Genomic DNA, 144,179 nt, shown 5'->3' on the forward strand with positions numbered 1-144,179 from the left:
ATTGTCAGTTATCAAATGGTACAACTGTAACTCTACAAGGTCTTGTTTGGCACCAATATGAGAAGCAAGATCAGTTTGCAACAGTTCAGTAAACTGCACAAATTCTTCAACAAGACTTTCTTCCAGATCTTCCGGATATGATTTAATAAGATTTGATGACCTCTTTACGATCTCTTCAGGTGTAAACGACTGTAACTGATGAAGGAATCCAAAAACACCATTCACCTTTAGATAAGCTTTCTGCCTTTTTGACAGGGCAGAAAGAAAGCTGTCAATAGTGGCAAGAAATGTTCGGCTTTTAAATTTCTGAGAAGGCGTTTGACATTCAACAAGTGGATCAAGAGTGCTGAAACCACTGAAATCATCATACGCGCAATTTTGCTTGTGTTTTCTTCGAGTTTGCTGTTGATAATCTTCACACTTAGTCAGATCCTTGGCTTTTTGCTCAATATCTGAAAATGTAGACCGCATAGCTTGAATATATCCTTGCAAGGATTCATAGAGTGCACAAGCTGTGTTTAAGTCTTGGCCAGAAGATTGCAAAGAAGCACTGGTCATTTGAAAACGCTGTAATACTTGATTGCACAATATGACCATTATTCCTGTTTCCAACTTCATCACGGTTGAAAGTAGTCCACAAGCCTGTTGTCGACAATCTGCCTTCTGATCATTGTTATTTGAAATGTCATCCAAGGCTTGTTTTGTTGCAGGAGAACTGTGTAAAAGTGCTCTTGTTGCATCTGCATGAGCTGACCACCTGGTATCTGACATCCTTTTCACAATGGGCAAATGTGTACAGGCTTTCTACAAATTGAAAGAAAATTCATGCTTCTTGACAGCATTCAGCAGCACATTTTCCAACCAAATTTAGTGAATGTGCAAAACATGGAATGTAATCCACAAACTCATTCAGCTCTTTAATTCGTGCTTGTAGGCCACTATACTTACCAGTCATGTTGCAGGCATTGTCATAACTTTGACCACGGCAGTCTTTGATATCAATGTCATTTTCCTTTAAAAAGTCAGGTAAACTTTGAGCGTGCTGTTCAGCACTATGACCTTCCATATCCAAAAACTTCACAAATCTTTCTACTGGTCCAGACGGCAAAACATAGCGCAGTCAAAGTCAGTGGCGCACCTTCCAACGGCGTAACAGCGCACACTGCAGCGGCTTGGGAGCGTGGGAGATAGCACAAAGGTCACCACGACACAGCACGAGCCAACACACGCCTGCACACACATACCGTGCAGCAAGCAGCTCCCCCGACATGAAAACAACAGCGTTGCCAGATCTTCGTGAGAACACGGTGTGTAGTGTTCTCGTGCAGTGTGTTGAGACTCTGACTAAACACCAGGTTAAACCAGAGCCAATGAAGACAGAGTCGCAGTAAAATTGATCATTTACTGTTCACTCTTCCACATTGACATCGTATGGTGAAAACTGTTCATAAAATAATACAAAGCATATTCAGTGTCTGTTTCATTCTCTAAACCACATTTACATTGTAAATACTTGTAAATAACCTCATCAACCAACGCTACTTTTAACAGAATCCATAATTACTTCAACATATCTACTGTTATATGAACTCACGTTTCTTTGTGGGTGGAGATGGAGCTTTTCACCTTCGTGCTGCTCACGTGGGCCCCCTCCTTTCCGTTTTTCCCAAAACGGAAGTTACCTACAAGACGTGGCGAAACCGGGGGTGACATCACCATATGCCGCGATATACCATAAACAATAAATTTTACCCTTTGTTAAACTGCAACGTAGTTATCAACCTTTAACTTCAACTACAAAGTAGAAAATAGTTACAAACAAATTATTTAAAGCGGAAATTGAATGAAGTTAAATAAATGCCTTAAGGGCAACACAACGGTGCGATGCCGATTTCACCAGACTGCAGCTTGCAAGCATTTAGTGCGGGGCCCGTAGCATATGCTACTTTTGCTACTAGGTTAATCCAGCCCTGCCCATTTTGATGCCATTGCTCTTGCACACCACCACATAGAAGATTGTACTGGTGACAACAGACTGGTAGAACATGTGAAGGAGAGGCCGGCATACTCCAAAGGACCTCTCTCTGCTCAGGAAGTAGAGGCAACTCTGGCTGTTCTTGTACACACCTCTGTGTTGGTGCTCCACTCAAGTCTGTCAACCAAGTGCACCCCCAGGTACTTGTAGGTCCTCACCGCATCCATGTCTTCACCATCAATAGTAACAGGGAGCAGTACAGGCCCAGTGTTCCTGAAATTCTTCACCAACTCCTTTGTCTTGCTAATGTTGAGCTGTAGATGATTCAGCTTGCACCATTTGACAAAGTCCTCTACCAGGGCCCTGTATTCATCCTCCCGTCCTCCCTTTATACACCAGCTATTGCTGAGTCATCAGAGAATTTCTGCAGAAGACATGACTCAGTGTTGTATCTAGAGTCTGGGGTATACCAGGTAAACTGGAAGGGAGGTAATACAATCCCCTGTGGGGCCCCAGTGCTGCTTATAGCCATGTCTGACACACACAGCTCTGAAGCCACACAAACTGTGGTCTGCCAGTCAGGTAGTCCGTTATCCAGGATACAATGGAAGTGCCAGTCTGCATTTTGTGTATAACCCTCTATTACTGACCTTCGAACTTATGGTTATACCCCTTTGAACTAGTCTTCCCCCACTGGGAGGAAGCTTTTGTACATCTATTGCATAATATTTTAAATTACTCCATTGGGTCACTGTTGCACACTCCAGGAAATGTAAATTGAATACAAGGCAGCCTTCATCATAAATCTCTGCAAGTCTTGACATCATTTTGGCAAATCGGAACTGGTGTGAGCATTACATCTAGATAGGATTCAACCGTAGCTTTGTACTCATCTTCAGGCCATTACCTCTTCCTCTTCCTATTTCACTGCCTCCCCCACCCACCCACCTTCCTCCTCACCTGATTTCACCGATTACCTTATCACCTGCCAGCTTGTACTCCTTTCCCTCGCCCCCACTGTGTTATTCTGGCTTCTTCCGCCTTTCTATCCAGATCTGAAGAAGGGTCTCGGCCCGAAACGTTGACTGTATATTTCACGTGCAAGAAATACCAGCTAATCCAGTGCCGTGGGAACAAGGTGGCTGAACTTGATGAGGAGGTAGCTGACCTGTGATGTTGTAGAGGATTGACAGATGTGCTCCAGATGTCTTTTAGGGAGATAGAGTGCACCCCCAAGAGAGCCATGGGTTGAGACTCCAGACCAGAAAGGAAGAGACAGGTGGGAGACCATGGGAAGGAGGCACTGGGTGAGAAGTGCATATTGTTCGGGGGAATCATCTCCAGAGATGGGAGTGTCTGATCATTTTGAACACTTAGTGATGCTCAACAACGACCATGAAACCTCTGAGGTGGTAGGCAGGACTGCAGGACCCTCTCTGATCCTGAACCTGAACCCCGTAAAAAGGAGGTAGTGATAGTAGGGGACTCAATTATCCCGGGGGGGGGGGGGGGTTGAGAATCAGGTGTGTACTGACAAAGAATCTCATACAGCGTTTTGCCTACCAGGAGCACAAGTGAGAAGACCTCCCTCTACAAGTAAGTAAGCTCCTGGCCAGAGCTGGGGTGGATCCAGTCGTCATTGTCCACATCGGAACAAATGACATAGGTAAGGGCAGGCTGTCAGTTCTGCAAGACAAATTTAAAGAGTTCGGTGGGAATTTGGGGGACAGAACTGACAAGGTGATCTTCTCAGAAGTTATGCTTGTGCCACGGTCCAATCCAGGTATGACGGAGGAGATTAGAAGATTTAATGAGTGTCTCAAATCTTGGTGTAGGTTAGGGGGCATAGGTTTATAGGACATTGGGGCACCTTTTGAATTGAATTGAACTTTATACTTACATCCTTCATATACATGAGGAGTAAAAATCTTTATGTTACGTCTCCAACTAAATGTGCAATGTGCAATTTATAGTAATTTATAATAAATTATAATAAAATTATAATTAATTTATAATAAACAACAGGACAATCAATATAACATAGAAATACAATTGTATCAGCATGAATTAACCAGTCTGATGGCTTGGTGGAAGAAGCTGTCCTGGAGCATGTTTGTCCTGGCTTTTATGCTGCAGTACCATTTCCAGATGGTTGCAGCTGGAACAGTTTGTGGTTGGGGTGACATCTCCTTCATCCTCCTTCGTTCTGCTCTCAGGGCGAGACTTTTCATTCCAGGACGAAAGAGATGTCTTCCTTTTTTAAAGAAAGGGGCTTCCCTTCCTCCACCATCAACTCTGCTCTCAAACGCATCTCTCCCATTTCACACACATCTGCTCTCACCCCATCCTCCCGCCACTCCACTAGGGATAGGGTTCCCCTTGTCCTCACGTACCACCCAACCAGCCTCCGCGTCCAACATATTATTCTCCGTAACTTCCGCCACCTCCAACAGGATCCCACCAGCAAGCACATCTTTCCCTCCCCCCCTTTTTGCTTTCCACAGGGATCGCTCCCTATGCGACTTCCTTGTCCATTTGTTCCCTCCCCCCATCCCTTCCCACCGATCTCCCTCCCTGCACTTATCCTCGTAAGCGGAACAAGTGCTATACGTGCCCTTACACTTCCTCCCTCACCACCATTCAGGGCCCCAAACAGGTGAGGCGACACTTCACCTGTGAGTCGGCTGGTGTGATATACCACATCTGGTGCTCCCGGTGCAGCCTTCTATATATTGGCGAGACCGGACGCAGACTGGGAGACTGTTTTGCTGAACACCTACGCTCTGTCCGCCAGAGAAAGCAGGATCTCCCAGTGGCCACACATTTTAATTCCACATCCCATTCCCATTCTGATATGTCTATCCACGGCCTCCTCTACTGTAAGGATGAAGCCACACTCAGGTTGGAGGAACAACACCTTATATTCCGTCTGGGTAGCTTCCAACCTGATGGCATGAACATTGACTTCTCTAACTTCCGTTAATGCCCCTCCTCCCCTTCTTACCCCATCCCTAATGTATTTATTTATTTATTATTTTCCCCCTTTCTTTCTCTCTCTCTCTTTTCTCCCTCTGTCTCTCTCTCTTTTCTCCCTCTGTCTCTCTCACTATAACTCTTTGCCTCCTCTCCACCTTCCTCTGGGCTCCCCTCCCCCTTTCTTTCTTCCAAGTCCTTCCGTCCCATGATCCTCTCCCTTCTCCAGCTTTGTATCCCTTTTGCCAATCACCTGTCCAGCTCTTGGCTCCATCCCTCCCCCTCCTGTCTTCTCCTATCATTTTGGATCTCCCCCTCCCCCTCCCACTTTCAAATCTCTTACTATCTCTTCTTTCAGTTAGTCCTGACGAAGGGTCTCGGCCCGAAACGTTGACTGTACCTCTTCCTAGAGATGCTGCCTGACCTGCTGCGTCCCACCAGCATTTTGTGTGTGTTGCGTGAACTTCCAGCATCTGCAGACTTCCTCGTGTTTGAGTAATAGATGAAGGATGGCCGGTATAAATGCAAGTAGTATTAAGAACAAAATAAATGAGCTGGGATTATATGCAAGTGTGTATACGTATAATGTAATAGCAATAACTGAAGCCTGCCTGGATGGTGATGAATATAGTACTAAAGGATGTACTTTACTTAGGAAAGATAGGGAAGATCGTAAAAGTGGAGGAGTAACTATATACATAAGGGAGAATTTAAACTTGAGGCTGTTTATGATAGAAGATTAATTGAGACTTAGTGAAGATATTTGGTTGAAAATTGAAAGCTATGCAGATAAAGGAATAACATTGGGTGTATGTTACAGACTCCGTAATGTTGACAGTGATTTTAATAAAAAACTATCGGAATATTAGAAAAGCAAGTTCTGAGGGTGATGTTACAGTAATGGGTGACTTTAATTTCCCAAATATTGAGCGGGAGAAATCAGTGACTAATGGATTACAAGTAAGTGAATCCATTGAGTTATTGAATGGTTTTTTTTGACTCAGTATGTAAATACACCAACAAGAGGGGAGGCCTGTCTAGATTTGATATGCTGTAACAATCAGGATAAAATTTGAGCATGCAGATATCTGAGCCTTTAGGAACAAGCAATCATAACATTGTTAGTCTCAAAGTTTTTTGGGAGAGTATATTGGTAAAAACCAAAGCCGTTAAACTGAATTTCAGAAAGGCAATGTTTGTGCAGAGGCAGCAAAGCCTTCAGGAGTTAAACTGGAAGAAGCTGGTTGACATTGAGTCAGTTGAGGAACAATGGGTTCGATTTAAAGAGGTATTACACGCAGTGCAGGAAATGTTCATGCCCAAGGTTGGAAGAAACAATAAAAACAATAGATCAACTACATGGGTGAATAAAGATATTGTACACATAAAAATTATTGAAAGACAGCTACATCAGGAATACTGAAAAAAATAGCAATGATGTTAACCATAGGGCATGTGAAAATATGAGAGCCAAGTGGGGAATCTGGATTGCCAAAAGACGAGTTGAGAAAGATATTGCTAATAATGCTAAGCTTGAACCCAAGAGATTTTTTTGAATACTTTAGTAGTAAAAAAAAGGTCAAGGAACAAGTTTAAAGTAATAAGAATAATAGTGGGGTGTTAAATTATGCAGAAAAAGACATAGCATATAAAGTAAGCTGTATAATGCACTTGTGAGTCCACACCTTGAATACTGTGTACAGTTTTGGTCTCCATATTGTGTGAGGGATGTAAAGGCACAGGAGATTGTCCAGAGAAGAGCGACTAGACTCGTTCCAGGTCTGCAGGGTATGAGCTATGAAGAAAGATTGAAATAATTAAATCTTTTTAGCCTAAGTAGACGTAGAATGAGAGGAGACATGATAGAAGTGTTCAAAATCATTAAGTAAAGTGGATGCCAGCTGCTACTTCAAAATTAATTCATCACCAAGGACAGAGGACCATAGGTGGAGACTGATGAAGGGGAGATTTCAGACTAACATCAGGAAGCATTTCTTTACACAGTGAGTTCCAGACAAATGGAACAAACTACCATTTATCACCCCTTGTTCAATCCCTTCCGACCTATGTTCGTGACACTTCTCACGCTCTTAAACTTTTCGATGATTTTAAGTTCCCTGGCCCCCACCGCTTTATTTTCACCTTGGATGTCCAGTCCCTATATACTTCCATCCCCCATCAGGAAGGTCTCAAAGCTCTACGCTTCTTTTTGGATTCCAGACCTAATCAGTTCCCCTCTACCACCACTCTGCTCCGTCTAGCAGAATTAGTCCTTACTCTTAATAATTTCTCCTTTTGCTCCTCCCATTTCCTCCAAACTAAAGGTGTAGCTATGGGCACCCGTATGGGTCCTAGCTATGCCTGCCTTTTTGTTGGGTTTGTGGAACAATCTATGTTCCGTGCCTATTCTGGTATCTGTCCCCCACTTTTCCTTCGCTACATCGACGACTGCATTGGCGCTGCTTCCTGCACGCATGCAGAACTCGTTGACTTTATTAACTTTGCCTCCAACTTTCACCCTGCCCTCAAGTTTACCTGGTCCATTTCTGACACCTCCCTCCCCTTTCTAGATCTTTCTGTCTCTGTCTCTGGAGACAGCTTATCCACTGATGTCTACTATAAGCCTACTGACTCTCACAACTATCTGGACTATTCCTCTTCTCACCCTGTCTCTTGCAAAAACGCCATCCCCTTCTCGCAATTCCTCCGTCTCCGCCGCATCTGCTCTCAGGATGAGGCTTTTCATTCTAGGACGAGGGAGATGTCTTCATTTTTTAAAGAAAGGGGCTTCCCTTCCTCCACTATCAACTCTGCTCTTAAACGCATCTCCCCCATTTCACGTACATCTGCTCTCACTCCATCCTCCCACCACCCCACTAGGAATAGGGTTCCCCTGGTCCTCACCTACCACCCCACCAGCCTCCGGGTCCAACATATTATTCTCCGTAACTTCCGCCACCTCCAACGGGATCCCACCACTAAGCATATCTTTCCCTCCCCACCTCTCTCTGCATTCCGCAGGGATCGCTCCCTACACAACTCCCTTGTCCATTCGTCCCCCCCATCCCTCCCCACTGATCTCCCTGCTGGCACTTATCCATGTAAGCGGAACAAGTGCTACACATGCCCTTACACTTCCTCCCTTACCACCATTCAGGGCCCCAAACAGTCCTTCCAGGTGAGGCATCACTTCACCTGTGAGTCGACTGGGGTGGTATACTGCGTCCGGTGCTCCCGATGTGGCCTTTTATATATTGGTGAGACCCGACGCAGACTGGGAGACCGCTTTGCTGAACATCTATGCTCTGTCCGCCAGAGAAAGCAGGATCTCCCAGTGGCCACACATTTTAATTCCACATCCCATTCCCATTCTGACATGTCTATCCACGGCCTCCTCTACTGTAAAGATGAAGCCACACTCAGGTTGGAGGAACAACACCTTATATTCCGTCTGGGTAGCCTCCAACCTGATGGCATGAACATTGACTTCTCTAACTTCCGCTAGGCCCCACCTCCCCCTCGTACCCCATCTGTTACTCTTTTTAATGCACACATTCTTTCTCTCACTCTCCTTTTTCTCCCTCTGTCCCTCTGAATATACCTCTTGCCCATCCTCTGGGTCACCCCCCCCCCCGTCTTTCTTCCCGGACCTCCTGTCCCATGATCCTCTCGTATCCCCTTCTGCCTATCACCTGTCCAGCTTTCGGCTCCATCCCTCCCCCTCCTGTCTTCTCCTATCATTTTGCATCTCCCCCTCCCCCTCCAGCTTTCAAATCCCTTACTCACTCTTCCTTCAGTTAGTCCTGACGAAGGGTCTCAGCCTGAAACGTCGACTGCGCCTCGTCCTATAGATGCTGCCTGGCCTGCTGCGTTCACCAGCAACTTTGATGTATGTTGGTTGAACAAACTACCTAGTTGTATATTTGAGAATAGTACCTTAAAGATTTCAAAACTTTGTTAATTTAATAATATTATGGGAGTCTCTCAAAGTTCAACCCTATCTCCCCATTGTGAGATGGAAATGGTAAGGCCAGCCAACAGGGTACTGGTGATGCTGTACAGGCCAATCCCCTGGACAGTGGATACAGTGGATTGCAAGAATATTGATGAACTCCAACCATACCATCGACTTTGGACGATGGAGACAGAAGGCCATCAATGGTCTATGCTCCACTGGGAGCTAAGGGCCCAAGAGGAAGAATATTAGTGTATAAGATGATGAGAGGCATTGATCGTGTGGATAGTCAGAGGCTTTTTGCAGGGCTGAAACGGCTAGCACAAGAGGGCACAGTTTTAAAGTGCTTGGAAATAGGTACAGAGGAGATGTCAGGGTAAGTTTTTTACACAGAGAATGGTGAATGCGTGGAATGGGCTGCCAGCAACGGTGGTGGAGGCAGATACGATAGGATCTCCCAAGAGACTCCTAGACAGATACTTGGACTTCAGAAAAATAGAGGGCTATGGGTAACCCTAGGTAATTACTAAGGTAAGGACATGTTCAGCACAGCTTTGAGGGCTGAAGGACCTGTATCGTGCTGTTGGTTTTCTATGTTTCTCATATTTTGGGAAATCATTCATATTTAGGGGGTGCCCATAAATTAGATGTTTGTAACTCAGGGACTGCCTGTATAATCCAGATCGGAAATTAGTCTTTAGCACCAGAAAGTAATTATTAAAATTATGGCATTACAGAGTATTTCTGTAACTTGCTCATGCAGTTTGGGTGTCTGTAGAAAAACCAGCAATTAATCCTCATCTGTCAGTTGTCCTTAAACTGAGAAGCTATGTGGGAATTTACGATAGTAGTTAAACGTCTTCAAGAGTAAGGACACCACACTTCCTTAGCCAACAGTTTCTCTGTAGTCACAAATGCTGACTTATTTTTGATTCAGAAATCCGTCTAATTCATCTATGTAACCCATCTGATGGTGTTAGATATCAGAATCAGAATCACGTTATCAGTGACATATGTTGTGAAATATATTGCTTTGTAGCAGCAGTACAGTGCAAGACATGAAACTTACCGTCAGTTACAAAAACAAGTAAACAACATGAAAGCTGAACAGTGAGGCGATGTTGATGGATCATACAGAAATCTGATGGCGGATGTTTCTAAAATGTTGAGTGTGGGTCTTCAGGCTCCGACAAAACAGGCCACCAGATCGCTTGTCCACGAATGTAGAATTGCTCTGCTAATGTGACATCATGTTCTGATGCAGGACTAAGTCAGAAATGCTCCATAACACTGGACAACAAAGTTTTTTGAAAGTGCTGCTTCCACAGAAATTTTTTTTTTTGTTTATGATAGACCTCTGGAAGCTGAACACAAATATAATTTCAGACTATTTGTATCACGTGGGAATTTGGAGAAACAAGTTAACTTTTATTGAATATAATGCATTTAATTGATTAACTAAGCAAAGGTTCAACTAAGCTTAAAATGTTTTTTTGATGATTTTCATTTGTACTCAGTGTCTGAAGTTTCTTGTTGAAGCATCCATCAATAATTAACCAGCAGTGATGGATTCCAGTTGCCCTGATACCGTTTCTCGGTAGCTGCAACATCCTGGTGAAACCCTTCACCAAGTTCATCACTGGCAGCACCAAGATTTGCAAGAAAGTCTAAATGGGAATGCAGAAAATGAATCTTCAGCTATATGTTGCAGTTCATGGTTTCGTATGCTTGAAGCATGTTGTCAACCAGCTGCACATGGTTTGGTGCTCTGTTGTTGCCAAGAAAATTTTCAGAAACACCCTTGAATGTCTTCCATGCGATTTTCTCCAGTCCTACTTAAGTTCTTCAACTTGCCTGTCATTGATGACCTGTTTGATATCTGGACCAACTAAAATGCCTTCTTTAATCTTGGCATCAGTTATTCTGATTTGAATTATGAATTGAAACAAAAAATAAAGGAGATTTGTTTAATGGTGCTTGATAGGGACATTTCAAGGTGATTTTCAGGATCAGCAGCCTAAAATCAATAAGATGCGCCCAAAAGTATTCAGGATCAGCTTCCAAGGGGAAGGCTCTTTCCCCTTGGAAGCTGGTCTCGCTATATTTGTCTGGTCACAATCTGCTATTTGTTTCCCTGAAGCCATACAACAGTCTCTGATGCTGGGGATGATTGTCGCCAAAAGACTTACCTTGATGGAATGGAAATCACCTTCTCCCCCTTCCTTTCGGAGATGGATGGCTGATATGATCTCAGTCATACAGATGGAGAAACTTAGGTTCTTGAGAACCAATTCAATTAAAAAATTTTTGGCTATCTGGGATCCATTTCTTGCCTACCTGGATGAGGCCGGGGGCGGTTGAGCAATTTCCTCCCAGCTGATTTCTCACGGCCCTCATTTGAGATTTAATGTTTAGTATTTTTGAGCACTTTGTACAATAGGCATCCCTCTAATGTTATGTCTTTTTTTTTGCTTATTTCTTTTTTATACATGTCTGAGCTGGTATGTTCTTGTTGATCTCATTGGGTTTTTTTTGAAAATTTTGAAAATAAGGTATTTTAAAAAAAGTATTCAGGATGAAAAATATTGATGGTCCAGCGAAATCAAAGGATTTCAAAGGGATGGAGTCATGCTTAGTAAATGCAGAACACAGGGAACACAACATGGAGAAACCCGACATCATTTTGCTATGCACAAATCAAAATAAATGAAGTGCTGAATATTTTTAATGTGAACGATTGAGAAGTGTTCAAAGGGAACTTGTTGTCCTCATTTACAAGGCACTGGAATTTATTTATTTATTTTATTTATTGAGGTACAGCGCGGAATAGGCCCTTCGAGTTGTGCCGCCCAGCAACCCCCAATTTAACCCCAGACTAATCATGGGACAATTTACAATGACCAATTGACCTACCAACCAGTATGCCTTTGGACTGTGGGAGGAAACCAGAGCACCTGGAGGAGACCCATGTGGTCACAGGGAGAACACACGAACTTCTTACAGACAGCAGCAGGAATTTAATACAAAGATTCAGCAAACTATTAACTTCTTAACGCCGTAACCTTTGACGCTCTCAATAATCAAGAACCTATCAACCTCTATTTTAAGTACACCCAATGACCTGGCCTCCACAGCCCTCTGTGGGCATGAATTCCGCAGATTCACCACCTTCGTGCTAAAGAAATTCCTCCGCCTCTCTGTTCTAAAGGGACATCCTGTGCCCTCAGAATAGGTTAGGTTGGTTAAGCCGCAATGCATGAAGTAATGTCACACCTGTATGAGGTTTCCATGGATACCAGGAGAACCAAAGCAGTTTATTAATATAATTAACACATTGGCAGATTATTATTTACATTATATGGTTCAATACATGTTCCACTTTACAGGTTTCTGTTATTTACATGCTACACATGGGTCATGAAATTATAAATAAATAGGCCTGAGATTTACCATCAAACCAACAGTATAGAAGACTATACAATACACAAGGCAAGCTTTTCACTGTATCTTGGTACATGTGACCATAATAAAACAATACTCAATATTCAAACAGACCTTCTTCCAACTTGTTCCTCTGCATAAATTATGTTAACTAAAAATTGTATCTTTGGGGCAATATTCACATTCGTGGAACATGCCTCAGAGCTTTACAGACAATGAGTTATATTTGAAGTAAGTCACTTTTCTTTTACGTGTTTCACCACCAGGGTCAATACTCATTGCCCATCCCACAATACCTGGGAGAAGATGACAGCAAGCTGCAATAATGTAAGACTGTTCCTCCTCCAGTGCAGGGAATTCCGGGTTTTAGGTCCACCAGTATACTTCTAGGTCAGCGTGATATGAAACGTGGAGAGACATCTGCAGGTAATGGTGTTTGCTTGCATTTTCTGCCCTCATCCTTTTTTGTGAAGGAAATTAGTGGGTGGAGCTCATAAAAGTCTTAACAAGTAGCAGCAGTGCCACCTGCAAGGGCGCCACTATAGAGAATTGATTTAGTTTGAACACAAGAGATTCTGCAGATACTAAAAATCCAGAGTAACACACTGAAAATGCTGGAGGAACTCAGCAAATCAGGCACCATCTATGGAGAGGAATAAAGAGCTGACGTTTCAGGCTGAGACCCTGTTCATTCTCCTCCATAAATGCTGGAGACCTGCTAAGTTCCTCCAGCATTGTGTGTGTGTGTGTAAATAGCGCTTCCTGGTGACTATAGAGGCTAGACTACAGAGCAAGAAACAATCTGCTCGAGGAATTCAGTGGGTCGAGCAGCAGGTGGTCGGCCTGATCAGAGCGGATGACGAGACGGCCTACAGGGACGAGGTCCAGCACCTGGCCACGTGGTGTGCTAACAACAATCTGGCCCTTAACACCCAGAAGACCAAGGAGATCACTGTGGACTTCAGACATGCTAGGAACCACACTCACGTCCCCCATCTACATCAATGGAGCTGTAGTAGAGTGTATATCAAGCTTCAAATTCCTTGGTGTCCACATTTCTGAGGATCTCACCTGGTCCCTGAACTCATCCAACCTGATCAAAAAGGCGCAACAGCGCCTGCATTTCCTGTGGAGCATCAAGAAAGCTCACCTCTGTCCCAGGATACTGACGAACTTTTACCGCTGTACCATTGAGAGCATACTCACCAACTGCATCTCAGTGTGATATGGCAATTGTCACGTATCGGACTGCAAAGCACTCCAGCGTGTGGTGAAAACTGCCCAGCGGATTATCAGCCTTACCCACCATTGAGAACATCTACCATAATGCTGCCTGGGCAGGGCGAAAAGCATTATCAGGGATGCATCTCACCCTAACCATGGACTTTTTATTCTCCTCCCATCCGGTAGGCACTACAGGAGCCTCTGCTCCCGCACCAGCAGTCACAGGAAAAGCTTCTTCCCTGAGGCTGTGACACTGCTGAACCTCAGATCACAGTGCTAAGCAATATTGCACCCATATTGTACTGTCTCAGTACTTTTATATTTGTGTGCTGTAGCACTTACTTTTTATTCGCAGTTATTTTGTAAATAACACTATTCTTTGCATTTCTGGTCAGATGCTAACCGCATTTCATTGGCTTTATACCTGTAGTCAGCACAATGACAATAACGTTGAATCTAATCTGATCTAATCTAATCTGTGGGAGGAAAAGTGCTGTTGACATTTCTGGTTGAAACCCTGCACCACGACTGCTTGTGCCCCTAAATTCCTCCAGCAGATTTGGTGACTCTGGAGTTGCAAATAATCTTGCAAATATTGCATTATACCCTTGTTTTGTGTATTGTAGAAGCGGAAAGGCCTAGAGGGGTCAAGAGGCAAATCAAAGCAGGATACCAAGTCTCCAAACTTCAGTATTTATCCAAGCACGTAGAAAATATAACCAAATCTCTGATTTTGCCCAATATCACTTACAATTGACAATTTGTTTTGGTGTGTGTTATGTTTAGTTATGTTTTGAGCTATGCTGAGCATTCTGGGCAGTGGTGCTAGAATATGCTTGTTGATACTAGTGATGCATTTCACTTTTCCATTCCCCACTCTGACTCCCTTCTTACCTTTCCTCCCCTCCTCACTTCCCCATCACACCCCTCCTCCTTCCCTTTCCCCCATGATCCTCTCTCCTCTCCTATCTTCTTCAGCCCTTTAACTCTTCCACGGATCACCTCGTAATTTCTCACTTCATCCCCTCCTCCCCCCACAGACCTACCTTCCCCCTCACCTAGCTTCAACTATCACTTCCTCTCCCCCCACCTTCTTAATCTGGCTTCTCTCCCCTTCTTTTCCAGTCCTGATGAAAGGTCTCAGCCAAAAATGTCAAACTCCTTATTCTCTAGATGCTGCTTGACTTGCTGAGTTCCTCCAAGGTTTTGTGTTTTACTCTGGATTTCCAACATCTACAGAATATCTTGTGTCACTGTATGTTTCCACAAACCTCAGTCTTAAAGGGTGCCTTGTGCCTGCCCACTTTCCATCTGGCTGCGGGACAGGTCAGGGACTCTCACCCACCATCACCAGTCCGAAGGATAGTGGAAATGGCACCCAGTCCTCCACCAACTCAAATGGAAGACCTTACCTTCAACCCTACAACTGACTGCCCTTCGCAGCCAGGGGCTGCATGATATTGCTTAAGGTCTTGTCGCCATCGTCAACAGGGAGACACGGGCACAACTTCTGGACCTTCCGCCGAAACTCCTTTGAGGCAAAGTAATACAACAATGGGTCAAAGCATCCATTTAAGCTGACCAGAGCCAGGGAGAGCTTGTAGATGACATAGATCGGTCTCTTCTGGCTTGAGCGTACAAAATGGGCAATCATAATAATTTGCGTGGGGAGGTAACAGATAGTAAAGACAAGCAGAACCATAATTGTCAAATAAACAATCTGTCTCCTTGACTCTTTCATTTCCATTGCTGAGGTCCTCAGTAGGGTTCTGATAATCTTAGAGTAGCACACTACCATGACCATAAAAGGGAAGAGGAAAAAAAGGAAGATCTGAATGGAAAAGTAGAGATAGAAATAAAACAAGGCTGGGAACATGTCACGGCGCATGATGTCGAAGCAGGTCGTGATCTTCAGGGCCGGAACTTCATACGTTAGTTCAGAGTACATCAGCGGCGAGTGGACCGACAAAACAAAGAGCCAAACAATGACACAGAGCAGGACGGCAGTTTTAATGGTGCGGAACTGAGAGGAGCGCAGGGGGTGGACGACGCCGAGGTAACGCTCCACGCTTATCAGCATGACGGTCAGGATGGAACAGTGCATGTTCCCGTAGAAGAGCAGGCTTACCAGTCGGCACAGCGGGTCTCCGACGACCCAATTGTTCCAGTTCCAGTGGTATATGATCTGGAAGGGCAGCGTCAAGCTGTAGAGAAGATCCGTGATGGCCAGGTTGATGGAGAATATCATGGTGGGGGTCTTGGGCCACATGCGGCAAGAGAGCAGCCAGAGGGACAGTGCATTGAGGGGAGTGCTGATGACAAAAATGGCCAGGTAGATGGTGGGAAGGGTATAGTGCAGCATCGAGTTGGTGAGCATCTCTAACGTGCTGTTCTCTATCGTACTTCCATTCATCCTGCGGCAGGAGCAGAGACTGGTACTTGCAAGGAAGAGGAACAAAAACCTGGGAAAAGACAGGAAAAAAATATATTCAATGTTTACATGATGTTTGCAAAGTGATGTTAACAATATTGGCCTGAAAATAACTTGTGTGTGTGTGTATGTGGGTGTGACTCTGTGTGTGTGTGTGTGTGTGTGTGTGTGTGCGCGCGCGCGCGCGCGCGCATCTCTGTGTGTGAATGTATGTGTGACAGTAAATTATGAAATAAGTCCAGGACCAGCCTATTGCCTCAAGGTGTCTGACCCTCCAAGGGAGGAGTTGTAAAGTTTGATGCCCACAGACTTTACAACTCCTCCCTTGGAGGGTCAGACACCCTGAGCCAATAGGCTGGTCCTGGACTTATTTCATAATTTACTGGCATAATTTACATATTACTATTTAACTATTTATGGTTCTATTACTATTTATTATTTATGGTGCAACTGTAACGAAAACCAATTTCCCCCGGGATGAATAAAGTATGACTATGACTATGACTTTGTGTGTGTGTGTCTATATCTGTGTGACTCTGTATGTCTATGTCTGTGTCTGTGTCTGTGTGTGCACGTATCTGAGTGTGTGTGCAAGTGTGCATGCTTTTGTAAACTATTCTAATTTTAAACTCTTCGAACCTCAGCAGAGATAAGAATCACATTGCTGCAAAACTTTTCACACCTTCAAGATTACGAAAACGGTTCACTAGCCTGCCCGGAAGGTGAACATTAGCATTTTCCCTGACATTCTTTCTGTGCTCTGTGACACAGATCGATACTGGATGAAGTGATCGGTTTAAAGTGTCTGCTTTAATGAGCTAAGCATTGTATCACCAAACAGGTCCAGGAAAACTGTTTACAGGTACTCCTTGATTTATAATTAAACAAATTATCAATTTTCAGTATAATATTATAGCCCCTTTGGAGTCTTCAATTTACAAAGCTATTTTTCACCATTCTGGGAATACGCTGTACCAAAGTACAGTATCTGTAATGCTTTTTACCTAAACTTTGTAATTTACAAAATTTCCCTTGGCAAAATAATTTCCAGGAAGACATGCCTTTCCAAAGTTCAGAATACATTATTATCAAGGTATGTATACTGTACACAACCTTGAGTTTCGTCTTCTTGCGGGCAGTCATAATTCAAAGAAACACAATAGAAACAGAGAAACATAGAAAATAGGTGCAGGAGTAGGCCATTCGGCCCTTCGAGCCTGCACCGCCATTTATTATGATCATGGCTGATCATCCAACTCAGAACCCTGCCCCAGCCTTCCCTCCATACCCCCTGACCCCTGTAGCCACAAGGGCCATATCTAACTTCCTTTTAAACATAGCTAATGAACTGGCCTCAACAGTTTGCTGTGGCAGAGAATTCCACAGATTCACCACTCTCTGTGTGAAGAAGTTTTTCCTAATCTCGGTCCTAAAAGGCTTCCCCTCTATCCTCAAACTGTGACCCCTCATTCTAGACCTCCCCAACATCGGGAACAATCTTCCCGCATCTAGCCTGTCCAATCCCTTTAGGATCTTATACGTTTCAATCAGATCCCCCCTCAATCTTCTAAATTCCAACGAGTACAAGCCCAGTTCATCCAGTCTTTCTTCATATGAAAGACCTGCCATCCCAGGAATCAATCTGGTGAACCTTCTTTGTACTCCCTCTATGGCAAAGATGTCTTTCCTCAGATTAGGGGACCAAAACTGCACACAATACTCCAGGTGTGGTCTCACCAAGGCCTTGTACAACTGCAGTAGTACCTCCCTGCTCCTGTACTCGAATCCTCTCGCTATAAATGCCAGCATACCGTTCGCCTTTTTCACCGCCTGCTGTACCTGCATGCCCACTTTCAATGACTGGTGTATAATGACACCCAGGGTCTCGTTGCACCTCCCCTTTTCCTAATCGGCCACCATTCAGATAATAATCTGTTCTCCTATTTTTGCCACCAAAGTGGATAACTTCACATTTATCCACATTAAATTGCATCTGCCATGAGTTTGCCCACTCACCCAACCTATCCAAGTCACCCTGCATCCTCTTAGCATCCTCCTCACTGCTAACACTGCCACCCAGCTTCGTGTCATCCGCAAACTTGGAGATGCTGCATTTAATTCCCTCATCCAAGTCATTAATATATATTGTAAACAACTGGGGTCCCAGCACTGAGCCTTGCGGTACCCCACTAGTCACCGCCTGCCATTCTGAAAAGGTCCCGTTTATTCCCACTCTTTGCTTCCTGTCTGCTAACCAATTCTCCACCCACACCAATACCTTACCCCCAATACCGTGTGCTTTAAGTTTGCACACTAATCTCCTGTGTGGGACCTTGTCAAAAGCCTTTTGAAAATCCAAATATACCACATCCACTGGTTCTCCCCTATCCACTCTACTAGTTACATCCTCAAAAAATTCTATGAGATTCGTCAGACATGATTTTCCTTTCACAAATCCATGCTGACTTTGTCCGATCATTTCACCGCTTTCCAAATGTGCTGTTATCACATCCTTGATAACTGACTCCAGCAGTTTCCCCACCACCGACGTTAGGCTAACCGGCCTATAATTCCCCGGTTTCTCTCTCCCTCCTTTTTTAAAAAGTGGGGTTACATTAGCCACCCTCCAATCCTCAGGAACTAGTCCAGAATCTAACGAGTTTTGAAAAATTATCACTAATGCATCCACTATTTCTTGGGCTACTTCCTTAAGCACTCTGGGATGCAGACCATCTGGCCCTGGGGATTTATCTGCCTTCAATCCCTTCAATTTACCTAACACCACTTCCCTACTAACATGTATTTCACTCAGTTCCTCCATCTCACTGGACCCTCTGTCCCTTACTATTTCTGGAAGATTATTTATGTCCTCCTTAGTGAAGACAGAACCAAAATAATTATTCAATTGGTCTGCCATGTCCTTGCTCCCCATAATCAATTCACCTGTTTCTGTCTGCAGGGGACCTACATTTGTCTTTATCAGTCTTTTCCTTTTTACATATCTATAAAAGCTTTTACAGTCCGTTTTTATGTTCTCTGCCAGTTTTCTCTCATAATCTTTTTTCCCCTTCCTAATTAAGCCCTTTGTCCTCCTCTGCTGAACTCTGAAATTCTCCCAGTCCTCAGGTGAGCCACTTTCTCTGGCTAATTTGTATGCTACTTCTTTGGAATTGATACTATCCCTAATTTCTCTTGTCAGCCACGGGTGCACTACCTTCCTTGATTTATTCTTTTGCCAAACTGGGATGAACAATTGTTGTAGTTCATCCATGCAACCTTTAAATGCCTGCCATTGCATATCCACCGTCAATCCTTTAAGTGTCATTTGCCAGTCTATCTTAGCTAATTCACGACTCATACCTTCAAAGTTACCCCTCTTTAAGTTCAGAACCTTTGTTTCTGAATTAACTATGTCACTCTCCATGTTAATGAAGAATTCCACCAATAGAGCCCATTTTAAAAAACCCCACACAACAAAAACCATCAAACACCCAATCAGCGAGAAAAAGAACTAATCATGCAAACCATAAAAAAGTAAACAAAAAAAAACCCAAAAAAACACAGAGAACGTGAACTGCAGAGTCCCCAAAAGTGAATCCACGGCCACAGAGCCAGTTCAGTGCTGAGGGGAGTGAAGCTGGTCCAGGAGCCCGATGGCTGCAGGCCACAGCCACAGAGTCAGTTCAGTGCTGAGGGGAGTGAAGCTGGTCCAGGAGCCCGATGGCTGCAGGCCACAGCCACAGAGCCAGTTCAGTGCTGAAGCAAATAAACTTCATGGAGTAGTGAGCAGAACACCAGTTCGTTGTAACTTAATGGCTCCAGGCCATTTTACTGGATATAATGCGGTGTCAAAGGTTGTTCAGTAAATTATCTCTCAACCATTTCCTCCAGCATCACACTCATTTTAAATGCTTTACATGACTTTTGAGATAAAACAGTGTTACAAGTCCTATTATTGAAGAATTAGACTACCACCCAACTAGGTCTCAGAGTGTTTAATTTTCATAAGAATGGCTCAAAAGATCACCTATTTCACAAATTCCACTGAGAAGTAACACATTGACAAACCACAGTGAAAAATACAAAGTTTTTCGATGTGCCACATTGTCTGGATGAAATGATTCATAGTTTACCTACCCTGGAAAAAATGAAAGACACATTAGCACTGTACTTTTGATAGTTGTTCATTTTGTTGTTGGAACAAATTTTGATAACATCATAGGACAATGCAGAAATCTCAGAGCTGAGTTTTATTGTCATCTGCACAAGTACATTTATCCACAAGTGCAAGAAAAAATAGTATATAGAACAGTGCAACACAGGAACAGCGTTATTCCAAACCAATTAAATTAGTAGTCTACACAATGTCCATATCCTTCCATTTTCCTCACATCCATGTGCTCTCAAAACATCTCTTAAAAGTTCCTGAGGTATCTGCCTCTACCACTGCGCCTGGTAGCACATCCCAGGCACCCAACACTCTCTGTAAAAAACTTGCCCCTCACATCTCCTTTGAAATTACCTTCCTCTTACCTTAAGTATATGCCCTCTGATATTAGACTGTCACGATGAGCACTGGCAATATTGGAACCCCAACGAGAGGGAAAGTCAGTCTCCGACGTAGAGACTGCAACCAGAGTTCATTCATAATAATTCCAAAAGAACATTGGTGGCACAGTTGATGTTTCGGGCTGAGACCATTTCCCACCCACCTTATCCCTTACAGAGTTCCATTATCTTATACTAAATGCAAACACGAGGAAATCTGCAGATGCTGGAAATTCAAGCAACACACACAAAATGCTGGTGGAACGCTGCAGGCCAGGCAGCATCTTTGGGAAGAAGTACAGTCGACGTTTTGGGTCGAGACCCTTCGTCAGGACTAACGGGGAAGAGGAGATGGTAAGAGATTTGAAAGTGGGAGGGGGAGGCGGATGGGGAGACCCAAAATGATAGGAGAAGACAGGAAGGGGAGGGATGAAGCCAAGAGCTGGCAAGATGATTGACAAAAGGGATACAGGGCTGGAGAAAGGGGGAGTATCATGGGATGGAAGGACTGGGGAGAAAGAAAGGGGGAGGGGAGCACCAGAGAAAGATGGAGAACAGGCAAGGAGTTATTGTGAGAGGGAAAGAGAGAGAAAAAAAAATCAGGGATGGGGTAAGAAGGGGAGGAGGAGCATTAACGGAAGTTAGAGAAATCAATGTTCATGCCATCAGTTGGAGGCTACCCAGACAGAATATAAGGTGTTGTTCCTCCAGCCTGAGTGTGGCTTCATCTCGACAGTAGAGGAGGCCATGGATTGACATATCGGAATGGGAATGGGACGTGGAATTGAAGTGTTTGGCCACTGGGAGATCCTGCTTCCTTTAGCAGATAGAACGTAGGTGTTCAGTGAAGCGGTCTCCCAGTCTGTGTCGGGTCTCACCTAGAGAAGACCGCACCGGACACAGTATACCACACCAGCAGACTCACAGGTGAAGTGTCGCCGCACCTGGAAGGACTGTCTGGGGCCCTGAATGGTGGTGAGAGAGGAAGTGTAAGGGCAGGTGTAGCACTTGTTATACTATTTCCCTTTCCCCACCCCACACTTTCTTATTCTTGCTTCTGCCCCCTTCCTTTCTACCCAAGATGAAGAGTCTCATCCCAAAACATTGACTGATGATTCCTTTCCATCGATGTTGCCTGACCTGCTGAGTTCCTCCAGCACTTTGTATGTGTTGCTATGGTGAGGTGGTGATTAGGGCTGTGCAGGTTGTTTCAAGAAGGGAAATAGCTGAATAAACTCCTCTTGGGCTTCCAGCCGGGTACAGATACAGGAGCACATTTGTGATATATGCCAGGAAAGCACTTGATCTTTTTTCAGGGAAATAGATTTTCTTGAAACTCAAGCTGTTACAAAAAGATATATCAGTTGTTTGCAGAGCAGATACCTAACTTATTGTTGTGCTTTTTGACTTCATGGGGGAAATATAATTACTAGTGGCAGGCCTGAAATTGTCCTCCACGTGATAACATTGAAGTCTTGTTAAAACAGGGAACAGAATTCCACACCCCTCTCCAAATATATTAGAGCATTTGTAAATGAAATCCTTTCCAGATGAATGCTTTGTATGGCTAACATGAGGTGATATAACTTTAAGGTGTTAGGAGGAAAGTATGGGGGAGGGGTGTACTGTAAGAGGTAGAATATCAGATTTGATTGAGGTGTACAAGATGATAAGAGGCATAAATTGAGTGGACAGCCAGAAAATTTTTTCCAGGGTGGAAATGGCTAATAGTCATAGTCATAGTCATACTTTATTGATCCCGGGGGAAATTGGTTTTTGTTATAGTTGCACCATAAATAATAAATAGTAATAAAACCATAAATAGTTAAATAGTAATATGTAAATTATGCCAGGAAAAAAGTCCAGCACCAGCCTATTGGCTCAGGGTGTCTGACCCTCCAAGGGAGGAGTTGTAAAGTTTGATGGCCACAGGCAGGAATGACTTCCTATGATGCTCTGTGTCGCATCTCGGTGGAATGAGTCTCTAGCTGAATGTAATCCAAGGGGAATAATTTTAAGCTGATTGGAGCAAAGTATAGTGGGAATGTCTGAGGTAAGTTTTTTTACACAGAGATAGGTAAGTGCGTGGAACGCACTGCCAGGGGTGATAGTGGAGGCATTAGGGACATTTAAGAGACTCTTAGATAGGCACATGGATGAAAGAAAAATGGAGGGCTACATGAGAGGGGTTATATTGATCTTGGTGTAAATTAAAGGGTTGAGGCAACATCATGGGCTGAAAGGGCTGGATTGTCCTGTGCTGTTCTATGTTCTGTGAATTTATGTCACAGAAACAATAACCTTTTAGGAGATTAACAAATCTGCTGAGAGGTGAGAAGCCAGCAAATGCGTCAATAATTGAACAGCTTTCTTAGAAGAGTCAGACCTTCTTTCCCTCCATGTACATGTTTGGCTGAAAGCATCAAATCTAATTTTAGTTGTTATTCACATACCATCACTAACTTCCTTTCTGAAGGTGGTGCACTGCAAAAAGTTGATTACAACAGATTTAGCAAAACTGAAACACTTGCTGAGATACTTCAGAGACCAGTTTAGACTCAAACTTCAGATTTTAACACCAAACACCAACTTCCACCGACAATATTTTAGTTCTCCTCTCAACGCAAAAACTCATCTACACGTGAGAGACAATTTACGAGGGCCAAATAACCTACCAACCCGCAAAACATTTTTAAGGTGCTGGAAGAGCTATTTTGTAATCCTATAACGTGTAGTGGAGTTTCCAATTCACAAAAAAATTAATATCTTTAAGATTAGCTTTATTTGTCACATAAACATTGAAACATCAAAACATATACAGTGAAATGCATTGTTTGCGTCAATGACCAACACAGTCCAAGAACGTCCTGTGGGAAGCCTGTGAAAGTCACCATTCTTCCGGCACCAACATAGAAGGCCCACAATTTAGTAACTCTAACCTGTACGTCTTTGGAATGTGGGAGAAAACCGAAGCAGCAGCGAAAACCTACACAGTCACAGGGAGAACGTACAACCTCTTTCCAGAGAGTGGTGGGAATTAAACCCCAACTGCTAACATTGTAAAGTAACAATAATAATATTCGGCTCTCCACGCGAGCATATGCAATTCTGATAAGAGGTACACACTACTAAACTTAAATAAAAGCGCAACCCAGAAGAATGAAGAAATTATCACTACGGAAGAAAAACTTAACGAACGGAGGAGCATGACCCTTCATGGAAGGCATCTCCATGACCCCAGAACACCAGATGTCAACAAGAAAGCATTGAACGCCTGGCTCAGAGTTGGACACTTCTTCCCAGAAACAGACCAGGTGGTTAACACAAAAAAGTATCAAAAGTACATAATAAAAGAGTAACAAATTCAAAATGATAGATGTAGAAAATGCTGAGGGAAACCAGAAACAATCCAACACATTATAGGATCCTGCAACAGTTGAACTCAATCTGACTACACAGGAACAATTAATTGGCAAACATCATTCACTAAAATTTTGCTTTAAAGTATGAACTCACAACATCTTAAGTGTTGAAATGCTGCTCTGGTCACTTTCTTTTTGTAGGATTTAAAATTCAGGTGTGAATCAAGGATAACATCTAGGTTTCTTTTTCTGATTTTGCAAGGGGAGCCATGTTCCCAGGTTTATCAAGAAGTTTATCTGTTTCATCTGTGTGACCAACCAAAAGTATTTCAGTTTTATCTTCATTTAGTTTTTAGAAATTGTTGTTCATCCACTGTTTATCACAGCCAAACCAGAAGTCAGAGAACATAGAGTGTTATCATCATCAGGCTCAACTGAATTTGCAATTGTGTCATCTGCATAACTGAGGACATCAAGTTTATGCTCTCTAATTATGTTTCCTAAGGGGAGCTGGTATAAAGAGAAGAGTTTAATGACAAGACAACTTTCCTGAGCAACACCAAAAAATACATTGTATCTCTTAGAAAGAGTTCTGCAATACAGACAAAAGAATTTCTCTCTGACGTATATGAGCGAAACCAGTTACGGGCATTACCACAAACAAGAGAAAGTCTGCAGATGCTGGAAATCCGAGCAATGCACACAAAACGCGGGAGGAACTCAGCAGGCCAGGCAGCATCCATGGAAAAAAGTAAACAATCGACGTTTCGGGCTGAAACCCTTCAGCAGGTCTGGAGAAACCAAGCTGAGGAGTAGATTTGAAAGGGGAGGGGAGGGGAAAGAGAAACGCCAGAGGACAGGTGAAACTTGGAGGGGGAGGGTCGAAGCAAAGAGCTAGGAAGTTGATTGGTGAAAGAGACAGACTCAAGGCAATCTAGGAGAATGTTGTGGTCAATTTTATTGAAGACAGCACTTAGATTCAGAAGAATTAGAACTGAGATGCTGTTGGCATCAGTGCTGAACCTAAGGTCACTGACAATTTTGGTAGAAAGTTTCCATGCTGTGGTTTGCTCTAAATTTTAATGGAAACTCTTCTAGAATATTGTTCTCATTCAGTAAGTTGTTGAGTTGGTTAAAAATGACTCTCAAGAATCTTGGCCAGGAAAGGAAGATTTGATATAGGCCCGTAGTGAGTGAGTACCTCACTATCAAGGTTGGCTTGTTAAGTACTGGTTTGACAGCTCCATTTTTGAAAGCATCTGGAAAACCTCCGTTTTCAAGGGATGTGCTAATAATTTTTCTAACAGAGTTGAAAACACTATTAAAAGAGTCCTTAAAAAAGTGTGGCAGGAAAAGGGTTGAGACGGCAAGTAGACGGTTTACTCTTTGTTACAATCTTATAGAGTTCTACATCAGAAATACTTGTATGTTTTGCTATGGTTGCTATCTTTTTACGAGAGGGTTGAAAGAGCTTACCAGTATCTGTAACTATACTCACCCTAATGGAAGTTATTTTGTTGTTAAAAATATTGCAAATTCCTCACATTTTGTGGCAGATCTTTGACTGAGGACTTTACAGGTTGCCGCAGGGTTCAACAGTCGGTTTATAGTTGAGAACAGTATTCTGAATCACGGTTATTCTCCACAATAATCTTGCAACACTGGGCTCTCTTTGCAGAGCATATAGCAGTGTTAAAGGTGGCTAGCTTTTCCTTGAAGACATTACATAAAGTGTTAGACTAAGTGCTATGCTTTCGTGCTACCCACACGTTGCAATTATTACTAATACATTACATTACCTGGTGCCACAGTAACATAGCGGTTAGCGTGGCACTATTTCGACTCGTGGCGTGGAATTTCAGAGCTCATTTCCGACACCGTCGGAAAGGCGTCTTGTACGTACACCCTATGAATGCATGGGTTTCCTCCGAGTGCTCTGAATTGCTCCTACGGTCTAAAGGCATACTGGTTAGTAGGTTAAATGGTCATTGTAAATTCTCCTGTGATTAGGCTGGGGTTAAATAGGTGGGTTGCTGGGCGGTGCGGCTTGTTTGGCCAGAAGGGCCTGTTCAACGATGTACCGCTAAATAAATTAATAAAATAAATAAACACTTCAGTCTTCTTAAAATTTTTATTACTTTGATGTGCGCATGTATGTACGGCATCATTTGCCCAATTATATTTTCACTGCAGCTTGATATGTAAACTGATTCCAATTCTCTATGAGGCACTCTTTGAAAATAGTTTTCTTTGTGGACTCATTGAGACCTACAACACAGCCTGGTATGAAAACACCCTGGCCCTTGAACAGAAAATCCTACAAAAAAAAGTAGTTTGATATGACCCAATCCATCACGGGTAAAGCCCTCCCCAGCACTGAGCAAATCTAGATGAAACTTTGTTGCAGGAAAGCAGCATCCATCATCGGGGACTTACACCACCCAGAACACGCTCTCTTCTCACTGCTGCCATCAGGAAGGTAGTACAGGAGCCTTTGAACCCACAGCACCAGAGTCAGAAATAGTTATTACCCCTCAGTCATCAGGCTCTTGAACTAGAGGGGATAACTTCACTCAAATCTAATTGCCTCATTACTGAAATGTTCCAACAATCAATGGACTAACTTTCAAGGATTCTTCATCCATGTTCTTGATATTTATTGCTATTTACTTATTTATTCTTATAATTTCTTTCTTTTTGCATTTACACAGTTTGTCTTTTGCACACCAGTTGAATGCCAAGTTGATGTAGTCTTTCACTGATTCTATTATTCTATTATGGATTTACTGAGTATGCCTGCAAGAAAATGAATCTTGGGTTTGCATATGGTGATCTGATAATAAATTTACTTTGACCTTTGAACACTGATTTTCTCAAAGTTCAAAGTAAGTTCATTATCAAAGTACGTCAATGTCACCATATCCTACACTGAAATTCATTTTCTAGCGGGCCTTCACAGAACATGGCCATCTTTCAGATGCTGCTGTTCTTTTGGGACCATCCTTATGCTAATAACAAACTGGACCAGGCGGTGACCAGTCTGATGACTGTAAGAAACTGATGCAGATTTCCTTGCCAACTCTCACCAGGATGATGTTATTATCAAGCAGTTGCTAGTATCTGGATGAAGGGTGCATCATGAAGTCAGGGGGAGTCAAGGAGAGGTAAATCCATAACACCATAAGCTATAAGAGCAGAATTTGCCCATTTGGCCTATCAAGTCTACTCCTCCATTCTATTATGACTGATTTATTATCCCTATCAACCCCATTCTCCTGTCTTCTCCCCGTGATCTTGAACACTCATCAAGAACCTATCAACCTTCGTTTCAAATATACCCAATCACTTGGCCTCCATAGGTTCTGTGGCCAATGAACGCAACAGATTCATTACCCTTGGCTAAAGAAGTTCTTCCTCATTTCTGTCTGTCTATTCTGAGGTTGTGCCCTCTGGTCCTAGACACCCTTCTAAAGGAAACATTCTCTCCACATCCACTCTGTGTAGGACTTTCAATATTGCTAGGATTCAATGACATGCCCCCTCAATCTTCTAAATTCCAGCAAGTACAGGCCGAGAACCATGAAACACTCCTCATAAAGTAACCTTGTCGTTCCCAGGATTATTTTTGTGAACCTCCTCTGGATCCACTCCAATGCCAGCACATACTTTCATAGATAAGGAGCCCAAAACTGCTCAGAATCTTTGAGGTGTCAGACTAACTCGCTCACAATAGCAAAATTCACCCTACTGAAGACAGTTTTCCTCTTTCAGTTTGCCCTTCAAGAAGATGTACCCAACCACAGCATGGTTCTTGAGTTGCCAATCTCTCACCTACCTGGATAAAGCGATTGGCTTTATTTGTCACATGTACATCAAAACGTACAGTGAAGTTTGTTGTTTTGCATCAAATCAAATCAGTAAGGATTGTGCTAAAGGGCAGCCGGCAAATGTCATCATATTTCTGGCTTTTTTATGATCACAAGTCACTATTGGATACTAAGACAAACAAAGATTGTAGGACTATCCCATCAGCTAGTTGTTCAATAGCAATGGAGCTGGGCTTACTTCATACTATTGTTGTAGAAACATAGAAACATAGAAAATAGGTGCAGGAGTAGGCCATTTGGCCCTTCGAGCCTGCACCGCCATTCAGTTTGATCATGGCTGATCATCCAACTCAAAACCCTGTACCTGCCTTCTCTCCATACCCCCTGATCCCTTTAGCCACAAGGGCCATATCTAACTCCCTCTTAAATATAGCCAATGAACTGGCCTCAACTGTTTCCTGTGGCAGAGAATTCCACAGGTTCACCACTCTCTGTGCGAAGAAGTTTTTCCTCATCTCGGTCCTAAAAGGCTTTCCCTTTATCCTCAAACTGTGACCCCTCGTTCTGGACTTCCCCAACATCGGGAACAATCTTCCTGCATCTAGCCTGTCCAATCCCTTTAGAATTCTATACATTTCAATCAGATCCCCCCTCAATCTTCTAAATTCCAGAGAGTATAAGCCTAGTCGATCCAGTCTTTCATCATATGAAAGTCCTGCCATCCCAGGAATCAATCTGGTGAACCTTCTTTGTACTCCCTCTATGGCAAGAATGTCTTTCCTCAGATTAGGGGACCAAAGCTGCACACAATACTCTAGGTGTGGTCTCACCAAGGCCTTGTACAACTGCAGTAGTATCTCCCTGCTCCTGTACTTGAATCCTCTTGCTATGAATGCCAGCATACCATTCGCCTTTTTCACCGCCTGCTGTACCTGCCTGCCCACTTTCAATGACTGGTGTACAATGACACCCAGGTCTCGTTGCACCTCCTCTTTTCCGAATCGGCCACCATTCAGAGAAGAATCCGTTTTCCTGTTCTTGCCACCAAAGTGGATAACCTCACATTTATCCACATTAAATTGTGTTGTTGTCTGGACTTGTTGTGTACCAACAATGTGCGATCCAACCAATGGGACAAATAATTGTCTTGGATGTTTTTATTGGGATCACAGGACCATGTTGTGCATTAGTAGCATAGAATTCTGCCAGTCTGGTTCACTGGTTCATTGGCAAGACCAACAACAGGGGAACTACGTTGCCTCGGTTGTGGCGAGGACTAGGCCTTGAGCCTAGGGTCACTTTGGATGCAGTGACCAGTTGCAGTCGCAGAGTGGAAAGAGCTGGCGCCTCTGCTGGGTATATTGAAATCCATGCTGTGTTGGGAGTTGGCCCTTCCTGTTGATGCTGCTCTCTGGTGCTCTCTCAGTGCTGCCCTCCAGTATTTGCTCAGTGAAAGAACGACCTGGACTAGGGCAATCTACAGTCATGCCACTAACGGACTTGGGCTATTTTTTCTTTGTGACTGTATGTTTCTCTGAAATCATAACCATATGTGCTCTATGTGTTATGTGCTATGTGCAGTGTGCTGTGTGCTGTTGATAAGGTGCTTTGCACCTTAGTCCCAGGGGAACAATGTTTTCTTTGGCTATATTCATGTATGGTTGAATGATAATTATTATTTAACTTGAACTTGAACAACATAGCATAACTACTACTTACTAACCCTAACCTGTTTGTCTTTGGAATGTGGGAGGAAACTAGAGCACCCTGAGGAAATCTATGAGGAGAATATACAAACACCTTACAGACAGAGATGGGAGTCAAATCCTGATCAGTGATTTCTGTCGCTGTAAGTCGATTGCACTAACCACTATGCTACCATGCTACCCACTTGATGCTAGCAATCTGATTGCTGAGTCTCTTACAGGATGTGGTAGTGTTCAAAGTTTCAAGATTAAAATACTCAAGGTACATTTATTATCAAAGGACAGTATGTATGCAGTATGCAACCCTGAGATACATCTTCCAACAGACAGCCATGAAACAAAAAAAAACATGGAATCTGTTCAGAGAAAAGCAGCAAACCCCCAACAACACACACACACACACACACACACACACACACACACACACATAAAAAAGAGCAAATCATGCAAATGGCAAAAAAAAGAACAACAATCACAGAATATAAAACATAAGACTACTAACTCGTGGAAGCAGTCCAGGAACGGTCCGTTCCAGCTCAGTTCAGTTCAATCTAGCGCTGTGTTGTTCGTTGACCGCAGGTCGCAGAGCCAGAACCTCCCCGATCAAAATCACAACAAATAGCAACAAAAAAAACAGAAACCAGAAACACATCATAACATCAACTACAGAGTCACTGTAGTTACTATAAATTGATTAATCTAAATTAATGAATAATAACACCATTGTGCCAATTGATCCAGAGATATCAGTTCAAATCCCATAGCAAGATCCATCAAATTTTCTCTTTTTATTCATTTATTGAGATACAGCACAGAGTAGGCCCTCTGGCCCTTTGAGCTGCATCACTCAACAAGCCTTGATTTAACCCTAGACTAATCACGGGACAATTTACAATGACCGATTGACCTACCAACCAGTACGTCTTTGGACTGTGGGAGGAAACCAGCACAGTCACAGGGACTACGTACAAACTCTTTACAGGACAGGGGTGGGAAATGAACCTGGGTCGTTGATACTGTAAAGCATTGTGCTAACCACTACACTACCATGTCTCCCTTATCAGTGTTGGTGACAGGATTTACTTAAAGACCCAGCAGCTCGCTATTGAAGTTCACAGATGGAAATCTACCAATTCTCCTGAATAACCGACTCCGGATCTACCATGCGATTAAATCTCCCCCATTAGTTCAGGGATAATTTGAGATGGCAAACATATACCAGCATTGCTAGTAATGCCCCATATCTAAAGAACAATTAAGTTATCAGATCACAGAACCAAAGAGTCATATAATACTGCAACAGGTCATTGTTGGAATATTTGGTCACCATTTTAATATCTTGATTTTTGTAAACCATGTTACTATTTGGTATTAAAATAAGCAACAAATGACCAATGAGCATCGTGGGTAATGAGGTACAAGTTAACCCTTATCTGGATTTGATAGTGATATGGCTGACTTGGATCTTTACCCATAGCAAACAAAAGGATGAAATCCAGAATCAAAATTCATGTAAGCAAAGTGGTGTTTGCATTTAATAAATGCAGCTCGGGGCATCATAGTTCAGAGTTCAATACTGGTGACCCCTGTATGTCCTCCCCATGGAATGCCTGGGTGCTCCAGTTCCCTCCCAGAGTCCAAAGACGTACTAGATAGGTGAATTTGTTCCCATGATTAGGTTGGGGTTAAATCGGGGTTGTCAGGGGCTGCAGGGGCGGCATGGTTCGAAGGGCCGAACATAAGAAATAGGAGCGGAGTAGGCCATCAGGCCTGCTGATCCTGCTCCGCCATTCGATAAGATCATAGCTGATCCGAAGGGCCGACTCTGCACTCCGTTGCCAAATAAAATAACAAGAGATTCTGAAGATGCTGGAAATCTGTTGTAACACACACAAAATGTTGGAGGGACTCAGGTCAGGCAGCACCTAAAGCAGGGCTTCCCAACCTTTTCTATGCCATAGACCCCTACTATTAACTGAAGGGTCGTGGACCCCAGCTTAGAAACCCCTGACAGCTGAGGAATAAACAGTCGGTGTTTCGGTCTGAGACCCTTCATCAGGACTATACCTGCAAAGTAAATACAAAGTCCTGATGAAGGATTTTGGCCCAAAACATTAACTACTTATTCATTCCATGTTGCCTGACTGGCTGTGTTCCTCCAACGTCTTGCGTGAGTTGCTTTGAATTTAATTCAAGATATTTTTATCAGGGATTTCAAAGGGACCAGGGTGAGTCTTGGGAAAGTCTGACTTTCATTTTACTTTCCTGTTTGTTTTTATTTTGATAAATTTAAAGATAATAAAGCTGTAAAACATAGCAATGCGTTGGTAATGGAACCGTTTTGAATTCTCAAGCTTCTATGTAAGTAGCTGGACTCAACTCAACTAAGTAAACTGACATCCCCAAAGAGAAGATAATGACTGATTTTACAGTATTTAGAGTCAAAGAGCCCATCTCGTCAGTGGAATAGAGTTATTAACCACAATGAAGCAATTGGAGTTATTATTCATAGAAAGTGCCTGGAATGCACTGCCAGGGATGGAGGCAAGGCTGATTCAGTAGGGACCTTTAAGAGACTGGTTGAAAAAAAAGAATGCAGGGTTATGGGCTGTGTAGGAAGTAAGGAGTAGGTTAATTGCGGAGTAGGTTAAAGGTCACCAAACAATTGTAAGCTGAGTGTCCCATACTGTGCTCTACTGTTCTGCGTTCTACTCTTACTGCCCATTAGGCCACTGGCATTTATGACAGCTATGAAGGTCCTCCATCTCCGGTGGTGTCCAGGGCTTCCTTCAAGAGCACCACATCCTTGTCATTGGGTTTGGAGTCAGGGCCTTGTCTTGGTAAGGTCACCCAAGCCAAACAGGTCAAAGGGTAAAGGCCAGACTAAGAGTGGTCTGCTGGTCCTCCAGGTTCAGGGGTTCAGCTCAGGACTAACAACCCTGACTGGTCATACAAAGTTGCTATGGAAACAGCAACAAAGAATCCCATGTTCTATATTGATAGGATTTTAAGGCTTGAAATTTCTACCAGAGTGATACTCCAATGAAGGGTTTCAACCCAAAATGTCGACTGTTTGTTCCTCCCCATAAATGTTGCCTGGCCTGCTGAATTCCTCCAGCATTACTGTAAATGCATGTTACTCTGGAATTTCAGCATCGGCAGAATCTCTTGTGGTTATGATACTCAAATGAAAATAATTTAATATAATCTCCTTCCTCAAAAGACACAAAGACACTGTTCCTTAATTGTCATTGAAGTATTAGTTTGCACTAGTATGTATTACTTTTGAGAATCAGATACCATCATTGAAAGATAAAGGTGTCAATAAAGGGTAATCTGTTCATCACACCACATCTTTCTATTTTCTTACACTTGTGGCAATGCAAAAGACGCCCTTTCTGTCATTTCATTTCTGCTAAGGGCGGACTCAGCTCACAAAATGGTTTCCCTCTTCAGAAAATGAAAATGGGTGCAGTAATCATCATCTCCTCCAACTGCAGCTCTTTGGATTTTTTTTTTGTTTTTGCACAAGTCTCTGCAAATTCCAGAGACTGTTTTGTGGGAAATTCCAGAGGATCAGCAATTTCTAAGATTCTCAAACCACCCTGTCCGGCATGAACAATCATTCCACAGTCAAAATCATATAGATCATAAGATATAGCAGCAGAATTAGGCCATTTGGCCCATCAAGTCTGCTCTGCTATTTCATCATGGCATGAATTTTCGTCTCAGACCCATTCTCCTGCCTTCCTCCCATACCCCTTCATGCCCCGACCAATCAAGAATCTATAAACCTCTGCCTTAAATATCCATAAAGACTTGGCCTCCACAGCTGCCTGTGGCAAGGAATTGCACAGATTCACCACTCTCTGGCTAAAGAAATTCCTCCTTATCTCTGCTCTAAAAGGATGCCCCTCAATTCTGAGGCTGTGTCCTCTGGTCTTATACTGTCCCACCATAGGAAATATCCTCTCCACATCCACTCTATTATCTCCATTCTCATGTGTGGTCTGAACAACAACTGACGTTTTCACCATGCCTGCACGCTTTTATGGATTGAGTTGCCGCCACATGATTGGCTCATTAGATGTTTGCAGTAATGTGCAAGTATACCTGATAAAATGGCTACTGAATGTGGATTGTGTCGTCTGCTGTGAATTAGAATTTCAGTTTCAGAGGAGTGAGGCTACTTCTCTTCGCTTACAAGGAGTGAAACAGAAATTTGTACAACACAGCTGTGAGAAGGAGAACTCGACATATAGTTTCACAATATGGTATTTGCCTTCCTCACTACCGAGTCAACCTGCAAGTTAACCTTTAGGGTGTTCTGCACAAGGACTCCCAAGTCCCTCTGCATCCCAGATTTTTGGATTTTCTCCCCGTTTAGAAAATAGTCCACACATTTATCTCTACTACCAAAGTGCATGACCATGCATTTTCCAACATTGTATTTCATTTGCCACTTTCTTGCCCATTCTCCTAATCTGGCTAAGTCCTTCTGCATCCTACCTGTTTCTTCAACACTACCTGTCCCTCCACTAATCTTCATATCAACCGCAAACTTAGCAACAAAGCCATCTATTCCATCATCTAAATCATTTACATACAGCATAAAAAGAAGTGGTCCCAACACCAACCCATGCAGAACACCACCAGTCACTGGCAGCCAACCAGAAAAGGATTCTTTTATTCCCATTCGCCGCCACCTACCCATCAGCCAAAACTCTAACCATGTTAGTAACTTTCCTTACCTTGGTAAGCAGCCTCATGTGTGGCACATTGTCAAAGGCCTTCTGAAAGTCCAAATATACAACATCCACGGCATCTCCTTTGTCTATCCTACTTGTAATCTCCTCAAAGAATTCCAACAGGTTTGTCAGGCAGGATTTTCCCTGAAGGAAACCATGCTGACTTTGTACTATCTTGTCCTGTGTCACCAAGTACTCCATCGTCCTTAACAGTTGTCTCCAACATCTTCCCAACCACTGATGTCAGGCTAACTAGTCTATAATTTCCTTTTTGCTGCCTTCCTCCTTTCTTAAAGAGTGGAGTGACATTTGCAATTTTCCAATCCTCTGTCACCATGCCAGAGTCCAATGATTTTTGAAAGATGATTTCTAATGCCACCACAATCTCTAATACTACCTGTTTCAGAACCCTAGGGTTCAGTTCATCTGGTCTGGGTGAATTATGGACCTTTAGGTCTTTTAGCTTTTTGAGGACCTTCTCTCTTGTAATAGTAACTGCATCCACTTCTCTTCCTTCACACACTACAACATTACAGTGATAACTTCCACAGGTAACCTACTGGCTGATAGATCTTTGAACTGTGGGAGGAAAATGGAGACCCAGAGGAAATCCAGGTGGTCATGGAGAAAACGTACAAATTCCTTACAGACAGCGCCAGAAGTGAACTCCAAACTCTGATGCCCTGAGCTGTAATAGCATCGCGCTAACAGCTACGCTACCATTGCGCCCTCCAACATTTTGCATGTGTTACTCTACATCGTGGCATGTGGCCAAATGGTTAAGGCATTGGACTAGCGACCTGAAGGTCGTGAGTTCGAGCCCCAGCCGAGGGAACGTGTTGTGTCTTTGAGCAAGGCACTTAATCACACATTGCTCTGCGACGACACTGGTGCCAAGCTGTATGGGTCCTAATGCCCTTCCCTTGGACAACATCGGTGTCGTGGAGAGGGGAGATATACAACCTTGCCCAGGCCTGCACCCTGGAGAGTGAAGACTTTCCAGGTACAGATCCATGGTCTTGCAAGACTAACGGATGCCTTATACATCGTAACGCTGTGCTCTTATGCTTCACAAATTAAAACTTTATCCAAAACCTGATCCCCAACCATGTTCTGTTTCCTATATCACACATAATTACCAGAGAACTTCAGCCATTGTGAGGTGATTATTGATTAGTTAATTACGGATATTAAGCCAAGCTGAAGTCGAGTTTATTATCATTGGCACATGTACGGTGAGGAGCAAGTAAAATGAAAAACTTGTTTGCAGCAGCATCACAGGCTCAGAAGATTAGACAATTTTTATTTGTCGCATGTACATCAAATGCATCATTTACATTCATTCAGATCAGTAAGGATGTGCTGGGGGCAGCCCACAAGTATAGCCATGCTTCTGGCTCCAACATAGCGTGCCCACAACTTACTAACTCTGACCCGTACATCTTTGGAATGTGGGAGGAATCCAGCGCATCCAGCAGAAACCCTTACAGTTTTGGGGAGAACAAAGAAACTCCTTACAGATAACAGCGGGAATCGAAGCCTAATGACTGGCATTGTAAAGTGATTGCAGTAATCGTTACATTACCATGCCCTCCATACCAACACAGAAATGAAATTATGTGTGAATTAAATATGGCTGTGGAGAGAGAGGGGGATATAATGCACTAAAACAAGACCAGAGGGCAAAATAAAAAGACAATGTGCTTGCCAAAAAGTTGAATAATAAAATAGCAGCTGGCCTTTCTATAACTGTGAAGACGGCGGGAGGAGAAGATGGCAGCGAGGCGCAGTGCGCACAGGTCTCCGGTGAAATGATATTGTATCTGTTAAATAGGGGCCGTGGACAATTCTGATTTGATGGAGACAGACGTGAGAAGGCACAGAGGAACATCTGGAGAAATTTCTGAAATGACTGGTTCGCTGCCGCTGTTACTGTGCGATCGAGAATCTCCAGAGGGAAGGCCCCAAAATCCCCGGCTTTGCCTGCTGCTGGCGACTGAGGCTGAGGTCGAAGCGTTCGGATAGAGATGGTGCTCGGTACTCGGTGTTGGAGGGCTGATCAGAGCTCGAAGTTTTCGGACGACTCAGAGTTGGACTGTGGTCGGGCATGGCTGGGAGAGTTTTCTTCCTTCTCCCGTCTGCGTGAGATGTGGGACTTTCAAGAGATTTTGGACTTTTTTTACTGTGCCATGGCCTGTTCTTCATCAAGTTATGGTATTGTTGCACTATTTTAACTATATGTTATAACTATGTAGTTTTGTTAGTTTTTCAGTCTTGGTCTGTCCTGTGTTTTTGTGATATCACACCGGAGGAATATTGTATCATTTCTTAATGCATGCATTATTAAATGACAATAAAAGAGGACTGCGTGTGCTCATAATCTAATCTAAAAAAAAATAACAGGCAAGATTGACAAAGGAGAGTCAGAGGATGTTCCTTAGTTGGATTTTCAGAAGGCCTTTGACAAAGAGCCAGACATGAGACTGCTTAACAAGCTATGAGCCCATAGTATTACAGGAAAGATACTAGCATGTTTAGAAGATTGCCTGGATGGTAGGAGGAAAAAACGTGGGAATAAAGGGGACTTTACTCATTGGCTGCCGGTGACTAGTGGTGTTCCGCAGCAGTTAGTGCTGGGAACACTTCCTTTCACATTATGCGTCAATAATCTGGATGAGGGAATTGATGACTTTGTGGTCAAGTTTGCAGATTATATAAAGATACAGTGGCATGCAAAAGTTTGGACACCCCTGGTCAAAGTTTCTGTTACTGTGAATAGCTAAGCGAGTAAAAGATGACCTGATTTCCAAAAGGCATAAAGTTAAAGATGACAGATTTCTTTAATATTTTAAGCAAGATCACTTTTTTATTTCCATTTCTTACAGTTTCAAAATAACAAAAAAGGAAAAGGGCCTAAAGAACATCCACTGACTCTCCTTTCTCAATCCTGCTTGTTGTTTCCTCACAGTTATAGATTTATTTTTCATGTATTTCATTGTACTGTTGCCATAAAGGAGGCATGGGATCCAAGGGGACATTGCTTTGTGGATCGAGAACTGGCTTGCCCACAGAAGGCAAAGAATGGTTGTAGACAGGTCATATTCTGCATGGAGGTCAGTTACCAGTGGAGTGCTTCAGGGATCTGTTCTGGGACCCTTACTCTCCGTGATTTTTACAAATGACCTGGATGAGGAAATGGAGGGATGGGTTAGGAAGTTTGCTGATGACACAAAGGTTGGAGGTGTTGTGGATAGTGTGGAGGGCTATCAGAGGTTACAGCGGGACATTGATAGGATGCAAAACTGGGCTGAGAAGTGGCAGATGGAGTTCAACCCAGATAAGTGTGAAGTGGTTCATTTTGGTAGGTCAAATATGATGACAGAATATAGTATTAGTGGTAAGACTCTTGGCAGTGTGGAGGATCAGAGGGATCTTGGGGTCCGAGTCCATAGGACACTCAAAGCTGCTATGCAGGTTGACTCTGTGGTTAAGAAGGCATACGGTGCATTGGCCTTCATCAATCATGGGATTGAGTTTAGGAGCTGAGAGGTAGTGTTGCAGCTATATAGGACCCTGGTCAGACCCCACTTGGAGTACTGTGCTCAATTCTGGTCACCTCACTACAGGAAGGATGTGGAAGTCATAGAAAGGGTGCAGAGGAGATTTACAAGGATGTTGCCTGGATTGGGAGCATGCCTTATGAGAATAGGTTGAGTGAACTCAGCCTTTTCTCCTTGGAGCGATGGAGGATGAGAGGTGACTTGATAGAGGTGTTTATGATGATGAGAGGCATTGATCATGTGGATAGTCAGAGGCTTTTTCCCGGGACTAAAACGGTTGCCACAAGAGGACACAGTTTTAAGGTGCTGGGGAGTAGGTACAGAGGAGATGTCAGGGGTAAGTTTTTTACTCAGAGAGTAGTGAATGTGTGGAATGGGCTGCCAGCAACAGTGGTGGAGGTGGATATGACAGGGTCTTTTAAGAGACTTTTGGATAGGTACATGGAGCTTAGAAAAATAGAGGGATATAAGTAAGCCTAGTAATTTCTAAGGTAGGGACAGGTTCGGCACAACTTTGTGGGCCGAAGGGCCTGTATTGTGCTGTAGGTTTTCTATGTTTCTATGTTTCTAAAGTTAACAAATTGCATGATGTATGCTTGTGATAGTAAAACTGATTCTGATTCCAGCATTTGAATTTAACAAATTTTCTCAGTCAGCCCTTGCTGGGCTTTCCTGGCAGTGGTCTGATCTTGAGACAGAAATTTCACATCCTCACAACCGAAACTCTTCATGAACTGAACATATGAGGAGTTTCATCATTTCTGCTTCATTCTGCAAAAGGAAAATAAAACGTTTCCCTGAAATTCAGGCCTGATGCATTGAAAATGTCATCATGAAATGTGTTGTTTTGCAGCAGCAGTACAATACAATGCAAAAAAATACACTATAAATTGCAATTAGAAATTTTAGTATATTTAATTATTCATCATCATGGCTTGGCTTCGCGAATTAAGACTTAGGAAGGGGGCTGCCCACGTCTGCTGCGGGCTCGCTGGTGGCTGACGAGGCCAATACAGGACAGGCAGGTCCGGCCACAGTGGCTGCAAGCGAAATTCTGTTCTGGGTTTGGTGCTGCTGTGTCACGGTTCTTCCTCCTTCTCCTTCTGTCCTCAATGCCAGCCTTGCGTGCGGTCTCGAAGGAGGAGACGGACTGGTGAATGGTGTGTCGCCAGGCCTCGTGATCGGAGGCTAGATTAGACCACTGGCGATGGTCAATGTGACAGGCACCAAGGGATTTCTTCAGAGAGTCCTTGTACATCCTCTTCCGTGCCCCTCTATCACGGTGGCCAGTGGAGAGTTCGCCATACAGCACAATCTTGGGCAAGCGATGATCCTCCATCCTGGAGACGTGCCCTGCCCAGCGCAGCTGCATCTTCAACAGCATGGCCTCGAAGCTGGTGACCTCCACCTGTTCGAGGACTTCGATGTTGGTGACGAAGTCACTCCAGTGGATGTTGAGGATGGTGCGGAGGCAGCGCTGGTGGAAACGCTCAAGGAGTCGTAGGTGGTGACGGTAGGTGACCCACGTCTCGGAGCCGTACAGGAGGGTGGTCAGTACAACGACTCTGTACACGCTGATCTTTGTGCCTTTCTTCAAATGCTTGTTGTTCCAGACTCTTTTGTACAGCCTGCCGAATGAGCTGGTTGCTTTTGCCAGTCTGTTGTCAATCTCTTTGGCGATCTTGGCATCTGACGAGATGGTGCACCCCAGGTAGCTGAACTGGTGGACTGTCTTCAGCTCTACCTCACCGATGGTGATGCGGGGAGGGTGGTAATCTTCCTGAGGTGCAGGCTGATAGAGAACTTCTGTCTTCTTCAAGCTGACTTCCAGTCCAAAGAGCTCGGCAGCCTCTGCGAAGCAGGATGTTATACACTGCAGGGCTGTCTCTGTGTGGGCAACAAGGGCAGCATCATTGGTGAGGAGTAGCTCTCGGATGAATCGCTCCAATGTCTTGGTGTGGGGCTGTAGTCGCCTCAGGTTGAACAGGCTGCCGTCGGTGCAGTATCAGATGTAGACAGCGTCCTCGTCATCTAGGTCTTCTGTGGCCCTTTCGAGCATCATGCTGAAGAAGATGGTGAAGAGAGTTGGCGCGAGGACGCAGCCTTGCTTTACTCCGTTGCCTATTGGAAAGGGTTCTGAGAGGTCGTTGTTGTGTCTGACTTGGCCACTCTGATCTTCATGTAGCTGAATGACCATGCTGAGGAACTATGGGGGGCATCCCAGTCGTTCCACAATTTGCCACACGCCTTCCCTGCTCAGTGTCGAAAGCTTTGGTAAGGTCGACAAACGTCACGTACAATCCCTTGTTCCGTTCCCTACATTTCTCTTGGAGCTGCCCGAGAACAAATACCATGTCGGTGGTGCTCCTGTTGGCTCTGAAGCCACACTGGCTCTCTGGGAGGTGTTCTTCTGCAATGATGGGCACCAGTCTGTCCAGGAGTACTTGGCCAGGATTTTTCCTGTGATAGAGAGAAGAGTTATCCCCCGGTAGTTGGGGCCATCGGACTTTTCCCCCTTGTTCTTATACAAGGCGATGATGACTGCATCACGGAGATCCGGTTGTAGTTTACCTTGTTCCCAGCAGCAGACAAAGAACCTGCGGAGTTTGGTGTGTAACACTGGGCCCCCATGCTAGCAGGGGGCACAGCGTTACACACCAAACTCCACTATTTAATTATTAATGCATAAATTAAATAACTAGTGCAAAAAGAGAGCAAAGATAGTGAGGTAGTGTTGATGAGCCTTTCAGAAATCTGATGGTGGAGGGGAAGAACCTGTTCCTATAATGCTATGTGAGTGTCTTCGGCTCCTGTACCTGCTACCTGATAGTAGCAATGGGAAGAATTGAATTGACTTTATTACCTACATCCTTCACATAATGAGGAGTAACAATCTTTACATTACTTCTCCGTCTAAATGTGCAATGTGCAATTTATAGTAACTTGTAATAAATAGTATGTACAACAGGAAGTCAATATAGCATAGAAATACGATTGTATCAGGGTGAATTAATCAGTCTGATGGCCTAGTGGAAAAAACATAGAAACATGGAAAACCTACAGCACAATAAAGGCCCTTCCGCCCACAGAGCTGTGCCGAACATGTCCCTACCTTAGAAATTACTAGGCTTACCTATAACCCTCTATTTTACTAAGCTCCATGTACCTATCTAAAAGTCTCTTAAAAGACCCTATCGTATCCACCTCCACCACCATTGCCGGCAGCCCATTCCACACACTCACCACTCTCTGAGTGAAAACCTACCCCTGACATCTCCTCTGTACCTGCTCCCCAACACCTTAAACCTGTGTCCTCTTGTGGAAGAAGCTGTCCCGGAGCCTGTTAGTCCTGGTTTTTATGCTGTGGTACCGTTTCCTGGATGGTAGCAGCTGGAACAATTTGTGGTTGGGGTGACTCGGGTCCCCAATGATACTTCGGGGCCCTTTTTACACACCTGTCTCTGTAAATGTCCTCAGCAGTGGGAAATTCACATCTGTTCGCACCACCCTCTGCAGAATCCTGCGATTGAGGGAAGTACAGTTCTCATACCAGGCAGTGGTACAACCAGTCAGGATACTCTCAATTGTGCCCCTGGAGAAAGTTCTTAGGATTTTTCCTAGGCTGTCCTTGGCGGTGGGGGTCCTTAATGACAGATGCTGCCTCTTTGAGGCTTCACCTTTGAAGATGAATCTGATGGTGAGTAAAAAGCCACAGAATGTGTTCTGCATCCTGCTGCAGGATGTGGCAATGATCTTCATTGCTGCTGCCCATAGACTTAACTTTTCCAGCTCAAGTACCCTTCCGTGGTGCTGGCTTTATGTTTGTTTCAGAGTTGCCAACGACTGATGCCCAGGAAATGGCTTGAGATGGAGATCGCAGAGTTAGCAGCAATCCCTCCGATGCTTAATTGAAGTAAAAATGTAATCACTCATGTCTGGATGCTGGAGGAACAACAAAGAGGTGGCGAAAGGGTCAAGGGAGGTGAGAGATGGCTTTAGCATATGTGAGGAAAGAACCTCGGTAAGTGCAGGAGTAACCCATGACAACTGTTTGTGAGGTTACTAAAAACAAGAAAAAAACACTCGTAGAATACGATAAAAGCACTTAACTCCATCTATTTTAAGTTACATTGCTTGGCCTGAAACATAACAGGCATCTGCCAATGCCTCTGGGAGACAAGGAGTAGGTGCTGCATGGCCAGTCACCATGTCCAAAGCATCTTTCCATCTACCCTGCTTTCAATAAGATAATCATCTTCTCAGAGAGGCCAACAAAACAGGAAGAAAACAAATCTAGAATCTGGATTCTATATTCATCTCTGCTCCTTACTCAGCGATTCTTTTTATCGTGTGTACAGATTAGATCAGCTTTATTTATTTGGCGCATATACGTTGAAACATACAGTGCAGAGTGCCATTTGCGTCAAATCAAATTAGCGAGGACTGTGCTGGGCAACCATGCTCCTGGTGCTACAGAGCATGCCCACAACTCACTAACCATCATCCTTAGCGTGAAATGTGTCAGCATAGTGACACCAGTACCTAAACAAAACGTAGGGGAGAAAAACCATTTTAAAATTTATAATATTTCACTATTTGTCCATTTCCTCTCTTAAAACTGGCATTATTTGTCACATGTACGTCAAAACGTATGGTGAAATGTGTCATTTGGAACAAACACAGTCCGAGGATTATGCTGAGCAAGTGTCACCGCACTTTCACTGCCAATATAGCATGCCCAAAATTTCACCCATGTGTCTTTTTAAGATGTCAGAATCAGAATCAGAATCAGAATTATTATCACCGGCAGGTGTCGTGAAACTTGCTAACATACCAGCAGCAGGTCAATACAATACATAATATAGAAAGAAAATAAATAAATTGTAATTATACATATATTGAATAGATTAAAAATCATGCAAAAAACTGAAATAATATGTATTACAAAAGTGAGATAGTGTTCATGGGTTCAATGTTCATTTAGGAATTGGATGGCAGAGGGGAAGAAGCTGTTCCTGAATCGCTGAGTGTGTACCTTCAGGCTTCTGTACCTTCTGCCTGATGGTAACAGTGAGAAAAGGGCATGCCCTGGGTGCTGGAGGTCCTTAATAATGGACGCTACCTTTCTGAGACATTGCTCTTTGAAGATGTCCTGGGTACTTTGTAGGATAGTACCCAAGATGGAGCCGACTAAATTTACAACCTTCTGCAGCTTCTTTCGGTCCTGTGCAGTAGCATTCCACCGCTCCCCCCCCATACCAGACAGTGATGAAGCCTGTCAGAATGCTCTCCACAGTACATCTATAGAAGTTTTTGAATGTACTTGTTGACATACCAAATCTCTTCAAACTCCTAATGAAGTATAGTCTCTGTCTTGCCTTCTTTATAACTGCATCGATATGTTGGGACCAGGTTAGATCTTCAGATATCTTGACACCCAGGAACTTGAAGCTGCTCACTCTCTCCACTTCTGATCCCTCTATGAGGATTGGTATGTGTTCCTTTGTCTTACCCTTCCTAAAGTCCACAATCAGCTCTTTTGTCTTACTGTGCAAGGTTATTGCTGCGACACCACTCCACTAGTTGGCATATCTCGCTCCTGTACGCCTTCTCATCTCCATCGGAGATTCTGCCAACAATGGTTGTATCATCAGCAAATTTTGTAGATGGTATTTACAAATACAGTCATGGGTATTGAGAGAGTAGGGCAGTGGGCTAAGCACACACCCCTGAGGTGCACCAGTGTTGATTGTCAGCGAGGAGTAGATGTTATCACCAATCCGCACAGATTCTAGTCTTCCCATTAGGAAGTCAAGGATCCAATTGCAGAGGGAGGTACAGAGGCTCGGGTTCTGTAACTTCTCAATCAGAATTGTGGGAATGATGGCATTAAATGCTGAGCTATAGTCGATGAACAGCATCCTGACATAAGTGTTTTGTGTTGTCCAGGTGTCTAAGGCGGTGTGGAGAGCCATTGAGATTGCGTCTGCCATTGACCTATTGTGGCGATAGGCAAATTACAATGGGTCCAGGTCCTTTCTGAGGTAGAAGTTCAGTCTGGTCATGACCAACCTCTCAAAGCATTTCGTCACTGTTGATGTGAGTGCTACTGGGTGATTGTTGTTAAGGCAGCTCACATTATTCTTCTTAGGCACTGGTATAATTGTTGCCTTTTTGAAGCAAGTGGGAACTTCCACCCGTAGCAGTGACAGGTTGAAAATGTCCTTGAATACTCCCTCCTGTTGGTTGGCACAGGTTTTCAGAGCCTTACCAGGTACTCCATCTGGACCTTCTGCCTTGCGAGGGTTCACCCTCTTTAAAGACAGCCTAACATTGGCAACTGAGGCAGAAATCACAGGGTCCTCAGGTGCAGCAGGGATCTTCACAGCTGTAGTTGTATTCTCTCTTTCAAAGTGGGCATAGAAAGCCTTGAGTTCATCTGCTAGTGAAGCATCACTGCCATTCATGCTATTGGGTTTTGCTTTGTAGGAAGTAATATTTTGCAAACCCTGCCAGAGTTGTCGTACATCCGATGTGGAAGGAAACCCATGCAGTTATGGGGAGAATGTATGAACTCCTTACAGACAGTGGCGGGAATTAATCCCTGATCTCGATCGCTGATGCTGCAAATCATCACGCTAACTGCAACACCACTGTTCCCTGTTGTCTCTACGACACCACCATTTTAAAGATAGCCTAGAGCAGGGCTTCCCAACTCTTTTTATGTCAAAGACCAATGCCATTAAGCAAGGGGTCTGTGAACCCCAGATTGGGGATCCCTGCAGAGGGCATGAGGGATTTCCCACATTCTACCTTCACTGTCACTTAGCTCTATATGATTTCCATGTCAACCAGCCCGCTTCTTATCCTGAAATATATCACTCCTGACATACCCACCCCTCAGCTTCCCACGGCGTGGCTCTACACACCTCAGCCAGAAAATGCATCCTGCTTGCAGCCACCCTGTCATGTCTTGTGAGAATTTGGTAAGCTTAGATGAGATTGCCTCACGATCTTCTAAACAATAGTCCCAGTCTACTAAATCGCTTCTCGTAAACAGAACTCACCATTACTGGAACCAGGGATAGCCAATTGTGCATCGTTCTTTGAAATTTGCCATGACATCAAGGTGTGGACTGAAAACCTGGAGGGGAAGAAATCTGATAGGTGAGGTGAGTGGACTGTAGGAGAAGAGGAAAGAGGAGGGGATCTAGGAGGTGATAGGAAGGTGAGAAGAGGTAACGAGTCAGAGTGGGGAATAGAAGAAGAGGGTAGGGACAGCGAATTTTTTTGTTGTTCCTTGACCCTGAGGGTGGCCTCGTCATGGCACAAGAGGAGGCCATAGGCCGACATGTCGGAACGGGAATGGGAATCAGAATTAAAATGTTTGGCCACCGGGATGTTCTGCTTTTGGCAGATGGAGCAGTTATGACAGACTCCAGAGAAACTCTACGCCACGATTGTTCAGTGTGGAAACAGAACATCCAGGAGAAGGTTTGGAGAACTATGAGGCCATTTGTCAGCAGAACACAAACATTGGGTTAAGCAGTAAAAGTGGAAGAGCTCATGAACGATTCACCGTTCCACACGGAAATCTACCTTGTGACCAACCGATGAAAGAGTTGGGGTTCTCCTATTAGCCTCATTGGGCATCTGCAGCAAAACTAGAAGCAATACATCATTAGTCCTGGGGGGAGGAGTGGGGAACAAGGGGAAGGAAGAATGGTGGGGGGGGAAGGATGGGAGAATAGGGGAAAGAATAGGGAAAGAGGAGAAGGGGAAGAAGTGGGGCACAGAGGGAAAACTAGGGGAAGGGAAGGAAGGATAGGGAATAAGGAGGGGGAAAGAAAGATGAACGGGGTGGAAGAATAGGGGAAAGAGGAGGAGGGAAGAAGGGGAAAGAAGGGCAAGGGAGGAAAAAGGGGGAAAAAGAGGAGGGAAGAAAGGGGGAAGTGGGAAGGATGAAGGGGGAAATTATCATGCAAACTATTTTATGCATGGTTTAAGGACCTTCCATGCAGAAAATGTTCCCTTCTTCATCTGATATGCCAAATATGTGCTGAGCCTTGCCATTCATTTTTCCTATCCTGACTTTATCCAAGGAAATCCAGCAAGGCAGAACAGACTCAACTGATGACTAGGCCTCAGACTGTGTCCCACTATGGCTCCATCTCAGAATGTCCTGTGGTGGCTTTTGACATCTATCATTATTGAAAGGGATTTAAATTTTTTTTTTTTAAAAGTGACGTTGGGGCAGAATTGTCCCATGTTGCACTAAACACTTTAAATTAACCCTCAAGCAACCATCAAACCATAAAGTTTCTTTGACTTGAATCATAGACGTTTTTTCTCTTTTCATAGATGCCTCCTGACCTTTTTTTAAATTTATGGATTTCTTTAAATTAAGGAAATTACAATGTTGTGTAAACTTCCATCCCTGTTCCCCCTCACACAACATCAGAATGATTGACATATCATTTATTGATCTATTATCTTCAGGGTTTTTACACTCTCAAGGCCACGGACCATTCACATTGTTTCCTGACTAAATTGTCAATCTGACTTAATTCCTGTTAAGACATTAGCAAGTGAATTATTAATTTTAATGACCATTATTAAATATAGAATGTAAACTGCAGAGGTACAATGATACCATTCCTGCTCTCCATTTCATTCGATTATTTTTCCAATGACCAGTTATACCCTTTGAAAACCAGCAATAGATTCATACGTCAAACAAGATAAAATCTGCAGAAGCTGGAAATCCGAGCAACACACACAAAATGCTGGAGGAACTCAGAAGGTCAGGCAGCATCTAGGAAAAGAGTAAACTGTCAATGTTTCGGGCCAAAACCCTTTGGCAGGACAGGAGGAAAATTACTGAGGAGTAGATTTAAAAGCTGGAGGAGGGAGGGGAGTATTTGTACCTTCTCGCTGTTACCATCAGGTAGAAGGTACAAGTGCTTCAGGATTCGCACCACCGGTTTCAAGAATAGTTACTACCCCTCAACCATCAGGCTCCTAACAAAATGAAATAACTGCACTCATTTAAGGACTCTTTTATCTTGTTATTTCATGCTTATTATATATTGCTTTTGGTTTATATTTGCACAGTTTGTTGTCTATTGATCCTGTTTACAGTTACTGTTCTATAGATTTGCTAAGTATGCGCACAAAAAAAAATCTCAGGGTTGTATGTGGTGATATGTATGTACTCTGATAATAACTTTTACATTGTACTTTGAACTTTGGACTTTGCATTTATATTGGCACCGAAATGTGTGGTGACACACGAAGGCTGCCCCCTCACATCCTGAGGTTGTGGTGGTCGTTAATGTACATCATACATTTCACTCTATGTTGTTAATGTGGTAAATACACTCAATGGTCACTTTATTATGTACACCCATACACCTGCTCATTAATGCAAAACAGCCAATCATGTGGCAGCAACTCAATGCAGACATGCAGACATGGTCCAAAGATTCAGCTGTTGTTCAGATCAAATATCAGAATAGGGAAGAAATGTGATCTAAGTGACTTTGACCAGGGGAAGACTGTTAGTGTCTTTTCTGTCAATGACTACTATGGCTTTTCTGTATTTCCTGGCTATCTGGAGAAACATAGAAACATAGAAACATAGAAACATAGAAAATAGGTGCAGGAGTAGGCCATTCGGCCCTTCAAGCCTGCACCGCCATTCAGTATGATCATGGCTGATTATCCAACTCAGAACCCTGTACCAGCCTTCCCCCCCATACCCGCTGATCCCTTTAGCCACAAGGGCCATATCTAACTCCCTCTTAAATATAGCCAATGAACTGGCCTCAACTGTTTCCTGTGGCAGAGAATTCCACAGATTCACCACTCTCTGTGTGAAGAAGTTTTTCCTAATCTCGGTCCTAAAAGGCTTCCCCTTTATCCTCAAACTGTGACCCCTCGTTCTGGACTTCCCCAACATCGGGAACAATCTTCCTGCATCTAGCCTGTCCAATCCCTTTAGTATTTTATACATTTCAATCAGATTCCCCCTCAATCTTCTAAATTCCAATGAGTATAAGCCTAGTTCATCCAGTCTTTCATCATATGAAAGTCCTGCCATCCCAGGAATCAATCTGGTGAACCTTCTTTGTACTCGCTCTATGGCAAGGATGTCTTGCCTCAGATTAGGGGACCAAAACTGCACACAATACTCCAGGTGTGGTCTCACCAAGGCCTTGTACAACTGCAATAGTACCTCCCTGCTCCTGTACTTGAATCCTCTTGCTATAAATGCCAGCATACCATTCGCCTTTTTCACCGCCTGCTGTACCTGCATGCCTGCTTTCAATGACTGGTGTACAATGACACCCAGGTCTCGTTGCACCTCCCCTTTTCCTAATCGGCCACCATTCAGATAATAAATTGTTTTCCTGTTTTTGCCACCAAAGTGGATAACTTCACATCTCAGAGTTGTATTCTGCATACATACTTTAATACTAAAATTAACCTTTGAACATTTGATGTCAGGTGGGGTAGTTTGAGTATCTCAGAAACCGCTGATCTCCTGGGATTTTCATGTATAAGACTCTCCAGAGTTTACAGAGAATATGGTGTGAAAAACAAAAAAAAATCATTCAGTGAGTGGCGGATCTGTGGGTGAAAACACCTTGTTAATGAGAGAGATCTGGGGAGAATGGCCAGACTGTCTCAAGCTGACAGGAAGGCGACAGCAACTCAAATATCCTCACGTTGCAACAGTGGAGTGCAAGTGAACATCTCTGAACACACATGTCAAACCTAGAAGCGGATAGGCTACAGCAGCAGAAGACACAAGCATACACTCAGGGTAAATGAATTTGAATCTGAATCAGAATTAAAAGAAAATAGAGATTTCTGTAAATACTCAGCAGGCCAGCCTGATCTGTGGAAGGGAAACTGATTCAATATTTCAGGTTGGAAACCTTTCGTCAGAACAGAAACTAAGTCAAGGTCAAGTTTTTTGTCATATGCATAACTACCTGAATGCATAGGTATAACAGGAAAATTTACTTGCAAACGCATCACAAAGTGCGTAAAGAAGGTTGTTCAGCTGCAGAGAAGGCCGGGGAGGGGAATGTCTCTGATAGGGTAGAACTGGGGTTACCAAAGAGGCAAACTGAAATCAAAATTACCTGGTCAATGAGAGAATGGGATCAGATAGTGAGTAGCATGGTAGTGTAGCGGCTAGCATAATGCTTTATAATGCCAGCAATCAGAGTTCAATTCCTGCCAAGGTACCTTCTCACCTTGACTATGTGGGCTTCCGGCCACATTCCAGAGACCTATGGGTTAGTAAGTTGTCAGCATGTTACGCGGGCGCTGCTGGCATGGTTTCACTTGCGGGCTGCCCCCAGCATATCCTGGGTCTGTGTTAGTTGACGACCCGAACAATGTACTTCACTGAATGGTTTGATGTACACATGACAAGTAAGGCTTATCTAAGGCCATTCTAATCTTAGTACTGCATTTGGAATTCACAATGTGGTGTCTCCCCTCTGTTGGAGAAACCAAACCCAGATTGGATGATCGCCTCGTGGAAATCGTGTGTCTCTTTCCAGGGCTGATATTAAGCTTTCTGTTGCTGCCATTTTAATTTCCAGTCGCATTCCCATTCCCACCTCGCAGTCCAGGGTCTTCTGTACTGACACAGTGAGGACAGCAAGCCTGAGGAACAAGGCCTCGCCTTCTGTATGGCCACTTTTCTGCGGTCTTTTGGACTCATACTAAATCCTACAGCATTTCGTGGGCTGTATGTGTGAGTCATCCATTTGCAATATTGGTTCAGCTTGTTTTTAATTTCCTTCCTTTTCTCCACAGGAAGGATATGGAACCTCCAGAGAAGATGCCAAGAAGACTTATCAGGATGCTGCCTGAACAAGAAGATAGCTTGAGCAAGCTCAGGCTTTTCTCTTTGGGGTGAAGCAGGGTGACAGGCGACTTGTTAGAAGTGTACAAGATAATGAGAAACATGCTTGAGTGGATAGGCAGAGACTTTTTCCCAGGGCAGAAATGGTTAATATGGTGGTGGGGGCGGGAGGGCGTCATTTTAAAATGCCCTGCCAGGGCTGGCGATAAGAGGCAGATACACTGGGGACATTTCAGAGACTCTTAGATAGGAACATGGATGAGAGAAAATGGAGAGCTATGAGGGACGGGTTAGATTGGGTTAATAGATTAAAGGGTCAGCACAACATTGCGGGCCAAAGGGCCTGTACTGTGCCGTAGTGTTGTATGTTCTGTTATTTCTCTCTGGAAGTGGAGAACATGTACAGCCAGACCTGCTGAAGCCTGTCCTCTTACTCAGCCTTTCACAACCCCCACATTCCTTTATCTATGTTCTCACATACTCTTGAAGGACTGAGCGATAGAGAGAGATTGAACAGGTTCAGACTGTTCTCACTGGAGATTAGAATGACAGGTGATGTTATAGGGGAGTATAAAATTACAGGGGGGCATAGAGAGGGTCACAGAATTAAGGTAAGGGGGAGAGAATTAATAGGAACTGGGAGGGGAAACTTTTTCACCCAGAGGGTGGTCATTATATGAGCTACTAGAGGAAGTGGTTGAGACGAGTGCATTAACAACATTCAAACAGTACTTTGATAGGTACTGCACAGGATCAAAAAAAAATGCAGAGTTGTAAAATTAGTCGGCTCCATCATGGGCACTAGCCTCCAGGACACCTTCAAGGAGCGGTACCTCAAAAAGAGGGCATCCATCATTAAGGACCCCCATCACCCAGGATGTGCCCGCTTTTAATTGCTACCATCAGGAAGGAGGTATAGAAGCCTGAAGGCACACTCTCAATGACTCAGGAACAGCTTCATCCCCTCTGCCATCCAATTTCTGAATGGACATTGAACCTGCGTACACTACCTCACTACTTTTTTTTATTTCTTTTTTTTCTGCTACTTAGTTAATTTAACCATTTAACGTGTATATATACTTATTGTAAATCACAGTATATTTCTCTCTATTATCATGTATTGTATTGTACTGCTGACGCAAAATTATCAAATTTCACGACATATGCTGGTGATAGCAAACCTGATTCTGATATGGATAGGAATAATTTAGAGTAAAAATCAGAAACTTTACAGGGATATGGGTCAAATGCAGCATCTCAGTCTTTATAGACCTGTTGGTCTGAGAAGACCATTTCGTGCTTTGTGGTTCTATGACTTTATAACTACCTCCATTCACACAATAATCATATAACCTTGTTTACAGCCGACCTGCTCAGTATTTCCAGCATTTCTTCTTGAAGGCTCACCAGAAAGCAGCCACGGCTTATTGCTCTGAGGAGACACGTCTCAGTATTGCGTGTGACAGAAGACAAATGAAATTTATAGCTCACCACAGTGATAAACCAACGTCTAGTCCATGTTAACGAGTAACACTCTGACAATACGTCAGCCAGGCCACAAAAAGATTTCCAACTACAGCTCTAGTCACCACATTAGGGGAAGGAATAAGCAACGTCAGTGAACATGCGGAGGAGAGTTAAGCAGACATTGCCAAGGAATGTGATTAACTGGCATGAGGACAGACTCTGGAAGCATGTTGAAACATAAGAGACAGAGAGGGAAATTTAACCTAGAGAAGCCTCATCTGGGTGAAGAGGAAGAGCCCAGTTCTGTTGGCAGAGTGGTCAACAATAAAGTTCAGGTTACTATTGAGATTTAGATGTATTTGTTCATCACATGTACGTCAAACCGTGCAGTGAAAGGCACTGACAACCAATGGAACCTAAGATTGTTCTGAGGGCAGGCCACAAATATTGCCACCCATTCTGGTGCCAACACAGCATAATAGCAAAAGAATTACAGAGAAGATTTTTTTAGGAAAGCTTCCCATAAATGACGGTGTCTGGAGCTCACTGCTTGTAAAGGATGGTGGAGACAGAAATCCTTGTATTTGAAGTACACCTCTCTGAGTATATGAAGAGCCAGGGCATGCAGAATTAAGAGGAAGCACAAAAGAATGCAGATACTGATATCTGGAGATTATCGTATGCAGGATTAAGGACCAATACTAAAGAAATGGGATTAGACAAAAGTCTATTTTGGACCAGATGAGCTGCAGCAGTCTTCTATGCAGTCAATTTCTATGACCATAGACCATAACACATAGGAGCAAATTAGGCCATTCAGCCCATCAATTCCTTAGCATTGTCAATGGTCCCTCCCATCCGTCCAACAATCTCTTTGACCACCTACCATCAAGCAGGAGTACTGTAGCATTAGGCAAGGACTGTTAGGATGGGAAACAGCCTTCTTCCCCCCAGGCCGTACGACTACTGAACTCTCTGCCACCACCTAGGTCTCACCACGTATGAAACGCCAGTGGCGGGGATTATCCTGTTGCCTTGTTAACTTGTGACATAAATGCTCCTTATTATTAGTTAATTTACTTGTGGTAATATTACTTTATATGTTGTGTGTGAGTTATACTACTGTGTTATGCACCTTGGTCTGGAGGGACGCTTTTCGTTTAGCAGAATATATGTATATGGCTGAAATGACAATAAACTTGAATTCCATCATGGCTGATTTATTATCCTTCACAACCCCATTATCCTGCCTTCTCCCCGTAACCTGTGACACCCTTACTAAACAAGAACCTATCAGCCTCCACTTTAAATATACCCAATGACTTGGCCTCCACAGCCATCTGTGGCAATGAATTCCACAGATTCACCATCCTCCTATTCCTAAAGATCCTATTCAGGTCTGGCCTACAGAGATGTCCTTTTATCCTGAGGCTGTGCCTTCTGGTCCTAGACTCCCCCACTATAGGAAATATCCTCTGCACATCCACTCTATCTAGGCCTTTCAAAATTCAATGGATTTCAATGAGATTGCCCTCATTCTTTTAAACTTTAGCGAGTACAGGCACTGAGCCATCCGATGCTCCTCATACTCTAACAATTTTATTCCTGGAATCACTCTTGTAAGACCTCCTCTGGACCCTCCCTGATGCCAGCACATCCCTTTATCACATAAGGGGCCCAAAACTGCTCACAATACCCTGGGTGTGACCTGGCCAATATCTTAGGAAGCCTCTATGTCTCTGTGAAACTATGAGATATGTAAATAGGAAGCTGAGATCTCAGCCATTTCTAGACGGTTGACTCAAGGTCTTCCTCAGCTAAAGAGACCTCAGATGCTGAAACCTGGAGCAATTTGCTGGGGAGCTCAGCAGGTCGAGCAGCAACTGTGTGGTGGTGGAGGGGATGAATTGTTGATGTTTCAGGTCAAAGCCCTCCTGCAGGTTGTTTCTCAAATGCTACACAGGAAAAACACAAAAAGAAAGCACTGTTGATGAAAGAAATCAGATACTAAAACAAGAAATATTGGCTAAGCTGAATCTTCAGTTGAAATTTCATGAACCTGAAACATTATCTCCGTTTCTACCCCCTCAGATGCTGCTTGAACTACTGAGTAGCTGAAGGATTGGGAAATACTTTGGCCTCTCAATTCAATGCAAATCAGTAATTTTCATATTGTATGAATGAATTTTTTAAAACTCAGCATATCTTTAGTGTTGCACTGTATTTGTCAGAAACATTGATTACAGAGTTATTAAATCCAAATGAAATGATATGCATTCTTTAAGTCATGTCAGTGAGACAGATTGTCCAGTGATTATCTTGTTCATCATTTATCATGTACAGATTGATGGCTCACTTTCCTATAATAGTTGCATGTGCTTTATAAGTTGAAAGCACTTTTTAAATTGTAATATCAGCTTTCTTTTTCTTGGTGCCATTTATTGTGTTACTTGTCAGTATGAAGTATGGGTTAAGCTGGACTGATAACACAGGAAGGGCAGAGTTCATTCTTTAGAAGGAAAATGCTATAACCTGCAGATCGTTTGATGGAAACATCCTGACTGTGAACTTTTAAGTGGATATCACATGGCATGAGACTGAACACTTTCAACTGCATTGGCCCTGACTCAAGATATAATGGGCATTACATCAACCTACACAAGATTTAATTAATTTTTAATGTTGAGTACTAGAGGATACATTATGAAGTCAAGTGGGACCTGGTGTTAGTACCAGCCTTCCAGTTTTGTGTAATATAGAACTAACCCCTTGAATATTGATGTGTATTAAACGTTGGGGAGAATAAAACACAGCGTTTAAAAACAGATGCTCCCACCATTGGTCACCTCACTCATTGATAGGTACATCGAGGTGGTACAAAAGATCAGATAATTACACAATGCATGATAAAGTGTTGCAGTTACAGAGGAAATGCAGTGCAAGGGCCACAATGAGGTATATTGAGAGATCACAAGTTCAGCTTTATCATAGGAGCAGAATTAGACCATTTGGCCGTTCAAGTCTGCTCTGCCATTCTGTCATGACTTAATTTTTATCCCTCTCAACCCCATTCTTTTGCCTTCTTCCCGTAACCTTTGATGCCCTTACTAATCAAGCACATTTCAATCTCTGTTTAAATCTTTGTGGTTAAAAAGGTGTATGGTGTGATGGCATTCATCAACCATGCAATTGAGTTCAAGAGCTGTGAGGTATGTTACAGCTATATAAGCCTTAGTTAGACCCCACGTGGAGTACTGTGTTCAATTCTAGTCACCTCACTATGGGAAGGATGTGGATGCAGAGGAGATTTACAAGGATGTTGCCTGGATTGGAGAACGTGCCTTATGAGAGTAGGTTGAGTGTACTTGGCCTTTTCTCCTTGGAGCAATGGAGGATGTGAGGTGACCTGATAGAGGTGTATAAGATGATTAGGGGCATTGATCGTGTGGATAGCCAGAGGCCTTTTCCCAGGGCTGAAATGGCTAACACAAGGGGGCATAGATTTAAGGTGCTTTGAAGTAGGTACAGAGGGGATGTCAGGGGTAAGTTTTTCACACAGAGAGTGGTGGGTGTGTGGAATGCACTGCCAGCGACAGTGGTAGGGTGGATACTAAAGGGTCTTTTAAGAGACTCTTAGATAGGTACACGGAGCTTAGAAAAATAGAGGGCTATGCGGTAAGGAAATTCTAGGCAGTTTCCAAAGTATGGTCAGCGCAACACTGTGGGCTGAAGGGCCTGTAACGCTGTAGATTTCTATGTTCTATGTTCTAAATATACCCAATGACGAGGCCTCCAGAACCGCCTGTGGCAATGAATTCCGCAGATTCACCACGCTCTGGCTAAAGAACATACTCTTCATTTTGGTTCTATTCCAAGTCTGTACTCTCTGATCCCACTAAGAGAGGAAACATCTCCCACTATAGGAAACATCTACTCTATCTAGGACTTTCAGCATTCTATAGATTTCAATGAGATCACTCCTCATTCTTCTAAACACCAGTGAGTACAGGCCCAGAGCCATCAAACACTACGCTGAGGTGGTACTAAAGGGAAAACAATAATAATACAGTACAGAATTTAGGGTTGCAATTACAGAGAAAATGCAGTAATGAGACTGAGATCAAAAGTTCATCTTTTATCCTGTAAGACGTCCATTACAAAGTCTTATATCAGAAAGATAGAAACAGTCATTGACCTGTTGTGATGTGTTTTCAAGCCCTTGTGCTTTCTACTTGATAGGGTGGGGGAAGAAGGGAGAATGCCTGGGGTTGGAGGACTCTTTGATTATTCTGATTGCTCCCCAGTGGAAACAGGGAGTAGAGACGGAGATAATGATGATGAAGATGGTTTTCATGATACGATCTGAGCCTCTCTTAGCACTGTCGCTTCTTACAGCCTGAGATGTTAGAGTTCGTCCAATTACAGACTCCTGCGTTTTTCTAACTTAGAACCCATTGCTAGTCACGGCTTCCACTATTGCGTGCTCGGCCTCTAAACCCTCTCCATCTACCTTTCTTTTTCAAGTATAACTCTTTGACCAATATTTTGCTCTACTATCTTAATAGCTCATTACACATCCCAGGATCAAATTTTGTTCAATTACATTTCCAAGGTGTTTCCGTAGATCTGGGGCTCCCCCAGTCTTTTTTATGCCATGGACCACTACCACTAACTGAGGGATGGGAACTCCCGCTGTAGATGTTTTACGACGTTAAGGACACAACACACTAGCAAATTGTTGCATGCAGTTATAATTCTCTTGTTTACAAAGTTTGCAGATAATTTAGCAATGAAATCAAGGAACCCTTTGACCTGATCACAGCATCCATCATTCTAGGAAGAAAATTAAAGAATTATTATGAAAGTAATGGATCATTTCTCTCCTAGAAGCAGAGAAAGGTCAACCACCCAACAAGTCCACACTGACCATAACATACCTTTTCTTAAACTAATCCAACCGAAGCTCATTTGTTCTCTCCACATTAACACTTTGATTACTGCCACTATGGTACTGCAAAAGTTAAATTCAAACTAAGTTTAATTCCCACTTTAGCTGCTCCTAATAGATTTTAAATTCAGTTAATAATCTAGAACTTAAATGAGAACTATTAAAAGATAACGATCACAAAAAGCAATGTTTACTGACTCCTGCGGATGTAGAGTGACTGGTTGCATCACTGTCTGGTACGGAAGCTCCAATGCACAAGATTGCAAAATGTTGAAGTGGGTTGTACATTCAGCCAGCTCTATCGTGGACATAATCTTCTCCCACCATTGAGGACATCTCCAAGAGGTGGTACCTCAAGGAGAAGGTATTCATCACTAAGTACCTTCACCCATCCAGACCATGCCCTTTTCTCAATGATACTAAGACCCTGAAAACCCATGCTCAAGGTTTTAGGAACAGCGTCCTCCCCTCTGCCATCAGATTTCTGAATGGGTCATGAACACGTGTAAACCACGTCATTTTCCTGTTCCATATTATTTATTTTTGTAATCTATAATAACTTTATGTCTTTGTGCTGTACTGCTGACAGAAAACAACCAATTTCACGAAGTATGTTAATGTAACAAACCTGATTCTGATTCAAAAGGTTGCCACAAACCAATGAATGACTCTTAATTGGCTGAGCGAGATGTTCACTTATGCCACAACCATTATATTGAGACAGAGGAAGATTAAGCATAAATAGGGCATTCAGCATCAATCCAATTCAGACCTCGGTGAAATCAATCTTACAAAGCCCCCTTCCAAACAGCTCGGGGTCGTATACTAAGGAGTAAAACTTTTAAACAATTTGGTCAAACCATAGTCAATTTCAAGGAATTTATGATTTACAGACAATGGTCGAGATTCGTCTGCCACAACCTCTTAGGCAGAACAGAGAAGGAAGAAACTGCTGAACGTTGACTCAATACAGCAGTTCAGTCATGAACCGGGAAAAAAGTCATGAATCAGCGGTCTGCAGTTTTAAACAACACTTTAAAGATGCACAGAGAGTGTCGAGGCCAGCAAGTTACTCTGGATGAGGAACTCAATGTCTATTGCTCAGACCAATGAACTAACCTCAGAACCTCAGAGTGCTCTGCCTTTGAAAAGGACTATAGTGGTCATCCAAATCAACAAGTTTTCATTTCAATGGCGCCTTTCGTACAGCATAGAATGCAAATTGTTTTACAGAAACAAAATTCAACTTTGCATGGAAGAAAACCAGACATCCCACCTCTCCTGGAGGTTTCGGGAGTCTCCTGCATATGAATAGTGGCTCCCTGATGCCCACAAATTATATACGATATCACGGAAATCAATTTTTTTGAGAGCGAGCAAGCAAGAGAGAGAGAGAGGGCGAGAGCAAGCAAGCAAGAGAGAGAGAGAGAGCGTGAGAGCAAGCAATAGAGAGCAAGAGCAAGCAAGTGAGAGAGAAACCGAACGACAGAGAGAGAGCGAGCGCAAGCAAGCGAGAGAGCGCGAGAGAAAGTAAGCGAGACAGCGCGAGAGAAAGTAAGCGAGAGAGCGCGAGAGCAAGCGAGACAGCACGAAAGAAAGCAAGCGAGAGAGCGCGAGAGCAAGCAAGCGAGACAGCGCGAAAGAAAGCAAGCGAGAGCGCGAGAGCGACCACAAGAGAGAGAGCGAGAGCACGCCGTGGCAGAGTGTTCCAGAAAAAAAAGAAAATATAAAACATACGTCACCCCAGACTACACTAAAGTGTACCCCTGCCTAACAGGGGTCAAAATAATGACAGCATTGCTCGCTGCACTGTTTGCAACAGTGACTTTTCTATTGCCCATGGTGGGTTAAGACTATAAAAGACATGTTGAGGTGAGTTTAACAGGTGTCATTCGTTCATTAGCATAGCTGACGTTATTTAAACTAGCTGGCCAGCTGCTAAGGAGCTACTCTACTGCAGACATCCTACCTCTTCCGGAAGTCTCCCGCAAATTGATGGTGCTACCTCCCTGAAATCAGTTTTTGCAGGGTGGGATGACTGGAAAACCAAAGGCCTGAACAAAGAGGTTCTGATCAGTCTTTCCATTTCTGAGCCCTCTAAGAGGGCTGAAATGCACCCCAGTTCTCATAGAGGGATGGGAAGTGGAAAAAATGAGTAATTTCAAGTTCCTGGGTGTCAAAACCTCTGAGGACCTAACCTGGGCCTAACATATCAAAGCTATACAGCAGTATACTTCATTCAGAGTTTGAGGAGATGAGGTAAGTCACCAAAGACACTCGGAAGTTTTTTTACTGATGTGCAGTGGAGAGCCTTCTAACTGGCTGCATCACTGTCTGATATGGGGGGTGGGTACTGCACAGGATCAAAGTAAACTGCAGAGAGTTGTAAACTTAGGCAGCTCCATCATGGGCACTAGCCTCCGTAGTATCCAGGACATCTCAAGCAGCAATGCCTCAGAAAGGTGGCATCCATCATTAAGGACCTCCATCACCCAGGACATACCCTCTTCTCATTGCCACCATCAGGTAGGAGGTACAGAAGCCTGAAGGCAAACACTCAATGATTCAGGAACAGCTTCGTCCCCTCTGCCATCAGATTTATGAATGGGCCATTAAACCAATGAACACTATCTCACCACTTTTTAATTTCAATTTTTGCACTACTTATTTAATTTAACTATTTAATATATATACTTACTGTAATTCACAGTGTTTTTCTATTATTATGTATTTTATTATGCTGCTGCTGCAAAGTTAACAAATTTCACAACATATGCCGGTGATATTAAACCTGATTCTGATTCTGCAGAGGTTGGTTTCAAACGATTTACATTGGAGAGAGAGGCCAAGAGATGGAGCGGGCTTGTGGGGAAGCTACAGGAAAGCGATAGCCAATTGAAGTCATGGGTGGCAAAGGCAGACAAAGCATGGCTTGGTAATGCTGCCACTTTATAAAGAGCCTGAATGCCAAGGCAGACAGAGGGTGTTATCTGGAAGAAATGAATGAGGCAACGTGTGGGACACCAATCTAGATATGGCAGATGTACTCTATATGGCTGTGGTAGCAGTGAGAGAAGTGACTTAACATATAGTCCTTGTTTTATGCACCTTTCTTTCACAGCATACTCCATGTTATCACCAACTCACTCAGCTTGTTGATATAAAACATAATGTAGGAGCAGAATTAGGCCATTTGTCCCATCGAGTCTGCTCTGACATTCTATCATGGCTGATTTATTATCTCTCTTAAGTCCATTCTCCTGCCTTCTCCCTGTAACCTGTGACTCCCCTACTTATCAAGAACCGATCAATCTCTACTTTAAATATATCCAATGACTTAGTCTCCAAAGCCATCCATGACAATGAATTTCACAGACTTGCCACCCTCTGGTTAAAGAAATTAGTCCTCATCTCTACTCAAAAGGGATGTCCTTGTATTATAAGGCTGTGCCATCTAGCCCAAGACTCCCCCACTATAGGAAACATCTTCTCCACAGCCACTCTTTCTAGGCCTTTCAATATACACTCAAAAACTTCTGTAGATATACCGTGGAGAGCATTCTGATAGGCTGAATCACTGTCCGGTATGGGGGGGATAGGGCTACTGCACAGGACCGAAAGAAGCTGCAGAGGGTGTAAATTTAGTCGGCTTAATATGTGTACTAGCCTACAAAGTACCCAGGACATCTTCAAGAAGCAGTGTCTCAGAAAGGCAGCATCCATTATTAAGGATTTTTAATCTATTCAATACACGTATACTGTAATTGATTTACTTATTTACTTATTATTATTAATTATTTTTTCTTTCTTCTATATTATGTATTGCATTGAACTGCTGCTGCTAAGTTAACAAATTTCACAACACATGATCATAAACCTGATTCTGATAACCTAATTTTTGATACAGATCTGGAGCAGCTGATGCCTTCATCCAAGCTACGTACAATAACTGCAAAATACTTGACTCCAAGTAATGATTAGTGTGGCACATCACTTGTTAGAGCTTGCTAACTAGAAAACAACTCACTTACATGTAAGCTCAGACTCCTGTTAGCTGGCCACTATGGCAGCCCCGCATCAGGAGCACTTATAAACTGCAAGCCTCTGACTTATCAAGCTCCTCTGGAAATCTATATATACTACATCTACCTGTTTCTCTTTAAGTGACAGACATGATCTACCCTTTTACGAAACCACATTGACTTCATCTGATTATCATGAGTTTTTATCAGCTTCACTGCTTTAATATTGTTTCTAACAATCTCCCTTTGATAAATATTAAGCTAAATGGCCTGTAGTCTCCTGTCTCCATCCTTTTGCTTTTGGAAAAAGGGAGATACATTTGATATTTTTCGATCTAATGGAAGCATCCCCGGATCTGGTGAGTTTTGCGAAATGTAAACCAATGCATCAATGACCTCATTAATCACATTGCTTCAGAATCTAGAGTGAATTCCACCAGCTCTCTAGGACAGCATGATAGCATAGTGGTTACTGTAAGACTTTTACAGTGCCAGCAGCCCAGTTTCAATTCCTACTGTTGTCTGTAAGGAGTTCGTACTTTTTCCCCGTTAGTGCATGGGTTTCCTCCGGGTGCTCTGGTTTACTCCCACTTTCCAAAAACGTACGGGTCTGGGCAAGTAAATGGTGGGCATGCTACGTTGGCGCTGGCAGCGTGGCAACACTTGCGGGCTGCCCTCAGCACATCCTTGGACTGTGTCGGCCGTTGACACAAATGACACATTTCACTATATGTTTCAATGTACACGGACAAATAAAATTAATAGTTAATCTTTAATTTCTCAGAGACATGGACTAATAAAGCTAATCTCTACTCTCTCAGAAACATCTCACCCAACAGCCAACAACAGTCCCAAGCGGTAGTTGTTCATTACCACTGCCTGATGACTTTAATTTTTCCTGATTTCCTCTTTCTCTTCCAAATCCCGACATACAGCTATATCTGGGACTTCATTTGCATCTTCTATAGCTGACACAGCATGCCTGCTTAATTCAACTGCTGATTCTTGCGTTCCATCAGTAACACCACAGAATTTTGGTGGGGCCCGGAATGTGACTGCAAAAGGGATGGCAAAGAGCATTACAATAATTTCAGCCAGTACTTTCAAACAGATCGTTCATCTTGCCTTCCTCCTGGGATCACGGAAGCCCATCTTCAGCCTACTAGATCCATTATGCAGGATATCATCAAATGGCCCGGGAAGGCTATGAGAGCAGAAGAGATCCCAGATGTAATACTGAAGACCTGGATCTTAGAACTAATTGTGCCTTTAGCCAAGCTATTTCAGCATCGTGTACAAAACTGCCATCAAACTGATCATTTGGAAAAGGGCCGAGCTAAGGTATGAAACATTCATAAGAATCAGGCCAAAACAATTTTAGCTAAATGCTACTAATCAATCTGTCTCGCTCTTCAGTGATGAAAAGCTGTCACCCGCAGTGCTATGTGTGGCAATTATTCCACAATAACCTGCTCCCTACTGTCCAGCTTTGGTTTTCACCAAGGCCGTCAGACTCCAGAGCTCCACGTGATCTCAGTCTCCTCTTAGGTCAGAGATCTCCATCCCAAAGGTATCCCTGATATTAAGGCAGGCTTTGACTGAGTGCAATCTGAAGAAGCTTTGAGAAAGCAGGAGGTATTAAGCATCGAGGGAAATCAATCATGGTGGGTGACATACAAAATTATGAGGGGTAAACATAGGGTAAATGCAAGCAGGCTTTTTCCATTGAGGTTGGGTGGGACTAGAACCAGAGGTGATGGGATAAGGGTGAATGGTGAAAAGTTCGGGGGAAACTGAGAGGGGAGCATGGAACGAGCTGACAGTGCAAGTGGTGCAGGCAAGCTCAATTTCAATGTTTAAGAGAAGTTTGGATAGGTACATGGATAGTAAGGGTATGGAGGGCTATGGTTCCAGTGCAGGTGGATGGGAGTAGGCAGTTTAAATGGTTCGGCATAGACTAGATGGACCAAAGGGTTTGTTTTGTGCTGTACTTTTCTATGACTTTATAACTCTAAATCACACAGAAAGGATGATGATGGGTTCATCCCAGCCCCAAGACTTAGCCATTAACTGCGTCATCACATTGTCCTTTCCATCACAAGTTGGCTGACAACTGCATGCTTCAATCTCACTTGCAACTTCTGAGCGTATAAAGTAGTTCCATGCCTGTGTGCAGAAGGACCTGGAAAAATGCTCAATATATGAAGTGAGCTGCCAGGAAACTATATCTTAGCACAAAGTATATGCCCTGAGGGGATATCAGTCATTGTGAATCGGGATTTCAAAAAAAAATTGAGTACAGACAATTGCAGAAATTTCTTGGAAATATCATCAAAACATGAAATTAACCTCAAATATTCCAAATCCTCATCACAGAGTAACCCAGACTAACCCCTTCAATGGATAAAGAAATCGGACTCTCTCAAGTTCCTAAAAAAAAGCCCCTAAGTTTCATAAATGATTGATAAAGAAAAATGTGGCTCAGATTTGGGGAGTTCCGAACCACCACTCCTCATTCTAGATGTATTGGATGCTATTATGAATGCAGCTGGGTTGTTGTTGCTCCTTTCTGGGCCTTGTCGTGCCTTGGGTGGCAACTTTGCTGTTTCTTTAGCGCTTGTCTTTTTTATGAGGCCGAGTTGCTAGCCCATTGCTCAACCCAGCACGGATGGAAAGCATGCAAGAATCTGGCCGGGTTTGAACCTGGGACCACGTGCCTCGAACTCGGGTGTGGATGCCACTACACCACCAGCTGGCTAATGCAATGCAGTAGGGTCCCCTAACAATTCCCAGCAACGTCGTCTATTTCACTCAGTTCACAATGCATGGACTGGCTCTTTATAAGTTCTGTTCTATTAGCTCCTCGTATGTTAACCAATGGATAAGGGAACGGGTGAAATCACAATTATGTCTTTACATTATGCCTGGTGATCTTCCTCAGTGTATTAAGTAAAGGCTAATTTTGTTAATATAACAGGCGAGTATTATTTAAAGCATTTCTTAATAAAGTCACATGCACAAAATGCTGGAGGAACTTAACAGGTCAGGCAGTATTTATGGAAGTGAATAAACAGTCAACATTTCGGGCTGAGAAACGGGGAAGACACTAGAATGAAAAGCAGGGGGGAGGGGAAGGAGGCTAGCTGGAAAATGATCGGTGAAGCCAGGTGGGTGGGAAACATTAACGGCTGGAGAAGGAGGAATCTGATAGGAGAGGAGAGTGGACCATAGGAGAAAGGGAAGGAGAGGGGTTTTTACAAGAAGGAGAAATTGATATTCACGCCATCAGCTTGGAGGCTACCCAGAAGGAATATAAAGTGCTACATCTCCACCCTGAGGGTGGCCTCATCTTTTCATCTTTCAGCTAGCCTCCTTCTCCTCCCCCCACCTTTTTTTATTCTGGTGTTCCTCCTTCCTTCTTAGTCCTGAAGGAGGATCTCAACCCGAAACGTTCATTGAATTTCTCTAGTTGCTGCCTGACCTTTTGAGTTCCTCCAGCATTTTGTGTGTGTGTTACTTTGGATTTCCAGCAGATCTGCAGATTTTCTCCTGTTCTTAATAAAGTCAATCAATACAATATCAACACGAGGAATTCTGCAGATGCTGGAATTTCAAGCAACACACATCAAAGTTGCTGGTGAACGCAGCAGGCCAGGCAGCATCTCTAGGAAGAGGTCCAGTCGACGTTTCAGGCCGAGAACATTCCTGACGAAGGGTCTCGGCCCGAAACGTCGACTGTACCTCTTCCTAGAGATGCTGCCTGGCCTGCTGCGTTCACCAACAACTTCAATACAATATCAAATTCAGAATGTTCATCTACAGTGTAGCACACATTGTTCTCATGAATACAGTTTATTTTGCACTGGTTGAGAAAGGGTACAAGGTGTGTTCCCAGCTAACTACAAGATCAGAAGCAGAATCATATTTATTATCAGACTCATATTTCATGAAAATTGTGGTTTTTCGGAAGCTGTGTAAAGTCATAAATAAAGTGACACGGTAGCGTAGCAGTTAGCGCAGAGCTTTACAGCGCCAGTGACCGGGGTTCAATTCCACCTGCTCCCTGGAAGGTGCTTGTACGTTCTCCCCGTGACTGTGCGGGTTTCCTCTGGGTGCTTCCATTTCCTCCCACCTCCTCACATTGCAAAGACGAACGGGTCAGCAGGTTGACTGGTCACATGGATGTAATTGGGCAGTGCAGGCTCATTCGGCAAGAAGGGCCTGCAACTTTGAGGAGAGGATGGATAGATGGATAGAGGAAAAGAAAAGAAATAATAAACATTGTTATCGTACCTGCTTCCGCCTCCTCACTTGCAGTATGTACCAGATATCTCTCACTCTCTGTGTAGCCATTACTTGCTTCGCAAATCTCCTTCTAACTTCCCCTTAAACATATGCTTCAATTTCTCCTCATCCTCTATTTTCCTGACATCTTCACCGGAAGTATAAATAAAATAGACCACTGAATTGCAATTTCTTATTGCCACATGTACTACTTATTTACTTACCGCCCGTTACGCCGTGACATTTAGGGCAGCAATAAAGGTTCTCCATCTCACTGCCCATAATGTCACACACAGATTTAGAAGGATTCTTCGTTGCTGCTTCCATAACAATTTTGTTTTACCAGTCAGGGTTGTTGGCCCTGAGCTGAACCCCCTAACCTGGAGGACCAGTGAACCACACAGAGCCTGGCCTCTACCCTTTGACCTGTTTAGCATGGGTGTCCCTACCGAGACCCAAAACACAAGACCCTGACTCCAGCCTGCATAGCTCTCTGAGTCACTGAGGCATCAGACCCGACGACAAGATTGTGGTCTTCTTGGAGGTCACATGTGCAGCGGTACAGTGCAAAGATTGTCTTGCATATTCATACAGATCAGGTATTACACAATACATTGAGAAAGTAAAAGATTAAGAAAAGCAGAGTGCAGAATAAAGTGTACCAGCTACAGAGAACGTGCAATGCAGGTAAACAATAAGGTGCAAGATCATAACAAAGTAGATTATGAGGTCGAGAGTCCGTCTTGACATACCAGCAAAACTTTCAATTGTTTTGTAACAGCTGGTGGCACACACTTTCAGGCATTTGTATCATCTCCCCGACCGGAGAGGGGAGAAGAGAGAATGTCCTTGGTGGGTAGGGTCTTTGATTTTGCTGGCTGCATTACTGAGGTGGTGAGAGGTATAAAGTCCATACAGGAGTGTCCGGTTTCCATGATATTCTGAGCTGTGGCCGCAGCTCAGTTTCTTGTGGTCACGAGCCGAGCAGTTGCTGAAGCAAGCTACCATAACTTCCCATTGTTTGAGTTGCGTTACTTCACCCAATCACGCCCAACTTTCCTCTCACCCACTACAAAGCTTGGACAAAACATTTCAAGGCTGATTTAAAATGCGCCCCTGTTTTAAGCTTAAATTTATTGCAGACAATACATTGCAGAGTCACAAGTGATGTCAAACAGGGTAATGCTCCTCGTCAGCTTCACATTAGAGAGGAACCCACCGGACAAATGAATAGTGCAGCAGGACGCATGGAACATGTGGAAGGCTAGCACACATCACCTCCCACCTGGCACTGAATTCACCTGTGAGGCCAGGGCAGAGTCCAGCACTGTTGAACTAAGGGACCAGACACACTTCGCAGGGGGCTAAGCAAGTGCTACACCTTGCCCAAGGGTGACCTGCAGGCTAACAGAGGGAAGGGGTGCCTTACACCTCCTTTGGTAGAGACATATCTGCACGCCGCCACCCAAGAAGGGTCTGTACTCTACAATGTTGTTTGTTACGCATTCTTTGTTGATACAGCTTCGATGTACTTATGTGTGGAATAAACTGTCTGACTGGCATGGAAAACAAAGTTAGTCACGGTATTGCATTACATAGGATAATAACAAAATAATTACTGGTTAACACTCCCTCTGCACTGACAGTACTGGGCACAGCCCTCATTTTACACCAGAATAGTGATCAGATTTTCTCAGGAATGGTGTAACTTTTTTTTATTTTTATTTTTTTATTTCCTGATGTAATATCTATAATGATAAGCAGTTTTTATTTTTTATTTTGTAATTTATAGTAAGTTCTTATGTCTTGCACTGTACCGATGCCACAAAACAGCAAATTTCAGAAAACAAACACAAGAGAGTTGGCAGATGCTGGAATTCCAGAATAACAAATGCAAAATGCTGGAGGAACTCAGCAGGTCAGGCAGCGTCTATGGAAATGGATAAACGGCTGACGTTTCGGGCCAAGACCCTTCAGCAGGACAGGAGAGAGGACCCTTCCTCTCTCTGATAGGAGAGACATATGTCAGTGATAATTAGCCTGCTTTTGAGCCCAATACATTAAAATACTTCTGTCTTCTTTCTCGGGGGGGGGGGGGATATCAGATTCAAATCTCACTGTTTCTTTTCAAGCACTCAGCTAACTTATGGGTGGGTAGCCACCTGCTTCAACCCAAACAGGATGGAAATTAATGCTAATTAAGATCCTATTACCTTGCCTGAACCTGGAAAGCACATTTACGTGAAGAACTAGAAGTAACGAAGCTTCAACAGCCACAAGTGAATCTCTGTGCTTTTGAGAGGGTCTGGTTAAGCTCCAACTCAGCATGAAAAGAACTCTAAAACGGTCACAGACAGCTGATTAACCGACTCGAAACCACATCCAGCAGCTAAAATAGATCATGTTTCCTGTTGTACCATCCTGAAACAGTAACAAACCAAAGGCCAGGGAACAGGTCCGTCGAGAATCATAAAAGCTCAGTGGCCAGTTTATTAGGTATACCTGCTTGTTAATGCAAATAACTAATCAGCCAATCATGTGGCAGCAACTCAATGCATAAAAGCATGCAGACATGGTCAAGCAACACACATCAAAGTTGCTGGTGAACGCAGCAGGCCAGGCAGCATCTCTAGGAAGAGGTACAGTCGACGTTTCAGGCCGAGACCCTTCGTCAGGACTAACTGAAGGAAGAGTGAGTAAGGGATTTGAAAGTTGGAGGGGGAGGGGGAGATCCAAAATGATAGGAGAAGACAGGAGGGGGAGGGATGGAGCCAAGAGCTGGACAGGTGATAGGCAAAAGGGATACGAGAGGATCATGGGATAGGAGGTCCGGGAAGAAAGACGGGGGGGGGGAAACCTAGAGGATGGGCAAGGGGTATATTCAGAGGGACAGAGGAAGAAAAAGGAGAGTGAGAGAAAGAATGTGTGTATAAAAATAAGTAACAGATGGGGTACGAGGGGGAGGTGGGGCATTAGCGGAAGTTAGAGAAGTCAATGTTCATGCCATCAGGTTGGAGGCTACCCAGACGGAATATAAGGTGTTGTTCCTCCAACCTGAGTGTGGCTTCATCTTTACAGTAGAGGAGGCCGTGGATAGACATGTCAGAATGTGAATGAGATGTGGAATTAAAATGTGTGGCCACAGGGAGATCCTGCTTTCTCTAGCGGACAGAGCGTAGGTGTTCAGCAAAGCGGTCTCCCAGTCTGCGTCGGGTCTCACCAATATATAAAAGGCCACATCAGGAGCACCAGACGCAGTATATCACCCCAGCCGACTTACAGGTGAAGTGTTGCCTCACCTGGAAGGACTGTTTGGGGCCCTGAATGCTGGTAAGGGAGGAAATGTAAGGGCATGTGTAGCACTTGTTCCGCTTACACAGATAAGTGCCAGGAGGGAGATCAGTGGGGAGGGATGGGGGGGGACGAATGGACAAGAGAGTCGTATAGGGAACGATCCCTGCGGAAAGCAAGGGGGGGGAGGGAAAGATGTGCTTAGTGGTGGGATCCCGTTGGAGGTGGCGGAAGTTACGGAGAATAATATGTTGGACCCGGAGGCTGGGGGGGTGGTAGGTGAGGACCAGGGGAACCCTATTCCTAGTGGGGTGGCGGGAGGATGGAGTGAGAGCAGATGAGGTTCAGCTGTTGTTCAGGTAAAACATCAGAATGGGAAAGAAATGTGATCTATATAACCTCGACAATGAAATGATTGTTGGTGTCAGATAAGGTGGTTTGAGTATCTCAGGAAAGGCTGTCACACGCAGCTGTCTCTAGAATTTACAGAGAAATAGTGCAAAAACAATGAAAAACATCCAGTGAGCAGCAGTTCTCTGGGTAAAAATGCCTTGTTAATGAGAGAGGTCAGAGGAGAATGGCCAGACTGATTCAAGCTGACAGGAAGGTGACAGTAACTCAAATATCCACGTGTTACAACAGTGGTGTGCAGAAGAGCATCTCTGAATGCACAACACGTTGAACCTTGAAGTGGATGGACTTCCACAGCAGAAAACCAGATTGGGTTCCTCTCTTGTACCTAATAAAGTGGGCAATGGGTGATAATGTTATACCTGCCATTGTATTCCGGTTATGAAACTCCCTTTGAGTCACTGTGGATAATTGTTGCATGAATAAACTTTTGTAATTTTGTAGAGAAAATGTCAAGGGAGGTCTGTATAACTGGTGTAGTTATTACTGCTGGGAGGTGTGGTGTTAATCACTGGGGTGGCAAAATACACAGCTAGTGGAGTTGCTGCCTCAGTGCTCTCGTCATCCACATCCTACCCACAAGTTGTGAACACATCCCATAAACCAGCCTCCCCTCCATGGACTCAAGAGGAAAAGCCTAGACAGGGCGGATATGGAGAGGATGTGGTCTTCCGAGGGGGAGTCCAGGGCCAGAGGGCACAACCTGAGAATAGAGGGGTGTCAACTTAGAATAGGTGATGAGGAGGAATTTCTTTAGCTGGGGTTGTGGTGGGGAGTTGGTGGTGATTCTGCGGAATTCATTGCTACAGATGGTTGTGGAGGCCAAGCCATTGAGTGTGTTTAAAGCAGAGATTGGTAGGTTCTTGATTTGTTAAGAGCATCAAGGTTACAGGGAGAAGGCAGGAGAATGAGGTTGAGAGGGATAATAAATCAGCCATTATGGAATGGTGGAGCACACTCGATGGCCCAATATCCTGAATTTCTCCTGTGTCTTATGGTCTTATAGCCTTATGGACCTTGTCTATGTAATGGGGGTGGGGGGGTCGGCACTTTTAAATTCCTTAGCATCATCATACCAGAAAATCCATTCTGGCACCAGACACAAGTGTCATCTCAAACAGGCACAGCAATGCCTCTTCTTTCTTAGAAGTTTGCATAAATTCGGCTTATGGGAGGGAAGGATTAGATTGATCTTAGTGTAGGTTAAATATTGTTGGCCAAGGGCCTGTACTGTGATGTGATGTTCCATGTTCTATGTCACCAAAATCTTTGACAAGCCTCTACAGATGCACGTGGAAAGGTGGAAAGTGTCCTGACTGGTTGCATCATGGCCTGGTATGTATGCAAGCCGAAATGCCCAAAAATAGAAAAGGTTAAAATGGTGAATGCAGGCCCAGTTTATCACAGGGTAGTGCTCCCCACTATGGAACGTTTACAAGGTGCACTCCCACAAGAAAGCAGCATCAATTAATCAAAGACCCCACCGCCCATTCACTACTACCATCGGGCAGGAGGTACAGAACCCTCAGGTCCCACACCACTGGGTTCAGGAACAGTTATACACTTCAACCATCAGGCTCCTGAACCAGTGTGGATAACTTCATTCTCTGGAGTGATTCTACAGTCTACAGACTTACTTTCAAGGATTTTTTCCAACACAAGTTCTCAGTATTATTTTTTATTTGCACAGTGTGTCTTCTTTTGCCCATTGGTTGTTTGTCAGCTGTTGTCTGTTTTTCTTTCGATTTTCATAAATTCTATTTGTCCGGTAGGTTCCTCACTAATGCGAAGCTGACGAGGAGCATTACCCCGTTTGACATCACTTGTGACTCTGCAATGTATTGTCTGCAATAAATTTAAGCTTAAAACAGGGGCGCATTTTAAATCAGCCTTGAAATGTTTTGTCCAAGCTTTGTAGTGGGTGAGAGGAAAGTTGGGCGTGATTGGGTGAAGTAACGCAACTCAAACAATAGGAAGTTATAGTAACATACATCAAAGTTGCTGGTGAACGCAGCAGGCCAAGCAGCATCTATAGGAAGAGGCGCAGTCGACGTTTCAGGCCGAGACCCTCCAGCTTTTAAATCCCTTACTCACTCTTCCTTCAGTTAGTCCTGACGAAGGGTCTTGGCCTGAAACGTCGACTGCGCCTCTTCCTATAGATGCTGCCTGGCCTGCTGCGTTCACCAGCAACTTTGATGTGTGTTGCTTGAATTTCCAGCATCTGCAGAATTCCTGTTGTTTGAGGAAGTTATAGTAGCCTGCTTTGGCAACTGCTCGGCTCGTGACCACAAGAAACTGAGCTGCGGCCACAGCTCAGAATATCATGGAAACCGGACACTCCTCTATGGACTTTATACCTCTCACCACCTCAGTAATGCAGCCAGCAAAATCAAAGACCCTACCCACCAAGGACATTCTCTCTTCTTCCCTCTCCGGTCGGGGAGATGATACAAATGCCTGAAAGTGTGTGCCACCAGCTGTTACAAAACAATTGAAAGTTTTGCTGGTATGTCAAGACGGACTCTCGACCTCATAATCTACTTTGTTATGATCTTGCACCTTATTGTTTACCTGCATTGCACTTTCTCTGTAGCTGGTACACTTTATTCTGCACTCTGCTTTTCTTAATCTTATACCTTCTCAATGTATTGTGTAATACCTGATCTGTATGAATATGCAAGACAATCTTTGCACTGTACCGCTGCACATGTGACCTCCAAGAAGACCACAATCTTGTCGTCGGGTCTGCGTGCCTCAGAGAGCTATGCAGGCTGGAGTCAGGGTCTTGTGTTTTGGGTCTCGGTAGGGACACCCATGCTAAACAGGTCAAAGGGTAGAGGCCAGGCTCTGTGTGTGTGCGTGTGAGATGACATTTGTGTGCTGGTGCCAGAACAGATCTTCTGATACGATGCCGAGGAATCTAAGGGGCGATGGGAGCAAACTAGATGGGCTGATGGGCCTATTTCTGTGCTGTATCTATGACATTTCTATGACTGTATATGCATACTTTAATAAAAAAAAATTTACTTTGAAGTTTGTCTATACGTTCACTGTCTCAGTAAAGCAGTCAGGATAATTACAGACCACATACATCCTGGACAATCCTCTCCTCTCCCCTTTTCCACCAAGCAGAAGATACAAAAGCCTGAAATCACATACCTCCAGGTCCAAGGACAGCTTCTGTCCCGCTGTTCTCAGACTATTAAATGGTTCACTTGTGTGATAGATGGACTCTTTACTTCACACCCTACCTCATTATTGGTTTGCACGTTACTGTATTTTCTCTGTAGCTGTTACTCTTGAAAAGTATGGGTGCAGACCCTTCCACTCACCATATCTGTACTGACCTCAGTGAAAAAGTAACCTATCACCTCTACCAGCACATGGTCTGTATTACCCCATCCACTGCATGTCCCTGTGCATTTAAAACGTATTTACACGCTCCGCCCCAGAAGTTTTCATGTTTTATTGTCTTACAACATTGAATCACAGAGGATTTAATTTGACATTGATCAATAGAAAAAGACCCTTTCCTGTCAAAGTGAAAACAAATATCTACAAAGTAATCTAAATTAATTTCAAATATGAAATACAAAATAATTGACTGCATAAGTATTCACCCTTCTTTAATATGACAAACCAAATTGTCACTGGTGCAGCCAACTGGTTTTAGAGGTCACGTAATTAGTTAAGTGGAGATCATCGTTTGCAGTCAAGGCGTTTCAATTAACTGTAGTAAAAATGCACCTGTATCTGGAAGGTCCAACAGATGGTCAGTCAGTATCCTGGCAAAAATTATACCATGAAGACAAAAGAACACACCAAGCAACTCCATGAAAATGTTATTGCAAAGCACAACATGGATACAAGAACATTTCCAAGACACTGAATATCCCTTGGAGTATAGTTAAGTCAATCATCAAGAAATGGAAAGAATATGGCACAGGTGTAACTCTGCCTAGAGCAGGTCATCCTCAAAAACTGAGTGACTGTGCAAGAAGGGGACTAGTGAGGGAGGCTGCCAAGAGACCCATGATAACTCAGGAGGAGTTACAAGCTTCAGTGGCTGAGATGGGAGAGACTGCACATACAACAATGAGAGAGTGGCAAAGAGAAAGCCACTGTTGAAAAACTCTCACATGAAATCTCAGCCAGAGTTTGCCAGAAGGCATGTGGGAGACTCTGAAATCAGCTGGAAGAAGGTTCTGTGGTCTGATTAAACCAAAATTGAGTTTTTTTGCCATCAGACTAATGTTATGTTTGGCGTAAGCCAAACACCATACATCATCAAAAACACACCATCCCTACCATGAAGCATGGTGGTGGCTGTGGGGATGCTTCACTGCAGCAGGCGCTGGCAGGCTTGTGAAGGAAGTGGGTAAAATGAACGCAGCAAAATACAGGAAAGTTCGCGAGGAAAACCTGATGCAGCCTGCAAGAGAACTGCGACTTGGGAGATTTGTTTTCCAGCAAGACAATGACTCCGAGCATAAAGTCAAAGCTATACTGGAATGGCTTAAAAACAACAAAGTTAATGTCCTATCGCAAACAAGAGAAAGTCTGCAGATACTGGAATTCCGAGCAACACACACAAAATGCTGGAGGAACTCAGCAGGCCAGGCGGCATCTATGGAAAAAAGTACAGTTGAACTTTTTTGGCGGAGATCCTTCATCAGGACTGGAAAAAAAAAGATGAGAAATCAGTAAGAAAATGGGGGGCCGGGAGGAAGAACCACAAGGTGATATGTGAAACCGGGAGGGGGGAGTGGTGAAGTAAAGAGTTGGGAAGTTGATTAGTAAAAGAGATACAGGGCCGAAGCAGGGGGAGATGTCATAGGAGAGGACAGAAGGCCGTGGGAAAAAAAGGAAAAAGGAGAGGAGCCTGAAAACGCACACTAAACGTTTCAAGAACAGTTTCTTCCCCTCTACCATCAGATTTCCGAATGGACAATGAATCCATGAACACAACCTCACTATTTTTTCCTGATTTCTCTCTTTGCACAATTTATTTACTTCACGCATATATGTGTCTCCTCGCTGTATCTCTCCATGACTTTATAAATAACTCATTTCCCCCCCCCCCCCCAGCTTTGACCCCAGCATCTGCAGACTATTTTGTGTCTTTTTTTTTCAATTCAGGTTGGGCGATCACTCAACATTAACCATCTCACTCAACCTTTCCGAAGTAACCTCGGAAATTAAAATTCGAAAAGGCTAAAAATGCGAAGTTCTAATAAAAGATTACAGTTCGCATACTATTTTGAGAGTTGGTTCGTCACCAAAAACACACAAAAACTTCTAAAAATGTACCGTGGAGAGTATTCTAACTGCCAGCTCAGTTATTGGCACTAGCCTCCGTAGTGTTCATGACATCTTCAAGGAGCGGCACCTCAGAAACTCAGCGTCCATCGTTAAGAACCCCCACCACCCAAGGCACGCCTGTTCTCGTTGGTACCATCAGGGAGGAGGTACAGAAACCTGAAGGCACAACCAGCTTCTTCCCATCTGCCACAGGATTCCTAAATGGACTTTGAAGCCATGAATACCACCTCGTTACTTTTTTAATTTATGTTTTCTCGCGCTACTTATTTTAACTAAACACAGAAACATAGAAAACCTACAGCACAATACAGGTCCTTCAGCCCACAAAGCTGTGGCAAACACGTCCTTACCTGAGAAATTACCGATAGCCCTCTATTTTTCTGAGCTCCATGTACCTGTCCAGGAGACTCTTAAAAAGACACTATTGTACCCACCTCCACCACCGTTGCCGGCAGCCCATTCCACGCACTCACCACTCTGCGTAAAAAAACTTACCTCTGACATCTCCTCTGTACCTACTTCCAAGCACCTTAAAACTGTGCCCTCTCGTGCTGGCCATTTAAGCCCTGGGAAAAAGCCTCTGGCTATCCACACTGTCAATGCCTCTCATCATCTTATAAACAATTTAAAAGACTTACTGCAATTTTTTCCTTTTTTTCCTTTTTTCCTTTTTTTTTCCTTTATAGATACCATGTATTTCGTTGTACCGCTGCTGTAAAGTTATCAAATTTCACGACATATGCCAGTGATATTAAAACTGATTCTGATTCTACTAATCTTTTTAAAGCAATCTTCACTTTTGCCCCTCTGCTTCATCCATCTGTATAAAGACACCGAACAAGAAAGCACAATGGCGGGATGGTGGTGCCTTGTTTACTGAAATTCTCATTAAATATATATAACAAGGCGCTAGTCCAAATAAGAGTACAGGTTCCCACCTCAAATCTCCAAACTTTGGTGGTGGTCCGTCGTGGCCGACGATGACAGAAAATCTTCGCAGACAACTTTTAAAACCAGTTCCACTCTCTCGCCTCGTAAGACCGGGCCCAGTGAGTCATCACTTCTGGAGTTTTCATCGGTTGTAGTGGATGACCATGACTTATGTGTCATGGCCTTCGCCCTCTACACCGCGATGCAGAACCACGTTGTGTCTGACTGTGGACTCATCTGTCCAACCCGCCGGGGATTTATGTGCTTACCTTTATGTACATCCAATCAATCTAAGAATAAAAGCTATCGTATGAAGTTATATTTACTGTGTTTTAATTATTGTACTCACTATCTTATTGTGTGCGTGTTTTTGTGCTGTATCGGATCCGGAGTAACAATTATTTCTTTCTCCTTTATATTCGTGTACTGGAAAAGACCTTAAAATAGAGTCTTTAAAAATTCATCAGACCCGCGTCTCCCTTAGGCCGTGTTCCTTGGAAAGGGGTCGGGGGTGGGGGGTGGGGAGCAGGGCAAGTCACCTGGGACCCAGTCAAACCAGGTCCCCACAGAGCCGCCCGATCATTTGACGCGTCTGCTGCGAACAAGCGCTGAAAAACCATACACACGCGTGTAGACAGACTTTTAGACAATATAGCGCACTGTAAGCACATACTTAGACACAAAGATCTTTGTTACCGGATTAGACACTCTAGACCTAATATAGACACATTGTGTCCAAATTCACATAAGATCTAAGTATGAATATATACATATGCACGCAAAAATCTGTACAAAATACAACATAAATGCGCGCGTGCAAACCGGCACAAACTCGTAACACTGAACGTGTATACAAATGCACATTATACCTCTATGAAAATAGATTTTTTACAAAACCAAAAATATAGCGAAACGTAAAGACAAGACATTCCGCAGATGCTGGAAATCCAGAGCAACACACACACGCACACAATGCTGGATGAACTCAGCAGGTCAGACAGCATCTATGGAGGAGAGTAACTAAGGATCTTCATCGAGGTTATCGGCCCAAAACGTCGACTCCATTAGACCGTAAGACACAGGAGCAGATTTAGGCCATTCAGCCCATCGAGTCTGCTCCGCCATTCCACCATCAGTGATGTATTATCTCTCGCAGCCCCCACTCTCCCGGAACATTTGATTTCTTTGCTAAACAAGACGCGATCAACCTCTGCTTGAAATATACCCAATGACCTGACCTCCAAGCTGTCTGTGACAATGAATTCCACAGATTCAGCACCCTCTGGCTAAGGAAATTCCGCCTCATCTGCATTTTAATTGAACGTCCCTCTACTCCGGGCTGTGCTCTCTGGTCCTACACTCCCCAGCTGTAGGAAACATCGCAAAATCGCGTCGTTTTAATTAAACGAAAGGGCTTACCGAGTTTGGCAATGTCAAGTACACTTCTCTTCAGACAGCTGTTCCTATGGTTTGCTTTCCCGCCTGTTTATTGAGTGAATCGGACAAGTAATCGGAATAGAAAAATAATAGCACGTTGACAGTCGATATCGACCAGAGATTGTGGGCGGTTCAGACAAATCAGAGATGAACATCCCGGCTGCTGGGAGGAGCTACAAACTACCGCACCGCCTTATGTGTTAGAAGGGGAATCTCGGTTAAACCTCCCGTGAGGGCAATTAAAAAACAGATGAAGACTCGACCGTCCATTTAGAGGCCATAAAGCACAGGAGCAGAATTATGCCATTCGGCCCGTCGAATCTGCTCCGCCATTCCATCATAGCTGTTTTATTATCCCTCTCAACCCCATTCTCCTGAGCTCTGCCCATAATTCTCCAAGGATGTTTGCTGAGTCGCTGATTTCAGCGATTGCCGTCAAAACGTAAACCAACTTGTTAACACCAGAAAACACTGAAGTCCACAGGGAGTCCTCCCCTAGACTCTTAGTCCAGCGCAGAGCCTGTCCTTCGCCTCCGGCCCCGACACCCTGCCCTTTTCAATCTAGCCCAGCACCTAAATTGTCATCCAGGCATCGGGTTCTGACGCTTCACACGCTCGGAATGAAAGAGCGCGTTGACCTGAAACATTGCATCTGGTGTTCTCTTTGCCTGGTCTGTATCTACAACATTTTCCGCTTTTATTTGTGGTTTCCATTGTCTTGAGTATTTTTTGGGAGTCCTAGTGCACGATTCCCTAAAGGTTAACTTGCAGGATGATTGGGTAGTAAACGAGAATATAAAAAGCAATGATGTAATGCCTTTGTTTCCTTAAGGTTGTTATAGCTGGGGGGAGGGGGTAATGGGGACGAGCTCCCACTACCTATTAAATGCAACTCAGATAGCCTCTGACAACCAAGTCTAGTTGTTGTTCTTCACGTGTGGCTTAGCTACTAAACCCGGCGGAACCGTTTCTTAAAGCTAGTCGCTTCGGGCAGATGGAGCTCGTCAGCCATTGTCAGCAGCTCACCTAGGAGGAAAACTCTGATCTCAAACTTCCGCTGCCTTGTGACTATACCCACTCATAGGGAAGGCTTCGGCAATGGAAGAATCTGGAGCTGGAGTCCCTCAGGCAGTCCTCTGTTGAGTTCAGTGCTGGCCGGCAACTCCGGCGACGGTGCTGGTGCCAAACTGTATCGTTTGGGTTCATTGGATGCATGGAGAGGGGGAGCTCGCTACATGGACAGCAGCTTGCCCTCCACATTCTACACTCCTGGCTTGCGTATCTGAACAGCTGGGATGCAACATCCATAGTCAACCCTGACCGACCGAGGCCTCTCAGGATGCCAATTCTCACTTTTTGTTGTCATTTCGACCATAACTGCTGGTACAGTACACAGTAAAAACGAGACAACGTTTTTCAGGACCGTGGTGCTACAAGAACAATACAAAAACTACCCTGAACTACGTAAAACAACTCAAAACTACACTAGACTACAGACCTAGCCAGGACTGCATAAAGTGCACAAAACAGTGCAGGCATTACAACAAATAATAAACAAGACAATATGCACAGTAGAGGGCAGTAGGCTGGTGTCAGTCCAGGCTCTAGGTGTTGAGGACATTGAGGAGGGTCCAGAGAAGATCCACAACAATGATCCTGGGAATGACAGGATTAACGTGAATAAATGCTTGATGGCTCTAGGTCTGTACTCGCTGGCGTTTAGAAGAATGGGGGAGGGAGATCTCACTGAAACCTACCAACTATTGAAAGGCCTAGATAGAGTGGATTTGGAGAGAATGTTTCCTATAATGGGGGAGTCTAGGACCACAGGGCACAACCTCAGAATAAAACATCCCTTCAGAACAGAGATGAGGAGGGATTTCTTTAGCTAGAAGGTGGTGAATCTGTGGAATTCATTGCCACATACAGCTGTGGAGGCCAGGTTACTGGGAGTACTTACAATGGAGGCTGATGGGGGTTCTGGAATAGTACGGGAGAAGGCAAGAGAATGGGATTGAGAGGGAAAATAATTCAGCCATGATAGAATGTTGGAGTAGACTTGCTGGGACAAATGGCCTAATTCTGCTCCTATGACCTGTGGTGTCATGGTCTATTAGGTGGGTGCAAGTCTACTCATTCCGCCAGGAATCATCTCTGCTTGATATGTTATCATGGCTGCATTCCACGGTCCAATATGACATAGAAGGAGGGTATTTCATTTATCAAGCTTATGTCCGCACATTGCACAATGCCATTCCCCATTAATTCATAGCATTTTCCCATTAACTCTCCTCCCCTTCCTGATAATGCCATTCACCTACAGGATAGAGGCAATTTACAGTGGCCACAACCTACCAACTGGCATGTCTTTGCGGCAGCACAGTGGTGTAGCAGTCTGTCAGTGCCCCAGGTTTAATGTCTGTCAGTAGTGTGTACATTCTGTCCATGACTGCATTGGTTTCCTCTGAGTGCTCTAGTTTCCTCCCACATTCCAAAGACATTCAGGCTAGTAGGGCACAGGCATGTAATTGGGCAGTGAGGACCCATTGGACGAGAAGGGCCTGTCCTGTGCTGTATCTCTAAATAATGAATAACTAACCCAGAGCACTCAAGGAGGGGGAACTCACAAGGAGAACTTGAAGACTCCAACTACTCAGTGCCAGGGGTTGGGATTGAAACAGATCACTGTGATAGCAGATATATCAGCTATAACGGTTGTGTAATTGCAGCTATACCAGCACACCACCATATAACATAGGGTGATGTCCACCCACCCATTAGTTGACCTCCAAATGTCTCTGAATTTAAGTTCTTCCCATGTTTCCCGGCTTCTAGGACATCTATTAGATGCACTTGCCCAGCGTTAATAAGTCTGGCTGCACTGAGTTTGCATGCTCAGTAATTTTCATGAAACAACTTGCTTCTATTTTGAATGCTGGATTGATTCCATCATGGTCTTTATACTTGTTCTGGGCCACTTCTTGATGTTGACAACTGCATGGATGGAATGGTGTAAAAAGGTGTAGTAGCAGCTGTTGCCATGGCTACACCACCCAACCCGTGATGCCTTTGTATAGTCATTGGCCACTTTATTAGGTACACTTTTACATCTGCAATAGTGAGGCCAACAGAGCTCTATATCTCAAGAGGACAATGTCATCTTTGACAGTGAATAATCACCCCATGAATTATTGAAACAAAGAATTACAGCGCAGAAACTATCCCTTCTAACCTACTTTGTCCATTCATAGAACATAGAACACTACAGCATGTTACAGGCCCTTCAGCCCACAATATTGTGATGGCCTTTCAACCTAAGGTCACATGGCTGGTAGGAAAAATGGAGGGTTATGTAGGAGAGTGTCATAAGTTGGTGGCTGGGGACGGGCCCAAGTGCAAGACACAGACACTGAAGTACTAGGGACAGGACTCGAATACAGGGTGAGGGGCTAGGACATGGACACGAAAACTGGGAACCCGGAACAGGACTGGACAAGAGAGCTAGGAGCCAGGGCTTGGACTCTGAGCTAGAGACTGGACAAGGACCCAGAACCTGGGTCTTGCCTCTGGCTCGGACCCCAGAACTAGGCAAGGACGTGACTTGGCTGGCAGGCAGGACGAGGCTGGGGACCAGAGACTTGAGGCGAGGCCTGGGACCAGAGACTCCAGGCGAGTCGGGGACCAGAGACTCGGGGTCTTGAAGCTCCTCCTGGGCAGGGCGTGGTACTCCTGGGGTACTCCACCCGATGGAGGCAAGGGATAGGAAGGGACAGAACCCACCACAGGGTAATGGCAATCTGGCCTGGCTTACCCGATGGAGGCAAGGGACAGGCAAGGCTTCAGGCAAGGAAACAGAAGGCAGGGGAAGGAAACAAGGTATAAGGACAAGAACAATCCAGCAGCTACGCCCTGGTCTCTGGAGGTATTTATGCAGCCAGCCCCAATGAGAGTCAGCTGCCTCAATTAGTGCTCAACAGGAACAGAAACAGGGTAGACAGGAAAACCTGGAGCAAGGGTCGATGGACCGGACCGTGAACCAGAATGCGGACTTCACGGACCAGACCATGACAGAGAGAAGGGTTGGAATCTAGACTACCTCAAATAGATAACCCTCCTTTCTTCCTGCCATCCATGTGCCTAAGTAAGGGTTTCTTAATTACCCCTAATGTATCAGCCTCCACCACCACCCCTGGCAGGGCATTCCATGCACTCATTACTCTCTGTGTAAAAATGTTGCCTCTGGCATCCCCGCTATGCTTTCTTCCAATCACTTTAAAATTATACCTCCAGGTAAAGCCTATTTCCACCCTGGGTAAAAGTCTTTGACTGTCTATCTAAGCCTCTTATCATCCTGTATACCTCTATCAAGACACCTCTCATCCTCCTTCATTCCAAAGAATAAGAACCCCTAGCTCACTCAACCCATCTTCATAAGACATGCTCTCTAATCCAGGAAGCATCCTGGTAAATCTCCTCCACACACTCTCTGAAGCTTCAACCTCCTTCCTGCAGGTAGCCAGTAATGAGCACAATACACCAAGCGTGGTCTAACCAGGATTATATAGAACCATTAGAACATTAACTTGTGGCTCTTGAACTCAATTCTCTGAGTGATGAAGGCCAACATACCATTTGACTTCCTACCCACCCTATCAACTTCAACCCGTGATGCCGTCATTGGCCACTTTATTAGGCACACCTTTACATTTGCAAATATCTAATCAAGATTCAAGATGCATTTATTATCAAAGACTATATAAGTTACCCAGCCTTGAGACTCGTTTGTTTAATAGGCAGTCGCAAAGCAAGGAACCCAATTTTTTTTTGAAGAAAGACCAACCTGCAGAGCCCACTGAGAAAAAAAACTGAGAACAAATCATGCAAACAGCAGAAGCAAGCAACAACACCAGCAGCAACTCAACGCTTAAAAGCACGGATACATGTTCAAGATGTTCAGTTGTTTAGACCAAACATCAGAATGGAGAAGAAATATGGTGTAAGGGACTTTGACTGTGGAATGTGTCATGGTCCGGTCCGTGAAGTCCACATTCCGGTTCACCGTCCGGTCCATGGATTCCAGACTCTGGGTCTTCTGGCTGTCCCTTGTTTCAGTTGGGCTTAATCATAGGCACCTGATGCTCGTCTTGGGGCTGGGAATATAAGGGGCCCTGGGTTTGAGTGTGGTTGCTGGTTTGTCTTGTCAGTATCCTGTCCTCACCTCTGTGGGGTAAGTCAGGCTGTCTCTGATGTTACCCTGAGGTTGGATCTGTCCCTTCCTGTCCTTGCCTCTATTGGGTAAGCCAGGCTGTCTTTGCTGTTACCCTGGGACTGGACTGTTGCCTTGCCTGCAAACTGTGTCTGGAGCCTTGCCTTTGCTAGGTAGGTCTGGCTGTTTGCTGCTACCTAGTGTTGGGAACTGTATCTGTGTCCATGCCTTCGCTAGGTAGGTCTGGCCATTTGCCACTACCTACTGTTGTGAACCATCTCGTCATGTTCAGCATTCTGTGTATGAGTTCTGGCTCTGTGTTCCTGTCCACCCCCAAGACCAAGGCTCTGTGTTCCGTGTTCCTGTTGTCCCAAGTCCAGACTTCGTATTCTCGTCCTGTCCATGTGCCTCATCCTGTGCTGGAGTTCTCTCATCTTGCCAGGAGTCTCTTGTTCTGTCCTGTAGCCTCACCTAGTCCTGTCTCCCAAGACCACGTCATGTCTTCGCCTAGTTCTGGAGTCTGAGCCTGAGTCAAGACCTAGGTTCTGGGTCCTTGTCCAGTCTCTGGCTCGGAGTCTGAACCTGAGCCTCGCCGTGTCCTCGCCTCGAAGAACCTGAGCCTCACCGTGTCCTCGCCTCGAAGAACCCGAGCCTCGCCTTGCATTTGGGTCTGCTCCCAACGCCCCTTATGACAGAATGTGATCTAAGCGACTTTAACTTTGAAGGTGGAGTATCTCAGAAAATGCTGATCTCCTGGGATTTTCACACACAACTGTCCCTGGAGTTTACAGAAAATGTTGAGACCCTCCTCCCCACCCCACCCCCACCCACACTCCAATCTCGCCAAGTCCGTGAGATTGGGACAGCCCTCATGCCCCAAACCCTGGTTTGTGTGGATACTGTGCATTTTGCTACCCTGTTGCAACTCGGGGCCATGAAATAACAAACAGCACACTGCATACGATTAAAGGAATTATATTTATGAATGTTAACTTAACTAAAAGGTTAGTTTAAAAAAAAACAAGGGTCCATTATAATTAAACAGTGAAATGTGCACAAATTGAAGCTCAACTCTTCCAAAAGTCATATTCACCAGTCCTCAGTAGATTTCTGCACCTTGCTCAATCAAATCACGTTCCCCAGCAGCTCAAATCCTATGACCAGTTCTCTCCAACTTCTTTCTTTATCTCCCACCAAACAAAGACCCCAGCTCACAAAAAAAGATGTCCCTGGATTAGGTGACTCATATTCCAAAGCACCTGTTATTTCTAACCATAACCCAAACACTGCTTCCACAGAAAGACCACTATATTAGCAGTGAAACCTCTACCAGGCGTTACAGACATGAGAAACAAAAACCAGCCAATGAACAGCAGTTCTGTGGGCAAAAAAAAAAGCCTTGTTAATGAGAATGGTCAGAGGAGAAGTCCAGAATGTTTCAAACTGACAGGAAGGAGAAATTAGGTCAAGTAACCGTGCATTACAGCAGTGACATGCAGAAGAGCATCTCTAAAAGCATAAATTAAAACTTGAAGTGAATGGGCTACAGCAGCAAAAGACCATGACCATACTTAGTGGCCACTATATTATTACAGGAGGTACCTAATCAAGTGGCCATTAGGTTTATATAACTCCAATTTCCTCCATTAAGCCCATATCCCCTATGCCTTTTAAGCATTGTAATTACAGTGCCTATAAAAAGTATTCACCCCCCCGCGTGAAAGTTTTCATGTTTTCTTGTTTTACAACATTGAATCACAGTGGATTTAATTTTTTGACACTGATCAACAGAAAAAAGACTCTTTCATGTCAAAGTGAACACGAATCGCTCCACTGTGATTCGATGTTGTAAAACAAGAAAACATGAAAACTTTTCCGAGGGGGGGGTTGAATAATTTTTATAGTATACTCTATCTATACCATCTCTTCTGTGAACTCGTTCTTGATAACAGATTCAGATTCAGGTAAGTTTACTGTTCACCCTCGCATAAAAAGGTTTCTCGCTCATGTGAAACTCACAGAGTCAACTTAGTAATAATGAAAACAAAAGAAATAGAGCAACTAGCGAAGAAACAATAGAATGATCCAAGGGTTTTGGAGGAGATGAGTTTAGAAGAATGGGAGGGTGATCTCATTGAAACTTATCGAATATTGAAGGGACTGGATAGAGTGGACATGGAGAGAATGTTTCCAAAATGGGGGAGGGGTGTCTAGGGCCAGAGGGCACAGCTTTAGAATAGACTGACATCCCTTTAAAACAGAAATACAGGGGAATTTCTGTAGCCAGAGGCTAGTGAATCTGTGGAATTCTTTGTCACAGATGGCAATGTAGGCCAAGCCATTTGATATAATTTAAAGAAGAGGTTGATAAGCTCTTGATTAGATAGGGTGACAAAGTTTATGGGAAAAAGGCAGGAAAATGGAGTTGAGAGCAATTATAAATCAGCCATGGTGGAATGGCAGAACAGTCTTGATGGGCTACCTGGGGGAAGCAACAGTGGCCGTGCCCACCCGTTTAACTCTAGCCTAATCACTAGACAATTTAAAATGACTAATTAACATACCTACCAGTACGTCTTTGGCTTGTGGGAGGAAACTGGAGCAACCGGACGTAACACATGTATTCATGGGAGAATATACAAACTCTTACAGGCAGAGGGAGGAATTGAACCTGGGTTGCTGGTAATGTAAAGCATTATACTACAATGCTACCCTTTGCTTGTTGGTTATTGGTTATTGTTGATTTTCTCATTTATTTATTTATTATTATTATTTTCTTCTATATTATGTATTGCATTGAACTGCTGCTGTTAAGTTAACAAATTTCATGACACATGCCGGTGATAATAAACCTGATTCTGATTATGATACTGGTGACAAGGGAAACAGGGAGACTGAATAAATGCACTCTCCAGTGAGGGAACAAAGGGTTTCCCACTTTCTGGACAGTGAAGCAGTTGTAACATCATGCAGTGGGCAAGGTTGACCTTGGTGGCAGAATGCCCTTCCTCAGTAACTGCACCATCATCTTATATAATGGAATTCACAGGAAAGTGAGCTAACCCACTGTGGTCAGTGTGACCTGTGGTTACTTAGTTGGCTCAGACTAAGGTTGTTTTTTTTTTGGGTTTGTAGAGGTGAATTTGGGGACAGACAGGAGAGTTAGCTATCAGACGAGGGTTTAGGGACAGGGATGTGGAAGAAGTATCTAGGACATCTTTAAGGAGCGGTGTCTCAAAAAGGCTGCATCTGTCATTAAGGACTCCCATCACTCAGGCCATGCCTTCTTCTTGTTGCTACCATCAGGAAAAAAGGTATAGAGGCCTGAAAGCACATACTCAGCAAGTCAGGGACAGCTTCGTCCCCTCTGCCATCCGATTCCTGAATGGCATTGACCCCATGAACACTACCTCACTACTATTTTTTATTTCTATTTTTTGCACTGCTTATTTAATCTAACTGTTTTATTTAATCTAACCATATATACACACACACACACTGTAATTCACCATTTTATTTTATTTTTATGCATTGCATTTTAATATATATATGGTTGGGTTGAGTTGTTCTCTGATCTTGGCAATTTCCTTGCAAAAGTTTCGTCACCATGCGAGGGGACATTGTCAGTGCACTGTTGATTGTAGCGTGCCCTTTGAATGCTTGGCCTTTCTATACATAGCATTTGGAGGACATACTACAATCAACAGTGGACTGACATTGTTCCCTTGCATGGTGATGCATTGTTTGCAAGTAAATTGCCAAGATCAGAGAACAACTTAACCTGACCATCAAACGCCCAGGCTACACATCATCCAAATTAATTCCAAAATATATATATATTTACTGACATTCCATTTTTTTTCTCTATTATCATGTATTGCACTGCACTGCTGCTGCAAAGACAACAAGTTTCATTGCATATGTTAGCGATATTAAATCTAATTCTGATTCTGAATTAGACATTAGGCCAGAGTTTAAGCCTCCACTCTGCATTGCATAATACCTTTTGATCTTTTCACACCCAGCAAATCAATAAAAATATTACTAGAGTGACACACACCAACTGCCGGAGGAACTCAGCAGGTCAGGCAGCATCTATGGAAATGAATGAACAGTTGTTGTTTCTTGCCGAGACCCTTCTTCAGGACCCGAAACGTCAACTGTTTATTCCTCTCCATAGATGCCGCCTGACGTGCTGAGCTCCTCCACCATTTGGTGTGTGTGCTGCTGTGGAGCTCCAGCATCTGCAGATTTTCTCTCATTTTGATAATAAAAATATCTTGGTGCTACGGATGTTGTAATCAAAATAGGAATGAACACTGCATCATTATTATTTCTGATTGGAAAAAAAGAACAATTGTCATAAGCTGTGGTCTTGATCATTTCATTGTTTACAGGATGAAGTAAACCACCTTGGTATCCTGAATGAAAGCTGCACCCCCTGAAGAACTGTTAAACTGACTCTGACCACAATGGTAAGTAAGCTGGGGCTCGGTGACAGCGAGGATCAGAATGAAGCATATTCGAGTCAGTGACGGTTTAAACTAAAGGACCAGAGAAGATCTCAGCATTATCATACAAACAATGTAATGTTTTCAAGGTGAAACGATAGCGAAGTTGCCAAACGTTCTAGCTGATAACAGCTGAAGAAATCCCCCATTTTAATTAATATTTTATTTATTTAGAGCTCCATTGTGAAACAGACCCTTCCATCCCGACGAGCTGCACCACCAGCAACCCGCCTATTTAACAGTAGCCCCATCACAGGACAATTTACAATGACCAGCTCACCGACCAACTGGCACATCTTTGGACTGTGGGAGGAAAGTAGAGCACCCAGAGGAAACCCACATGTTCACAAGCGGAACGTACAAACTCGTTATAGATGGCACTGGAATTGAACTCTGAACTCCGATGCCCCGAACTGTTCTAGCATCACGCTAACCGCCTTGTGACCTTGGAGGTGGGGAATTGGATATAAGACCATAAGACCATAAGATATAGGAGCAGAAGTAGGCCATTCAGCCCATTGGGTCTGCCCCGCCATTTAGTCATGGACTGATCCAATTCTTCCAGTCATCCCCACTCCCCTGCCTTCTCCCCATACCCTTTGATGCCTTGGCTAATCAAGAACCTCTCTATCTCTGCCTTAAATACACCCAATGACTTGGCCTCCACAGCCGCTCATTGTAACAAACTCCATAGATTTACCACCCTCTGATTAAAATAATTTCTCTGCATTATTTCACTGGGTATATTTAAAGTGGAGGTTGATAGGTTCTTGATTAGTAATCACATCAAAGGTTATGGGAAGAAGGCAGGAGAATGAGTTTGAGAGGGATAATAAATCAGCCATGATGGAATAGCAGAACAGATTTGATGGGCTGAATAGCCTAATTCTGCTCCTGTGTCTTATGATTGTATTACTAACAAATTGCCTCATTTGCTTCCTATCTCAGTTAGTGTAAATTCCACAGTATCCAAGAGATGTTGTCAAAAACAAACAATCTGCTGGAGGAATGAAACGGGTCAAGCAGTATCTTGGGAGGAAAGGAATTGTCATGGCTTTTGGTCGAAACCCTGCATCAGGACTGAGAGTGCGGAGGGGAGGTGGACAGTATAAAAAAGGAGCGAGAGAGTGGTGAGACAGGATTGCTGGTGGTTGGTGGTCTGAGCAGGGGTGTAAGGTGACAGGCAGGTAGCTACAGGGAGGGCAGGTGAGTGGCGCACTGATGTTGGGGGATAATGGCAGGAAAATGATAGGAGGGGGAGAGGGGGAGAGAGCTAAGGGAAAGAGGGAGGGAGAGGGGGAAGGAGAGGGAGTGGGGTGATGGAAGGGGATGGAGAGGGGGAAGGGGATGGAGAGGGAGAAGGGGAGGAAGAGGGGAGAAGCAGGGGGAGGGAGAGAAAGGGAGGAGTAAAGGGGAGGAAAAGGGAGAGGGGAGGGAGAGGGAGAAGGAGGGGAGGGAGAAGGGGAGGCAGAGAGATAGGGAGGGAGTGGAAGAGGGGAAGGGGAGGGAGAGGGGAGAGAGAGGGAGAGGGAGAAAGGGAAGGGAGGGTAGGGGAAGGGTAGGTGGGGGGGTGAGAGAGACAAAGAGGAAGTGGGAGGGGGAGGGAGCGGGAGAGGGGAAAGGAGAGGGGAGAGGAAGAGTGGGAGGGGGAGGGAGAATGGGAGGGAGAGGGGGAAGGGGAGGGAGAGGGAGTGGGGGAGCAGGAGGAACTAGGGAGAGGAGGGAGAGGAGGGTAGGGTGAGGAGGAGGGAGAGTGGAAGGGAGAGGGGATTGGGAAGGGTGAGGGAGTGACTGAGAGACAGATGGAACAAGGTGGAGGTGTGAAGGTGGGGACAGCTGCAAACACAAAATACTCTACGGATGCTGGGGTCAAAGCAACACTCACAACACGCTGGAGGAACTCAGCAGGTCGGACAGCATCCGTGGAAATGATCAGTTGACGTTTCGGGCCGGAACCCTTCGTCAGGGAGAAAAGCAGGAACACAAGGAGATGGACTCTGATAAGCAAAGGGGATGAGAAAGGGAACCATTAGGGGAGAGGTGTATGGCAGATGGTAGCTGAACCAGATAGGGAAGTGGAGGGTGGGAGAGTCTGTGGGTGAACAGTGTATATTGGTAGATGAAAGCTGAAGGAGAAAGTGAAAAGATGAGTGATGGAGAGATGTTGCGAGGAGTTGTGCGAGAACAAACAAAGGACTTTTCAAAGCCGTCCGCAGTCTTTGCTTCCTGTGCTGTCTGTGAAGTTTGCACACTCTTCCTGTTAATACATGGGATCAGGTGCTTCAGTTGCAGACAGCAACCCCAGCCCCCGCCCCCCCCCCCCCCATCATCCTACAGTCATGCTGACAGGCTGTAAATTACCCCTTTGGTGTGGGTGAGTCACAAAAGAAGCAAGGAGAAGTAGTTGCACACGTAAGAGAAAAAGGAGAGTGATTCACTTTATTTGTCATCTGTGCATCAAAACATACAGTGAAATGCATCATTTGCATCAAATCAAATCAGCAAGGGTTGTTTCGGGGGTAGCCGGCAAGTGTCGCTGCACTTCCGGCACACAACTCACCAACCCTAACCCGTACATCTTTGGCGTGTGGGAGGAAACCAATGCGGTCATCTGGAAAACTAACAGATAGCAGTGAGAATCGAACCCCAGTCTTACAGCTGGCACTATAAAGCAAAGGAAAAGGTTTCAGAGGTACGAGAAAGGAAAGTCTTCTTTGCACAATTTCACCCATATCACCAATTAACCCACTAACCCATACATCTTTGGAATGTGGGAGTAAACCATGGCACCCAGGGGAAACCCACATGGTCACGGGGAGAAACTAAGAACACACGAACTCCTTACAGACTGTAGCAGAATTGAACTCTGGTTTGCTGCCACTATAATTGTGTTACACTCCTGTGCTGGCCTAACTTTACCTTGCTTTGTGTTTCTTAAACAGAGGGAAATTTGGGAAGACCTGAGTTATGATCTGACTGAGCAGTTTACAAGAGATTTAATAGGACAGGATGTATTTGCTTACTTTTTCATTCATACCTCACACTGATATATACCCTAACCCAGTGGCATCAACTTCCACATAGCCAGCAGTGGTGCCAACCATAACTAATAGGCTCCATTCTGCTGCTTGAGGAGTCTAAACGACAATATATACTTTCCCAGGAATCCCAGTTGGGTTGTCAGTCCATCCAACCCAAATTGAGGATATAATTGTCAAATAATTCTGCAGCAGTTTCACATTCAAATAGAAAGAAGAAACACGTTACTGGGTGAAAGGGAATGGAAGTTGTTCCACTATTTGATTAACATAACTTCAGTGCTTGTGATTGTTTTTAATTTGTGTGTGTGTATTTTTCTGCGTTTGTGTCTGTGTGTGTGTGGCTACAAGATAGCCTTTTAGAGCAGCTTTTGGTTGAGCCCATTCTGGACTGGGTGATATGTAATAAGACCATAAGACCAGAGGAATAGAGCATCTGAATGGAGGGGCATCTTTTTAGAATGGAGATGAGGAAGAATTTTTTTAGCAAGAGTGGTGAATCTGTTGAATTCTTTGCCACAGGCAGCTGTGAAGGCCAAGTCTTTATGTATATTTTAGGCAGAAGTTGATAGATCCTTCACTCCAAATAGTAAAATGCAAGTTTGCTCAACCTATCCTCATAAGTCATATGTAGGTATGAAGATAAGCATTTGAATCACCAAGGCATAGAAGACTATAGTCCCAGCACTGATATATGGAATTAGTATAGTTTTATTTATTTATTTGTTGATTGATTGAAATACAGAATGGAATAAACATATCTGGCCCTTCGAGCTGCTCCACACAGCAATCCCCCGATGTAACCCTCGCATAATCATGGGACAATATACAATGACTCTTTAACATACCAACCGGTACATCTATGGACTGTAGGAGGAAACTGGAGCACCCGGAGGAAACCCGCACGGTCCCAGGGAGAATGTACAAACTCCTTACAGGCAGCGATGGGAAATGAATCCAGGTCTAGTACCGTAAAATGTTGTGCTAACCACTACACTACTGTTTTGCCCCAAAGAAAGAATCAGCATTATAGACCTGTATGATGTTTTTCTTTATATATTGTATATTTTATACGTTCTAATTTATAGTTTTATTACTTTGTTTTGCAATGTACGGCTGCCACATAGCGACAAATTTCACGACACGTGCTGATGATATTAAACCTGATTCTGAGTCTGTATAGTACAAAACTAAGCCGTTCATCAAAACTTGTCCATGCCAACCATAATGCCTATCTATACTAATCCCAGATACCGTCTTTAGGCCTGTATCTCTCCATTATTTTTCCTATCGAGTAATTGTCTAAATGCCTTTTAAGCACTGTAATTGCAATGATATTTGATGGCCTGTGGGGATGTGTTTGGCTGATGGGTTTGTTTCTGTGCTGTCTGAGTTCAAAGGCTGTAAATGCTCTGAGGAATTGACTAGGAGAGGCCTAGACATGCACAGTCACACCCAGTGTCTGAGACATTCCTCCGGGAGCTTCACCCCCACTTGTGTGGTTGACAGACAGCACAACCTACTCAGCTGAACGGAAGGCGTCACGCTGCCCGTGTCCCCAGGTTCATCTATTGTTAAAGGAACTGCAGTCCTGGGAGTCCACCTCCCCTATGATTCCCTTTACATAAAGCTCTCCCTCACAAAGCACTAGGAATCCTGTTAATGAAGCTTTCATTTGGTCTCAGCGCAACAGCTTGATGGGGACTTTTGGAGATTTCTGCCACCCTCTCTCTTCTCAGCATCGCTGAGTGACTCAGATTTATACCTATGGCAACCAAATCCAAACACTAGGTACCTCACCTGCCTACCATCTCCCCCTGGTGCCCATCCTCCCTCCCTATCCTCCATGGTCTACTCTCCTCTCCTATCAGATTCCTTCTTCTTCAGCTCTTTACCTTTTCCACCTATCACCTCCCAACTTCTTTACTTCATCTCCCCCCCGTTCTACCCCCACCTGCCTTCACCTATCACCTTCAAGCTCGTACCCCTTCCCCTCCCCCACCTTCTTCTCCTGGCATATTACCACTTCCTTTTCAGTTCTGACAAAAGCTCCTGACCCAAAGCTTTGACTGTTTTATTCATTTCCATGGACGTTGGCTGACCTGAGCATTTTGTATGTGGTACTGGAGCACAGCTGCGAGCCTAACACTTCACGTCAGGGTTTGATTCACATCGCTGTCTGTGAGGAGTTAAGGCATTCTTGCCTTGACCGTGCGCATTTCCCTTGGGTTCTCCAGTTCCCTCCCACATTCCAAAGACGTAAGGATGAGGGGTTAGCGGATTGGGGGTATGCTTTATTGGTGCTGGAAGCATGGCAACCTTTGCGGGCCGCCCCCGGCACCCCATCAAACGATGTTGGTCATTGCCTCAAATGTACATTGTGATATATATGTGACAAATAAAGCTTCCATCATCAAGGACGCCCACCACCCAGGATATGCTGTCTTCTCATTGTGACCATCAGGAAGGAGGTACAGAAGCCTGAAGACGCACACTCAGCGATTCAGGAACAGCTTCTTCCCCTCTGCATCTGATTTCTGAATGGATATTGAAGCCATGAACACTAGCTCGCTACTTTTTATTTCTGTTTTTTTGTACTACTTGTCTTAATTTAATTATTTAATATACATATATGGTATATACATACTGTAATTTAGTTTTTTTTTGTTTATTTATCATATATTTCATTGTACTGCTGCCATAAAGTTAACAAATTTCACCACATATGCCGGCGATATTAAACCTGATTCTGATTCTGATTCGAATCTCTATCTTTAGAAGTGTCAATTAGGCCAATAACCTGAGAAATAAAGCCAAGCCTGTGAAGATTCTGCTCATAACTGAACTCGCTACGCCCAGGAACAACCATCCTTCAGAGAAAGTCACAACTGAAAGAGGCTTTAAGATCGCTGGCTTCAATCAGTTTGAATTGTATCTGGTTAAACACATAACCTACGTCTTCTGTTTCTCAGTATGGTTTGCAAGTGTATAACTTTGCCTCAAGTCATCCTGAAGAAATTCAACATTACATGTAAAAACTTAAGAGATACACCTGAAGGAGATCTGTTCAAGAGAGAGCTGAGCCACATAAGAAGGACCTCTGACATGCCGCAGAGAACAAGCGGCAGCTGCGAAAGGAGAGAAGAAACAACCCAAAGACCCAACCACTAACCACAGCCACCACCTACTCTCACTCACACTGTAGCAGTGGATCCCCGATTGGCTTCTACAACCACTTGAGGGCCCACCAATAGACAACTCCTCAGGAGAATGTCATGCATGATTCGAGCAATTGCATGGCCACTGCCTTTGCTTTGAGTGGCAATCTTTTCCACAAATTATGATTTCTGATAATTGAAACTTCTCTCACTTAATTTAAAGTTAAATTCATAGAATATTGAGCACTGAACAGTACCGCACAGGAATAGGACCTTCAGTCTACAATGTCTGCACTAAATTCAATGCCAAATTAAATTTCTAACACAAGAACTTTTGTATTGCCTTTGTCAGAGCTGGGGAGCAGCCAATACCTGCCAAAAGAACATCTGCAGGCATCCTGACCTCTGCAAAGGACTGGCAGCTGTCGGTGAACCTCGAATGGCAGCTGAAGTTCCCCAACCATATCGCAGCCACCACCCTGAGACCAGACATTGTCCTAGTGTCTGAGTCTACTAAGCAAGTGGTGCTACTGGAGCTGACAGTCCCATGGGAAGATTGCTTGGAAGAGGCCTTTGAAAGGAAGCTCTCCAAGTACGCAGGACTGGTCAGCAACTGTCAGCAGGCTGGATGGAGAGCGAGGTGTCTCCCAGTGGAGGTTGGTTGTCGGGGATTCGCAGCCCGTTCCTTAGTTACAGCCTTCAGCATTTTGGGCATCGAGGGAGAGAGGAAGAGGAGAGCCATCCGCAGTACCACCGATGCGGCAGAGAGGGCGGCAGAGAGGGCCTCAAGATGGCTGTGGCTCAAAAGAGGGGAGCAATGGAGTCATAAGTAGCTAGCCATCTGGACACAAGCTGGGGTCTGATCAGCCCCGGCTGGGTCACCTGGAGGAGATTGTATGATGTTGAAAGACCCGAAACACACGATGATTCCAGGAACATCACTGAAGATGTGTCCAGAAACATCAGTAGATGTATATACACAGCAGCGGATGCTGGGTATCCAGAGCAACACATACAAAAGAGCTGGAGAACGCAACACGCCAGACAGTATCTATGGGAAGGAAAAAACTGTCAATGTTTTGGGCCAAAACCCTTCATCAGGACTAAATCTCCTCTACCTGCACGTGGTCCACTCCCTTCCATTCTCTACACATTCTCTTCACTCACCAGGGTTCAGAGGAGAAGTGAAGATCATACTGAAATCGACCAGCTACTACTCCAGCTGGGAATCCGCCCACACAAGGGTCAGCCAGCATTTACACTTCCCGTACATTAATCCCATTTTTTTTTTAATTCTCCTCACATTCTCAAGCTCCTGGATCTATCCTGGTCCCATCTCAGAGAATCTATTCCGGGCCCAAGATATTGATGCAATCAATGACGAATACACACCAGCAGCTGTACTTCATTAGGAGTCTGAGATTTTCGGAGTGTCACCAAAGGCTCGAGCAAATTCCTGCAGAAGTTCTGTGGAAAGCATGCTGACTAGCTGCATCACCGCCTGGTATGGAGGCTCCTTATCACAGGATCAAATAAGGCTTCAGAGGATTGCGGGCTCAGTCAGCTCTTTCACTGGCACAAGCTTCCCCAATATCGAGAAGATCTTCAAAAGATGTTACCTCAGAAAGTGGCATTCAATGATGGACCCTCGCCCTCTGGGACATGCCCTCTTGGATCATTGGGACCTCTTTTGGCGCAGGTGTGACCTGTACAAAAAGGACGGGTTACACTTGAATCCTAGGGGAACCAATATCCTGGCAGGGAGATTAGCGAGGGCTACTGAGGTGACTTTAAACTAGAATGGTTGGGGGGTGGGAATCAAATTAAAGAGGCTAGGCGAGAGGAGGTTAGTTCACAACAGGGGGATGGGAACCAGTGCAGAGAGACAGAGGGGTGTAAAGTGAGGGTAGAAGCAAAAAGTAGTAAGGAGAAAAGTAAAAGTGGCAGGCCGACAAATCCAGGGCAAGCATTAAAAAGGGCCACTTTTCAACATAACTGTATAAGGGCTAAGAGAGTTGTAAAAGAGCACCTGAAGGCTTTGTGTGTCAATGCAAGGAGCATTCATAACAGGGTGGATGAATTGAAAGTGCAGATTGTTATTAATGATTATGATATAGTTGGGATCACAGAGACATGGCTCCAGGGTGAACAAGGATGGGAGCTCAACGTTCAGGGATATTCAATATTCAGGAGGGATAGACATGAAAGAAAAGGAGGTGGGGTGGCGTTGCTGGTTAAAGAGGAGATTAACACAATAGAAAGGAAGGACATAAACCAGGAAGATGTGGAATCGATATGGGTAGAGCTGCGTAACACTAAGGGGCAGAAAACGCTGGTGGGAGTTGTGTACAGGCCACCTAACACTAGTAGTGAGGTCGGAGATGGTATTAAACAGGAAATTAGAAATGTGTGCAATAAAGGAACAGCAGTTATAATGGGTGACTTCAATCTACATGTAGATTGGGTGAACCAAATTGGTAAAGGTGCTGAGAAGAGGATTTCTTGGAATGTATGCGGGATGGTTTTTTGAACCAACATGTCGAGGAACCAACTAGAGAGCAGGCTATTCTGGTCTGGGTTTTGAGCAATGAGGAAGGGTTAATTAGCAATCTTGTTGTGAGAGGCCCCTTGGGTAAGAGTGACCGTAATATTGTGGAATTCTTCATTAAGATGGAGAGTGACATAGTTAATTCAGAAACAAAGGTTCTGAACTTAAAGAGGGGTAACTTTGAAGGTATGAGACGTGAATTAGCTAAGATAGACTGGCAAATGACACTTAAAGGGTTGACGGTGGATATGCAATGGCAAGCATTTAAAGATTGCATGGATGAACTATGACAATTGTTCATCCCAGTTTGGCAAAAGAATAAATCAAGGAAGGTAGTGCACCCATGGCTGACAAGAGAAATTAGGGATAGTATCAATTCCAAAGAAGAAGCATACAAATTAGCCAGAAAAAGTGTCTCACCTGAGGACTGGGAGAAATTCAGATTTCAGCAGAGGAGGACAAAGGGCTTAATTAGGAAGGGGAAAAAAGATTATGAGAGAAAACTGGCAGGGAACATAAAAACTGACTGTAAAAGCTTTTATAGATATGTAAAAAGGAAAAGACTGGTAAAGACAAATGTAGGTCCCCTACAGACAGAAACAGGTGAATTGATTATGGGGAGCAAGGACATGGCAGACCAATTGAATAATTACTTTGGTTCTGTCTTCACTAAGGAGGACATAAATATTCTTCCAGAAATAGTAGAGGACAGAGGGTCCAGTGAGATGGAGGAACTGAGCGAAATATATGTTAGTAGGGAAGTGGTGTTAGGTAAATTGAAGGGATTGAAGGCAGATAAATCCCCAGGGCCAGATGGTCTGCATCCCAGAGTGCTTAAGGAAGTAGCCCAAGAAATAGTGGATGCATTAGTGATAATTTTTCAAAACTCATTAGATTCTGGACTAGTTCCTGAGAATTGGAGGGTGGCTAATGTAACCCCAATTTTTAAAAAAGGAGGGAAAGAGAAACCGGGGAATTATAGACCGGTTAGCCTAACGTCGGTGGTGGGGAAACTGCTGGAGTCAGTTATCAAAGATGTGATAACAGCACATTTGGAAAGCGGTGAAATCATCGGACAAAGTCAGCATGGATTTGTGAAAAGAAAACCATGTCTGACGAATCTCATAGAATTTTTTGAGGATGTAACTAGTAGAGTGGATAGGGGAGAACCAGTGGATGTGGTATATTTGGATTTTCAAAAGGCTTTTGACAAGGTCCCACACAGGAGATTAGTGTGCAAACTTAAAGCACACGGTATTGGGGGTAAGGTATTGATGTGGATAGAGAATTGGTTAGCAGACAGGAAGCAAAGAGTGGGAATAAACGGGACCTTTTCAGAATGGCAGGCGGTGACTAGCGGGGTACCGCAAGGCTCAGTGCGGGGACCCCAGTTGTTTACAATATATATTAATGACTTGGATGAGGGAATTAAATGCAGCATCTCCAAGTTTGCGGATGACACGAAGCTGGGTGGCAGTGTTAGCTGTGAGGAGGATGCTAAGAGGATGCAGAGTGACTTGGATAGGTTGGGTGAGTGGGCAAATTCATGGCAGATGCAATTTAATGTGGATAAATGTGAAGTTATCCACTTTGGTGGCAAAAATAGGAAAACAGATTATTATCTGAATGGTGGCCGATTAGGAAAAGGGGAGGTGCAACGAGACCTGGGTGTCATTATACACCACTCATTGAAAGTGGGCATGCAGGTACAGCAGGCGGTGAAAAAGGCGAATGGTATGCTGGCATTTATAGCAAGAGGATTCGAGTACAGGAGCAGGGAGGTACTACTGCAGTTGTACAAGGCCTTGGTGAGACCACACCTGGAGTATTGTGTGCAGTTTTGGTCCCCTAATCTGAGGAAAGACATCCTTGCCATAGAGGGAGTACAAAGAAGGTTCACCAGATTGATTCCTGGGATGGCAGGTCTTTCATATGAAGAAAGACTGGATGAACTGGGCTTGTACTCGTTGGAATTTAGAAGATTGAGGGGGGATCTGATTGAAACGTATAAGATCCTAAATGGATTGGACAGGCTAGATGCAGGAAGATTGTTCCCGATGTTGGGGAGGTCTAGAACGAGGGGTCACAGTTTGAGGATAGAGGGGAAGCCTTTTAGGACCGAGGTTAGGAAAAACTTCTTCACACAGAGAGTGGTGAATCTGTGGAATTCTCTGCCACAGCAAACTGTTGAGGCCAGTTCATTAGCTATGTTTAAAAGGAAGTTAGATATGGCCCTTGTGGCTACAGGGGTCAGGGGGTATGGAGGGAAGGCTGGGTTCTGAGTTGGATGATCAGCCATGATCATAATAAATGGCGGTGCAGGCTCGAAGGGCCGAATGGCCTACTCCTGCACCTATTTTCTATGTTTCTATGTTTCTATATTACTACCAGCAGAGAGGAGGTACAGGAGCCTGAAGACACGGTCAATATTTTAGAAACAACTTCTTCCCTTCCGCTACCAGATTTCTGAATAGACAGTGAACACATGAACACTACCTCACTAGATTTTTTGCACTTATTGTTCTTATATAGTAAAGGCATCCGTTAGTCTTGCGAGACCATGGATCTGCGCCTGGAAAGTCTTGTATGGTAAGGTTGTATGGAAGACCGGCAGATGCCTATGCTGCAAGTCTCCCTTCTCCATGACACCGATGTTGTCCAAGGGAAGGGCATTAGGACCCATACAGCTTGGCACCGGTGTCGTCGCAGAGCAATGTGTGATTAAGTGCCTTGCTCAAGGACACAACACGTTCCCTTGGCTGGGGCTCAAACTCACGACCTTCAGATCGCTAGTCCAATGCCTTAACCACTTGGCCACGTGCCCACCTATTCTTATATATCGTAACTTTTAGTCCTTTGTTATGCCTGTACTACACTCCCATCAAAAACCAACAAATTTCACAGCATATGTCAGTGAGAATAAACCTGATTCCAGCTCCGAATGGTGTGAACTAATTGCCTTCTCTGTAGAAGTTCATTCTGCAGTACAAAAAGAATATACAAACATGGGACTTGGGAGTCCCTGTGCAGGATTTCCTAAAGATTAATTTGCAGGTTGAGTCTGTGGTGAGCAGGCAAATGAAATGTTAGCATTTATTTCAAGAGGACTAGAATATAAAAGCAAGGATGTAATGTTGAGGCTTTATATGTTAAGGATCCGGCCTGAACACTGGGTCAAAGGGCCTCTGCTGTTAGCTCTGGATCATGACAGTCTTTAATTTCTGTTTTCTTTCACCTGGCCATGTGGGTTCTATCCCAGCCCCTTTCCTTTTTTGGACTTCCTCCAATTACCAGCTTGTCTCCTCATTTGCACCCACCTGTGTCTAATTTTCACTCATTGCCCTGTCCATTTAAACCCTACCTTGAGTAGCCCCCTCTACTAGTTTGTCCTACATTCTGACCTGTGTTGGTCTAGCCTGTCATTATGACTTCTGTGAACTGATTTTGCCTGATTCTGTGTTTTGGATTTTGCCTGTTCTTGGACCTAATTTTTGCCTTGTGCTCTGGATTGTCTGCCCTTGTCTGACTGCCTTTCCTGGTAAGACCTTGGCCTGCCATTTTGGATTTGTGCCTGCCTTCTGTTTTTGAAAGACTGTTGCCTTTGTGCTCCCTCATAAATGCTGCTGAAAAAGTATTTGTTGGTCAGCACTTGTCCTGCTGAAACCTGACAGAATGAACTGGCCAAGATTGACTCAATGGACCCCAACCAGGTGTGTGAGGCCCTCTCCTGACAGGGTGTGTTGTTAGGGAGACATGAAATGCAGTTTGCCTCTATCAACTAGTTGATGGAAGCCTTCTCTGCCACTCTGACCAGCATAGCCTCCCAGCTCCAGCAGATTCTGCTGGCTCTGAGCTCTAACCTGCCTTCTCCTGCTGTGCCATCAGCCCCACAGACCCAACCCAACCAGCCTGAGAGCCCTGTTTACCTCCACCTGAACTTTACAATGGTGAACCAGGCACCTGTGGATCCTTCCTGTCTCAATGCTTACTGATTTTTGAGCTGCAGCCCACTACCTTTCCCACTGATTGATCCTGTACTACTTATGTTATCATGCTGCTGTCAGGAAGAGCAAGAGAGTGGGGTATGGCTGTGTGTGACAGCAGAGCCCTTTTTTTGCCATGTGTTCAAGGACTTTTGTGAGGAGATGAGAAGAGTCTTTGACTGTTCCCAGCAGGGGTGAGAAGCAGCAAGAGATGTTGCGAGTTCATCAGGGTAACTGTTCTGTTTCGGACTATGCCATTCAGTTCTGCACACTAGCTGCCTCCACCAACTGGAATTTGGCAGCCCAATCTGATGTGTTCCTCTATGGGCTTAGCGAAGAGGTTAAGGATGAACTAGCCACCTGTGACCTGCCTGCTGGCTTCCAAGAGCTGGTTGATTTGGCCATTAAGATTGACAGCTGCATAAAACAAGTGTCAGCAGGAGCATGATGTCTGGGGGTCATGAAGAACCACCAGGGAGTGTCTGATCCCTTCCCAGCCAGCACCCAGATCTCCTTTCCTGAGGCCTCAGTCACCCCCATCCAGCCCAACGGAGCTCATGCAGATTGATCGTACCTGTCTGTCTCCTTTGGAAAGGAGGAGAGTCAGTACCAACTCCTGTCTGTATTGTGGTTAGGCTGGTCACTATGTATCTACCTGTCCTGTAAAAAGCCAATGCTCGCTTGTAAAGAGGTGACTACGGGCAAGCAGTACTTCCTTCCCCCAGTTCCCCGTCACTCGAACCCTGCTACCTGCTTTTATACTGGCTGAAGGGAGGAGACACACCGTTCCAGTTTTTATCGACTCTGGGGCTGAGGGAAACTTTCATGTCATCTTGGACAATGTCTCCCGTCCACTACATAATGTACTGGGTGGGCACAGGAGTACATTCAGCCAGAGACTCATTCCACCGAGATGCAACAGAGCGTCACAGGAAGTCATTCCTGCCTGTGGCCATCAAACTTCACAACTCCTCCCTTGGAGGGTCAGACACCCTGAGCCAATAGGCTGGTCCTGGACTTTTCATAATTTACATAATACTATTTATGGTTCTATTACTATTTATTTATGGTGCAACTGTAATGAAAACCAATTTCCCCCGGGATCAATAAAGTGTGACTACTATTCAGAAATCTGATGTCGGAGGGAAGGAAGCTGTTCCTAGAACATTGAATGTCTTCTGGCCCCAGCATTTCCTCTTTGATGGTAGTAATGGGAAGAGAGCTTGTCCAGGGTGATAGGGGTCTTTAATGATGGAAGCCACCTTTCTGAGGGATCGCCTTTTGAAGATGCCCTCAATGCAGGGGAAGCTAGTGCCCATGATTAAGCTGACTGAGTTCATAACCCTCTGCAGCTTTTCCTGAATCTGTGCAGTGGTCCGTCCCATATCAGATGGTGATGCAAACAGTTAGAATACTCTCCATCGTGCATTTGTACAAATTTGCCAAAGTCTTTGGTGTCATGCCACATCTCCTCAGCTCCTAATGAAAAACAGCCACTGACATGATGTCTTTGTGGTTGCATCAATATGTAGGACCAAGGCTAGATATTCAGTGATGTTGACAGCAAGGAACTTGAAACTACTCATCATTGCCACTGAGCTAAAGGGCTAAAGCAGCAGAAATCTTCAACAGTGTATGATGTGAGAAAGGGGAGGAGGAAGGGAACCAAAGAGGTGATGGGCAGGTGAGAAGAGAAGGGGTAAGGGGGTAACTAGAATGGGGAATGGAAAAAGAGGGTGGAAAAGGAAGCATTTTCTGGAAAGTTAAAGAAATCAATGCTCATAGCATCAGGTCGCAGGCCATCAAGGTGTTGCTCCTCCAAAGTTTGTCCACAATAGTTTGAAACCTCCAGGACCTATATTTTATCTCTTCGAGGAGATTATAATGCTGTGAGAGACAAGGGCAGAAAGGCTATAGTTCTAATTTCTGTGCAGCAGGCTTGCTTCCACCTACTTATTTTCATTTCTTGTCCATCAGTTCCCTATGAAGGAAAATACTGTGGATGCTCAGCAGTTCAAACAGTCACAGCAGTGGGAGGAACAGTTGATATCTCAAGCTGATGACCTACCTTCAGAGCAGGGAAGTTGTAACAGTGAACAAAGTCACCAGAGAGACACTGAAGCTAGTGGATATAGAAGTCTTTATTTGGCATTTGAGACACTCTTGGAAGAAAAGGCCTGCCCGACTCAATATTACATGGCATTTTTATGTTGAAGATCAAAGATGCTTCTGTTGATTTACATATAATTTTCAAACAAATCTGTCTTTACACCTGCACTCCAGACATCCAAAATGAATGTTAATTCCCACTGACTCTGGGGATGCATTTATGCATATATAGGCTTCTGCAATCAAATGGAGTGTTTCTTTGTTTGCAATCAAACCCCAAAATTGAGCTCCAGAAGACCAGTGTTCAGAACTGCAGTTTAAGTTCAATCTACAATCCATATTCAGGTCTGAAGACTGGCTGCTGTTAAAATTAGTATTTGCTATATATTATAACTCCAGCGTACACCCGAATAGAGAAAACAGACATAAGCAGTCACTTAAAATCAAAGAGTCAGACGAAGAGGGAAGTTTTGGAGATGTAATCCTTCATAATTATTGTTTAAACCCTTCCCCACCCTTTTCCCTGTCACTACAGTTTAGCAACACTTTTGATCACTTAGAGTTAAACCTAATTTTTTTCCTTTGTTTTAAATGTCATTCGTTGCAAAAATTGTTTAATTTATGTCAGCTTTTCCTAGTGAATTGTGCTTATGGTGCTACAGTATGTGTTTGTGATGCATGTAAGTTTTGCATGTGCATAAATATAGTTGTGCAATTGACAATAAAACTGACTTTGACTTTGATATTCCCTGTCTTTCCAGATAATCAGATAGTTTGAACTATCAAGCCCCTATCTGCATTTGTAATATTATCATACTGAGTCCACATCATGAAAGTTTCCTCTCACATTTTTCATTTAAACCTATCTTTATTCTTCCCTCCCTCTGCCATTATGTTCTATGTTCTTTGAATGCTGCTCAAACACTAATCTCATTTGGTTCTTGTCACATTTCCATCAGCTCCTCCCAGATTCTGACACACTTCCATATGAGGTTTACATACACAATTGGCAATTTACAACAACCAATTAACATACCAACCTGCATGTCCTTTGGGGCATGAAAAGCACCTGGAAGAAGGCACACAGTAACTTCCAGGAGTTGGTATTGAACCCAGGTCACTGGAGCTGAAGGCCCAGGAGCTCTATCTGTAGCATTGTGCTGTACTGGGTGAAGCTTCTCAACTATCTGTTGGAATTAATGGTGACAGTAATCCATTAAACTAAATTGTTTAGCTTCTTAAAAGAGGGGTTATTTGTTTACAGGTTTCCTTTGTCTTTTTGAGAAGAGGAAAAGAAAACTCAAGATTCATTTGAATTGCAAAGTTATTTTCACCCTTTGACAAAGCCAAAGCAGAGGATCTCCCTCTGGGCCACAGCCAAGCTTCTGCAGTGGTTAAACAGGCTTTCCTGGCCTATCGAAATTATTCTGTTATTCATGAGAGCATCAGCTAAGCCTACATGTCAGAATCACTGTTCTCAAGGAGAAGACAATGAATGGGGATCTCATGAAAACCTATCAAATATTGAAAGGTCTAGATAGAGTAGACATGGAGAGGATGTTTCCAAAAGTGGGAGAGTCTAGGACTGGGGGGGGGGCAAAACCTCAGAGTAAAAGGACATTCCTTTAGAACAAAGATGAGGAGTAATTTTGTTAGCCGGGGATGGCGAATCTGTGGAATTCATTAGCACAGATGGCTCTGGGAACCAAGTCATTGGATATATTTAAAGCAGAGGTTGATAGGTTCTTGGTTAGGAACAGTGCCAAAGGTTATGAGGAGAAGACAGAAGAGTGGGGTTGAAAGGGATAATGTATCAGCTATATTCAATTTGCAGAGCTGACTCAGTGGGCCTAAAGGCCTAATCTGCTCTTGTGTCTTATGAATCAGATCCAAAAATGAATTAAAATAAAAAAGATATTATATTTTAAATGCCTTCTCCTGAGCCTAGAATCAGACTACTCTTAATTGCTTCCAACCTTAGCTGTGTGGAAATCTCCTCTAATTAAGTGCTGGGAAGATTGTCTATCACAGTCAGAGGCCTCCCCAACATTGCACACATTTACACTTAGCTGCCACACCACCAGCTTCAGGAACAATTATTACCACCAGGCTCCTGAACTAGCTTGGATAACTTCATAAACAAGAAAAAATCTGATAACTTCAGTTGCCTCAATGCTGAACTGATTCCATAAGAACAGTTTCACTTTCAAGGGTTCTACAACACATGTTCTCAGTGTTATCTATCTATCTATCTTTCTTTCTATTGTTTAGTTTTTTATATAATTGTCATTTTTGACATTAGTTGTTGATCTCTGTTTATATAGCTTTTCATAAATTCTATTGCATTTTATTTTCCTGTAAATGACAAGAAAATTAAGCAATAATTTAGGAATCAGTTTATTTGGAATGATGGTATAAAGGCAGAATTGTAGTCAATGAAAAGGAGCGATAATCCCAGTGCTGAAAATCTGAAGATACTGGAAATCCAAGCAATACACAAAATGCTGGAGGAACTCAGCAGGCCAGGCAACATCCAGGGAAAAAAGAAAAGTCGATGTTTCGGGCTGAGACCCTTTGGCAGTCCTCCAGCATTTTGCGTGTGTGATGATGATTATTATTATTATTATCACTTTGTCGCCAAACAATTGATACTAGAGCGCACAATCATCACAGCGATATTTGATTCCGCGCTTTGTGCTCCCTGGAGTACAAATTGATAGTAAATATAATAAAAATTTAATTTAAATAGAAAAGGGAAAGTAAGGTAGTGCAAAAAAACCGAGAGGCAGGTCTGGATATTTGGAGGGTACGGCCCAGATCCGGGTACATCACAACCTGGTATGGAAGTTGTCCTGTCCAAGACCGGAAGAAGCTGTAGAAGGTCGTGAACACAGCCCAGCACATCACACAAACCAAACTTCCGTCCTTAGACTCACTTTACACCACACGCTGTCGGAGCAGTACTGCCAGAATAATCAAGGACACGACCCACCCAGCCAACACACTTTTCATCCCTCTTCCCTCCGGGAGAAGGCTCAGGAGCTTGAAGACTCGTACGGCCAGATTTGGGAACAGCTTCTTTCAAACTGTGATAAGACTGCTGAACGGATCCTGACCTGGATCTGGGCCGTACCCTCCAAATATCCGGACCTGCCTCTTGGTTTTTTTGCACTACCTTACTTTCCATTTTTCTATTTTTCTATTTATGATTTATAATTTAAATTTTTATTAATTTATTATCAATTTGTACTCCAGGGAGCGCGAAGTGTAGAATCAAATATCGCTGTGATGATTGTGCGCTCTGGTATCAATTGTTTGGTGACAATAAAGTAGTAATAATAATAATAAGCACACATACAAAATGCTGGAGGACTGCTGAAGGGTCTCGGCCCGAAATGTCGATTTTTCTTTTTTCCTTGGATGCTGCCTGGCCTGTTGAGTTCCTCCAGCATTTTGTGTGCGTTGCTTGGATTTCCAGCATCTGCAGATTTTCTCTCCTTTGTGAGAAAATTAAGTACGTCTGTTATCAAATGTACTTTGATAATAAATTTACTTTGAACTTTGATTGTAATTTTGTGTTTGATGTTAATGAAAAGAAGTGGAAAATCTATAGACAGAAAATCCATCACTGCTTCTTAATTGGCTCTTAATTGCAATTTGTATTAAAAGTTTTCTAGGCAGCTGAAAAGAAATCCACTGAGTTCCCCTCCTGGAGCCAAGAAGGAGGGGTCCAGTTGGGGTGGAAGGAAGTGATGGTGGAGTATATCACTGACTGAGAAGTAACACAGCTGTAAAAACAGTAGCATCAACTCGGGAAAGTGTGCAATTTCCAAGACGAGCCTGACAAAAAAAATGTATTTCAATTCCTCAATCTGCTTGAGAGAAATGAGACTTAGGTGCAGCAGCTGAAATGAGCAAGTCCAGATATCTGCAGATTGAATCCAAAACTCATTAGGGCACAAGAAGAATGTTTTGATCTGATGAAGGGATCTGGACATAAAATATTAACTGTTTACACATGAGATTCTGCAAATGCTGGAAATGCAGGTCACATAGGATCTATGGAGAGAAATATAGAGTTGACATTTCTGGCTGAAACCTTTCTGTTTCGTTTTCTGCAGGTGCGCTACCTTGTTGAATGTTTTCTAGTGTTTTCCCTGCTTACTTCCAGGATCTTCAGCTTTCCTGTTTGCTTTCTTAAGTTCCAAGCATCAACTTTATTCGCCATATATATAGTCCCATCGCTGTCTGTAAGGAGTTTGCAACATTCTCCCTTTAACTGTGTGGTTTCCTCTGGGTGCTCCGGGTTCCTCCCACATTCCAAGGGTTAGTAGGTTAGTCATAGTAGTCATAGTCATACTTTATTGATCCCAGCGGAAATTGGTTTTCATTACAGTTGCACCATAAATAGTTAACTATAATATGTAAATTATACCAGGAAATAAGTCCAGGACCAGCCTATTGGCTCAGGGTGTCTGACCCTCCAAGGGAGGAGTTGTAAAGTTTGACGGCCACAGGCAGGAATGACTTCCTATGACGCTCTGTGTTGCATCTCGGTGGAATGAGTCTCTGGCTGAAAGTACCCCTGTGCCCAACCAGTACATTATGTAGTGGATGGGAGACATTATCCAAGATAGCATGCAACTTGGACAGCATCCTCTTTTCAGACACCACCGTCAGAGAGTCCAGTTCCATCCCCACAACATCACTGGCCTTACGAATGAGTTTGTTGATTCTGTTGGTGTCTGCCACCCTCAGCCTGCTGCCCCAGCACACAATAGCAAACACGATAGCACTGGCCACCACAGACTCATAGAACATCCTCAGCATCGTCCGGCAGATGTTAAAGGACCTCAGTCTCCTCAGGAAATAGAGATGGCTCTGGCCCTTCTTGTAGACAGCCTCAGTGTTCTTTGACCAGACAGTTTATTGTCAATTTGTATCCCCAGGTATTTGTAATCCTCCACCATGTCCACACTGACTCCCTGGATGGAAACAGGGGTCACCGGTACCTTAGCTCTCCTCAGGTCTACCACCAGCTCCTTAGTCTTTTTCACATTAAGCTGCAGAAAATTCCGCTCACACCATGTGACAATGTTTCCTACAGTAGCCCTGTACTCAGCCTCATCTCCCTTGCTGATGCATCCAAATATGGCAGAGTCATCCGAAAACTTCTGAAGATGACAAGACTCTGTGCAGTAGTTGAAGTCTGAGGTGTAAGTGGTGAAGAGAAAGGAAGACAAGACAGTCCCCTGTGGAGCCCCAGTGCTGCTGGTCACTCTGTCGGACACACAGTGTTGCAAGCACACGTACTGCGGTCTGCCAGTCAGGTATTCAAGAATCCATGATACCAGGGAAGCATCCACCTGCATTGCTGTCAGCTTCTCCCCCAGCAGAGCAGGGCGGATGGTGTTGAACACACTGGAGAAGTCAAAAAACATGACCCTCACAGTGCTCGCTGGCTTGTCCAGGTGGGTGTAGACACGGTTCAGCAGGAAGACGATGGCATCCTCAACTCCTAGTCGGGGCAGGTAGGCGAACTGGAGGGGATGTAAGTGTGGCCTGACCAAAGGCTGGAGCAGCTCCAGAACAAGTCTCTCCAGGGTCTTCATGATGTGGGAGGTCAATGCCACCGGTCTGTAGTTATTGAGGCCGCTGGGGCGCGGCGTCTTCGGCACAGGGACGAGGCAGGATGTCTTCCACAGTACAGGGACCCTCCGGAGCCTCAGGATCATGTTGAATACATGGCGAAGTACTCCACATAGCTGAGGGGCACAGGCTTTGAGCACCCTGCTACTGACACCATCCAGTCCTGCAGCCTTGCTTGGTTTGAGACGTTTCAGCTGTCTTCTCACCTGTTCAGCTGTGAAGCCCACCGCGGTGGTTTCATGTGGGGGAGGGGTATAGTCATGAGAGCAAGGTGGGGGACTATGAGGAGGGGTAGGAGGGGAGAGTGGAATATGTGTTGGTTGGGAGCCAACAACAGATGGCTCATGTGGGGATGGGCAGGGGCCACAATGTCAAATCTGTTAAAGAACAGGTTAAGTTCGTTGGCCCTGTCCACACCGCCTTCAGCTCCTCTGTTGCTAGATTGCCGGAACCCAGTGATGGTCCTCATCCCACTCCAGACCTCTCTCATGTTGAGGGGTAATTACTGTTCCTGAACCTGGTGGTGTGAGTTCTGAGGCTCCTGTACCATCAGGCAGCAGCTAGGTGTGTCCTGGGTGGTTGGGGTCCCAGATGATTGATGCCTCTTTCCTGCGACAGCATTTCATGTGGATGTGCCCAATGGTGGGGAGGGCTTTACCTGCGACAGACTGGGCTGTATCCACTAACGTTTGTAGGGTTTTCCATTGAAGGGCATTGATTTTCCAGTCAAGAAAAATCAAGGACATCCATGACACATCTATTGAGGTTGGTCAAAGTTTTAAATGTCATGCTGAATCTCCATAAACACCTAAGGAAGACCATTTTGTGGTGCTATACATAATGTGTTAGAGCATATTGTATATCCAAGGATAAACCTCCAGCTCTTGGTTCTCAGCATTTACTGAGCCAGGTTTGTTTGTTTTTCAGCACACCACCTTGCCCTTGCTGTTCAAAGTTCTTACATTCATCATGTTCCTAATTTCCACTCTAGAAACACCTAGGCCTATTTCCTGCCATGTTTATGTTACAGGCTGTTCATTTTGCAATCTGTGTTTACAGACAGTTACTCAACATTGTCGGTTGATTTGATTGGGAAACAGGGAAGCTGGAGAATTCAAATCCAAGTAATTCTGGAATGAAAATCAAATATCACCAGTGGTGACTATGAAACGACTAGATCATTATTTCATCTCATCTAGTTCATTAACTTTCTTAAGCAAAGAAAAAAATTATCCCTGACCCTTCAAGGATTTGCGATGACCTTTCAAGATTCAAATTTATATATTGCATCCATGTATATGAACATACAGTGAAATGTGTCATTTACATTAACAACCAACACACCCGCGGATGCTTGGGAGCAGCCCACAGCTGTCGCCACACGTTCCAGGCCCACTGTAGTGTGCTCGCAATACTTGGCAGAACAACACAGAACACAACAAGCATTGAAACAATAACAGCAAAGCAAGTCCCACTCCTTCCTCCCACCCATCTAACCCTCACACACACAGTTCTCCAACCCCAGAACAGGCTGCCTTTGGCCTCCAGCCCTCAAATCCAAAAGGATCAAAAGAAAAATAATGGGTTCTAGCTTTGATGAAGATATCAATAAAGGAACAAAGCAAAATATGATTATGACGAAGAGCAGCAAATTTATCCATGGTGCCCAGCTAATATTTATCACAAGACCTTAAGACCATAATATATAGGAGCAGAATTAGGCCATTTGCCCATCGAATCTGCTCCGCCATTTCATCATGGCTGATCCAATTCCCTCTCAGCCCCAATCTCCTTCTCCCCGTACCCCTCCATGCCCTGACTGATCAAGAATCTATCACCCTCTTCCTTAAATATACTGAATGACTATGCTGCCGCCGCCACAGCCACGTGGCAACAAATTCCACAGTTTCACCACCCTCTGGCTAAAGAAATTCCTCCTCATCTCCATTCTATATGGACATCTCTCTACCCTTAAGCTGTGTTCTTTGGTCCTAGATGTCACCCATACAGGAAACAACCTCCCCACATCCATTCTATTGAGGTCTTTCAATATTCCATAGGTTTCAATGAGAACCCCCCCCCCCACACGCATTCTTCTGAACTCCAGTGCGTACAGGCCCAGAGCCATCAAATGTTCCTCATATGATAAGCCTTTCAATCCCAGAATCATTTTTGTGAACCTCATTTGAACCCTCTCCAATGTCAGCACATCTTTTCTTAGATAAGGGGCTCAAAACTTCTCACAATACCCCAAGTGAGGCTTCACCAGTGCCTTATAAATCCTCAATATTGTATCCTTGTTTTTATATTCTAGTCCACTCAAAATTAATTTGCCTTCCTCACCACTGACTCAGCCTGCAAATTAACCTTTAGGGAGTCCTGCATGAGGACTCCCAGTCCCTTTGCACCTCAGAGTTTTGTATTTTCTGTCCGTTTAGAAAATAGTCTATGCTTTTATTCCTTCTACTGAAGTGCGTGACCATACACTTCCTGACACTGTATTCCATCTGCCACTTCTTTGCCCAATCTCCAAATCTGTCTAAGTCCTTCTGCTTCCTGAAAATCACCAGCCCCCGACCCCCATCTATCTTATTATCATCCACAGACTTGACCACAAAGCCATCCACTCCATCATCGAATTCCGCTATCCTAAACAAGAGAAAACTTGCAGATGCTGGAAATCTGAGGGACAGACACAAAATGCTGGAGGAACTCAGCAGGCCAAGCAGTATCTATGGAAAAAAATACAGTTGATGTTTCGGCCTGAAACAGCGACTGTACTTTTTTCTATAGATGCGTTTTGTGTCGTTATCCTCAGTCAACTTCACTCAGGCAGATTACCCTGCTGTTATAACTAATAGAAGTCTGTGGGTTGCACGTTTCCCTTCATGCTTAAAACTTAATAAGCTGTGATGTACAACCTTATAGTTGTCAGTTGTTAGCGTTGTGCTAATCACTGTGCCACTGAGGGTACATGGTGGCCCAGTGATTAGCACAACGCTACTGCAGTGCCAGCAAACCCTGATTCAAATCCTGCCCCTGTCAGTAAGGAGTTAGTCTTTTCTCCCCATAACAATAGGTGCAAGAGCCAGCACCACCATTCACTGTAATCATGGCTGATCATCCACAGTCAGTACCCTTTTCCTGCCTTCAATAGGACCATAAGATATAGAAGAAGAACAAGGCCATTCAGCCTGTCAAGTCTGCTCTACCATCCCATCATAGCTGACTTATTATCCCTCTCAACCCCATTCTCCTGTCCTCTCCCCTTATCCTTTAATGCTCTTACTAATCAAGAACCTATCAACCTCCACTTTAAATGTGCCCAATGACTTGGCCTAAATAACTGTCTGTGGCAATGAATTGCACAGATTCACCGCCCTCTGACTAAAGAAGCACCCACCGGTTTCCTCCCATGTCCCAAAGACATACAGCTCAGCAGGTGAATTGCTTGCATGGGTGTAACTGGGCAGTACCAACTCGTTGGGCTGGAAGGCCCTGTTACTGCGCTATTTCTCTAAAAACATAAATAAAATATAAACCCAGTGAACTCCAGTGGTAAATGTGAACATCCTTCTGGATGTGTGTTTGTTGAATGTGAGGAAGCCATGCTTTGGGAATCCCGCCCTGACAGTAGAACGTACAGTGTCCCTGATTCAAAAATCAGGGCGCAGTACACATCCCTGTCAGTATCAATGCTTCTGAGGTTACGAGTTTAAAGTTCCCAGGTGTAAATGTCACCAAAACTTGTCCTAGTCTAGCTACATTCCTTTTATTTTGCTTTTTTTTTGTTTTTCTTTTGATTCTTCATGCTCGTTGTGTTTTTTTATATTGATTCTGATCCGAAGTAGCAATCATTTTATTCTCCATTATACTTGTGTACTGAAGAATGAATCTTAACAGTCTTAAATCTTGAAGATCTCTCTTTAGAAGGCATGTCCTTATTGACCCTCACCAACTTTTATGGATTTGTCATAGAAAGCATCCTGTCTGATGCATCACAACCTGGTATGGCAGCTGTTCTGGGTAAGTCCACAAGAGGTTACAGGGAACTGTAAAGGCTGGCCATTCTCCCCTCCATTGACTTTGTCTGCACTTCCCACTGCCTCGAGACAGCACCCTACATAATTAAGGACCCCCCCCCTCCCCACTCTGGTTATTCTCTCTTCTCCCTCCTTCAATTGGGCTGAAAGTACAAAAGCTTGAGAAGGCATACTCAAGGACAGCTTCCACCCGACTGCTATAACAACCTTGAGCAGACCTCTTATAAACTAAGTATTAGCTGCACATTCGCTGGGTATACACAGTAAGCTAACCTTATGTACTATATATACAGTCACACTCAAACAATAACTTGCACATTGTGTTAAAAGGATTTATTGTGCTTTTTAAAATTGTGTTCTTTATGCTTATTGTGTTTTTTCACGGTGCATCAGATCCGGAGTAACAATCATTTTGTTCTCCTTTCCACTTGTGCTCTGAAGAATGACAATAAACTACCTTGAATCGTGAAATCTGAATGAGGATGGCCTCGTGATCTCTCGCGTTACCTTGTCATGGCCCTATTTACCCACCTGCACTGCACCACTTTCTGTGTAATTTTAGAAGTATATTCTGCACCACCCCGATGTACTGATTATGGACTGATCTGTCTGGATGGCATACTGACAAAACTTTTCACTGTATGTCTGTACAAAAGACAATAATAAGCCAATTACAAAACTGTGACTTTCTAACTCATTGTGCTGGTTTGGGCCACCTGGACAACTTCTCCTTTCCACGTTTATAGTTCCACATTTGAAACCGAGTGCTGATGAGAATTATTACATTTATTATGGCTAATTGTTCACTCATTTAGGTTGACTAATGCCACCCAGCTAGGTCACGGCATCATCAAATGATTGCACAAGAGAAAGAGGCCATCTGTTCTGGTATTGCATTGGCACACAGCTAGAACAATCCATACCCTAGCCCTTTTCCCGTAACCCTTGCAAAATTTTCTCCACTGCATACAGTATCTATCCAAATTACTCTTGAAGACCCCTGAAGAAAATTGACCTCACAATCTCTCTCAGTATGATTTTGCATCTTATTGTCCACCTGCACTGCACTTTCTCTGTCACTATTACACGTTATTCTGCACTCTTTTATAGTTTTACCTTAGTGCCCTGTGTAATGAATTTCTTTTTACCTTGGTGCGTGTGAAAACAATAAACCAATTCCCATTCTAATTTCTCATCTGGCATTTTACAAAGCTGCAACATGACTTCCTGACTGATAAAGGCACGCATGCCATACACCTTCTTTACCGCCTGACCAATTTCCCCTGCCACTTTCAGGGAGATGTCCCCAAGAGCACCACAGCCTTGTCGTTGGGTTTGGAGGCTTGCGTGCCTCAGTGACCGGGAGAGCTACGTTGGCTGGAGTCAGGGCTTTATGCTTTGGTTCTTGGTAGGGTCACCCATGCCAAACAGGTCAAAGGGTAGAGGACAGACTAAGAGTGTTCCACTGGTCCTCTGGGTTCAAGGGTTCAACTCAAGGCTAACAGCACTGATTGGTAAAACAAAATTGTTTCGGAAACAGCAATGAAGAATCCTTCTACGTCGGAGCATAATGATACTCTTGAGTCTCCACCCAGGACCTGCATGGCTGACGGTAGTGAAAACTGAGAGGAAGTTACTGACACGATGAAGGAAACCAGAGATGGAGGACCTTCATTGCTGCCCTAAATGCCAGCAGCATAACAGGTAGTAAAGTAAGTCACTTTCAGGGAGCTAGGGACTTAGACCTCAAGATCCTTCCAAACATCACACTGTTGAAGGTTCTGCCACTAATTGTGTACTTTCTCTTTACATTTAATATGCCAAAGCGCAACAGCTCACACTTGCCTGGACTAAACTCCATCTGACATTTGTCTGTCTATATCTGCAATTGATCTACGTCACTCTATACCCTTTGGCAATCTTCTACTCCAGGGCTTCCCAACCTTGTTTAAGCCATGGATCAATACCATTAAGCAAGGGGCCCATGGTCACTAGGTATGGAACCCCTATTCTACACTGTTCTCGATGCCACCAATCTCTGTGTCATCTGCAAATTTACCGACACACCCATCTAAATATCATAAACAGCAGAATTCCAGTTGGGATCACTATGGAACACTATTACTCATAGACCTATAGCCAGAATAAGATCTATTAGACGTACCCTCTGTCTTCTGTTCAAATTCAAGTTTATTGTCATCTGATTGAATATATGTACAACTAAATAAAACCATGTTCCTCTGGACCACGGTGCACCCACAATACATATATCACAAACTGTAAGACCATAAGATATAGGACCAGAATTAAGCCATTTGGCCCATCGAGTCTGCTCCCCCATTTCATCGTGGCTGATCCATTTTCCCTCTCAGCCCAATTCTCCTGCCTTCTCCCCATATCTCTTCATGCCCTGACTAATCAAGAATATATGTGGATATGCAATGGCAGGCATTTAAAGGTTGCATGGATGAACTACAACAATTGTTCATCCCAGTTTGGCAAAAGAATAAATCAAGGAAGGTAGTGCACCCGTGGCTGACAAGAGAAATTAGGGATAGTATCAATTCCAAAGAAGTAGCATACAAATTAGCCAGAGAAAGTGGCTCACCTGAGGACTGGGAGAAATTCAGAGTTCAGCAGAGGAGGACAAAGGGCTTAATTAGGAAGGGGAAAAAAGATTATGAGAGAAAACTGGCAGAGAACATAAAAACGGACTGTAAAAGCTTTTATAGATATGTAAAAAGGAAAAGACTGATAAAGACAAATGTAGGTCCCCTGCAAACAGAAACAGGTGAATTGATTATGGGGAGCAAGGACATGGCAGACCAATTGAATAATTACTTTGGTTCTGTCTTCACTAAGGAGGACATAAATAATCTTCCAGAAATAGTAAGGGACAGAGGGTCCAGTGAGATGGAGGAACTGAGCGAAATACATGTTAGTAGGGAAGTGGTGTTAGGTAAATTGAAGGGATTGAAGGCAGATAAATCCCCAGGGCCAGATGGTCTGCATCCCAGAGTGCTTAAGGAAGTGGCCCAAGAAATAGTGGATGCATTAGTGATAATTTTTCAAAACTCGTTAGATTCTGGACTAGTTCCTGAGGATTGGAGGGTGGCTAATGTAACCCCACTTTTTAAAAAAGGAGGGAGAGAGAAACCGGGGAATTATAGGCCGGTTAGCCTAACGTCGGTGGTGGGGAAACTGCTGGAGTCAGTTATCAAGGATGTGATAACAGCACATTTGGAAAGCGGTGAAATGATCGGACAAAGTCAGCATGGATTTGTGAAAGGAAAATCATGTCTGACGAATCTCATAGAATTTTTTGAGGATGTAACTAGTAGAGTGGATAAGGGAGAACCAGTGGATGTGGTATATTTGGATTTTCAAAAGGCTTTTGACAAGGTCCCACACAGGAGATTAGTGTGCAAACTTAAAGCACACGGTATTGGGGGTAAGGTATTGGTGTGGGTGGAGAATTGGTTAGCAGACAGGAAGCAAAGAGTGGGAATAAACGGGACCTTTTCAGAATGGCAGGCGGTGACTAGTGGGGTACCGCAAGGCTCAGTGCTGGGACCCCAGTTGTTTACAATATATATTAATGACTTGGATGAGGGAATTAAATGCAGCATCTCCAAGTTTGCGGATGACACGAAGCTGGGTGGCAGTGTTAGCAGTGAGGAGGATGCTAAGAGGATGCAGGGTGACTTGGATAGGTTGGGTGAGTGGGCAAACTCATGGCAGATGCAATTTAATGTGGATAAATGTGAAGTTATCCACTTTGGTGGCAAAAATAGGAAAACAGATTATTATCTGAATGGTGGCCGATTAGGAAAAGGGGAGGTGCAACGAGACCTGGCTGTCATTATACACCAGTCATTGAAAGTGGGCATGCAGGTACAGCAGGCGGTGAAAAAGGCGAACGGTATGCTGGCATTTATAGCGAGAGGATTCGAGTACAGGAGCAGGGAGGTACTACTGCAGTTGTACAAGGCCTTGGTGAGACCACACCTGGAGTATTGTGTGCAGTTTTGGTCCCCTAATCTGAGGAAAGACATCCTTGCCATAGAGGGAGTACAAAGAAGGTTCACCAGATTGATTCCTGGGATGGCAGGTCTTTCATATGAAGAAAGACTGGATGAACTGGGCTTGTACTCGTTGGAATTTAGAAGATTGAGGGGGGATCTGATTGAAACGTATAAGATCCTAAAGGGATTGGACAGGCTAGATGCGGGAAGATTGTTCCCGATGTTGGGGAGGTCTAGAACGAGGGGTCACAGTTTGAGGATAGAGGGGAAGCCTTTTAGGATCGAGATTAGGAAAAACTTCTTCACACAGAGAGTGGTGAATCTGTGGAATTCTCTGCCACAGCAAACTGTTGAGGCCAGTTCATTAGCTATGTTTAAAAGGAAGTTAGATATGGCCCTTGTGGCTACAGGGGTCAGGGGGTATGGAGGGAAGGCTGGGGCAGGGTTCTGAGTTGGATGATCAGCCATGATCATAATAAATGGCGGTGCAGGCTCGAAGGGCCGAATGGCCTACTCCTGCACCTATTTTCTATGTTTCTCTGTTTCTATATCAACATCTGCCTTAAATGCACCTAAAGACTTGGCTTCCACAGATGCCTCTGGTAATGAATTCCATAGATTCACCACTCTCTGGCTAAAGAAATTCCTCCTCATCTCCATCCTAAAAGAACGTCCCTCTATTCTGAGACTGTGTCCTCTGATCTGAGACTCCCCCACCATAGGAAACATCTTCTCCACATCCACTCTATTGAGGCCTTTCAACATTGGATAGGTTTTACTGAGGTCACCCCTCATTCTTCCGAATTCCAGTGAGTAGAGGCCCAGAGCCATCAAACGCTCTTCATATGATAAGCCTTTCAGTCCAAAAATCATTTTCATGAATCTTTCATGAACCCTCTCGAATGTCAGCACATCCTTTCTAAGATAAGGGGCCCAAAAGTGCTCACAATACCCCAAGTGAGGCCTCACCAGTGCTTTATAGAGCCTCAGCATTACATCTTTGCTTTTATATTCTGCACACAGCACATAAAATAAAATATTACCAGAAATGTTAATAAATAAATTCAAGATGCATGTGAAGTGTGCAGCACAGGTAAACAGTAAACGGCTCACTGTCCTAATAATGAGATCTCGGTGGTGGCAGGGCAAGCCAGTTCTAAATCCAAATGGGCATGTCGCTGTAGATCCCAGGCACCTTAGTCTTCTGGATGCGCCTACTGTGAGGGATGCCTTTTCTCAGTTTACCTCACTTATTCCCTTTCTCTGCAGGTCCCATCTATGGAGGGAGAGGATTGTACCGTATTAGACCGATAGTGAGAAAGTGGTGCGTGGACATGTGGCTGATCAATCTCATGGAAAATCTTTTCCTACATATGGAGGACACTCTCTCTCTCTCTCTCTCTCTCTCTCTCTCTCTCTCTCTCTCTCTCTCTTTTGGGTGTGGGTTTTCGAGTGCATATGCCCTTTCGTCACAACGGACCTAGTCTGCTGCTCGCGTGCTGGAAGTTGCCCACTATGTGCCATTACTAATGTGACTCAAGAGAAACGTTTAATGATACTGCTTTGTTGCAGTTCTTGCTCTGCGCATACATAACATAGACAGCATCCGCTACTCAATCTTCATCAATAACCTTTGCCACCTCCACAAAAAAAAAATCAAGTTAGTATGAGGTGACCTGCCCTGAACAAAACCATGCTGACTATCCCTGAATGAGCTTTCTCAAATGCTCAAAGATCTCATCCCTAAGAATTGTCTCCAGTAGCTGTCCTACCACCGGCCTCTAATTTCCAAGATCTGAAAGAGCACCAAGAAGGAGAGCTGGAAGTGCTGACTAATTAGTGCTTGGAGACTTTGATAAGTTCTAGGAAAATGAATAGTAATTTGGTTAGACGACTCATTGAAGCATGCATGAAGTCATAAATGTGTCACAGTCTTATAAAACCACTCACAGTCTTATAAACTTCCATCAGATCTTCCCTCAGCCTCCGCTGTTTCAGAGAAAACAACCCACGTTTGTTCAACTTCCCATTACTGCACATGCCTCCTCAGCCGAGCAGCATCATGGTAAACCACTTTGGCACTTTCTCCACATCCTTCCTGTATTGAGGTGGATGAAAGTGAATGCAATATGCCATGTCCTCAGGATGGAAGGACGGAACTTCCTGAAATGGGTGGAGTGGGGAGGGCCCTGGACAGCACGCATTCAAGGTGAGGTGGAGCAGGGGGGAGACCTTCAAAGGAGGAGTGCGGGGCAAGTTTATTTTTACACAGAGAGTGAGAGGTATCTGTATGCTCTATCAGAGGTAGTGGTAGAATCAGATGTGATTGTGTTGTTTAAAAGGCTTTCAGATTGGCACATGAATATGCAGAGAACTGAAGGAAAATGGGTCATGCGAAAGCGAAAGGAATTAGTTTCCCTCAGTGACTCCCTTGTCTACAATCACTCCCCCATCACAGTGCTGCCCCGTGCAACTACAGATGCCATCCCGCCTCTTTGCTCTTCCTGTCATCTGGGGCTGGGAGTAAAAGAGTTCCTCCAGCTCATTGCGTTTCTTTCAACTAAGTGCAATTTGGCAACATGTTCAGCACAAATACTGTGGGTTGAAGGGCGTGTTCTTGTGCTGTATTATTCTAGATAAGACAAAATGGGGTTTGAAGGGACTTTTGCTTTTCCATCGCGACCTCACAAAACCCCCTCGTCTCCACCCCGTAACCATCAGTATAACCTCCCCCACAGTGATCCTAGACTCTCAGGGAAAGCAAAAGCTTTGTGCACGCAAAGATGAAATGCAAAAGGAAAAATGTGAACCATGAGGAGAAAAGGGTAATTCCCCTCAGCGTAATATTTACACGTCCTGAAGCACATGCCCACATGAGACAAGTCAATAAACGTCTACACACTCACAAAATGCTGGAGGAACTGAGCAGAACAGATGGCATCTGTGGAGGGGAATAAACAGTCGGTGTTTTGGGCCAAGACTCTTCATCAGGACTGGAAAGAAAGGGAGAAGAGGCCAGAATAAACTGGAGACACCACTCCAGTTGTGCAAATAGAGAGTTGTGAACTCATTCAGCTCCATCATGGACACTAGCCTCAATGGAATCCAGAACATCCTCAAGGAGGAATGCCTCAAAGAGGCAGCATCCATCATTAAGGGTCCCTTTTACCCAGGACATGCCTTGTTCCCTTTGCTACCGTCAGGAAGGAGGTACAGAGGCCTGAAGGCAGACGGTCAATGATTCAGGAACAGCCTCTTCTTTTCTGCCATCCGATTTCTGAATGGACATTGAACCCATGAACATAACCTCACTACTTTTTTATTTCCGACTGCTGTCTGTAAGGAGTTTGTACGTTCTCCCTGAGAGCTCGTAGGTTTCCTCCAGATGCTCTGGTTTCCTCCTATATTCCAAAGACATGCAGTTAGTGTGTTAATTCGTCACATGGGCGTAATGGTGCGGCATGGGAGCATTGGGCCAGAAGGGCATACTACTGTACTATAAACCTAAACAAAATAATCATGGCAAATTAGCATTATTATTAATTGTCTTCCCCTCCCCTCCACTTTCAGCATTGTGATGGAACCTTTCCCTCAGTGACTCCCTGGTCTACAATCACTCCCCCATCACAGTGCTGCCCCGTGCAACTACAGACGCCATCCTGCCTCTTTACTCTCTCTGTTATCTGGGGCTGGGAGTAAAAGAGTTCCTCCAGCCCATTGCATTTCTTTCAATTAAGTGCATTGCATTCATAAAGCATAGAATAGTATCACACAGTACAGGCCCTTTGGCCGACGATGCTGTGTCACTTTTTAACATACTCGAAGATTAATGTAACTCTTCTCTCCTCCATAGCCCTCCATCTAAGAGTTTCTTAAATGCCCCTGATATAGCTGCCTCTACCATCACCCCTGGCAGAGTGTTCAACCCACTTACCACTCTGTGTAAAAACCTGCCTCTTCCATCGCCCCATAAAAATTGCTGGTGAACGCAGCAGGCCAGGCAGCATCTATAGGAAGAGGTACAGCCGAGTCCCTTTGTCAGGACTAACTGAAAGAAGAGATAGTGAGAGATCTGAAAGGGGGAGGGGGAGATCCAAAATGATAGGAGAAGACAGGAGGGGAAAGGATAGAGCTAAGAGCTGGAAAGTTGATTGGTAAAAGGGATATGAGGCTGGAGAAGGGAGAGGATCATGGGATGGGAGGCCTAGGGAGAAAGAAAGAGGGAGGGGAGCCCAGAGGATGGGCAAGGAGTTATAGTGAGAAGGACAGAGGGAGAAAAAAAAGAGACAAATAAATAAATAAATACATACATACATACACACATAAACAAAGGGATGGGGTACCAAGGGGAGGTGGGGCATTAACGGAAGTTAGAGAAGTCAGTCAGTTTGGAGGCTACCCAGATGCCCTATATACTTTTCTTCACCACCTTAAAATTATGCTCCCTCAATAAAACTACATTCTTTTCAGTTGTATCTTTAGCAGCCAGCTACTATTTCTTTTTTATAATTGCTATCCTAACAATTTTGTTTAGGGAATAAGTTCTCTCCATCCAAACTCCTCTCTCCAATTTAACACATCCTTTCTTCCTCATTTTCCAGTTCTGAAGTATCTTTATTTCTCATCCCACAAGTTGTCCCTGAGCTGCCAATTGCTTCCAGCCTTTCCTGGCCTTGTTTCAGACTTCCAGGATGCGCAGTTTGTCTTTTTGCTTCAAATCTATTAGCTGAGTTAGGGCGCTGGAGCTCATAATTATGGAATGATGGCTTCAGCTAAATGGTGTTTTCTCTCAGAATCAGAGAGCTACAGGTTCAAGCCCCATTCCAGAGACTGAGCAAACAAGATTTTGTTTACATCGAACATAGAATATAGAACATAAAGAACGTTGAACGTAGAACATTACAGCATAGTACAGGCCCTTCAGCCCAAGACATTGTGCTGACCTTTTAACCTACTCTATGATCAATCTAACACTTCCCCCCCACATAGCCCTCTATTTTTCTGTCATCTATGTGCCTAACTAAGAGTCTCTTAAATGCCCCAAATGTACCTGCTTCCTCCACCACCCCCAGCAGCACATTCCAATCACCAAAAAACTTACCTCTGACATTCTCTCGATACTTTCCTCCAATCACCTTAAAAGTAAACCCCTACATATGAGACATTACAGCGCTGGGAAAAAGTCTCTGAATGTCCAATCAAATCTACGCCTCTTATCATCTTGTACACCTCTATCAAATTATTGAATGTAATTCTGGAGTTACGTTCAAGTCCACAGAATCTCCCGTTTACTCCCCTAACTACTGAATTCCGTATCACCAGTGCTCTTCTCTTCTCCCCATCCCCCAACCCCCTTAGCAACAGAAATTGACTATTCAGCTTGTTTATATCTAAAGTCTTTCTTCAAAAAAACTGACCCTCCTTAGCCCTTTAGTATAGAGATTTCCAAGCGTTCCCACCTAGTTCTCATAGCCGGGCGAGGTAGTAGAGGTAAACTCCCACTAGCAATTAAATGTTCTCAATGGTGTGCATTTCAAATAGGCCCTGACAACCAAGATCAGCTCTTGGCCTATTGGCTTGGTTACTAAGCCTGGCCGAACTGTTTTTACTGACAGGAGAAGAGGCAAAAATGGTTACTAGCGCCTTAAAATCAGTCACCAGGTAAATAAGGCTCATCAACAGTGATTGGCAGCTCATCCAGGAGGATGAAAACTGACCTCAAATCTCTCCTGCCTTGTGGTTATACCCAGGTGTTGGGGAGGCTTTGGGAGTAAACCCTAAGAAAACATCCGGAGCTGGAGTCCCTTAGGCAGTCCAGGGTTGCGTTCGGTGCTGACTGTCAAATCCTGTGACACCATTGGTGCCAAACTGTATCGGCCTCCGTCATTTCTTTTGAATTAACTAGCTGATTGGAGAGGGAGAGCCCGCTACATTGCTCCCCATATTGTGATGCCTTGGCTTGCATATTGGCTTGTGTATCACGAGAGGCATCTAGGACGCAACATCCGTGGGCGACCACAACCAACAGGGAGCCTCGTTTATTACCGCCAAGGTAAAAGTGTTTCTTTTTCACCCCAGTCCTGAATTGCCCGACCATTATTCAGAGACTGTGATCCATGCTTCTGGGCACCCCACCCTGAGGAAACATCAATTCTGTCTCAACCCTCTCTAGACCCAAAAGAATTCAGTACATCTTAATGAGATCACTTTACACATTTCTAAACCCATCAGAGTTTCAATCAGGTCTGGTTAACCGCTTTCCTGTGAGAAACCATCCATCACACAAACCAATTGCAGTGCAGCTCAGAAACGGGCTGTTCAGTGTGCCACGTCCATGCCAACGTGTTTTTTTGCCAATCTACGTCAACCTCGTCTGCCTGCAACAGGACCACATCCTTCCTTGCCTTTCAGGTGAAGCAGATATTCATGTGCGGTTCCTCACAACTGCTCGAGGGAGAGGACTAGGTGTCCATTTTACAGAGCTCCCACTCTCTGTCCACGATGGCTACCTTGAGCTCCCAATCGCATGGCATTTCAACTCCCCACACCGACCTGTCAGTCCTTGGCCTTCTCCACTGCAAGCGAGAGGGCAAAAACAGATCAGAAGAACAGAGTCTCATACTCTACTTGGATAGCCTCCAACCGAATGGTTTAAACACTGAATTTTCCAGTTTTGGGAAACTCACTCCTGATGAAGGGTCTTAGCCCAGAACATCGGCTGTTTACTTTCTTCCTTACATGCTGACTGACTTGTTGAGTTCTTCAGCAACTTGTGCACGCTGCTCATGATTTCCAGCACCTGCAGACTCTCTTGCACTATGACCGCTCCCCCATGTTCCTTTACAATTGCCTCCAGTTCACTATTTCTATCCCTCCCCCCTCTCATCACCAAGACTTGTTACCCTTCCTCAACTGAGGAGCAAATTATTCACTCAATGGATGGGGAGTATATGGAGTGAGCTGCCAGAGGAAGTGGTTGAGGCAGATACAATAGTATCTAAGTGATCCAATTGCTCAACATTATGTCCCCTCGTATTCGCCATTTCCACCTTGGGAAAAAGTCTCTGGCTGTCCACTCTATCTATGCCTCCTATCATCTTGTACATCTCTATCAAGTCACCGCTCATCCTAGAGTCTCTTTCACGTCCACAGAATTGCTCCCCTACCTATTGCTCCAGTATCACCACTGCTCTTTTCTTCTCCCCCCATTTGTAGCAGTAGTTGTCTATTCAGACCCTTATTAGCTAAAGTCTACTCGTCTCTTTCTTCTAAGAAAAGTGGGAGCTTGGATCGATCGATTGAGAAGGGCTTAGAACGGGATTCCCAGCCTTTTTTATGCCATGGACCAATACCATTAAGCAAGGAGTCTGTGGGCCCCAGGTGGGGAGCTCCTGGCTCGGAGGGATATGGGTCAAACTCAAGAAACTGGGAGTAGATGAGTGGGCACCATGGTCAGCATAGTCTGGTTGGGCAGAAGAACCTAGATCTGTGCTGTACTGTTCTGTGACTCCATATAAGTGGCTCCATCTGTTCTCCTCCCTGATCTTAATCTTTCCTATCACCTCCCCCACTCAGTTCCAACTGCCAATTACCCTCCCTTATGTGAATCCATCTATCATCTACCAGCACGTCTCTATCCTTAATTGTCCTCCAGCCCATCACATGCCTAATATTCTTCCTACAAGACAATAAATCTCACCTTACATTAGACAACAATAACAAAGCTGATTCTGATTCAGCTGCCAGCTTCAGTACCAACACTTTGTCCTCCCCCTCTCCCACTTGTGTGACCACCACGACTCCTCCCCATCACCTCACCCAGTTCTGCCCGATCACCCACCGGTCTCTGTCTGACTCCTCCTCCTTTCTCCATATTCTGGCTCTCCTTTGTCTTCAGGTCATGTCGAGCATCCCTTCGCCTCCGCACTGAGTCCACCCAGCAGTTCGTTTCTTCCTCCAGATTCTGGTAACTACAGTCTCTCATGTCTCCTTCTGTTGCCTTTCTATTTAAGCATCTGTCTGATGACTCTTAAGCATTGTAATTGTTTTGGATTCCATTCTGCAGGCACACCCCAGAAAACAACCATTATCCATATCAAAAACGGCGGGAGGAGAAGATGGCGGCGCGCCTGCGTGTACGCAGCCCTCCGGTGAAAAATGATGTCGTATCTGTTAAATAGGGGCCGTGGACAATTCTGATTTGATGGAGAATGGGTGTGAAAGCACAGAGGAACATCTGGAGAGATTTCTGAAACGCCCGTTCGCTGCTGTCGTTACTGTGTGGTCGGGAATCTTTCGGAGGGTAGGCCTCAGAATCCCCGGCCTTGCCTGCTTTTGGCAACCGAGAAGGAGGTTGAATCGTTCGGACAGAGATGGCGCTCAGTACTCGGTGTCGGGGAGCTGATCAGAGCTCGAAGTTCTCGGATGACTCAGAGACGGATTGTGGTCGGCATGGCAGGGAGAGTTTTTCTTCCTTCTCCCGTCTGCGTGAGATGTGGGACATTTGAGAGACTTTGAACTTTACTGTGCTTATGGACTTCTTCATCAAGTTATGGTATTGTTATACTGTTTGTAACTATATGTTATAATTATGTGGTTTTGTCAGCTTTTTCAGTCTTGGTTTGTCCTGTGTTTTGTGATATCACATCGGAGGAAATAATGTATCATTTCTTAATGCATGCATTACTAAATGACAATAAAAGAGGACTACGTGTCTTCATAATCATATCATAAACATACCCTTCCTATCTCCTTTAAATCTCATTTCTTTCACGTAACCCTATGCATCTTGTTTTTGATAGCCCTACCACTGGAAAAAAGTTTCTGACTATTTGCCCTACCTTTGCCTCTTATAATCTTATATCCCTCTATCAACCTCCGTCATTCCAGGGAAAATAAGCCCAGCCTACCACCCAGGTAGTAAATTGTATTTGACATTGGCTTCATGAGGGAAGCTGAAGAATAGTAGTAGATGTTTGCCTCCCTGACTGGAGGCCTGTGACCAGAAGTGTGCTGCAGGGATTAACTTCTCAAACTTCCGCTAATGCCCCACCTCCCCCTCGTACCCCATCTGTTATTTATTTATTTATATACACACATTCTTTTTCTCTCTCTCCTTTTTCTCACTCTGTCCCTCTCACTATACCCCTTGCCTATCCTCTGGGCTTCCCCCCCCTCCCCCTTTTCTTTCTCCCTAGGCCTCCTGTCCCATGACCCTCTCATATCCCTTTTGCCAATCAACTATCCAGCTCTTGGCTCCATCCCTCCCCCTCCTGTCTTCTCCTCTCATTTTAGATCTCTCCCTCCCTCTCCCACTTTCAAATCTCTCACTAGCTCTTCTTTCAGTTAGTCTCGGCCCGAAACATCGACTGTACCTCTTCCTAGAGATGCTGCCTGGCCTGCTGCGTTCACCAGCAACTTTTATGTGTGTTGCAGGGATCAGCGTTGGGTCTGCTGTTTGTCATCTACAGTATATCAACGACCTGGATAACATGCTAAAGTGGATCAGCAGATTTGCAGATGACACCAAGATTGGGGGAATAGTGAACAGCAAGGAATGCTATCAAAGCTTGCAGTGGGACTGGGCCAGCAGGGAAAATGGACTGAAAAATGGCAGATGGAGCTTAATGCAGAGAAGTATGAGGTGTTGCACTTTGGAAGGAGAAACCAGGTTAGGATTTGCACAGTGAATGGTAGGACATTGAGGAGTGCAATAGTACAGAGGGATCTGCAAATTTAGATCTAGTTATTACCATTGAACCAAACCACTGAATTCCTTGAAAGAGGCGTCAAAGGTAGATAGAGTCTGAAAGAGAGCTCTTTGTACATTGGTCTTTATATTGAGTATTGAATACTGGATTTGGCATGTTATGTTGATAACGTGTTCATGCTGTATAATTTGGAGTATTGTGTGCAATTCCAGTCACCTATCTACAGGAAAAATATCAATAAGATTGAAAGAGTGCAAAGAAAATTTACAAGTATGTTCCCGGGTCACGATCTGAGTTATAGGGAAAGGTTGAATAGGTTAGGACTTAATTCCATGGACTGTAGGAGAATGAGGGGAGATTTGATAGAGGTATACAAAATTATTAGAGGTATAGACAGGGTAAATGCAAGCAGGCTTTTCACTTGAGGCTGGGTGAGACTAGAACTAGAAATCACGGGTTAAAGGTGAAAGGATTAAGGAGAATATTAGAGGGAAATTCTTCACTCAGAGGATGGTGAGAATGTGGAATGATTTGCCAGAGGAGGTTGTGAATATTGGTTTGATTTTAACATTTCAGTGAAATTTAGATAGGTACTTGGATGGGAGGGGTATGGAGGACTATGATCTGGGTGCAAGTTGATGGCACCAGGCAAGTTTGGCACAGATCAGACTCTCAAATCTCTCCCCGTAACCATTGTTGTCGGGGAATGTATAATGAGGGCTAGCACCTAGTAAATAAGGATGTGGATTATGCTAATGTGGTAACAGAACCACAGGCAAAGCCTCAGAGACATGGAATGCAGCAGTGATGACATCAAAGATTCAGGAGTTTTGTTAATTACGTTATGAGGTGCAACCATTGTTGTAATAGAAAACTGGATGTACACCTACGCTCTGTACGCCAGAGAAAACAGGATGTCCCAGTGGCCACACATTTTAATTCCACATCCCATTCCCATTCTGATATATCTATCCACGACCTTCTCTACTGTAAAGATGAAGCCACACTCAGGTTGGAGAAACAACACCTTACATTCCATCTGGGTAGCCTCCAACCTGATGGCATGAACATTGACTTCTCAAACTTCCGTTAATGCCCCACCTCCCCCTCGTACCCCATCCGTTATTTATTTATATACACACATTCTTTCTCTCTCTCTCCTTTTTCTCCCTCTGTCCCGCTCACTATACCCCTTGCCCATCCTCTGGGTTTTTCCCCCCTCCCCCTTTTCCTTCTCCCTGGGCCTCCTGTCCCATGATCCTCTCATATCCCTTTTGCCAAATACCTGTCCAGCTCTTGGCTCCATCCCTCCCCCTCCTGTCTTCTCCTATCATTTTGGATCTCCCCCTCCCCCTCCCACTTTCAAATCTCTTACTAACTCTTCCTTCAGTTAGTCCTGACGAAGGGTCTCGGCCCGAAACGTTGACTGTACCTCTTCCTAGAGATGCTGCCTGGCCTGCTGCGTTCACCAGCAACTTTGATGTGTGTTGCTTACATTTAGAACTCGGAGGCGGAGCAAAGTCAAAGTGGCGCTAAACGGCGATTCTTTTGCTTGCATCTTTGGAAACAGCTCTATTTCTATCGTTGATATCTCTTTTTTTTCATTTCAATGTACTTTTGAAGACTCTGACCTGAGATTACACTCTGACTTCGGTCCTTTGTGGGAATGGGACCCGCTCTTAGGGCCTCACAACTGGCCGCATTTTTGATATCCCATGGACACGGCCTGGAAGGCGAGCGTGCCTTCAGGGTTCTGGATTTTTGTAGCTCTGGAGACAGGCTGATTCAAGGCCCGTGCCCCTGACTGAGGTGTCGCAGCAGAACACAGAACATCGGGAGCCGCAGGTTAGCTGCTGGCTGTGTGTCCAGAGACAAGTCAGACACTGAATTATTGCCCAGCGATGAGTAATGGAATTAAACTGAACGTGTACCGACTCCACCACATCACCCCGAGGAAACTCTGCAACCACAGTCTCTAGAATACAACGGTGGTGTGGGCAAACCAGGCACAGGAAAAACTGAGGTGGCCCAAACAGAGCAGTTAACGTATTTCCCTTTCATGTGTTTATCATGAGAAGTGTTGTAATTCTGCAATAAGTCATACTCTAATCTCAGTGGCATTGCCACAAGTACAGGGCTAGTGACAGAGAGACTACACCCTGAAAGATCTGCTTACACCATAGGTGACATTAACAACTATAATGACATCACTGCCCAAAACAGGAAATGATTACTTGTTTCAAGATTTTTGTTTTTTTTTGCCTAATATGATTTATATATTTGCGAAAATTATTGCACAGAAGCAACCCACTTGGTTCAATAATCTAAACTAAGGACTTTTCAAATACAGCCACTTCATCAATCGCCGTTCTTTACCTCCCTCTCCTGCACATTGCGGTGTGTAAAGTTTTTTTGTAATTTCAAGTTAATTATTTAGTGTACAGGATGATAAGAGTGGACAGCCAGAGAATTTTTCCCGAGGAGGAAATGTCTAACCCAAGGGTGCATAACTTGAGATATTAAGGGGTTGAAGGGCCAACTCCTGCTCCTCATGGGGGGAAGTCGAGGAGAGCAGTAGTGATAGGGGATTCAGTAGTTAGGGGAGCAGACAGGAGATTCTGTAGATGTGAATGTAACTCCAGGATGAGCGGTGTCTTGACAGAGGAGTACAAGAGGATAAGAAACATAGATAGGTTGCTTAGTCAGAGACGTTTTCCCAGGAAGGAGATGGCTAATACGAGGGGGCATAACTTTAAGGTGTTGGGAAGAAGGTGTAAAAAAGCGAGAGACAGTTTCTTTACACAGGGTAGTGGGTGTGTGAAATGCACTGCCAGGGGTGGTAGTAGAGGCAAATACATTAGAGACATTAAAGAAACTCTTAGACAGGCATTTGGGTAAAAGAAAAATGGAGGACAATGTGCGAGAGAAAGGTTAGATTAATTTTGGAATAGGTTAAAGGGTTAGCACAACATTGTGGGCAGAAGGACCTGTTCTGTTCTATGTTCTACATGTGTTAAATGTTCTTATTTCAGCCTCCTCTACCCTGATATGGTCATATAGCAAGGAAACAGGTCTTTGACCTGTGATTCCGTTTTGATCATCAAACACCCGTTTTACGATAATGCTACACAAATCCTATTTCATTCTCCACACACTCCTTCAATCTCTAGTCGCACCCAGCTTTCGCTGTGGGAGTGGAAGACACACCCAGCCTGACCTGCCAGGCATGTCTTTCTGCTCCGTGTATCACAACTGCTATGTTCTTTTGTCTATGTTCTCACTCTCTAATTGCTCTCAAAACCAAACTGAGATTCCACTGTAATATCTGTGGGTTCCTGTATATTGTTGCAAAACCAGACAATTAGATGGATGATCATCATCATTGTGTGCTGTGTCGTATGACATCATCATTCCGTGCCGTGTTGCATGATGTGCACGATCATGGTCTCCCTGACCATGAATGTTCTTGGCAAATTTTCCTACAGAAGTGATTTGCCACCGCCTTCTTCTGGGCAGTGTCTTTACAAGACGGGTGACCCCAGCCATTATCAATACTCTTTAAAGGTTGTCTTCCTGGCATCAGTGGTCGGATAACCAGGACTTGTGATATGCACCAGCTGCTCGTACGACCATCCACCACCTGTTCCCTTGGCTTCACATGACCCTGATCGGGAGGCTAAGCGGGTGCTACACCTTGCCCAAGGATGACCTGCAGGCCAGTGGAAGGAAGGAGCACCTGTCACTTCCTTTGGTAGAGATGTATCTCCACACCACTACCCAGTTGGAGGTATACCAATATAGAGAATATCCTCACTGATAACAATAGCTCTCAACTGACTAGCAGAGACCATATCAACAATGTATTATGTTTTAGAGGCATTAAAAGATGGAGCATAGAAATAGACACTTTGGCCCTCTATGCCATAATATTATGGGAACTCACTTAAATTCTATTTAAGTGCTGTGGGAGTACTTATATGAGTAGCTCAGACTGAATCAATACTGTACACAGCGTCTTACAGATTTCAACCACCTTCTGAGTAAAAACATTCTTCAAAATATCCCTCAAAATTTCCTTCACTTTACTTCAAATCGATGCCCTCTGGTTTCAGACAGCTCATCTAAAAGGGAAGGTGGTTTACCTTATCTATTCCACCCCTCCTCCCCACAATTCTGTGTAGAGTTTGTCTCCAGATTACAGCAGGGTTCTGCCCTGTTGAACTGTTCGTAAACCGGAAACACGGCCACAAACTGAGACCCCACACAGATGTCTGTGGTCCTGTGGCAGCTGTAAACCATCGAAGTTCTTTTGCAGACTCCCAGCTTCCTCAACACGACCTGCCTCTTTACCCATCTTCGTATTGTCCGCAAAACTGGCCACAATAGTAAATTGTTTCTGTAATGGTATCAAAAGGAATTCCATGGGTACCACACTGAAATTGGTTCATTCTCTCAGAATGAACTGGTTTAAATCACAGTTGGATTTCCACAGAAATGTGGTGCATAAGTTTTCACTTTCTTTTTGTGGATCAAGTAGACGAGAAATTCTTGGAGCAGGTCCAGCTGAATGTTTAATAGTTCAAAAATAGATCTGAAGAAGTTCCCATCAGGTTTCTTACAAAAAAATAAAAATTTGGTTTCTTTTTGGCTTCGGAGGGTTGTTGGAAAACTAACAGCACTGCGCACATCCTCACTCTAAGTCTACAGAATTTCGGACCTCTAGACTATTTCATTATTGATCTGAACATGAGATACACAGACATTCTGTTGTATTATGTTTCTTTAGAGTTGCAGGCATCTGCAATATTTTGCTTATATGTTAGCGGTGATTGGTATTTTCAGTAAAATAAACGGATTATTGTAAACATAAGTCCATTAGGCTGGAGTCAAACAATCATTGATTGTGTTCCAGAGAACTTAGATGCTCAACTATAGACCACAGTGTCAACTTAGATTATGTTACTGTTGATATTCATTGTTATTAGTCTTGGTTAGTGGGCTTGCTTACTCAGCAGTGCACGCCTTAAGCAATATGGGTTTCTTCCACACTCTAGGCCCAGGGTACTTTGGGATAAATTAAATGATCCCTAGATGAAGGCAGAATGTCCGCCCTAATCTAGGTATCCAGAGTAGATACAGAATTTGAATTGAATTGACTTTATTACTTTTTAAGGCATCCATTAGTCTTGCGACACCATGGATCTGTGCCTGGAAAGTCTTCACTCTCCAGGGCGCAGGCCTGGGCAAGGTTGTATGGAAGACCAGCAGTTGCCCATGCTGCAAGTCTCCCCTCTCCACGACACCAACGTTGTCCAACCTACATCCTTCATATACGTGAGAATTAAAAATCTTTATGATACGTTTCCATCTAAATGTGCAATAATGGTAATTTATAATAAATATAATGTACAACAGGACAGTTAATAAAACGAACAAGTACAATTGTATCAGCATGAATTAAACAGTCTGATGGCCTGATGGAAGAACCCTGTTGGTCCTGACTTTTATGCTGTGGTACTGTTTCCCGGATGGTAGCAGTTGCAACAGATTGTGGTTGGGGTGACTCGGGTCCCCAATGATCCTTCGGGCCCTTTTTACACACCTGTCTTTGTAATTGTCCTGAATAGTGGGAAGTTCACATCTACAGATGTGCTGGGCTGTCTGCACCACTCTTTGCAGAGTCCTGCGATCGAGGGAAGTACAGTTCCCATACCAGGCAGTGATGCAGCCAGTCAGGATGCTCTCAATTGTGCCCCTGTAGAAAGTTCTTAGGATTTTCAAGACACATAAACAACCTTTTGTAAACTGAGGAACAGTACTGACCAATCTGTAGGTGATATTATGGGAGCGCACATAAGAAATGTTATCATGAGAGGGCACAGTTCTAAGGTGCTCGGAAGCAGGTACAGAGGAGATGTCAGGGGTAAGTTTTCTACGCAGAGAGTGGTGACTGCATGGAATGGGCTGTCGGCAACGCTGGTGGAGGCAGATACAAGAGGGTCTTTTGGGAGACTGCTGGATGGGTGTAGCACATGTTCGGCACAGTATTGTGGGCCGAAGGGCCTGTATTGTGCTCTAGGTTTTTCTATGTTTCTATGTAAATGTTTCTTTTAAAAGTTGAAACTAATTAACTAAGACTTGATGTCTGGTGCATGGGACATAGAAGGTAAAGATAAAGGATAAAAATTAGCTTTATTTATCACATGTACTGTGAGATGTGTTGTTTGCGTCAAATTGAACAGTGAGAATTATGCGGGAATATGGGAAAATCTGCAGATGCTGGTAATCCAAGCAACAGACATAAAATGCTGGAGGAACCCAGCAGGCCAGGCAGCATCTATGGAAAAGAGTAAACAGTTCGGTCCGAGACCCTTCATCAGGATTGGGAAAAAAAGAGATGAAAAGTCAGAGCAAGAAGGTGGGGGGAGGGGAGGAAGAGGTACAAGGAGGCAGGTGGTAGGTGAAACCGGGAGAAGGGGGTGGGAGAAGTAATGAGCTGGAAAGTTGATACAGGCAGTGGCAGAAATGAACCCAGTCATAGTGTTATGCCAACTGCTGCTTCCATTATTAGCTTACTTCATGTAAATAAGCTTTCACTCAGGGTGTCATCTGCCCCAAGAATATTTCCAGATGTAACGAACCTGACTTTGCAATGAATGAATTAGAACAATATGATATCAAGGTGATATTTTCATCTCAACCTCCAAACAACCATGTCTTAGATGACAACTTGAAAGGCGTGCTTGAGTATTTACAGAACCATGTGATATATACTAAAGTAAGTACAAGTGTTACGTTGCAGAGCTCCCGGATTATAGGGCAAACAAGGTTACTCACATCTACTAGGAAAAAGATTGGCACAGTCAATACTCCAGCTCCCAAGATCATCTCAAAGCTCAGATCCTTAGTCAATTTTTAATGCATAGTTACAATAAACTCATAGCCAATCGCATTTTGTCACATCCATGGAATGAGCTATTGATTGCATGCATGATTATGGCAAAGCATTCAAGTTGTAGTAACATCAGCTCATGGGGACTCCTGCCCTTGAATATTATGGCGTGTCATGGGTTGTGGAGGTCAGGTCACTGGGTGTATTTAAAGTGGAGGTTGATAGGGTCTTGATTAATCATGAGAGGTTACGGGGAGATGAATGAGTGGCTGAGGAAGTGGTGCCAGGGACAGAATCACTGGGATCTCTTCCGGGGAATGTATGGCCTGTACAAAAAGGATAGGTTACTCCTGGATCCAAAGGGGGCCAATTTCCTTGTGGACAGGTTTGTTAGAGCCGTTCAGGAGGGTTTAAGCTAGTTTGGGAGGGGGTGGAAACTGGAAAGATAGTGCTGACGATGGGGCAGTTGGTATACAATAGATGCAGTGTGTAATGAGACAGGCAGATGATAGGGTGAAATTGCAGGCAGTAGGATGGGCTGCAGTGTAACATGAAGGCAAAATCAAAAAGGGTGATGAATACAAGACAGAAGGTGCTATATTTGGATGCACACAATATACGGAATAAGGAATCTTGTAGCTCAGTTAGAAATCAGCAGGTATGATGTGGGCATCTCTGAGCTGTGGCTGAAGGAAAATTATAGATGGGAGTTTAACATCCAAGGATGCATATTGTATCAAAAGGACAGGCAGGTAGGCAGAGGGGGTGGAGTGGTACTGTGGGTAAAAATTTAAATCAAATCCTTAGGAAGAGGTGACACAGGATCGGAAGATGTAGAATCCTTGTTGGTAGAGTTAAGAAACTGCTGGGGTTAAAGGACACTGATGGACATATGTACAGATCACCGAACAGTAGCCAGGATGTGAGATACAAATTACAATGGGAGATAAAAAAGGCATATAATAAGGCAAAGTTATGATAGTCGTGGGAAATTTCAATATGCAGGTAGGTTGGGAAAATCAGGTTGGTGCTAGATACCAAGAGAGAGAATTTGTAGACTACCTGCAAGATGCCTTTTTAGAGCAGTTTGTGGCTGAGCTCACGAAGCGAAAGGTAATTTTGTATTGGGTGTTGTGTAATGACCCAGATTTAATTAGAGAGCTTAAAAGTAAAGAAACCCTTAGGAAACAGTGACGATAATATGATAGAATTCACCTGGCAGTTTGAAAGGGAAAGGATAAAGTCAGGTGTATCAGTATTAAAAATGGAGTAAAGGAATTTACAGAGGCATGAGAGAGGAGCTGACCAAAGTTGATTGAAAGGAGACACTAGCAGGGGGACAACAGAACAGCAATAAGTGGAATTTCTGGGGGCAATTTGGAAGGTGCAGGATAGGTACATCTCAAAGAAGAAGTCGCATTCTAAAGGGAGGATGAGGCAACCATGGCTAACAAAGAATGTCATGACGATATAAAAGCAAAAGAGAGAGCATATAATGTAGGAAAAAAATAGTGGGGAGTTGGCTTTAAAAAATCAACAGAAGGCAACTAAAAGCTATAAAGAGAGAAAAGATGAAGTATGTAGGTAAACTAGCTAATAATATAAAAGAGGATACAGAAAGTTTTTTTTTCAGATATATAATGAGTAATATCAGTGAGAGTGAATATCCAACCACTAGAAAATGATGTTGGAGAGGTAGTAATGAGGGACAAAGAAATGACAGATGAATTTAATAAGTATTTTGCATCAGTCTTCATTTTGGAAGATGCTAGCAGTATGTCAGAAATTCGAGTGTGTCGGGGACAGGAGTGAATGTAGTTGTTATTACTAAGGAGTAGGTGTTTAGGAAGTTGAAAGGTCTGAAGATAAGTCACCTGGGCCAGATGGACTACACCCCAGGGTTCTGAAAGAGGTGACTGAAGAGATTGTGGAAGCATTAATAATGACCTTTCAATTTTTAGCTAGGTTCTGAAATAGTTCAAGAGGACTGAAATATTGCAAATTTCATTCCACTCTTTAAGAAGGAAGGAAGGCAGAAGAAATAAAATTATAACACTGTAGCCTGACTTCAGTGTTTGGGAAGATGTTGGAATATGTTATTAAGGATGAAAGGGCAGGGTACTTGGAGGCACATGATAAAATAGGCTCAAGTCAGTATGGTTTCCGTAAGGGGAAATCTTGCCTGACAAATCTGTTGAATTCTTTGCAGAAATAACAGGCAGGATAGAGAAAGAAGAGTCAATGGATTTGTTTACTGGGATTTTTGGAAGGTGTTTGACAAGGTGCCACACATAATCTGCTTAACAAGAGAGCAGCCGGTGGTATTACAGGAAATACACTAGCATGGATTGAAGATTGGCTGACTTGCTAGGAGGCAAAGAATGGGAATAAAGGGGGCCTATTCTAATTGGCTGCTGGTGACTAGTGGTGTTCCGCGGGAGTTAGTACCACTTCTTTTCATATTATATGTCAACAATTTGGATGATGGAATCAATGGCTTTGTGGCCAAGATTGCAGATAATACGAAGATAGGTGGAGGGGCAGGTAGTGCTGAGGAAGCAGAGAATATGCAGAAGGACTTGACAAATTGGGAGAATGGGTAAAGAAGTGGCAGATGGAATATAGTGTAGCGAAGTGTATGGCCATACACCTTGGTAGAAAGAATAAAGTCATGGACTATCTGCTAAGTGAGAAGAAAATACAAAAATCAGAGATGCAAAAGGATTTAGGTGTCCTTGTACAGGGTTCCATAAAGGTTGAGGTGATGGTAAGGAAGGTAAATGCAATGTTGGCATTCATTTTGAGAAGACTAGAATATGAGAGCAAGGATGTAATGCTGAGGCTTTATAAGGCATTGGTCAGACTGTTCTTGGTGTATTGTGAGCAGTTTTGAGCCCCTTATCTAAGAAAGGACGTGCTGATATTGGAGATGGTTCAGAGGAGGTTTACGAGAATGATTTTATGAATGAAAGAATTAACGTACCAGACACGTTTGATGGCTCTGGGCCTGTATTCACTGGAGTTTGAGAATAGGGGAGGCAAGATCTCATTGAAACCTATCGAATAATGTAAGGCCTCGAATGAGTGGATGTAGAGAGGATGTTGTCTACGATGGGGGAGTTTAGAACCAGACGGCACAGCCTCAGAATAGAAAGATGTCTTTCTTGGGGAGGAATTTCTTTAGCCAGATGATGGTGAATCTGCGGAATTCATTGCCACAGATGGCTGTGGAGGCCAAGTCAATGTGTATACTTAAAGCAGAGGTTGATAGGTTCTTGATTACTTATGGCGTCAAAGGTCACAGTGAGAAAGCAGGAGAATGGGGTTGAGAGGGATAATAAATCAGCCATGATGGAATGGCAGAACAGTCTTGGTGGGCTGAATAGCCTCATTCTGGTCTTATGTCTTATGGTTTTATGGAGCTATGAGAGGGCTTGGTCTTAAAGTGATTGGAGGCCAGTATCCGGGGGGCGGGGTGATGTCAGTGGTAAGTTCTTTCCACAGAAAGTGGTTGATGCTGTCAGGCATAGTGGTAGAGACAAGTACATTAGGTGCATTTCAGAGACTCTTAGACAGGCAGGTGGATTAAAGCAAGATGGAAGGCCACACGGGAGGGAGAGGTTAAGCTGATCTTAGAGTAAGTTGACAGCTTGGCATATGTTCTATGAAATAAAAACTGGTTTGGATCAGACTTTTCCCAAGTGGAATTACAGTTGGACCAAAGCAGGTTGTGCCTAAAACAACAACAAAAGAACGTAAAATTCAAACCTGAGTCAGATTTACAGAATAGGGGAGAGGTGGAGACTGCTAATGCAAGAACAGGAAACCAGTAATTAAGTTTGATTTGTAAAATGAAAGGAATAACAATGAGTTCTGATGAAGGCCTGGGACAAAACGTCAACTGTACTCTTTTCCATGCATGCTGCCTGACCTGCTGAGTTCCTCTGGCATTTTGTGCATGTGTTGCTTGTAATAACAATACATGTTTTATAAATAACATCATCCAACAATTTCCTTCATTAGGCTTTGTTGAGTAAGTTTTGCTATGAAAACACTGCTTTATAACTGTAAACAATTACCATCAAATCCATTGACATACTAAAAAATGTAAATTTGATCATTAATAACCTGTAACTTTTAACTGCACCTTAGAGAGCTGTGACAGTGACCTCTTGTGGCTAGAGGAAATAAACTACTCCCTGGAGCAGGCGGAACGAAGAACTGTGTACACACTTGTGTTGGAGACTCAAAATAGACATAGAACATAGAACATAGAACATAGAATAGTACAGCACAGTACAGGCCCTTCGGCCCACAATGTTGTGCCAACCCTCAAACCCTGCCTCCCATATGAGCCCCCAACTTAAATTCCTCCATATACCTGTCTAGTAGTCTCTTAAACTTCACGAGTGTATCTGCCCCCACCACTGACTCAGACAGTGCATTCCACGCACCAACCACTCTCTGAGTAAAAAACCTTCCTCTAATATCCCCCTTGAACTTCCCACCCCTTACCTTAAAGCCATATCCTCTTGTATTGAGCTGGGGAAGAGGTGCTGGCTATCCACTCTATCTATTCCTCTTATTATCTTGTACACTTCTATCATGTCTCCGCTCATCCTCCTTCTCTCCAAAGGGTAAAGCCCTAGCTCCCTTAATCTCTGATAATAATGCACACTTTCTAAACCAGGCAGCATCCTGGTAAATCTCCTCTGTACCCTTTCCAATGCTTCCACATCCTTCCTATAGTGAGGTGACCAGAACTGGACACAGTACTCCAAGTGTGGCCTAACCAGAGTTTTATAGAGCTGCATCATTACATTGCGATTCTTACACTCTATCCCTCGATTTATGAAAGCTAACACCCCATAAGCTTTCTTAACTACCCTATCTACCTGTGAGGCAACTTTCAGGGATCTGTGGACATGTACCCCGAGATCCCTCTGCTCCTCCACACTACCAAGTATCCTGCCATTTACTTTGCACTGCAGATGATGAACAGAAAATAAACTTCTGGAGAAACGCGTCAGTTTAAGGATGATCAAGGTCTCTCTTCGTCCCATCCGAGATATTTACCACAGGGCCCTTAGCATTGTCAATGATCCCTCCCATCTTTGACCCTCTATCATCAGGCAGGAGTTACTGGCCCATTAGGACAAGGGCTGTTAGACCAGGAAACAGCTTCTTCTTCACCCAGGTCTCATCATTCATGAAGCTCCAGTAGCCTTGTAATGTTTAGTTTTTAACCTGTATCATAAATACACCTCATGCTAAATGCGAATCTTCTGTAATATATTTTATTTGTTAATTTATTTGTGGTAATAATACTCTATTGTTGTGTGTGAGTTATACGTTCTGTACTGTGTTGCGCACCTTGGTCCAGAGGAATGCTGTTTCGTTTGGCATGGTTAAATGGCAATAAACTTGAACTTAAACTTAATAAGTAGTCTCTGGAAAATGTAGCATCCATCTCTAACGTCTTTAAGGGAAGGACAACTCCCTGTTTACCTGCTCGACTACCTGTAATTCCCATTACACGGGGATATTTTGAGACTTGATCTGGATAACTTTGGCCTTCTTACCAGAAGAAAAGGTATAACTCTCATCGAGGGAATACGGTGAAGATTCATCAGGCTGTTTTCAACGAACAAACTGCTGGAGGAATACAGTGAGATGAGCAGCTTGGGGGGGGGATAAGGAATCATCAGTGCTTTGTGTCGAAACTCAGCATTAGGGCTGAGAGTGGAGAGGGGAGAAAGGTGGCATAAAAAGGAGAAGTGGGGTGCTGCGACAGGGATGGGGTACTGATCAGCAACACCAAGGGCTATTGGTGCCAGAATCTGATAAGAATGGAAGGTGATCATGGGAACCATTAGGGGAGATCTGATAGAGTTTTATAAGATTACGAGCAGCATAGATAGAGGAGACAGACGATATCTGCTTCCCAGGGTTGAAATGTCTAATACCAGAGGGCATGCATTTAAGGTGAGAGTGGGTAATTTTAAAGGAGTGGTGAGGGGCAGGTTTTTTACACAGAGAGTGTTGGGTTCCTGGAATGCACTGCCAGGGGTGGTGGTAAAGGTACCTACTGTACAATGGGGGCTTTTAAGAGACGTTCAGAATGTGAGGCAAATGGAAGGAAATGGACTTTGTGTAGACAGAACAGTTAGACATTTGATGTTTAATTTAATTGGCTTGACACAACATTGTGGGCCAAAGGGCCAGTGCCTGTGCTGTCCTGGTAGGTGGTCTATGTAGGTGAAGGGCAGGTGCCCTAGGCCTGAACTCCCTGGACTTTAGAAGAATAAGGGGGATCTTACTGAAACCTATTGAATTTTGAAAGGCCTATATAGAGTAGGTGTAGAGAAGACACTTCATATATTGGGGGAGTGTTGGACCAGAGGGCACAGCCTCGGAATACAAGAACAAAGGAATTTGTTCAGCCAGAAGGTGGTGAATCATTGTCACGCACGGCTGTGGAGGCTGAGTCATTGGGTATATTTAAAGTGGAGGTTCATAGGTTCTTGATTAGTCAGGGTGTCACAGGTTACGGGGCAAAGGCAGGAAAATGGGGTTGAGAGGGATAATAAATTAGCCATTATGGAATAGTGGAGCAGATTGGCCTAATTCCGCAGACTCTAATGGTCTTGTAAGAACCAGGGGAAGGCGGGGTGGGTGGGTGAAACGTTTGGACGGAACTGAGCGGGGTGGTGAGGGTGGGCACAAAGCGATGATGGGCAGAAATGGGAGGAGTGGAGGAGGGTTGGAAAGAGACAGAAGTTTGGAAAACACATGCAAGGTGAGTGTTCTACACAAAAAGTGCTGGAGGAACGCTGTAAATGGAGGGAAATTGACAGTTGACATTTCGGGCCGGTATCTTCATTACAACTGGAAAGGAAGGAGACAGAAGCCAGAATAAAAGGGTGGGGGGAATGGGAGGAGCACAAGCTAGCAGGAAATTGGCTTGAACCCAGGAGAGGGGGAAGGTAGGTAAGTGGGGTAAGAGGAGAAGTGGGTATGATGTGAGGAAGCTGGGAGGTGATAGGTAAGAGGCAAAAGGTGAGCAAGGTGGAATCTGATGGGAGAGGACAGTAGACCATCGAAAAAAGGAAAGGAGGTAGGAAACCAAAGGGATGAAGGTGATGGGTGATGGGCAGGTCATGAGGACAGGAGAAGGAATAATGCGGCCAGAGAAGCAGGGAAATCAAAGGGGGAGGGGAAGATGGAAGTTAGAGATGTTGATGCTGCTGGGTTGGAGATGACCAAGACAGAACGTGAGGTGTTTTTTCTCTAATCTGCATCTAACCTCAAAGCGGCAGAAGAGGAGGCCATGGACAGACATACTGTTGTGGGATTAGGAAGTTGAATTGAAATAGATTGTCACTCAGAGATCATATTGTGTCTTGGTGGTCTCCAACCTGATGACATCAACATCGATTTCTCTCCATTCCTATAAGTTTCTCTTATCGCTCTGGCCTCATCATCCCCTTCTTTTAAACTTATAAAGAGATACAGAACACTAACAGGCGCTTCATCCCACCAACACCTTGCCAAACATTAAGATTCAAGATTGTTTAGTGCCATTTCCAGTACACAAGTGTAAAGGAGAAGGAAATAATGATTACTCTGAATCCGATGCAGCTCAAAAAACTACACAGTAAGATAAGGAACACGATAGTAGTAAAAAAGACACAAAAATATAAATACATTAGATAGATATAAGATAATACGCAAGATAAAAATGAATGCATAAGGTAGTTTATACACACAGATTAGAGTGTCTGTACGTAAGATGACTGACAGGAAGTGATAAAGTAGTGGTAGCTGGGGGTGTAGAGGGGTGAGTTAGTAACCATCTGGTTTACACTAATCCTATAATTTTATCCCACGTTAATCCCACAATCTCATTAACTATTCCCAGAATCTACTATTCACCTGCACACTAAGGGAATTTTCAGGTCTGATGAAAGGTCTTGTCCTGAAACGTCGACTGTTCATTCGCATCCATAGATGCTGCCTGACTTGCTGAGCTCCTCCAGCATTTTGCGTGCATTATATTGTGCTGGAAACACCTTAGTTTTCAACAGCAGGTGTCACCCCACATGAATCTGGCTATTTCATAGGCTAATTGTTATCAATGAATTTTGGGTACGAGAAGACCGTGACTATTTTTTAATTATGTTGTTTCTTTGTTCTCTTGACACTTCTTCTTGGTCTTCTTTGCTCCTGTAACACTTAGTAAAATGATAGTAAACAATAAGTTTTATGCCTCATTCTTGATTTCCGAAGAAGATTTGGAACACAAATGTATGAGGATCCGACGCGTGCGAACTCCACGCAGACACCGCACAAGGTCGGGATTGAACCCAAGTCCCTCAGTGAGACAGTGGCTCGACAAGCTGCACCAGACTTCTGATAACACAAGCCTGAATGGGATGGTCCAGTCGTCTGTGTCTCCTCCCCACCGTTACAGTCTACATGAGCAACGTGAAGCAAGCTCTGTTGAAATGCGCAGCTGCTGTGAGGGTGAAACAGTAGTATAGTGGTTAGTACAATTGCTTTACAACACCAACGACCACCATTTGGGGTTTGATCCCCACCGCTGTCTCTAAGAAGTTTATACGTTCTCCTTATGACTGCACAGGTTTCCTCTGGGCACTCTGGTTTATACCAACACCATAAAGACCTGCAGTTAGTGTTGTAATGTGAGCATTATTAAAAGTAAGTTAATACTAATCAGGATAATGGGGGCGGAAGGGGTTCTACTTCTGTTCTTTTTACTTCGGTGTGCTTTGTATATAGTGTTCCTGCCATGCCGTACAGGTTGTGAAAGCCTCTGTATATACCTAACGGTTCTGACATTACAGATAAAGTTGGTACTTTGGGAGTGAAGTTGTCGAGTGTGCCTTTTTCAAAGCAGGAGTTACCACATATTTTTGGCGACGAGGTAAACTGGTTTTGTGGACGTGTCGGCACGTTTCGAACGGGAGCAGCAGCGCCGATAAGGGGCCTCAGGTTCAGATGGCTACGTTTGGGGCTATCGTTGAATTGGAGGAGTTAACGGAGGACTGACCGGAGTATGAGGAAAGGTTGGGACACTTATTCTGTGCTAATGGAATTACTGAGGAGGCTAAGAAGCGCTCTATTCTCCTGAGTGTGTGTGGGGCAAAGACTTGCAAACTAATAAGGAATTTAGCCACACCGCGGAAACCAGGGGACATTCCATATGATGAACTGGTCAAGCTCGTGGGAAACCACAACAATCCGAAACCTCCTGTGATAGTCCAACGGTGCAAGTTTCACAGCCGTTTCAGGAAGCCAGGCCAGTCTGTGGCCAATTTTGTGGCCGAGCTTTGGCAGCTGTCGGAGCATTGTGATTTCGGAGCGGTGTTGGAAGACATGCTCCGTGATAGATTGGTGTGCGGTATTAATAATGATGGCATACAACGCCACATGTTAGGGGAAACCCCACCGTTGACTTTCAAGAAAGCCTTAGAGATTGCCCAAGGCATGGAGATGGCTGATAATAATGTCAAAGATATCCAGAAAGGACGTGGGGGGTCTCAGTCGGCGGCAGTGCACCAAGTCAGGAGGGAGACTGGTAAACAGGCAAAGTGGGTGGAATGTTTCCGGTGTGGAGGGACGCACTATGCAAATGATTGCAAATTCAAAGATACTGTCTGCCATGCTTGTAGCAAAAAGGGACATTTAGCTAAAAAGTGCAGAAGTTCAAAGGGTAAGATGAAACCTGGGCAGGGGAAAGTTCAACAGGCTCAGGCAGCCACACACTATCTAGAAGAAGCAGATGAAGAGGCAGCGTGTGCCTACAACATGTTTGGAGTGGAAACAGATGAGGAACCACCTGAACCATATTATGCCACAGTCACTGTCAGGGGAAAGGACATCAAGTTTGAGGTTGATTCAGGGGCTACTGCATCGGTCATTAGTGAGGAGACCTACAGGAGGACATGGGGGTCCAACCTGCCTCCCATTAGACTGTCAAAGCTCAAACTTAGGACCTGTACGGGGCAGCCCATACCTCATTTAGGGGTGTTATATGTGGACATTTCAGCTGGGGGTCAGAAGGCTGAAGCCAGGCTAGTGATAGCTAAGGGCAGGGGCCCAGTCTTTTGGGTCGCGATTGGCTTTGCAAAATCTGCCAAACTGGCATGAAATGAAGTATGCCCACACGACGAACGACGTTCTGCAGTGGTACAATGACGTTTTCAGGGACGAGCTGGGAACACTGAAGGGTGTGACAGTGAATCTCCATGTTGACCCTAAGGCCACACCACGTGTTTTTAAGCTCAGATCGGTGCCCTATGCCCTGAAAGGCAAAGTCGAGGAGGAGCTGGAATGTTTACAGAGGCTGGGCATTACTGAGCACATCCAGTTTTCAAGGTGGGCGGCTCCCATTGTTCCAGTTTTGAAGGCAGACAAAACAGTGAGGATATGTGGGGATTACGGTGAATCAGGTCTCTAGGCTGGAGGAGTACCCATTGCCACGGGTGGATGACCTGTTTGCGACCCTGTCAGGGGGTAAGCTGTTCACAAAGCTGGGCATGAGCCACGCCTGCCAACAGCTGCTGCTCGACGAGGATTCAAAGGAGTACGTCACAATTAATACACACAAGGGAGTATTCAAGTACAATCGCCTGGTGTTTGGAGTGGCGTCCAGTCCTGCCATTTTCCAAAAGACAATGGACACTTTGCTGCAGGGGATTCTGCACATAGCAGTGTACCTTGATGATATTTTGATCACGGGGGCTACAGAGGTGGAGCATCTGGCTAATTTAGAACGGGTGCTGAAGAGGCTCTCAGACACAGGGCTGCGGTTGGAACGCGGAAAATATGTGTTCCTGGCATCGAGTGTGACTCACCTGGGACACAAGATCACAGCTGAGGGGCTTTGCCCTGTGGAGGACAAAGTCAGAGCTATTAGGGAGGCCCCAAGCCCTAAGACCGTCACGGAACTCAGATCATTTTTGGGCATGGTGAATTACTATGGCAAGTTTCTTCCTGACCGCTCAAGGGTTTTGACCCCACTGTATAAGCTGCTTCACAATGACACTAAGTAGCAGTGGGGTGAAGAGCAGGGGAAAGCTTTCAAGGAAGTGAAAGAACTCTTCCACTCAGTGAAGCTGCTTGTTCACTATGACCCAGACAAGGAGATCACCCTGGCATGTGATGCCTCGCCCTATGGAGTCGGGGCAGTTCTCTCACATGTAATGGAGGACTGTTCAGAGAAGCCTATTGGTTTTGCTTCACGTACCCTGACAGCTGCTGAGAAGGCATATTCACAGCTAGACAAAGAAGTTCTGGCCATTGTTTTTGCGGTCAAACACTTTCATCAGTACCTTTATGGACGCGTATTCACCATTTATGTGGACCATAAACCACCGATGAGCCTGTTCAGTGAGACTAGATGCATCCCACCGCTAGCCTCAGCCAGGATATAGTGTCGAGCTCTTACATTGTCAGCCTACCAGTATACTATAGTGCACAGAGCAGGTGGGGATAATGCAAACGCCGATGCACTGAGTCGACTACCTTTACCTGAGACACCTGTTGCTACATATGTGCCCCCAGAGACTGTGCTTTCATTGGAGAAGCTGTCAGAGACACCTGTAAAGGCGACCCAGATCAAGCAGTGGACAGAGCGGGACCCAGTCTTGTCCCAAGTCAAGACTTTTCTTTTACAAGGTTGGCCCAGAGTCGTGGAAGGAGAGAAACTGAGGCCTTATGCCAAATGCAAGACAGAATATGCAGGATGGATGCATTTTCTAGGGGGCAAGGGTCATCGTGCCTCCCCCTGGCCATTCACAGATTGTGGAGGAGATTCATGAGATTCATCCAGGGGTGTCTCGAATGAAAAGCCTTGCAAGATCCTACATCTGGTGGTCAAGAATGGATCAGGATCTGGAGAACAAGGTAAAATCATGCACGCAATGTCAGACTAATCAGAATATGCCACCACCAGCTCCTTTGCACCCATGGGAGTGGCCAGACCACCCCTGGTCTAGGCTACATTTGGACTTTGCTGGCCCTTTTATGGGGCGGATGTTTCTTGTAATGGTAGATGCGCATTCTAAATGGATCGAAGCTCACATCATCATCATCACAGCCCCCTCAACCATAGACAAACTCAGGCAAGTGTTTGCAGTCCACGGGTTGCCTGATACTCTGGTCACTGATAATGGCCCAACGTTCACCAGGGAGCTGTTCAGTGAGTTCATGCAGCAGAATGGCATTCATCACATTCGGACGGCCCCTTTCCACCCAGCCTCCAATGGTTTGGCTGAGCGGGTTGTTCGGACAGTGAAGGAAGGCCTGAGGTGGATGACAGGGGACTCCCTTAGCATGCGGCTTTCACGCTTCCTGTTTAAATATCACCTCACACCACAGACTACGACTGCCCGCACTCCAGCAGAGATGCTGATGGGGCATAGGCCCAAGTCAAGATAGGACCTGCTGCGCCCAGACATGAAGGCAAAAGTGGAGAGAAAGCAAGAAAAGCAGAAGGAGGGACATGATCAACATGCGCGAGAGAGACAGTTAAAACCAGATGACAATGTCTATGTGAGAAACAATCAGCAATGGCTGCCTGGGGTTATTTTTAAGCAGAGAGGTCCCGTCTCCTATGTTGTTAAGCTGACTGATGGGCGTGTTTTCCGCAGACAAAAGGACCACATGCGCCTGCGTCATGATACCGGCTCAGAGGCAGACAGTTCCATGGAGTTTCCATTTGTGAGACAGACTACAGTGGAAGCATGTCCACCAGTGACTTTGCCAGAGGGCGAGACGCTGGCAGAGGGGTTGGGGTCCACTGAAGAGGATGGACATTCTCACGCTGACACGCAGACCCCTCTCATGCCCCCAACACCAGACCCTCCCAAAGCTCCATCACCAGTGGTACCTGCTGGGTCACCGGGGGCAGTACGCAGATCACAGTGCACTCGTAAACCTCCTGACAGATTGAATCCTTGACGGGACAGTTTTTTTTTGTTGTTGTTAGATTGAATGCTGAATCTGACATGTTTTCCAGATGTTTTGTATTCATAAACTGTTGCTGAGATACTAGTATAAGTTTTCAGGGGTACGCAAGTTAATAACATCACTGCTTTTATTTCCTAGTGTTTTACATTTGGGAAATGTTGGATTTTAAAGGGGGAGAAGTGTTGTAATGTGAGCATTATTAAAAGTAAGTTAATACTGATTAGGATAATGGAGGGTTTTACTTCCGTTCCTTTTACTTCTGGTGTGCTTTGTATATAGTGTTCCTGCCATGCCGTACAGGTTGTGAAAGCCTCTGTATATACGTAACGGTTTTGACGTTCGAGATAAAGTTGTTTCTTTGGGCATGAAGTTGTTGAGTGTGCCTTTTCCAAAGTAGAAGTTACCACAGTTAGGGTTAATGATGGTAAGTTGTGGGCATGCTCAGTCAGTAGTGGAAGTGTGGCAACACTTGTGGGCTGCCCCCAGCACAATCCCTGGACTGTGTTAGTCATTGATTCATTTCACTGTACGTTTCGATATTTTGATGTACCTGTGACAAATA

The 144,179-nt window shown here is 44.2% G+C and overlaps 1 protein-coding gene across 3 annotated transcripts; it reads right to left on the bottom strand.

The window, feature by feature from the left end:
• Positions 1–14,766: 14,766 nt before the first annotated feature.
• LOC134349092 (P2Y purinoceptor 8-like) lies at positions 14,767–75,856 on the bottom strand. 3 transcript variants are annotated; one of them, XM_063052959.1, is made up of 2 exons: positions 75,732–75,856; positions 14,767–16,030 (listed from the first exon to the last, which is right to left on the bottom strand). In XM_063052959.1, exon 2 carries the CDS (start codon positions 15,979–15,981, stop codon positions 14,989–14,991), a length of 993 nt encoding a protein of 330 aa, XP_062909029.1. In that variant the 5' UTR covers positions 15,982–16,030; positions 75,732–75,856; the 3' UTR covers positions 14,767–14,988. The 3 variants fall into 3 exon arrangements, with proteins under 3 accessions (XP_062909029.1, XP_062909030.1, XP_062909031.1); XM_063052960.1 differs by lacking the exon at positions 75,732–75,856 and adding an exon at positions 51,129–51,221; XM_063052961.1 differs by lacking the exon at positions 75,732–75,856 and adding an exon at positions 25,408–25,486.
• Positions 75,857–144,179: the final 68,323 nt, after the last annotated feature.

The sequence above is a fragment of the Mobula hypostoma genome, chromosome 7 (assembly GCF_963921235.1).
Source record: "Mobula hypostoma chromosome 7, sMobHyp1.1, whole genome shotgun sequence".
Taxonomy (NCBI): Eukaryota; Metazoa; Chordata; class Chondrichthyes; order Myliobatiformes; family Myliobatidae; genus Mobula; species Mobula hypostoma.

Excerpts from the sequence above, each read along its gene's own strand:
- LOC134349092 (XM_063052959.1), bottom strand. The coding sequence starts at position 15,981 with ATGAATGGAAGTACGATAGAGAACAGCACGTTAGAGATGCTCACCAAC.